The following is a 140510-nucleotide window of genomic DNA, read 5'->3' on the forward strand; positions in this document are numbered from 1 at the left end:
AATTTATTAAAATTTAAAAATTCCTAAATAAATTTTATATATTTATATTTATTTATTTTAATAATATTATTACTAATCAAATTAATAATATTATTATTAATTTTATTACTAATCAAATTTATTAATTCAATATTTTATTAAAGTTTGACCAAATTAAAGGATCGACCAATATTTCATGATAATTTAGATTAAAATTATAAATAAAAACATTTAAAATTATTATAATATTGTTGGATTTAAAATTATATTATTAAAGTTTTTTTTAAAAGTGAGACAATATCTTCTCTTAGTTTTTAACCAAAATAAGATAAAAATATAAAAAGTTTAAAAAAAAATTATGGACAAGTATATTATTTATTATTTTATTTAAAAAAATAAATTTAATTAGATATTTTACATTTTGTTTGAAAATAAATATTGTGTGAGACTATGACTGTCTATGTTTTTTCAAGATTGAATACACCCCCTTAAATGATAAATTTTCATGAAATTTACAAATGTCTATAAAAGTATTGCAAAAAAAAGTTTATAGAACTATTCTTTTAACAACTATATGAGATTCTATAAAAGTTAATAAAAATCTATCAACTCTACAAAAATTTATCGTTAAAATAAAAGCCAATGAAAATCATTTAGTATCTTGATTGAATACACCTTTGTTAGTGTATCATTTTTTTACTTCCTAAATCCTAAATATTACATCCTAAACCTTAAATCCTCATACCTAAGGTATACACCCTAAGTTTAAAAAAAAATTACACTAGATGTACACAAGTGCAGTGCACACGTAAGATCGTACTATCCGAGAAGGAGGAAATCGATTCGGATCGATCCTACTATTTAGATCGATCGAGGATTTGTTAAATCGAAACAGAATTGTTAGAATCGTAAAGTATCGGTGGAATCAACACAATTGTATACCACAAATGATCTAGAATGTGACACCAGAACTTGACATCATCGGCATCTCGACAGGCAGCCACACTGGAGGGGATGCGAGGAGACGATGTTGACGGTTTGTGGAGAGGGACGAAAAGGGTAAGGCGTCGACCCCCAGCTGGCAGAGGCGGTAACATGGATGCATGAGCGGCGCGGGTGACACCATGAGGGGAGCGGCAATGGTGAGTGGTCCAACGAAGAGAGGAAGGCATCAGTCGGTGGCGGACAACAACGATAACATTGATGAGCGAGCTTGCTGGTGAAGCCATGAGGGGTGCAATGGCGACGAGCAGTGATCGATGAGCGACGAGCACGGGTGAGGTGACACAGTAACATAGATTTTTTATTTTAACTTAAATGAGATAGTTTAAATATGCTTTTTAAAATCCTAATCAAATTATCTTATTAAAGTATATAAATTTATTTTAAAATTTAAAAATGATAAATAAATTATATTTATTTATCATATATATTTTCAACTCATTATTATCATTAATATAATTATTTTAATTTTAATTTAATTTATTCTATTTTTAATTAAATACCAAATTGATTTAATTTTCATAAACCACTTTGATTTAACTATCAAACACTAAATTAAATTTAAATGATTTTTAATAGAATGGTATCCTAGTCATTTGAGTTTACTCACGTAATGTTACAAAAACTTTAAAGTATTTGTTTCAAATATTTATTTTCAATAATTTGAAATGTTAATTAAAATATATTTTAGGATAGTATTAAAATATTAAATAAAAGGGAGATTGAATTGTTTCCCCTCCTACCACTTGTCCCATGTAGAGACCCTTTATAGCCACTTCTTACTCATGTTTCACCAATGGCTCTCCTGATTTCCATCACTGAAATCATTCCATTTGTCGTAAATCTACCTCCTTCTCTCCCTCCAAAAGCCTCTTCTTCCTCTCCTCCCTCACCTCTCCTTGCACTATGCGTATTCATTAAATGTTAGGCACCAGAGGAGAAGACCAAAAGGACTCGATAGGTCTCCATTGTCATTTTGGTACCCATGGATAAGGAGAAGGAAACTAGTGCCCAGAGCGGACATAACACTGACGATGAGGACAAGATCTCTCGCAAGCTAAGCTCTACCTCGATTGTCTCCGAGGATGATTGCGGCGGCGATGATGATGATGAGAAGCGAGCTATTTTGCTCGGCCCGCAAATTGGGCTCAAGGAACAATTGGAGATGGATAAGGTGCTTATTTGATTTGCATACAATTGTTCATATTATATATTCAATATATATCGAAAGTTCAATGATGAAATAGCATTTCTCATGGAAACTATAGGACGACGAGAGCTTGAGGAAGTGGAAGGAGCAACTCCTTGGAAGTGTAGATCTTAATGATGTCGGGGGTATTTTACTAAGGATTAATTTTTTTCATTCTTCATTTCATTATATTGTTCTTTCAAAGTTCTTTATTCATGTTTACATATGTTTCCAGAGATACTTGAGCCAAATGTGGAGTTTCAGGAGCTGACCATATTGAGCCCCGATCGCGACGATCTAGTTTTGCCAATTCCCTTTGCGCCTGATTCAAAGGGCTTCGCATTCGCACTCAAGGATGGTTGTCGATATCGTCTCAAATTTTCCTTCACTGTCACTAATAACATTGTTTCTGGTCTTAGATACACTAACACTGTTTGGAAAACCGGAGTAAAAGGTAATCAAGTCTTACAATTTTTTTGGTGAATATTCATAATCAAGGAAAACTTTTAAATTGTATTTTTTTTCTAACTATTCTCGATTGAAAAATGGATATGTTCTCGTTGTTTAGTCGAGAATAATAAAGTGATGTTGGGAACATTTAGTCCACAAAAGGAGCCTTACACATATGAACTAGAAGAAGAGACGACTCCTGCTGGTTACTTTGCAAGGGGATCTTACAGTGCGAAAACGAAGGTAAACATTTTTTTTTTTGAGGAATATATCTTTAGATTTTTATTATTATTATTATTATGTTTGTTTCAGTTTGTGGATGATGATGGCAAGTGCTACTTGGATATGAACTACTACTTCGAGATTCGAAAGGACTGGCCAAATTAATCATTGATGCCATGCCAATATCAAATTCATTAATTTTAGTTAATATATCGTAAAAGTATTTTTTTTTTTCCTTTCTAATCTTATTGTACCCTTCAGTGGATGATCTAGAATTAAAGATCTAAACTCTTTTTTTCAAAGGAGTTGGGAGAATGTAGTTGAGATTTGCATAATTAATAATTTTGGATAAAAGCTTTTTAAAAGAGACTAAAACAATGTGAAATCTATTTTTGTAACATTTCAATGTTACTTCAATCGAAATGCTTTTATTATTCTAATTCGAGTATATTGGCCTTTGGTTCTAAGTTATATGAGTTGATTGCTATTGATTTAAAAAACACCTTTTGTCGAGGAGTTTGAAGCTCGTATGGAGTTAAATATTAGATCAAAATTTTGGAAAAAACAAAACTATTTGTAAGGAATTTTTCCCCTTAATAAATTATACTATTTAGTTTGAAAATATTAGAAAACATTAAACTTATTATACCATTCAAGTAATGCTTGTCAAGGTTAGAGATTCTAAGAAAACACCAAAAGTGGCTCTTTAGCTAGTCTTAATAAATCTATAATGTTAGGACATGTATGAGCTAGAGGGGGAATTACATAGCTTGCTTCACTTCTTCAACTTTGATGTTGCACGGAAAACACTTGAATTTTACTTGGTATATATCTCTTTGAAGTAACTAATTCAAGGATCCACTTCTCACATTTACAGTTCCAATATGAATGTCTCATTCTCATAAATTTTTCGGAGGTGGAAATGCCTCGTACAAATTATTCTTACAAGAGTACAATAAGAAAATGAGAATGCATAGACAAATATAATTGAAAATGACTTTATAATAATAAACCTTGTTTTACTTGCTCTTTTCTTACTTTGAATTGCCTCTTGGTGGTAGGAAATGCATCATCACTTATCTCCCAAACTCTCAAGAACTAACATCTTCAAAACTTCATGGAACCCCCTTTTCTAGAATTTCTTTCGAGCTAGAAAACACCTCTCATCGATTGGTCTTACCCCCAATTGTTTGTCACATTGGATAAGACCGTTTAAACTTACAGAACGTCTCTTTTCACCAAACCAATCGATTAGTTAACCTCTAATTGATTGCCCCAATCACTTCCGAGGCTTTTTGTTCTTACGCGAAAATACATCCAATTGATTAACTTGATCGATTGCTTTATCCCCTAATTGTTCTATGCCTTTCTATTCATGGAGAGAACACTACCTAATCGATTGACATTGTTAGGATCGATTGTCTCAATCGATTTTAGCCCCTTCTATTTTCACAAATCAACCTCCCAATCGATTGGCGATTATGTCAATCGATCTAAATAGTAAAATCTGAAATTTTGAATTTAGAGTTTGTCAATCGATTGAGACATTGGTAACCCTAAATTCAACCTTTCCAAGGTTAAATTAGTGTATTGTCTGGTATCCAGTTGACCTTAACATACCAGGATTTTCTCTACTCAACATCCAGTCATCCGTGATTTGTTGGAACTTCTCATTATCTAGCATATGGTCAACCTAGATCTACTAAAGCTTCCTCACTAAGTGTCTGATTCTCCTTGATCCACCTAGACTTTTCCCTTGCTAATCTTTCCGTTGAACTTTCGATTACCAAGTGTTTGCTCCTCTATAATCCACGTAGACTTTATCCTTGTCTAACCCTGCTAGAACTTCCATTACCTAGTTCTCAACTAGGTGTCTAGTTCCAAATTAGGTCTTCCACTGCTAGGACTTCCATTTGCTTAGTTCCTAACTGACTTCTCGTTGCTTTGTCTAACCTCCAATTAGGACTTTCCAGTCAAGTATCTGGTCTTCCCTTTACCTACTTGACTTTTCTCTCACATATAGTCAAACATCAAAACTCAAGCACGGATCAACCCAGGCTTAATCAAATTGGTCAACCTCGACCGAAGGAGGATTGCACCAGCATATAGATATAATACTACATTTGTTGATAATGGTTAAGGCATAGTTGGAACTAATAACACTAGTAATTTTCATAGTTAGAACTTAAAATCTATGCTAAAATATAATGTGATGTTCTTCAACAATGACAAAGGCTGGGATTGTATAACTTTGATAGGTAAGATATTTTAATCACAAATCACATTAATAAATTTCATAATTAGTAATGAAAACTTATATCAATATTTAATCGACTATAACTTTGATAGAGGTTTGAAGAAAGCATGAAAAATGACTTGTGCAATGATTCAGTCTATAGAACTACAACACTATATTCTTCGACAATAACAAAGCAAGAAGATGACTACTTGAAATGATGTAAACAATAGCTACACAAGATACAAAGCGAATAATAATTTCATAAGAAGTGTGTTCCAAATTCATGTTTATATCCAAAAATAGAAAAATCTATCATTTGAGCTTAGCATTGACTTGTCTAAGTAATCAGTTTTGAAAGATGAGGATGTGCCAGTCAACTACAAGCATATGAACACTGCAATTCCAAATTAGAACAACTTCTACTGATACAAAACTTGAAACATTTTATGAGATTCTGAGATGGTAAATGAAACATTTATATGCATTTGCCCCTTCCCCCCCTTCGCACAAGGAAGAGAAAGGCCAGAAAATACCTAGAAGATTTAACTTGGACATACAAATGGTTGAATTAAAAAATATACAATTAAATGACCTTATTTTAAGACCAATTTATGGGTATCTAAACAATCCTGTGGTTACAAGATTATTTTAGATCTATACACGCTCCCAATAACTTTCCTTGGAGAGGGATCGTCTACCCCTCTGTCCCGCTGACCGGATGTGAAATACAGCCAACCATTCCAGTAACCAGCCAAAGTAGTCTTGACGCGGAATGGCAAGCGCCCAATTACTGACCATTTCTGTGCATATTAGAATCACAAAAGAGTAAGTTAACATCATACAACATAACACATTCATGGTAAATAGAATAATTTGACATCCTAGTACAGTCTTAGAAGGTGAGTTGTGAGCAAATGAAAGAGAATTTTAAACTTAGAATGATGAATTGTTATATGCTTGGGTTTCAGTAGAGATTTGCTAAATTAATGAGGAAGTTCTGTTGTTCAAGTGGATTGTGACAGTAATCACAGACAATCAAAGAAATATTGAAGATGCTACGTGATGATTTTTAATTAGCTAGAGGAGAGTTATACATAAGGTTGATTGTGGGCTTTGCTAGGCAGCCTCTTATGTGAAAATAAACACAGAGAGATGTACAAAGCATTTATTCATGACTTAACATAGCAAACAAAAAAAAAATCAACATGTTAAAACATTTTTCCAAAAGCCAAAAACATTTTACAAATTTCCATGTATGGTGCAAAAGGGATAGTTTTCAGTCAGGTTTTAATACTTGTATCCAATTCCTGGATAAAACATGTAAAATGCAGTTTTCAAGCAACAAGAAAGAGACAATTGTTCTTACCAGGGTATGTAGATCAAAACGGAAGACCTCACCAACTAGAATCATCTTTTTGGTGATAGGGTGCTTCAATGTTGTGCCGCCAACAATAAGAATCGAGTTGTTGACAAGTACCCAAGAAGACTCTATGTGGGAATTTGGTTTTGGCATCGGAGGTAGCTGCTTCCATTCTTTTCCATCATCCAGCATGTAAACATCAGCATATTGCACCTGGACAAGAGAAATAACGACATTAAGAAACACCACCATCTAGCTATCAAAATCCTCACTATGTTTGATAGATTGCATGGAATCCGTAGATCTCGGAGCAAGGCTACAAATATTTAAATCCGTTGACAATTGGGGATCAATTTAAGACCGTTTTAAACTTTTTTTAGTCTAAAATTTTAAAAGAAATTGTTGGAAAAAATAATCTGGGACTTTGTCGAATTTAAATTACATGAAATTAAATTCAACTTATTTGTAGAAATGACCTGACCAGATAATCTTAGGCTGTCAGCAGGGGTTGATTTCTGATAATTACTGAGTGCAGACCGAGCTCCGAGTCCAAGCAGCAAAGTCCGAACGGACTGAAAGGTTGAGCTGGCAAGCAGTAGATTGGCCGACCGGGCAGACAGGTCGAGCGAGCAGTTAGCCTTACTGTGGACGGCAAGGCGGCCAAAAGGCAGAGAGGCCGAGTGGTCCAAGCGAGTGGCCGGGCAAGTAGACCAAGCGAGCTCTGGTCGGACGGGCGAAGCAGCCGAGTGAACAGAGGGTCGAGTGGTCGAATGACCGAACGAGTGAACGGTCGGACGGGCGTACATCCGACAAGACAAAAAGGCTGACTGGTCGAACGGCCAAGCGAGTGAACGAGCGACCGAGTGAACTAGGCGAGCGACCGAGTGAACTGAGGGAGCGATCGAGCGAATTGAGCTAGCGGCCCAGCGAACTGAGCGAGTGGCTGAGCGAGCTAGCAGCCTGAGCAGATGAAGTGGCCGACCGGGTGGGCGAAGTGAACGTCCGGGCAGAAGACCTTCCGGGCGAGCAAGTGTTCAGCCGAGAGACTGAACGAGGGTCGGGCAAGAGGACTTACGACCAAGTGAACCGAGGCTTGAGATGAACGCAGTTTCCTTGAAACAGATTCACCCACCTCTAGCTGTGCTTCAAGATTTCCTCGAGTCGTCTATTTCCCAGGATATAACGGTGAACTGTGATTCCCACCAAGCACTGATGGTCACGGCGAACTGAGAGGTATCCGACTGCTATCATGGGCTCTCCGTCAAGCAAAAGTTGCACGACAAAGGAGGAGGGGAATGTAGGTGGAGAGCTTCGACTTTTTGAACAAAATATTGGTTGTTCCACTTGGACAAATTTTGCCTCAATCGGTCCAACATTCAGCGCACGCAGGTCGTGCTCGCACACGAGCCAACTTGGTTCAGTATAATCTTGGCCATAGATTTGCACCCCTGCGCATCCACGCGTGAGAAAGAGTCTCTCTCCATGCATTTGTTCACTTCATCAAATCATGTGAATCAATATAAACCAACCAAAATACCTTAAAACTCCCAATGTGAGACTAAAATTCCATTCACAATGGAGCTTCTTCTCTCTTTCACCTCTTCTCCATTCATATATATATATATATATATATATATATATATATATATATATCCAACAGAAATTTCTAAATTGATCTCACTCACTATTATAACTTACAGCATCCTCATGATCCATCACTTATGGCTATAATGTCTTTTGCAATGCAAAGGCACATTTGTTATATAGTGAGAAAACGTAAAAATACGACTTTAGTACCATATAGCTATTATAGTTTAGTATAAATGACGTACAGTCACTCAACTTGAATTGATGCAAGTCAATTGTGAAAATATATCAGTACCTCATGCCTCCGTGAACATTTGAAAATAGGTGATCCTGGCTTAGCTTGGAAGTCACCCTCTTGACCACCAATAGCTATCAGTTTATCATTCGCAACTACACACGCCCTGAAGGAAAAGCACATTATACCATGAGAAATATGAAAAGAACTGTCAGGTCACTCTTGAGTTATAGACTATTGACTCGTGTGAGGAAAAAAAAAAATCTAAGTTAGGTTGCTATTATAACTAAAGGGTGTGTTTTACTACAAAAGAACCACGAGAATATCTAAGATAACAATTCAAAGCAAACACAATATAGATTGGAGGGCTTAACCATGGCACCCTACCCCCGGGTCAGATATCTAAAATTTTAATAATACATGTAGCGATCAATTTTATGGTAAACTACCTGTGAGGACCACCACGTGGTATTGGTATCTCAGTTCTCCATTCCGTTTCCAATGCCTTGCCATCTTTTACGGCAAGGCTCCAGTGTTCCAATCCAGGTTCATAGCGATCCTCCTTGCCACCACCCATAACATGCAATCTGCCTCTCCAAAATTGAGTTGCTGGGGCATATCTGAAAACCAAAAGGTTCAATTTTGTTATTTTAATGTTTAGTCAATTTTTTATAGTGAATTATAGCCATAGAAAAACATAAATTCTTCTATGGTTGATGTAATGGACCAAAAAAGCACAGGTATTAATGATAAATATAGTGTTCTAAACTGAACATACCTAGCAAAAGGTAGCGGGGGCAATTCATTCCATTCTTTTGTTTGTGTATCCAACACAAAGTTGCGATTTGTAGGGCCTCTACACTGTGGGCCAGTCTGCCCTGTGACAGCATAAATATATCTACCATCTGTTGCCATTCCCAAGTGTGAATTTGCCATTGCTTTTGGTGTATCAAACCTTCCACACCAGGTATTGCTTGTGAAATTGAATATATCACAATGTGAATGCACCTAAAGGATGAAAGCAACAAAGAAACATCAGAATTTAGGGGTAAGTCAGAAAGTAACTGCCCAAAAAAAGACTTATTATACTGAAAGCAACTAAATTTGTGCAACCAACTTAGAAAATTCATCATTTCTGTAACAATTAAATTTGACAAACATGAAAGTGAAGAACAATAACCATATAAATTTTTTATCATTTAATTACTATAACATTTAGGGATATTTAAGTGAAGATATTCATATGCTGGCCTGCAGAACAAAGTAACTAATTAGGCAAGAAAAAGATCTTGTTGTTGTTGGAACCCCAAGGTTGGTTTTGGTGTGATCAACAAGTTAAGTTAGGTTCTGTTGTTTTCTAACCTTGTGTCTAAGTGTGCAGGAGCTTAGGAGCACAGGTACTCGAGCGGAAGACGCAGCTAGCGAGAAGGACGGCACGCGGTGCGTCCGAGGGACGAGGCGCTGCGGAAGAGTACACCGGCGGACGAGAAGGAAGTGCGCGCGATGGTTCCGAGATACGAAAGCCGGAGCGGAAGATTGCTCGGGGAGCAAGAGACGCAGCTAGCGCGAAGGTCGGCACGGGGTGCGATCAAGGGACGAAGTCTGCGGATGAGTACGCTGGTGGACGAGAAGGGACACGCGGCAATTCCGAGGGACGAGAAGCCGGAGGGAAGCACGCTCGAGAAGACCGGAAGATGGGTTCGGGTGAGCCCTATTCCGGATGTCAGAGATCACCCAATCAAGCGGATCCGGAGCAGAAGACCCGGACCGAAACGGGGACTTAACGGAGAAGTGGTCCCGGACAAAAAGTCAACCATAGTTGACTTTTTGCTCCGGGGCGCCCGGACCCTGATTTTGACCAAGATCGCGATTTACGCGATCTGAACGTTGGGGGATAAAACTTTATCCCCCCAGGGCGCCCGGAACCCTTCCAGGTAGACCTGACCACGGTTCGGAACCGACGGTTCGACGGTTCGGAACCGCCGGTTCGACGGTTCCAGGCAGGTCGACCCTTAACCTTAACCGCCCAAGACGGTTACGGTTCACGGTTCAGAACCGCCGGTTCACGGTTCGGTTCACGGTTCGTCACGGTTCAAGATTAATATGTTAATAAAAATTAAAAATTAAAAATTAAACATTAAACATTAAAAATTAGAAATTAAAATTTATTAAAAAAAGGGCTTGCACTTATTTAAGTTGCCTACGTATCCCTTTAGGGGAATCAAAGCCCACGTAGTTCTTTTACATTTTTATCCTTTTACATTTTCATTCACTTCCATTTCCTGTTCCTGTCGTATTTGTTCCTTCAGTATCAAAATCTTCAACTTCGTCATCTGAAAGTTGCATTCCTTGGATTCTTTTCTCCGCTCTGGTCCAATCGTCCAGTAATGCTTGGGCTTCCAATGAGTCGGGAGACAAAGTTGATCGTCGTTCATCTAATATGTTGCCGCCGGCACTGAACGTCTGCTCCACAGCAACAGTTGACACTGGACAAGCTAAAATTTCTTTTGCGATCACGGAGAGAACGGGAAAGCTTTGAGCCTTCTGTGACCACCACTTTAAGATATCGAAGTTTTCGCTATCTGCTTCATTAAAATCAAAAGAAGTCGTAAAATAATTCTCAAGTTCCTGTGTGGAACTTGAGGATCCCCGTGGACGTTTTGTCCGTTCTTTTAATAAGAGTTGTGCTTTTGTAAGTTTTAAATTACTACTAGTAGTTTGTTGAATTTCAGAAATATTAATTTGTGTTCCATATTTTGCATAATATTGATTATAAATATCATATAAATAAATTCTAATATTATATATAATATTAACTGGATCAGGGGAAGAAGAATCTTTAATTGGAATTAAAGCGTCATAATATAAAGTTAACATTTCTTGTAAAACTTCTAATTTAAATCTAGGATCTAAAGCAAATGCAATTAAATAAATTTCAGGAATTAAATAAAAATATTTTTCCCATTTAGTTTTCATAGCTAAGATGCAAGGAGATAAAGATTCATTATTAATATGTTCATTTAAAACTAATACTATATTAGAAAAATTTTCTAAAACTAATTGAGCAGTGGGATAATAAACACCGGAAAGTTGTTCGGTTGCATCATTAAATACTTTTAAAATTTCACAAATACTACTACAAATATTCCATTGTTGTGAAAATAAATATATATTAGCATTAGTGTTTTGTGCAAAAATGAACATAATAATTCTTTATATTGAAATGAATCTTGTAATAATTGGTATGTTGAATTCCAACGTGTTGGTACATCACGTGGAAATTTTTAGGTCTCATTCCATTAATTTTACAAAACCTACCTCATTGTTTCATTATAGATGGATGAGAACATAAATAAAAAATATCAAATCTAATTGGTTTAATATACCTATCAAAAACTTATAAACCATCTTGAACAAATAAATTTAAAACATGGCATAAACAACGAATATGAAAAATAAACCTCCAATAATAGGTTGACAAACAAATTTTAGATCATCTATACAAGCGGTATTAGAACTAGCATTATCTAATGATATTGAAAATATTTTATGAGTTAAACCATATTCTTCTAAAATTAAACATAATAATTGTGCGATATTATGAGCATTATGTGATTCATCAAAAACTCTATAAGCTAATAATCTTTTTTGGAGGTTCCAAGAGTTATCGATCCAATGGCAAGTCACACCCATATATGAATGTGTTTGCCAATGATCACTCCAAATATCGGAACATAAAGAAACTTTATTATCTAATTTACTAAATTCATCAATTAAATTCGTTTTTCCTTGTTTTACTAATTTTTTAATTGTACGAGTAAGTGTAGTCCTAGGAACACGTTTAGCACATGGATTAAGAGATTCTTTACAAAAATCTTCAAATGTGCATTTAGATCCAAAACTAAAAGAAAGATGTTCTACGGAAACAAATTTAGCTAATGATTCTCTTAATTTATTATCCGAATATAAAAATAAACTGGAATCGGTACTACCGCTAGTTGAAGAAAATCTTGATAATTGTGTTTGAGAACGGTCGAGTCCATATTCCGTCGGGTGCTTCGTTTCTACATGTCGTTTCAACGACCCATAGCCGCCTTGGAATTTGTGGGAAGCATTGCAGTGCTTACATTTTGCAAGCATTTCTCCCGACGGAAGAGTGACCTTCTCAAAATGTTTAGTAAAAATAGAAGATTTTAGAGGAGGAAGTTCCCGAACCTTAGAAGTAATTGCATCGGTACTTCCTTGTGTGTCGGGTGTCGGATTCGGAAGATGCTCGATCTCATCATCGGTGGATTGAATGTTGGGGTCCTCCTCCATTGTAATTTATGATTGCTCGAGATGATGCACCTCCGCGGCCTCCTTCCATTGTAATTGAAAGCAAAGCGTGTAGAGATTAGAGAATACGAAAATGAGATTAAGAGTAGAGAAGATGTGTGAAAATGATGAAATAAGCTCTCTATTTATAGAGTTTTGATAAGTAACGGACACTAAATCATAGCCATTGATCAAAAACGGTCAAATGATCCTAACCGTTGAAAAAATACCTAAAAACCCTCCCAACTACGAACCCGGTTAACGGCGATTCCATTACAAGTAAATTACTTAACCACGGTTAAGCCTTTAAAAAAAAAAAATTGCGGCTGACCGCCGGTTCAACCCGCGGTTAACCGGTGGTTCGCGGTTTACATCAATGAACCGGCCCGGCAACTTGCCGGCCGGCGAACCGGGTCAACGGGCAACCGGCCCGTTGACCCGGTTACGGGCCCGGGCCGGGTCCGGGCCAGACCCGGCCCGGGGTCGGGTCTACTTCCAGGCGCCCCGACCAAGGCTATAAATATAGCCTTGGTCCAGAAGCTCTTCATCAGTTCAGAAATTGTAAACAACACTTGTGTGCTTCCACTGTTTAGATTAGATTCTGTCTTTCTGTGCTTACACTGCTGTAAACGAGACTTCTCCGCCTGAAGGAGCTCTTAGTGCGATCTTCATCCTTGGATTAACAACCTCCCCGGTTGTAACCAAGTCAAATTCGGTGCCTCGTTTTTATGCTTTATTTTCTGTTTAATCTATTTTTTATGTGTTAGCTTAATCGTACGAGAAAGGGTTGTGTTTGATTTTTCAGGGCTATTCAACCCCCCCTTCTTCCCGGCCGCATCGGTCCAACAAGTGGTATCAGAGCCGAGGCGCTTCAGGAGGACTAACCGCCGAACGAAGCAACAAGATGGCCGGATCCAACATCCACGCACCAAAATTCGAAGGGGACTTCGCTAGCTGGAAAAATCGAATGGAGGTATTTCTTGAAACAGATTATGATTTATTACTAACAATGGAATTTGGCTATGAAGCACCAGAGTGCAAAGCAAGAAATCAATGGTCAAAGAAGGAGCAGGCTGACCACGTGGCAAACAAGAAAGCAGAATTTCATCTGCTAAGTGTACTTCCAACACAAGAAGTCAATCGAGTCGGTACCTACAACTCGACAAAGGAGCTTTGGGAGAAATTCCTTGAGTTACACGAAGGAACATCCGAAGCCAAACTTGCAAGACGGGATTTACTTCGTAACCAGCTTACAAACCTCCGATTTGAAGAAGGTGAAACAATTGCACATCTACACTCGAGGATTCAGGAACTCATCACCAGACTTACGAATCTCGGAGAAGAGGTAAGTAACCGAGATTCCCTAAAGTATGCCCTAAATTCCTTTCCTAGAAACTCAAAATGGGCATCACTAGTAGATGCCTTTTACATTTCAAAAGATCTAGAAAAAATTTCATTAGACGAATTCTTTTCAACTTTTGAAGTGCATGAGTCAAGATGTGCAGGTCCGAAGGAGCCCAAGAATAATGTCGCCCTTAAAGCTTCGAGAGACGAACCTGAGTCAGAATCTTCTCTCGACGACGAGGAAATGGTAATGATGGTAAGACGATTTAAAAATATTTGTAAATCTAGGAAATCTAACCATCCGCAGGGAAGAAAGAAAAGAACCATCCGCTGCTACCATTGCGATGAAGAAGGGCACGTCAAGGAAAATTGCCCTAAACTGAAGAACAACGGGAAGGACAAGGGTAAGAAGCCTATCCAAAATCGCAAGGCCCTAAAAGCGACGTGGGACGATACGTCGTCGGAATCAGAAGTCAAGGAGTTCTCCGGGCTCGCGTTAATGGCGAGTCATCAAGACGACGACTGCGAATCAAGCTCTTCCGAAATGAGCATCGAAAGCATCAATGAAAGGGGAGCCACGTCCGAAGAGAGCAGCAGTTCAGGGGGAGAAACCGACAACGAGATCGACAAGGTAAGTGAGGTACGATCTCTTCCTCCTAATAAAATGTTTAAATTCATTAAAATTTTAACAAAAGATTGCTGCAGATTAGAAAATGAAAATAAAGACTTAAAAGCAATATTAGCTACATCTTGTCCGTTAGAAATGCTAGATAAATCAAATTTAGAAAATGAAAAATTAAAATTAAAATTCAAAATTTAAAAATTCAAGTAGAAAACTTGAAAAACTCTGCTTGCTCATCTAAAACCAATTTTAGAAGGTTCAATAATTTAAATTGGTATTATAGAAATCACGAGGGACAAATTAAAAATATCTCTAGAAAATATGTCCCTAAAATCTTTTTAGTTAATCCAGTAGGTTGGAACCTATATTGGGTTCCTAAATCATGCTTAAATTAATTTTAAAAGTAAAATTAGCGCTTTAAGTGATAAAATTAAATAAAGAATTTCTTTATGAGGCTTTGTCTAAGGAAGTGGTTGTTGCTCCAATAACCAAGAAGGCCTAGTGCCTCGCCACGACCTGGAAGCCAAAATATTGAAATAAATGTTTAATTAACTTACTAATGAAGCATTAATACAAGAATTAATTAGTGCTTGAAAAAGGTTATTCAAAACATTTTATTTCAATTTACCTACTTAGACTTTTTTTTTTATTTTATTTATATACTTAGAAATATTCTCAAAAATTATTTTTTTCCTAAGTTAGGAACTTTTTTCTTGAAACTAGAAATCTCAGCTTTTATATATACTTAGAAAATTTTTCTAACTTTCTTAAAAACTTAGATTTTTTTTAAATAATTTTTCTAAGTCTATAACCCTTAGATTTTTTTGGAACCCCATTTTTTTGTAATCAAAGGGGGAGAAGGATAAGTATAAGTCTAGGGGGAGGTAGCCTAAAACTATTTTTTTTTCTATCTTTGTGCACTAAATTGTAAATTTAGTTAGTTTATTTTTTGTCTAGTTAACCCTAGCTTAACTTGGGTTGATCACACCAAAAAGGGGGAGATTGTTGGAACCCCAAGGTTGGTTTTGGTGTGATCAACAAGTTAAGTTAGGTTCTGTTGTTTTCTAACCTTGTGTCTAAGTGTGCAGGAGCTTAGGAGCACAGGTACTCGAGCGGAAGACGCAGCTAGCGAGAAGGACGGCACGCGGTGCGTCCGAGGGCGGAAGAATACACCGGCGGACGAGAAGGAAGTGCGCGCGATGGTTCCGAGGTACGAAAGCCGGAGCGGAAGATTGCTCGGGGAGCAAGAGACGCAGCTAGCGCGAAGGTCGGCACGGGGTGCGATCAAGGGACGAAGTCTGCGGATGAGTACGCTGGTGGACGAGACGGGACACGCGGCAATTTCGAGGGACGAGAAGCCGGAGGGAAGCACGCTCGAGAAGACCGGAAGATGGGTTCGGGTGAGCCCTATTCCGGATGTCAGAGATCACCGAATCAAGCGGATCCGGAGCAGAAGACCCGGACCGAAACGGGGACTTAACGGAGAAGTGGTCCCGGACAAAAAGTCAACCACAGTTGACTTTTTGCTCCGGGGCGCCCGGAATGCTTCCGGGTGCCCGGACCCTGATTTTGACCAAGATCGCGATTTACGCGATCTGAACGTTGGGAGATTAAACTTTATCCCCCCCAGGGCGCCCGGAACCCTTCCAGGCGCCCCGACCAAGGCTATAAATATAGCCTTGGTCCAGAAGCTCTTCATCAGTTCAGAAATTGTAAACAACACTTGTGTGCTTCCACTGTTTAGATTAGCTTCTGTCTTTCTGTGCTTACACTGCTGTAAACGAGGCTTCTCCGCCTGAAGGAGCTCTTAGTGCGATCTTCATCCTTGGATTAACAACCTCCCCGGTTGTAACTAAGTCAAATTCGGTGCCTCGTTTTTATGCTTTATTTTCTGTTTAATCTATTTTTTATGTGTTAGCTTAATCGTACGAGAAAGGGTTGTGTTTGATTTTTCAGGGCTATTCAACCTTCCCCTTCTACCCGGCCGCATCGGTCCAACAGTTGTAACATTATATAGTCCTTTCGATAAGAATACTAACTAGATGATAGCAAGTAGACATCAAACTGTATATTTATGCCATGAGGTATATACTGCATGATATAAAGTCTGCAGCAGCTCTATTGTCACACTGAATAGATTCCTTTTCAATGTCAAAAGGATATGGCCATAAGTCTTAAACATGTTCCAGCTAGTATCGAGTGGATAGCAAAAATATTAACTAGATTATGAAACTATAAAATAGTTCAAGCTTTCAATGGGCAAGTTCATCCTAATAATCCAGCTATACTTTCTTCATTAGAAATCTGTTTAATAGTAAGACATTTAATTCCATTCATAGGAGATATAAGATGGTGTGTTCTGCAGTGATGCAACAAATTCACCATTTAATGCCTAAATAGAGAAGCGAATAGACACTAAGCAAAAATGAAAAAGAACTATAGCCGGTGTTGGCAAGATTGTTTCATGGAGAAATGAAAAACGCAAAATATAAATGCATTAAATCTACGAGAAGGAAAAAAAGATATAGGAATTTCAAATGTTCTTACATAATCAATGGTGCCATATCCAGAAAATACATAAAGCAGATCTTTGATTTGTACAGAAGCCCCATCAAGACGAGGTACAGGTGCTTCAGGCATCTCCTCCCATACCAAATTAGGTGATGGAATATCAGTATATGTTGCATTGAGAAGTTTAATTGACACTTTTAGACCTTTTGTATTTGTTTTTGGCTGCAAGGGAAGAAACAGATTATCAATTTAAGCATATATAGAGATGCTGCAAAAACATTGTTCTTAAGCAGAAAGTTATGGTTATTTGATTGCAGGACTTACCAAAAGTATGGAACTATTATTCTGTCGAATCCACATTCTAATAATCAGAACATGAACAAAGAGGCAAAACAGTAGTACTAAGAAAAATGAAGAAACAAAAAAAACATAGATTCTTGAAGCTGATGGTCAGCCTAAATAAATTGCAGAGCATGAAAATGCAATGGCATTCTGCAAGGGCCTTCAACCATCCAGTTTTGAGCATCCACATTCCACAACCATGTAACAAAAGTCCATTAATTATGCGCTTTCTGCTTGTCTAGTAAATACCAATTGTTGGAGAAAAAGAAAAAACTGAGTCGAAAGCGTATATGGATAAAAGACCATAACATAAAAAAGAAATCAAGCAAATGCAACGAATGCATAATCATTCATTCTTTAGTCATCACAGCCATCATTCAAACTATTGACTAATTAAATTGGAGAGGTCTAGGCGAATTAGAGACGTTATTGTCAAACTAGAAAAATTATGCTTTGAATTGGATAGAATAAATCCAAATTGAAAACTTCTCTAAAGTAAAGGCTAGAATGAAGGTGTTAAAAGTGCATTGAATGTCTTTTAAAATGCTTTAATATCCCTTTGTCTTGTTGAACGAATCATCATCAGGCCGAATGAGTTCCAAAAACCAACATGTAGGAGTCCTGACAGAATTATTCCCTTCTTCCAAACTAGATCTCATAAATAAGCTTCGTAACAGAGAAGAATAAGATATCTAAGTGAGAACTAATATATATAAAAAGAATGATTAATCTTTTCAAGGTGAAGTAGTTGAACTCATTCCTATGAATAATTATGAAGCTGTCAATTCAGTTTCACCGATATAGCAATCCTACATTAGTATCCTGTAGAATTTAAAAAGGAAAAAACTTTGCTATTGCAGAAACAATAGATCTGAAGCCCAGACTCGATTGGAAAATAATCAGCATTACATAGCATTGCACGCAAACAAATTCCTCCAAGAATAATCCAACCTTCTTCCAAAACGTATTTCATAAATGAACTATATTATTCATAGCAGAACAGAATATGACAGTAAGTAAGAAATGATCATTCGTTTCATAAGTGGAGGTGAAGCAGTTGAACTCATCTCTAAGAATAAGTTGAAACAGTAACTTTAGTTTCACCAATATAGCAATCCTAACAGCAATATCATCCTCTAGAAGAAGAATAGAATAAAAAGAATTAAACTTCGACATCGCAGCAGCAATTGATCTGGAGCTCAAATTCGAAAAGAAAATAACCGAAATTGCATCGCACGCAAACCAATTCCTCCAAGAATAATCCATATTTCAAAAGCCAAAATCAATAAAATTTGGAACTTTGGAAACTAGCAACGAATAAGATGCCGATCAAACCCACATTCCCCCAGAAAAGAACTCGTATTGAAGAAGCATCTCACCTCCTTTGGCCCAGGATTGGAGCGGCCTAGCGAGAGAGCAAGCGATTTGGACCAGAAGGGAACGGAGGAGGAGGCGTGGGAGCGGGAAGAGGAGGCGGAGGCGGAGGCCCAGAGATAGTCTCCAAGGAGGAATACAGCGAGCAGGACAACGATGCCGAGGAGGAAGACGTAGTGCGTCGGGGTGTGCTTGGTGGCCATGGACGGATCGCGAAGGAGAAGGAAAAGTGGAGTGTGGAGGAAGAGGTAGAGAAGGGATGATGAGGCGGCGGCATCGCGGTCGGGGAGGAGGAAACGGTGGGCGGAGGGAATGGTTTCGTGGCTGTGGTAATGCGATTCCTGTGAGCGGCCGCGACGCGGAGCCGGCGATTCTCGCGGTTGGGAAAATGCAAAAATTCTGAATTTGATTTTGGCCGTTGATGCTTTTCCAATTAATTACAAACGGTTACGATCCAGTTCCGATCAGATCAGATTCGACGACTGAGATTACACTCCTTCAAATTATAACCCTTGAAATAAAATTCTCATTAAAAGGTTTTTGATTCATATCTACAAATTTTGTTTTTACTTTATAAACAATAATATTTAAATTTAATAACATTTAATGAACACATGATGAATATTTTTGAGTTTTTTTTAATAGCCAAGATGTCGAGATTTCATCTGATGATTCTTCCGGGAGATGGGTGATCCTTTCTCTAGTTCATCTAAAGGATATTGATCTTTGAAATTGGAAAGTAAATTGGAAAATTAGGAGGTGAAATTGGAAAGTTAGGAGGTGGTGACTTTACTGATTAGACATGGATTTTACTTTACTCTGTAAAATAAATGACGTCAATGTTGGATCAAGAAAGTGATCCTCGATATTGGCCCTCTGACGCTCAAGTCAATCATCGAAATATGGAGAAAAGTGGAGCAATAGTAGAACTCAAAAATAACACGTACCTCTGTCGGTGACGGACTCCCTTTTATATAGAGCCCTGGTGGGCAGCGTGTCCGTTTCACAAGACATGGATATGCTCTCCCATGTGTCCTGATCCGGTAGTAAGAACAGGGGACCCCGTCCTGTGGAGTCAACGCCACGTGGAAGTCAAAGTGGCAGTTGTCCATCCGGAGAGGGTCGGGTCCGACCGACCGGCCGACTGTCCAATGGAATCGAACGTCCGGAGATGGATGGGTCCGACCGACCGGCCGACCGTCCGGTGGAATCGAACGTCCGAAGATGGATGGGTCCGACCGACCGGCCGACCGCTCGGTGTTCGGCTGATGGTTAAAGGCGCCCTGTCGAAATCAGGGTTCCGGCGCTCAGTGGAGAAGGTCGCATGGCCGAGCGGACTGCACGCTCGGCCAAAGCCATAAGGTAACGTACTGCTAATAGTCTCCACAAAGCACGTGATGGAGAGTCTCCCCAAGTAAACCATCGCATATGTCCGGCCGGATGTTGAGGGAACCATCCGGCCGGACGCCAGATCTGGAGTAAAGGGAAAAGGACAAGGGACATCTTTTTCTGACAGCAGGTATGTTTCACGTGTAGGCCATACTCCAAATCTTCTGACGGGGGGTTCCGCTGTCCCATCGAAGACGTGCTTGGACTGTAGCAGTATGTGGTCAGGTAAGCTCACTGACAGGCCTTTACTGGGGTATGGGCTGAGGACACGTGTACACCTCGGTATGTGTGCACCTGCTTCTCCACAGCCCTATATAAAGCCTCTCATCTTTCGCCGGAGGTATGCATTCTACGAGTTTTGGAGCCACTTTTTCTCTCTTGAGCTTCGCCTGACTTGAGCGTCGGAGGGTTGCCGCCGGGAACCCCTTCCCGGCCCGACTTCTGTGCAGGTTCGCCGGAGCTTCGTGCTACCAGTTGAAGATCCACGTCAACAGTCGGAAAGCGCCCCGTGCCCAGCGTCTGTTGGTTCAGTATTCGGACAGGATCATATCCCATGAAAGAGCTTTGTCAGGAAAGTACCCTTGATATCATACCTTAACAAGGCATGCATATCCCTGACACGATAGTAGAAGTTTTGGCCATATGATCTATCTGTCGATCATGCCTCGTATCAGTGACATTATCTCTAAAAAGGATGTCGAGAGATACTACAGTTGTCCCCTTGTTAGGTCGGGCGGGGTAGCTACTCGACCAGGACTCCACTTCATTCGGGGTCAGGTCCCGCTGCTTGGTCGAGCGGGGTAGTTGCTCGTCCGGGATCCCTCCACTCTGTCGATCTTGGTGGCTCCCCTATGCGATGGATTTGTAGCACCTGCCTTCCCTCCTTTCAAACAGGCTACTCAGTCTCCTTCAACGTCCTGCTGCTTCGTATCGAGTGTCGACCATCTTGTGTATCATCTCGAGCCAAATGGAGGGCGGCTCGGACCCTTCTCCTGCCGGTCAGGGCTTTGACCGCCCGACCGACCATTGTCATTGTCCTCCGTTCGACACTTTAACATCCGGACGTTGACTACCTTGACTTTGACTTTCACCTTGGCAGTTGACCCCGTGCCAGATAGACCTCCCTCAATCGCCGCATCACAAACATCCTCCTCAAGTCTTGTCGAAGGAGACTGCAAGTCCGACTAACTTGACCAGTAGTCTTTGGTGGCTCCCATGCCTTCGCCTTTTGACTTCGCATTGCCCGACTGGTTATGTAGATGTCGTTCGACACAAGTCTCTCAAAGCCAACTATGCCTCGCCCGTTCCGCTGTGTGATAATTGCTTACCCGCGCCACTCGGGCAATGAGCGGCAACATTTGGTGAAAAAAATTCTTTTCCTGCGCTCCTCAGTTGAGCGCCCTGACGTCATCCAGATTTTTCAAAGACAGTGCAAATCTCCAATCATTATGATCGAGCACGCAACCATACCTTTTAATTAAGCTTCATTAATATCATCCGGTGATTGAGCGCCACGTGTCCTCCTTCACTACAAGAAAAAATATTTATTGTACCATTTTCTTTATAACACTTATTAAAAAGTGTCATTATAAATATTTAATAATGACACTCTTTACCACTAATTAATTTTTAATATAAATTATCATATTAGACCTCTTACCATGACATATTATTTAAATTCCATTATATTATAAACATATTAATCTAAACTTTTTCTTCTACCCTATCATTTCCTTCCCTCTCCCATTTCTTCTTCGTTACTTTCCTTTATCGCTGCTAGGTTTCTTCATCTCCCACCCCTTCTTTTCTTCCCTCTCCACAACACAGCTAGGTTCTTCCCTCTCCGTACCAAGTAAGGAGTGGCTCAAAGGTAACCCTATTTCTCATTTCTTCCCTTTCCACAACACCGCGCACAGCCTCGCCAGGCGACGAGCAGCCATTTTACAAGTGACCGCACTTGAGGGGGCTGCAACCTCGCTTGGCCGCTGGTTCGCTAGCGGTATATTCGCGAACGACTACATGCGAAAGGGCCGATGCCTCACTAGGTAGCCCGTTCACAAACAGGTACATACGAGGGGGCCGATACCGGGCAGTGACCTATAGCAAGGCAGCGACATTGCTATCTTCTTCTGAAACTCTCGCCCTTTTCCATCTCCATATACTAGTAGGAAGCTTGCCCTTTTCCTCATGCAGCACTGAGTTGAAGCGATCAACCTTTCCTTTCTCGACATTCATCTTCTCTCAGGTTTGTGTCCTAATCCTCGATTGCCCCCTCCCTCCTTTTCAATTCTTCCCCTCATGGCATGGTCTCGTAGCGCTCTTGCTGGAGCGCATCCGAAGGATCTGTTACGAGCACTGCATCCTTCTCTTTTTCTAACTATTTTCCTTGTTTGTTGGTTGACACATGTTCCCCTCCCCTTTTCAATTTCTCCTCTCACGGCATAGTTGTGATGGTGGGTGTTGGTCTTGATGCTTGTTGTCGCTGCGCTCATGCTGGTGCACGTCTGAAGGATCAGTTTTCTTCTTCGGATGTGTTCTTCAAAGATCTGAAATCCTTGAAGAAGGTATGATGCTCAGTTTTGTTTTGTTTTTTCTATCTCCTTGGCTTTGGAAATGTTTGAGTAATTAAATTGTGCTATAGAAGACATGAATGGAAGAATGAGAATGAAATAAATCAGTCTGCATGCAATACCAGTAGATTTACCACCAATAAGCACATCTCCCATGTTAAACTGCCAATTCAATTTTACATAAAGGAGTGTGAAGAGGCATTGGTTTTAGATCATGCTTTCAGGCACACACACCAGAGGTTGGCATCGTTGCTTATAGGGTTATAACACTTTAAAAATATTCCATTCTTTCTAATTCAAGTTTGCAAACTGATTGCTACTGGTCCTAGTGTTATGCTGAGATATTGATATTACTTAATTGCAGATGATTCATTTCCTTGGAGCTAGTCACCCATTATTGTTATTAATTATGATGTGTAATTTGTTTATGAATACTTCTATTACATAATTAATAGGTATAATCGAAGAACTATCACAATTTTATCAAATTCTATTCTGATTGATGAGGTTGCATCTTTTTTTTATGGTAGAGTTGTCTTATAATTTTTGCGCTGTTTATATTAGTTATTCAAAGTTGCAACATCAATCCATGGTCCTTACTACAATCATTTTGCCTGATCACAATTATGAATTGTGAAAAAGATCTTTTTGTAGAATTGTCAAGCATTGAGCAGCTTTAAACAAATTACTACCCATATATTTTTCTTACATTCTTCTGTTTTAACTCACAATATTGGTAGATAGCCTTGGAGTGTCATTAATTGTAGTAATTAAAATATATCCTTGTGTTGCTCAATAAGAAAAGAAAAAAATAACATTGATATTGCCATATATTAATGTTGCTCCATATGTACTTATGATTAATTGAATTCCAGACATACAATCGAGTGTCTGTTTTGTTTACTATGATTATAGACCACACTGCAACAAATATTGTGATCAGAAATAAATAATAACACATGAAGTTCTTTATCATGTTATATGAACTCAAGAACTTGAGAAGAAAAAGAAATTGTTGTTTTTTGTGCTTAGTTTGTTTTAGCTTTTAAATTTCATTATTCTTTCTTTTGACTCCTTGTGATAAATGATGTTGATGAGTAAATCTTATACTGAAATATGCATTCTTCTAAATAAACTGTTTATTTTGGTCGACAACTTACGTTAAGTTGAGAATGCTAGGAAACATCTCTTGTTGGCTAGCCTACAGCCTAATTCTGTTGAATTTAGGGAGCTTCAAGTAGTGGAAAGACATTTGGACATGTGTGCAGAAGCCCGGAAGGTTGTAGATTGGAAGAGTGCCCTTAAGGAGTGTGATGCTACCTTCACTGAAGGAGCAAATGCTTCTTCATTTGTAAATTCATACTAGCACTTAATCTCATTAGTTTGGATGTCTTGTTAATGTTATTATAAGAGAATACAATAATGTATTCTTATAATGCCCACAATTGCAGGTAATGGCTTCAAAATCTGAAGCATAACTTTGACTTCATCAACTTGAAGAAGCTGATATGTTCATATCCAATGTATTTAAACTTGATAGTGTAAATTCACCATCGTCAAATACTAAGTTTTTTGGTATGTTGGCAAATTCATACTTGTATGTCGTCAGTGTCCAAGTGGGCATGGCTCGAGGAAGGTAAAGTTAAAGTGTTATATTGAATATTAAGGTAGTTTTCAATATTTTTATGTTCATTGAAAATGTGTAATGAATAATTTTCAGGTTTGAAAATGTCTTCACAAAAAGAAAAGCATATTCATCCTAGAAATGTGGAGATATATACATTATTGAACAACACAAGAGCTATATCTCGAGCACGAGCATTAGGCCATGAACTCTTTAACTGAAGAAAATTTACAGAAGCAAGCTTAGCTTACGGGGAAGGACTCAAGTATGACCCTGCAAACCTTGTTCTTGACTACAACTCAGATAGTGCGAAAAGGCTGTTGAGGATTGCAACAAAGCTCTTAGTATTTGAGCCAACTACACGAAAGCCCTTCTTAGTTGTGCTACCTCATATTCAAAGGTGATATGATTCCCTTCTAAAATTTAATATTTTGAGTATAGTGTATAAGTAGTTTTGGATGTAAGAGATTTGTCATTAGTTTGCATTTGTAACTTTAACCCAAATATTTAATTGGATGAATTTAGATGATCTATTTACATTTTAAATTGTATTTTATAATTTTTTCTATTTTAAATGGTGGATGAATTGTGATGATATGTAAATATTGAATTCATATTATATATTCTAAATAAATATTAGTTATCATTTTAAATATATTTATAAATTATTATAATGATATTTATTAATGTCATTATAGATTAGTTAATGTGATATTTTAAAATGATTTTATAAATTATTTTTATTGATACTTTTTATTGTCCTTATAAAAAAATATAAATGTTATAATAAATGAGTTTTGATGACATTTAACTTTATTCCTATTACGATCATAACAATATATATATAAATGTCCTTAAAATATTACTTTTCCTAACATTTTAGAATGTTATTATATTTTTAAATTGTGACACTTTTAACGTTAGCATTGATATTGTACAACGACATTATAAAAGAAGGTCTAAGACGACATCACTATATAGGGCATTTTTTGAAAATGTCACTAAAACGTTAGTGTCATCATAAATATACTATAAGGGCATTTATGCGTGTCATAATAGATTAGTATTCTTGTAGTGCTTTTTGCTATCGCACGTTTGACGTGATAGGCGGATATCCGCTGGCGACGTGACATGCGCCTTTTCGAATTCAACGACAAGATCTCCTCCTAGTTTTTTGTAATCCTGGATCAGACGGCTTAGGCCGATCGACCACGAGGTTTATAAACCTCGCATGCGTGATGCGTCGTCGTCTTTTCCACTTCGGTGCCTTCGTCTTCAAGCTGCCTGATGACGTTTCACTGCTTCTTCTTCTCCAGCAATCCTTTCTGTAAGTCTCTTCATCTCTTCATTCGAATCTTTTTATTGTTCATCGTCATCATCCTCGTTTTTGATAGCAAGCTTTTCACAACCACTGCTTCCATTCTTAGGTTCTGATATACTTCTATCGAGTCCATATTTAATGGGACAACACTCAAAGCTTAAAATCCACTTATAAATTTTTTTCATAATTATAAATTCATTCTGTCTTCTTCTTTCGATCGACCGTATGAACCGCCGCGAAATTCAGTATTCTATCTTAAAGACAAATTATTTATTATTTTATTTATTTTTGCTCGTGGGTATTTTGCGCTGAGGACGCCAATCTAAGTATTACATCAAATTTAACATTGATACATCCGCCCACTAGAAAATAAAGCCGCAATGCTCTTTAAGTATGCCGATAATATATTATTACTATGCCAATCAGGAGCAAATATTTTTTTTGTTTTTTTTTTCATTATCTAGATGGTCAAATTTGTGACATAATTGAGGAGAATCATGACATTGACATTAACATTAATTGACGAAATAAAGTCAAAATATTGGTCTAAAGACATAGCTGATGAAATAGGTTAACTTTAGTCAATATTTTTTTTGATTTCCTTTTCTAAATGAATTAATTGATTTCGTCGAATATTTTTTCATTTACGATAAATGTTGATGGAATTACTATTTCTTTATTTAGTTTACAAAAATTTAAGATAAGATATAATTTTCACGTAAAATCTATCTTTTTTTAAAAAAAAAAAAAATCCTTTTTTAACATTTAATAATGAAAAACAATGTTCAATAAAAAAAATTAAATCATGAATGGATCTTTAAACAAAAAAATATATTAATGAATGGATCTTTAAATAATAACAAAAGGTAGAATTTGTCATCCTAATGACTCAACATGATCAACTTAATGTGGGTCTCTTTAAGACGGTGCGATGGTTAAGACATGGAGTGTTGTCATATGAGGTCTTGGGGTCGAAACTCTGCGTGACCGAGCATAAACTAGGCAAAACTCGGTTAGTAGCCACTCGTGATTTACCTCCTCCGTGTTGGCCTAAGAATAGGTTGGCGGGGGCGCTGGGGGCGAGCGAATCGCCTTTGCCACATGATCAACTTAATGTGTAAAAGATAATTCGCTCATCCTCAACGCCTTCGCTAACCCGTTCTTCGTTTGTTTTAGTGTCTTCATTAAATCGTCTCTAGATTAATAGGAAAGAAGTAAATTATTAATTATTAATGCAATTACCAAAATACGAAAAAAGATATACTAGAACACGTTAAGTTTGGATCTTCCTGCTACTTATGACAAATTCTATGCAATCAAGGCAGGTTCATACAATCAATAATCTTTATATAACGACATAAAATCTAACGATCTTAAACAATACGTGCGAATACTTTAATTGTTTCACTTCAAACCATTATTTTATTAATGTTTTAATATTTATCTTTTTGAATATATTATTGAATTATATATTGTAATCCCGTGTAGTCGAGTTGGACGGAATTGCTTTATTGGAAAGGGTTAATTTTGGGGGAGTTTATTTATCTGAACATTATTTTATCGGACGAGTATTAATTTTTGTGGAGTTTATTCCTGATTAAATATCCTTCTAGATAGGAGACCGTTTGATAAATAATTTATTTCCCTTTATTTCATTAGGACCGCGTGAGGGGTGTTCGAGACTAACACGAAATCATTTTTTTTTTTTGCTTCATTAAATTAGATATTGTAATAAACTAATCTCATGATAAGGCTTAAGCCATCTAATTTCATTGTTATCTCGATTCGATAAATAAATTAGTTTTTAGAGTGAAAAGTTTAAATTTATATAATAATAAATTATAATAAAAGTACTCCTCGTGATCGTTTATACCCAAAGAAGACAGGAAGAAACATGCTCCGAGTCAGATCAAAAACAAAACAAACAGAGAATTCTTGGCAGATGACCTGTTTCTCAACCCCATCATTAATTATGTGTTTTTTAAATACCTCTAATATCAAATACCATTGAGATTTTTTATTTTACCATCGAAATACCCCAAACTCCATATTTTTCTTATTAAAGGAGACACAATATTTTGTTAACGAAATGCAAAATTTTAAAATATTTTCGAAGCAATAAAATCATAGAAGCATTTTGAAAAAGTTTTTTTAGTTGGTAAAGGCCATTGATTGCAGTCTCTTTCAGAAGAGGAAACAATGAAAAAACATAAGAGAGCAGAACTTGGACCGGCCAGCTCTGGGCTCTTCTTTAAGGTTCATTGGTTCATTTTATTTTTTCTGAGCGATGTAAATTAAATTAATCTAGTAATTTTTTTTTGCCCGTTAAATAAATTAAAGTAACTGTGCAATTGCTATTTCTTATATATATATATATATAATATTTACTTAAAATATTAAATTTATTTTTGTTGGTGGCAATTTTAGCCTTCCGCTGCCGTACCATGTTCCTTCCTCTTCTGTTTATCTATTTGTTTAATTGGCATCTTTCCATGGCAGGAGCGGCCTTTTCTTCCTGCCTTTCCCACTGTGGTCCACTTCCTTTTTCGTTGTCTTCTATTTAATCAAGCCACAAGGCGACTGCACCAAAGGATCGAAATCCCTCTTCGCCTCTTCTTCTCTTCTCGGTTTTCATCAAGGATTTTGGGGGTTTCCTGAGCCATGTTTCAGAGCCAGCTGGTTCCCAGGCCGCCATCCTTCAGAGGCTCCCTCAAAGCCCTTGAAGCAGACATCAACCATGCCAACACCTTGTAATAGTCCCGCTCCCTCTTTCATCTCTGATATGTTATTTTTTTCCCCAGTTGTTTAGTTTCAGTAATCAAAGGGTGGTTATCAAACATTTGCCCCAAATATGTGATTTTGGAATCGAATCGAGGGTTTTTATGAGTTGTTTGGGGGTTGCAGGGCGGATGCTGTTCAAAGAGCGTATGGTGGTGCTTGCCTTCAGATGAGGTTGTCGTGTAGCCCCTTGGCGCCGTTCTTTGTTTACCTAATGCAGTGGTTGGACTGCACTTGTTCTTATGCTCTAACTAGCCATTTAGGGCTTTTTCAAATACTTGTTTACAAGGTACTCTTCTAACTACTCCTCACATAAATGTTGAAAAAGAAATGACTTTGAGGACGTGCAAGGTAATGAAAGGGTGAATCTTGCAGGTTTATGCAGATGGCGTGACCACCATATCTACTTTCGAAAGAAGGGCGAGTATTCGAGAATTCTATGGTGCGTATTCTGAAGTCAAGTTCCTTTTTTCGTGTGCTAATGATTCTTGAAGCACATAGTTTTAGTGTCTTACATATCTTGACTGTCTTGAACTAAAACTACAGGTATCATATATCCTTCCCTTCAACAGCTTGAAGGTAATTTAGCAGAGAGAGAGCTGTCAAAAGAGAAAGTCCGAGCAAAAGAGATAGTTGGTAGGAAAAGGGCAGAAGACTGGAAGAAAATTTTCAATAAGGATTCAGACCGAGATGATGAATGTGGCATTTGTCTGGAAGTTTGCACCAAGATGGTGCTGCCAAACTGCAACCATGCCATGTGCATGAAATGCTATCGCGACTGGTAAATGCTTTGTTTGAATCCGTGTTATCAACTATTTCGGTTTTTATGTTTGCTAAATAAGTTGTGAATATGCTTTTGCAGGAATGTGAGATCTCAGTCCTGTCCCTTCTGTAGAGGAAGCATTAAGAGAGTGCGCTCAAGAGACCTGTGGGTGCTTACGAACAAGAGCGATGTGGTTGATACAATGACTTTGGAGATCGATAATTTGAAGCGCTTATACAGGTATATAGATAGTTTGCCACTGATCATTCCAGATACTCTTTTCTTGGTTTACTACGATTATGTAGTATGATCAGGAGATTCGAGGAGAAAATTGTACAGATTGCTAAAAGCCGACCTTTCCTTGTGGATTGGGTCTGGTAAGAAAAAAATATTCCAACTTTCACACTTCACATGTTCTACTATGGAATAGAGTACTACTTTAACTCTCCCTAGAATAATGCAAATAAATTCTGTACTTGGGATCCAAAATGGCATTTTCAGGGACCTGAAAAGGCTTTGTGTAAAGGGTAAACAATTATAAAAAAGTAATGCTAATGACCTCTTGATTGGGCAGTTCTGTGATTCCATTTTCTTTGTTGAACTCAAACACATGGTTTTAAATCTTGTGTCGTTTCGCATGATGTTCGATCAAGCAAGATGTTATATTCCAGACATGGGACAAGGTGCCAGCAAAGGCTGAGATGCTGGTACTCCAGAGAACTTCGACAGAGGCTTCCAGAAGCAATCTCAGTGATGTTTTTGATGGTGATGACTTTGATTAGCTCCCAGGTAGGTTTTCTTTCTCCTCCTTGTGTGATTTCAAACCCTTAGCTTACAGCATAACCAAATTTTGAATCCTAGCTCATGGTGGAAAGAAGAAATGCATTATTTGGTTTCAAAATCTCACTTGCAACTATAGGGGTGATTTCTTCATCCTCTTCCTTTCTTTGTGCCAGTTGGCACCACCTTCAGTTCTCGACACCATCCATAGTGTGGCATATGTTTTTGACTAGAGACCGAAACCCTGATTGAGAGAACTAGATTTGAACCTTCCTTAAAAAAGTTCTCCGAAGGCTTAATGCTTAACACATACTTGGCCAATAACTATCTTCATAATGTCGTTAGGCTGCATAATTCTTGACAACAACTGGCAAGCGAGAGATGCTCTACAGGCTTCTGCCCACAACCAATCTAATTCCTTTTATCCTGTGCATGACATGCCATTTTAGCAGAAAGAATAGTCTAAAACAAAATTAAGTCATATCTACACCTTTTATTGCACCTTGGCTATGTGCTATTATCACGATGAAGACCATTGATTATCAATATAATCTACTAAGTAATAGTTAAGGATCATCATCTTCATAAGCTGCGCTTGTCCAAACTATTTGATGCTGGCTACATAATCCTTTTCCTCAATTGATATATTATTATTAATAATATTCAAATTAGTTAAATCATTTGTAATTACATGAACTAATTTTTGCTTTATTCTCCCTATACACCTTATTCTTCTACCATAAAATTTGCTAGTCGCCTTTAAATATGTTCATGCTCTGTACAATTGCAACTTATTATCTATCATTTAATTCTTTATTGGATCTACACTTAATTATTCTCAAATATTTAATTATTTATTTATAATACTTTTCTAATAATTTCACACATCTGATGCAACATTCTTATCTCCACTACCTTAACCTTCTGCAAGTATTGCTTCCTAATAGTGCATCACATATGGATATCAAATAGTCAATTATCTTCTGTATAATTCCAACATAGACATGCTTCTTGTTTGCCCTAAATTGATTAAGTACAATTGTTTGCCCTAAATTGCAATTTTAACATTTGTGATGGTCACCCCCATCAATAGGGCTAGAAAGATTTTTCTTCTCTTCTATTCCATGGTAAACTCCTTGCACACCAAAATTTCCCCATGTAATATGAGACCTCAAACCATGAATACAAGTAACAAGTATGATGGCATATATAACTGCTTAGGCAGTAAACTATCCACTTAATATTGAGTGCATCTTAAGTCAGTCTTTGCATGGACCAGTACATACCTACCAGTGTGTTACAAGACTTCAAGCCTATGGTAGACCTGACCACGGTTCGGAACCGACGGTTCGACGGTTCGGAACCGCCGGTTCGACGGTTCCAGGCAGGTCGACCCTTAACCTTAACCGCCCAAGACGGTTACGGTTCACGGTTCAGAACCGCCGGTTCACGGTTCGGTTCACGGTTCGTCACGGTTCGTCACGGTTCAAGATTAATATGTTAATAAAAATTAAAAATTAAAAATTAAACATTAAACATTAAAAATTAGAAATTAAAATTTATTAAAAAAAGGGCTTGCACTTATTTAAGTTGCCTACGTATCCCTTTAGGGGAATCAAAGCCCACGTAGTTCTTTTACATTTTTATCCTTTTACATTTTCATTCACTTCCATTTCCTGTTCCTGTCGTATTTGTTCCTTCAGTATCAAAATCTTCAACTTCGTCATCTGAAAGTTGCATTCCTTGGATTCTTTTCTCCGCTCTGGTCCAATCGTCCAGTAATGCTTGGGCTTCAATGAGTCGAGAGACAAAGTTGATCGTCGTTCATCTAATATGTCTGCTCCACAGCAACAGCTGACCTGGACAAGCTAAAATTTCTTTTGCGATCACGGAGAGAACGGGAAAGCTTTGAGCCTTCTGTGACCACCATTTTAAGATATCAAAATTTTCGCTATCTATTTCATTAAAATCAAAATAAGTCGTAAAATAATTCTCAAGTTCCTGTATGGAACTTGAGGATCCTTGTGTACGTTTCGTTCGTTCTTTTTAATAAAAGTTATGTTTTTGTAAGTTTTAAATTACTAGTAGTAGTTTTTTGTATTTCAGAAATATTAGTTTGTGATCCATATTTTGCATAATATTGATTATAAATATCATATAAATAAATTCTAACATTAACTGGAGCAGAAGAAGAAGAATCTTTAATTGAAATTAAAGCGTCATAATATAAAGTTAACATTTCTTGTAAAACTTCTAATTTAAATTTAGGATCTAAAGCAAATACAATTAAATCAATTTTAGGAATAAAATAAAAATATTTTTCCCATTTAGTTTTCATAGCTAAGATGTAAGAAAATAAAGATTCATTATTAATATATTCATTTAAAACTAATACTCTATTAGAAAAAATTTCTAAAACTAATTGAGTAATGGGATAATAAACACCGAAAAGTTGTTCGGTTGCATCATTAATCACTTTTAAAATTTCACAAATACTAGTACAAATATTCCATTGTTGTGAATATATATATATATATATATATATTAATACTTTGTGTCAAAAATGAACAGAATAATTCTTGATAGTGAAATGAATCTTGTAATAATTGGGATGTTGAATTCCAACGTGTTGGTACATCACGTGGAAATTTTTTAGGTCTCATTCCATTAATTTTACAAAACCTACCCCATTGTTTCATTATAGATGGATGAGACCATAAATAAGAAATTGCAATTCTAATTGGTTTAATATAACTTTCTAAAATTTTTAAACCATCTTGAACACATAAATTTAAAACATGGCATACACAACGAATATGAAAAAATAAACCTCCAATAATAGGTTGACAAACAAATTTTAGATCATCTATACAAGCGGTATTAGAACTAGCATTATCTAATGATATTGAAAATATTTTATGAGTTAAACCATATTCTTCTAAAATTAAACATAATAATTGTGCGATATTATGAGCATTATGTGATTCATCAAAAACTCTATAAGCTAATAATCTTTTTGGAGATTCCAAGAGTTATCGATCCAATGGCAAGTCACACCCATATACGAATGTGTTTGCCAATGATCACTCCAAATATCGGAACATAAAGAAACTTTATTATCTAATTTACTAAATTCATCAATTAAATTCTTTTTCCCTTGTTTTACTAATTTTTTAATTGTACAAGTGTAGTCCTAGGAACACGTTTAGCACATGGATTACGAGATTCTTTACAACAATCTTCAACTGTGCATTTAGATCCAAAACTAAAAGAAAGATGTTCTACGGAAACAAATTTAGCTAATGATTCTCTTAATTTATTATCCGAATATAAAAATAAACCGGAATCGGTACTACCGTTAGTTGAAGAAAATCTTGATAATTGTGTTTGAGAACGGTCGAGTCCATATTCCGTCGGGTGCTTCGTTTCTACATGTCGTTTCAACGACCCATAGCCGCCGCCAGCTTGGAATTTGTAGGAAGCATTGCAGTGCTTACATTTTGCACGCATTTCTCCCGACGGAAGAGTGACCTTCTCAAAATGTTTAGTAAAAATAGAAGATTTTAGAGGAGGAAGTTCCCGAACCTTAGAAGTAATTGCATCGGTACTTCCTTGTGTGTCGGGTGTCGGATTCGGAAGATGCTCGATCTCATCATCGGTGGATTGAATGTTGGGGTCCTCCTCCCGCGGATTCATTATTTGCTTTCCCTTCCGAGCTCGAGATGATGCACCTCCACGGCCTCCTTCCATTGTAATTGAAAACGAAAGCGGGTAGAGAATACGAAAATGAGATTAAGAGTAGAGAAGATGTGTGTGAAAAATGATGAAATAAGCTCTCTATTTATAGAGTTTTGATAGTAACGGACACTAAATCATAGCCATTGATCAAAAAACGGTCAAATGATCCTAACCGTTGAAAAAAATACCTAAAAAACCCTCCCAACGGCTACGAACCGCCGGTTAACCGGCGGTTCAAGCCGTTTAAAAAAAAAAAAAAAAAAATTTGCGGCTGAACCGCCGGTTAACCGGCGGTTCGCCGGTTTTACATCCAATGAACCGGAACCGGCCCGGCAACTTGCCGGGCCGGTTCCGGTTCGACCCGGCGAACCGGGTCAACGGGCAACCGGCCCGTTGACCCGGTTACGGGCCCGGGCCGGGTCCGGGCCAGACCCGGCCCGGGGTCGGGTCTAGCCTATGGTAGCATATAACTGCTTAGGGGTTCCTAGAAATGCTGAATAATAGTCTTCACAGACAAAAAATCAGTTTACTTTCTTTTTCATATCAGATTTGGCTTAATTAATCTCGACTAGTTTGTTTTAACCAAGATACAGAAAATCGGTTGTCGATAGCTGAGGAATTGAATTCTTTGGTCTTTCTTTCTTGCCCAGAATATTATGCAAGAAAATGTTCATTTAGGCACAGATTTACTTTTGAGTGTGTTATTCGCTTCTAACTTGTACATGGGATCAGTTTTGAATTCTTATAACCATGATATCATATATTTTTTTTTTGGAAAAAAACAAATAGAAAAATTATCTTGACATGTGAGATTCCTGATAAGGATAAAGGAGTTGTTGATCAATCATCATCAGTAGCTTGCTCAGACTTATTTCCTCGTTACGCAAGTTTGATGGAAGCATATTTTTGGAAGGAATAATACAACCCCTGCCTCACCAACTGTTTGTATAAGTCGACTTGATGTAATTTTAACTGTTTGTATGGTCGCATCCTTTCATTGTGCGAGGAGCTCAATTAAGTTCGAATTCAACTAAATTGATAATTTTTATTGGATTTCAATTCCGCTTCTAGATAAATAATTTAAAAAATTCTAATGTAATTTATTTGGATAAGGTTTATTTATCGAAAGGCAAGGAAATTGGAGAAGGAAAAGAAAAAAAAAAGAAAAAAAAAATTAGAAGTTTTGTTTACTCGATCATCTTATTTGTGGTTGGTCGACGATAAGGATTCGAAAAGGAAGAAGACAAACGAATGGGCATTTTCGTCCTTTAGCGTTTTGGATCTCCTATTCCGTCGTTTGTCCAATCTCGATCCGAAGCAAATCATCTGAATATTTTTTCCCCCTCTTTCTAAGTAAACGTAGGGGAGCTGGTTGTTTCCTTGTGCATTTCCTCCCCTCCGCCGCGAAGGTCTATGAGAATTGAGACTAAACAAACCCGGCGACGGAGCGAGCCCATCCGGGTCACCCCCGGTCCGGATTGGGCCACGTGTAAGCTCCATAGGGATTCAGTACATCCGAAGAGCCTCTCTCTCTCCTTGACGTGTACAAGAAACCGAAACCGCCTTCTTGATCGGTGTATAACCACTGCTCTCGCTCTCTCTCTCCTCGATCTCTCTTCGCTGGCTTCCTCCTCCAAATCCACTTCGCCGGAGCGAGATCGACCGCCTCCGGCAAGATCCGAGAAGAAAGAAAACGACGAACAACCCCTCCAATAAGCCTTCGGATTCCTTTGGCTTTCTCCCCCGCTTGGCTCGAGATCCCGGAGCCAAGCCCCGATCCAGGTGACTTTCCTTCGATGTCTGATTCTTTCTCTCTATGGATTTCCTCTTAGTCTTCTCCCTGCGTATTTTAGCTCGGTGGATGAGGTTTCGTCGTGGTTATGTGTAGGCCGGTGGAGCGATCGGGGAGAAGAGTATGACCTCGCCTAGGAAAGAGGGGTTCTTAACGGAGGGGCAGCGGGAGACGCTGAAGCTTGCTGCTTCCAACGCTGATGCGATTTTATCATCACCAAGATCTCCTAATAAGCTGGTGCTCCCTGAACTCTACAGCAAGGCTGGTGGAGGCGGGCCGAGATCTCCTACGGCCAGCGGGAGACGTGTGCGCCGTTCGCACTCAGGGAAGTTTGTGCGGGTGAAGAAGGGTGAGTCTGTTACTTGGAATTTTCGGTGGGTAAATTCAGAACTGCGCGAAACGGATACTAAATCTAAATGCTTAATATGATTGTTATTTTATTTTCTGCTAGAAAGAGGCACGCCTGGTAATTATTCTGCGAATCTATGAACTTGATTTTTTAAATAAACTCAAAGGTAGAATCTACGAGGTTCGATTGAGAATCTGAGTTTTGATGGATTGTCTATACTTCTCTCTTAACACTTAAGACAGTTGAATCACCTATCGACAGATAAAGATGTAGTTTTTTCGGAATGAGATTTTTGCATAATTCACTTATTTATCCGATTTATTAGAACTATGGTTGACTAATTGAGTACGAGGAATGAAACAAGCTTTGACTGCGTGAAAATCATGAATGAATCTGGAAACAACCAGACTGTTTTCATTCCTCATATAAACAGTCTTATGTATCTAAACTGCGATTCCTGTTTTGGACATAAGTTTCTAGTTAATGAATCATTGAGGACTGAAATTGGAAGGCTGTTGCAAGACATTGTTCATCTGTCCGTTGTATTGTTCTGCAAATCTTTTCCTCATCTGTGACTGTTTGTCATTCTTGACATGATTTGGTTCCCTGAACATAGAAGGTTGTAGACTCTAGTTAATACATCATGGGAAGCTAAAGGCTGAAAATGCAATTATGTCACTATTCTGCAAAAAGGTGCGCACGACTGATGTTCAAATTGCTTCCATATTTAACAAGCCATGAGAAAAAACAGTCAGCATATTGTAATAAGGCTGTGGCCAATGCCTGCGTTTGATAGAGCGAATACAGCCAGCCAACCTCACTCCCCATCCAAGCCAAGAAATGATGCCGTAACTCAGATCTTAATCTCCAATATTTCAAAACAATAATGATATCACAGCTTGTTGGCTGCACTTTCTAATGCATTTCTAATTGTTTGTTCATTGGCATCACACATTAACGTGAGGATGGTACATCCTGTCTTAGTAATGGTTTTATTTTATCACAAGTCATATCTGTTAACCTACAGAGAAATATTTGCAAATTATTGATATGCGAGATCCTTAAACAGTCTGAAACATCAACTATGCATTTTATCATATACCTACACGTTTCTCGCTAACAACAAAATTATCATCATTCCCATGGGATAGATATTGTGCAATCATTTTTTAGTTTTCCCCATGGTAAGATTTTCCTGAATATCCTAGAAGCCTGGATTCTATTAAAGTTGCCTTTCTAGCATGGGCAAGATTTGATACATTTACTTTCAATATCACTTAATATTACATTTTCTTGAATGAACTTTTCTATTGTTCATTACTAAATCAGTAGAAAATCAGTTTCAATGTGATTATATCTGTTTATAGCTCCTGATAAATACCTTTATGAACTGAGCGAGTTCTAGTAGATTGTGTTTGACCTTGAAGATTCATTGCATACTCTTTTCTCTTGTGAGCTCGTCATTTAATGATTATATTTTTATTCCTGAAACATTTTTTTTTCATTTCATGTACCACTTTATGCCAACAACATAAACTTAATAACTGTCTTCCTAAATTGGTTAATGGTTGACTTAATGCGGTCATGTTAGGTGCCGTAATTGCTTCTATGACTGGTGTTTAATTTTGCTGCCTATGTTGATTCTGGGTTTGTATGATGATGTCATCCTCCTTGATTTTTATTTTATTTTATTTTCTTGTAGATGCTTTCTAGAGAAGTATGGATTAAAAAATGTAAGAATTAGGATAATCTTTCTCAATATAAGTAAATTATTGGTAGGAAATCATGATCCTATCATCCAATTTGATGACCACATTACCATTAAGACTAGGGGGCCAGGCCATGATTTTTTTATTTGTTTTTTTATAGATGATTTTATTATGGATAAAAGGTGGATGTTCATTTTCAGGAAAATTAACCAAATATAATTGGTCTAATTGAATGACTTTTATGGTTTATCTGTCAATCTCCTACTACAGTCAGTGCTGCTTAGACAATCTTCTGACATGTTATATTTTTCATTGATAAGTGATTCAAGTTATGTTGAATATGTTTAGTATGTCCAATTTCACCTGATCGGCTACTCTAATGAATCATATGTTGTATCTGCCCATCTACCAAGCTACCACCTCATTCCATGCCAAGCTAATTGCCTCTCAAGTTCTCTGATGTTACAACACAAACTGTTGCACCTAAGCCAATCCAACAATTGATGTAGAGAACTTGGATCTTAGTCAAAATTCAACACTAACGGATGTATCAACCATGCTGGTGTAAAACAAACTTGAAAAAAAAAAATTTTTGACTTATAAATTACATTCAACTAAAGCAAGACTTCACGAATTTATTAGTACCTTTTGTTTGTGAAGATCTATTATGAAATCTTGACTGGTCGTGGTCGTCTTTGGAAATATTCTGGCTGGTACTTCCCAAGTGACTCTATGATTCAGTAGGTTGCTTGAAGCAAACCCTCATGTTTTTCCTACTAATAGAATGCTATCAATTGTTGCTTCATATATCTTAATGACAGGATAACCCTATCTAATGTTCTCAAAACTTCAGGTCCTAAATCGTAGACTATGGTGGCTTTAATTCGATAAGTTTGAAGCACATAACTAATGCCCATTGAGTTGTACCAATTTGTTTCTTTTTACTGAGAAAATATTCAACTGGTAGGCTGACACTAATGTTTACTTGAATGATTTTATTTTATACATTTTAAGTAGCCTACTCTGTGCCATAATGTGTTTACTAGACACTAGGTTCATTTAGGCTTATTAATTTCTATAATATGGTAGGAATTCCCTCCCCCCTCAGTTGATTTTCTCATAATTCCATGTGTTAGTTCTACCTCTGATTTTTGGGATTTTGCTGGAATTGTACATGAGTAGCCTTGATTAAACTCGATGAAGTTTCTTGAGTTCTTGATATTTAAAATATCATGCATGCTATTTCTTTGATTTTTATTTGTCACATATAGAAGGATGAATGGATTTGTTTGGTAACTGTATGGTTTTCCGTAATTGGTCAATAAACATTTAAGTCATGCACCATGTACATTTGAATGATTGTCGTTCTTTTGGTGTGTTTTTAAAATTATTTATTCACCTACCATTTGGCATGTTCTAATTTCTATGATGTGGTTGTTGATTTAGATGGTGCTGGTGGTAAAGGTACATGGGGCAAACTCATGGATACTGATCCTGGTTCTCGCATTGATCGGAATGATCCTAACTATGATAGTGGTGAGGTATGAGTTCATCTGTTTAATATCTTTTTTAATGTCCACATGACTACTTTTACTTCATATGCATGCATAGAATATATTTTATCCTGGGCGCCCAATTTGGGCACACGGACCAGGTTTGGGCCGGGTGCCGCGAGCTATGAGGGTCACCCACCCTGGTCACCCAAATTGGGTGCCCAGGGTAACAAATCTCTCTTTCTCTCTCTATCTATATAGCCCTCAGGATTATGGTGTGGTAAGGACGCTCAGTTGTCTTCCAAGCACCCACGGTTTGATTCCCAATTATGACGTACTTATACGGATTTTTACTCCAAATGGGATTTGCAACTAAGGGATGCTGGGCTTCTGGGCCGCCTGCTGCTAGTGATTCCCAAATTATTCTGGTGGCGGTAGGAAATTTCCGTGGGGCCGGGCCGGTCACCCCAGGCTCAACGTTACCCAACCTGGTTAATCATTTTATATATATCCCATTTATGATAGTGGAGAGGTAGAAGTCCACCTTATTTAACATCGTCTTTTAGGTCACATAGACAATCTATTACTTTGTATGCATGTATGTATCTGTATATATGTTTGTGTAGTGTTTTGTTTCACATTCATTAGTTTCTTGGTGTAATAACATAATTTTGTGCAGCACAAACAAACATGTCTGGGGATAACACTTCCATTTGTGTACACTTATGCAATTTCAGGAACCATATGAACTTGTTGGTGCAACTATTTCAAATCCCATAGATGAGTATAAAAAGTCTGTGGTGACAATCATTGAGGAGTATTTCACCACTGGTGATGTTGCATTGGCTGCCACTGATCTTAGAGATCTTGGATCTGCTGAGTACCATCATTTATTTGTCAAGAAACTTATTTCCATGGCAATGGACAGACACGATAAGGAGAAAGAGATGGCTTCTGTTTTGCTATCTGCTTTGTATGCTGATCTGATAAGTTCGTCTGAGATTAGCCGAGGGTTCTCTATGTTACTTGAGACTGTTGATGATTTGGCACTTGACATCATTGATGCAGTTGATGTACTGGCCTTATTCATAGCCCGTGCAGTTGTTGATGACATACTACCTCCTGCTTTTCTCACTAAAGCAAAGAGGACAATTTCTGAAGTCTCTAAAGGTTTTCAGGTGATTGAGACTGTTGAAAAAAGTTATCTCTCAGCTCCCCACCATGCTGAATTGGTTGAGCGACGATGGGGTGGTACCATTCATATTACCGTTGAAGAAGTCAAGAAGAAGATCACAGATTTGCTGAGGGAATATATTGAGAGTGGAGACACGCTAGAGGCTTGTAGGTGCATAAGAGAGCTTGGAGTCTCATTCTTCCATCATGAGGTTGTGAAACGAGCTCTGACTCTAGCGATGGAAATTCCAACATCTGAACCTCTTATACTGAAGCTGTTAAAAGAAGCGGCTGAAGAATGCCTAATCAGCTCTAGTCAGATGATCAAGGGATTCTCTCGGCTTGCGGACAGCCTCGATGACCTATCTCTGGATATTCCCACTGCGAAATCCTTGTTCCAGATGATAGTGCCAAAAGCAATTTCTGATGGATGGCTTGATCCGTCTTTCTTGAAGTCCAATGATACAGATCAAGATCACAACGACAATGGTGATGAGAAGTTGAGGAAGTACAAGGAAGAAGCTTCTACTATCATACTCGAATACTTTCTCTCTGATGACATACCAGAACTTATTAGAAGCCTTGAAGAATTAGCTGCTTCAGAGTATAATCCTGTTTTCATCAAGAAACTGGTTACACTTGCAATGGACCGGAAGAACAGGGAGAAGGAGATGGTCTCTGTATTGTTATCTGCACTTGCCATGGAGTTATTCTCTAGCGATGACATTGTTAATGGATTCATCATGCTGCTCCTGTCTGCGGAGGACACAGCATTGGACATTTTGGATGCCTCAAATGAGCTGGGGCTATTCCTTGCAAGGGCAGTAATCGATGATGTCTTAGCACCCCTCAATTTAGAGGAGATTTGTAAGAAGCTTCCTCACAATTCAAGTGGGAGTGAAACCGTACGCATGGCTCGCTCACTTGTATCTGCTCGACATGCCGGTGAGAGACTCCTTAGATGCTGGGGTGGTGGCACTGGCTGGGCTGTGGAAGACGCAAAGGACAAGATAATTAAGCTGCTGGAGGAATACGAGAGCGGGGGTGACATTGGAGAAGCGTGCCAGTGCATCCGTGATATAGGAATGCCTTTTTTCAATCATGAAGTGGTGAAGAAAGCATTGGTTATGGCAATGGAGAAGAAGAAAAATGTCAGGCTTCTGGACTTGCTGCAGGAGTGTTTCAGCGAAGGGTTGATCACCATTCACCAAATGACGAAAGGGTTCTCTAGGGTTAGAGATGGGCTCGAAGATATTGCTCTTGACATTCCCAATGCAGACGAGAAGTTCAAAGCATACGTGGACCATGCTAGGAAGCATGGATGGCTTCTGACATCCTTTTAGGCGTTGTATCTTTCATGCCAGATGCAGAAAGGCATTACAGTTTGTTGTAGAAACAACTCCTTGCTTCTCTCTCTCATGTGCCGTTTCACGATGTTGTCTTTCCTTGGTTTAATTGTTAGTATAATACAGTGGATTAGAATCAGATCTTACATATGCATCTTGTGCTTTTAAGATAACATTTTGGTTTGTTCTTCGAGATATGAGGTTTAGTTGGACATTTTAGTGTGGTCGTAGGGCTGACAATTTCATAAAGAGATGTGCATAGTTTGTCCGTAAAGCTCCACAATCAGCTTCGCTTAGAAATCTTGTTAAATTATGTTTCTAATGCTGGACAGGTCGCCTCAAATATGCATATCTCTTGTCACATTTCCTTGAAATCAGAAAGGTACTTATTTTGACCTTTTTCTTATAGGGGCATCAAATTAGTGTACAAATTTACAATGTATATTTTCACCATCTAATAGAATAACAGATTGTAGGAGAAGAAGCGAATGCAAGTTTTGGCGTAAAATAGATAAAGACGACCAAACTGGCTTCACCATATCGTATTGGTTTGGTTCAAGCTGAATCAAGTGGCTCAGGTATCAAAAGAGCAGTTTAAAGTTAGATTCTTTAAAACACCATTGTTACAATATTCTTTAACATGGTTGACTGAAGATAAATAAATTTTATAATATTAAACTTAGAATATATTTATTATTCATTTTCAACTTGGCCCCTATAGCTCAGTGGTAGAGCGTCAGTTTTGTAAACTGAAGGTCTGTAGTTCGATCCTGCATGGGGGCATTCGCGGTTTTATTTATAAAAAAGGTACCTGTAGGGACAATTTTGACGCATTAAAATTTTAATTTTGCGTCAGAAAAATAACTAATTGAAAATGTTGCAATAGCGACTAATAATCCTTGTCACAATTTAAAAATTTTAAGATATTTTTAATTAATTTTGAATATTTACGACTATTTTTTATTTTATATAATTATATCACACAGTATACGCGTACTGGTTTTAAGTAAAAAGATATGGGTTGGATTTCTACCCAGTGCAAATAAACGCAGTGAACAAATTATTTTTTATTGATGTCAATTTCTTTATAATATTTTTAAAATTAGAAATAAATTATCTATTTTATTAAATTTAGATAATTAATTTTTACTATACATTATATTATTTATCATAAAATTTTTATTATCTTTATTTTATTATTATTTTCTCTTTTTTATTTTATTATTATTTTTTTCTCCTTATGTAATATCTTTAGAATGGATAGGGTAGTTGATATAAATTTTTTTACGTAAAATATAAAAATTAAATTAAATTTTATATTTAGAGAAATCGACATAGATGCCCATGATCTATTTCTATTTTTCGAATTTATTGGATGGTTGATAAAAAATTTTGTAAAAATAAATATTAATCAAGTAAAACTAATACACAAAGGGGGCATCGTAAAGGCCTAGAGGAGCATTATATTTAGGCGGCGTTTGGTTGATAGGAATGAATTTATTTCTAAATTTTATGTTTGGTTGATAGGAATGGAATTGAGATTTTAAAATGAAATCCAAAAACTTGAGTGTTGTTGAAACTCACCTCTTCTCTCTTTTGATAAGAATGAAAATAAAAATTTAATTTTGGATAAAAATACCCTTAATATATTTGTTCAGTTTTTTCTTCCATTTTACTCTCTCTCCTTGTTTTTTCTTATTATACTTTCTCTTTCCTCATTTTATCGTACTTGCTCTCTCAACAAACCTTCTCTCTCATCACATATTCTCTATCATTTTATCTCTATATTATTTCTCATTACACACTTTTTCTCCTTATTTTCTCTCTCTTTATTCTCTTTTATCACACTTTCTCTCTCATTATACACTCTCTTCTCATTTTTTTCATTACAATTTCTCTCTCATCAATCTCTCCTATCATACTCTCTCTCCTCATTTTCTTTCATTATATTTCTCATTTTCTTTCATTATATTTTCTCTCTCATCGTACTTTATTTCTCCTCAATCTTTTCTCATTTTCTCTCATCATACTTTCCCTCTCATTATACTTTTTTTTCTCCTTTATTTCTCCTATCACGCTCTCTCTCACCACACTTTTCCTTTCTTCAATTTTTTCCCATCATATTTTCTCTTTAATCACACTTTTTCTCTTATCATTCTCTCTCATCATATTCAACTTTCTCCCACGTCTAATTTTTTCTTTTATTTTTCTCTAAAGGTAAAAAAGAAAATTTAGGTTCATTTCGATTGAAAATATTCAACTAACTAAAAATTATTTTTAAGAATAATATAAGTTCATATCCATTCTCATTCCATAATACTATAAGGGTGCGTTTGGTTCGGGGTTATTCTTGATAACCTTGGTTATCCATCCAAGGTTATCAGCAAAAACCTTGTTTGGTTTAGGTATTCGATGATTCCCGAGTAATGTTCCATACCCGACACGTCAGCAAAAGGGTCATGCAGCCCGGAATCGGAAAACCTCAGAAAACTAAGGTTTTTCTTGATTCCGAGGTTAACGAATTTTTTTTACCAAAAATACCCTCCGATAAGAAAAAACATGAAAAAAAGAGAAAAAAAATGTAAAAAAAATATTAAAAAATGTAAAAAAATAATAAAAAATGTTTAGAAAAATTTAAAAATTTATTTTTTAAAAAATAAAAATTTTAAAATTTTTTTAAAAATTTATTTTTTAAAATAAAAAATAAAAAAATTTAAAAAATTTAAAAATAAAATAAATTAATTAAAATTAAAATTTAAAAATGTAAAAAATAAAAAAATATAAATATAAATAATATAAAAAATAAAAAAACATTAAAAAATAAAAAAACACATTAAAAAGTAAAAAAATATACATGAAAAAGAAAAGTAAAAAAATATTAATAAATAAATAATAATAATAATAATAATAATAATAATAATATTATTATTATTATTATTATTATTATTATTATGTATAGTTGGTTTTGTAACTGAGGGTAATACGGTAAAATATTAAACTAGGGTATTCATTAAAACCTTCAAACAAACAAGTTTTTGTTACATTACCTAGGTTGAACCAAACAACATTGGTTATGTTTTATTCCCCATAATCTTGGTTATGTGATTACCAGATAATCACATAACCAAGGTTATACATGATGACTTGAACCAAACACACCCTAAGGTCTTATTTTAATTCCTAGGATTCAACCACCTTAATCAAAATTAGTTGAAAATAAAAGGGTGGTAGTTATGAAATGGGTAGTAAAAATTATTGAATGCCAATTTTAACAATAGATCATTTAAATTAAGACAAGATAAGTTGGTTAATCATTATTAGTTGGTTAATTACATGAAAGATATATTCTATACGTAAGTGCAGTATATATAAAGATATCATTAAGGCAATAAAATAGTTAATTAATTTTTTTTACTAAATCCAAATAAAATAAATTATAATATCCTATTTACAAAACTCTTGATTTTCCCATTGATTTTCTTAAACTTAATAGGTTCTTTTATTTAAAACTCAAATTTAATAAAAAATAATAAATATTTATTCATTTTATTTTTAAAAAATATTAATACGATATCAAGATTTTATACAAATAAATTAAGTGTTTATTAGAATTTCTTAATTAATAGATTTTACCTACCAATTTAAGTCCTTAATGCTCTAAATTTTATATTTGTTCACAACTTACAACACCAAACCAACCATCAAGAAAAACAAATATAATTGAATTTTGACAATGATTATAATCAAATTTATAAAAAAGAGAAATATATATTTAGTAAGATATGCATTGAAGAATAAATTAATCTTTCTTTTATCCTTTATTCTATGTCATATATTTCACAAGGAAAATAAAGATAAATTAAATAAGTCATATAACATATAATCTGGAATCAATCCAATCCCATCAAAATTTTTTATCCGCCACTAAAATAAATAAACAAATCTCACAAAGAACAGTCCAAATAGAACATCCCTTAATTACAGTTCCATTTAAAAGAAAAATCTCTACAAATATATTATAGCTAAAAATATAATATCTAGGTGACAATTTATAGCTCCAAGGACGGAAAATAAGGATACAAGCATACACTCGCCTTGCATTTTATAAAAAATGTCCACAGATCAATTCAAACACCTTGTAACGAGCAACAAATGTCAATAACGTAGAATCAAGACAAGATAGTCATGTAGGGTTTCTAAACTCAAATCACAGAGTTCATTCAAGAGAGAGTAAACTCACTGCTTGTAAGCTCAATTAACAAAAACTAACAATTTAATTTCATCTTCACACTTCTTGGACGTTCAAACCTGCAAGCAAAGATAAAGATCATTTGCACAGTTACCAAAACCAGCTATTGGTACATATATTCAATAGTTTTCTAAGAGAAAACATTGAACAAATTCTAACAGACAGTAACCCAAGTGAATTCTTGATTAGCCCATCCATTTTTTTTATTGTCTTAAATCAACTGCATAGAATAGTAAAAGTTGTATATGTGTAGATGAGAAACGTTAGTATGACTCCCACAACAGATTGATCCATCACTAACTTTTGTTCCATGAGTTTTGAGATATATAATTTCATTAATTTATCAGACCAGATACTGATTATGCGTACAAACTAATTTCTATGTTAGTTCAGCCTAAACAAAAGCAAAATTAAAATAATAGATTAGTGCATATCATGCTACTAACATTCAAGTGTGTGTAGGCATAAATTACTCTTATTATTTCAAGTATCATGGGAATCTACTAAGGATCAATTGCAGCCACAAAAACCAACCTGGGGGAAGAGATTGTTTCAGCTTGTTTGCCTTTTCAGAGTCGAACACACAAAGTGTGTATAGATACTTGGAGCAGCGGACCTTGAACTTGACCACGTCCTTGCTCCTCTTTATCTTAACTGACCTTGCATCCTTCCTTCTGGCAGTAAGAAGGAAATCCTTAATCTCATGAATTTGCTTTGGCTGCAAAATACATATATTTTTTCTAAATTTAGCCAACAGAAGAGGAAAAAAAAACAAAATTTGCACATCCTTCAACTTGATCACCCAATAAAATCCGCTCACTAGTACCAAAAATTACATCTCAATCATTTCATCCACACAGGTAGTAGATACAAATAGGAATTTATCAACAATAAACTAATCCAAATCACAGACTTGGCCAAATCTAGTGAACATTCTTCTGTACTGACTGGCTTAAGCTACTCTATACTAACTATGACTTAAGCTACGTCAAATTCAAGGAAAAAATCCACTAGAAATAATGGAATCTAGAATGTGAAGAACACAAGCAATAATGAAACAAAGCCATGTTACAACTAACAATACACAAATCAGAGCAAAATACTGTTAACAGGGAACAAGTTTCTTGATTTAATCAAAGGATGAACAAAAATAAAACCACCTTTGAAGGTTTTTGGTGTGTCACCTCGATGATCCTCGTGAGAAATACTAATTTGAGGTGACAGGGAAAGGAGTGAACGTCAATCTCATTATAGAGCGGCAAGAAAGCAAATTATAATTTCACGGCTGGGCTCCCTGACATAAATACCTCTGAAGAGGAATGCCCTAATGGTTTTCATCACAATTGTTATAAACATTTAAACTTATGATGATACTGAGTGAGATATCATACCTAGGTTTCAAAATTGCATTGAGTTTTTTTGGGTGGTCAATAATCTGGCCATTTCATTCAGAATCTAAAAAATATTGAATTCGCTCCAGTATGGTGTGTCCCATGAAATGGGTCTGGTGGCATATATTGAAAAGTGAAGCTCCAGATGATCCCTCACCCCAATTCGTCTGCTAGTCTGTATCCACTCTCCGGGAACAAGAGGAATTAATCACCTAGTCTCTATCCTTATGGGTGTTAGTATTCATTTTAACCGGTTTCTGCATGACCACAGCAGCTAGCCAGGGCAAATCAGTTTTTACTAAGAGATTTCTCACACCACAGTCCTAGACGATGCCTAAGCCTACCTAGGCATGCAGCTCTGTGTCAAGTATGAGCATCGGTCCTACCTTGTGTTCATTGAATGCAGATACCCATGCAGCTCTGTGTCAGGTATGAACATTGGCCCTACCTTGTGTTCATTGAATGCATCTACCCATGCAGCTCTGTGTCAGGTATGAACATTGGTCCTACCTTGTGTATGAATGCATCTACCACTCTTCCATTTGAATCCAATAGTGCCTACCCAAAGCCTGACATCATGGCTACATCCATGCGCAACTGTGGCCGTGATCTGCATTCTTACCCCAACGGAGGAGAAGAATCCAGTTGGTGACTCGTCTCTATACAATATTTCATTGCCATTCCCAATATTACACTGCTTCTCCAGAGACAATCAAAGAGCACATTGTAGTAAAAATATGTGCTTGTTGTGCCACTTGCACAACTTCAATCTCCAATTTCAAAAATCATGGGTCATCCAATCTCTTTCTATCTACGGAGAAGCAAACAGTTATTTTGACCCACTCCTGCATGTCATCGGTGACAAAGGAGCTTGAGAGTTCATTCAGCACTAATTCAATCCAAATCTCCTTTGAAAGAGCATCTATCCAAATCTCACGTAAGAACATTAGCACGAAAAAAAATGGTACAGAGCAAAGTAAATTAACAAACAGATTCAACAATGATAATACACCAAACTAAAAGAACACAACCACTACTAATGCAACAAGGCCACAATACAACCAAACAAATCAGAAAAAAGACGAAAATGAATTAGATCTGGGAGATATATTGAAGAGCGTATAATACAAGGAATATCAAACCACTGCATTTGACGTCCTAATGACAAGCAGAATGGTTGAATTATCGGAAGCAATACAATGATTGTAACTAGTGGAAGCAATACAAGTTACTACAGAATTACATAAATAGCTATAATTTTCTAAACATGGAGCCTAAACAGATTACACTTCGATACCTATCTATCATCATGTACGTAGGCAACAAGAGCAGATATCTTTATAGCAACAATTCAGATTGATTCAAGACGACAAATCCTAGCATTAAGAAAGAAATACACGAAGGTAGGGATTCAAGAACACCTCACCATCTCGCTCTTCTCCTCTCACTGCTATCTGCTGCTGCCCTCTTCGGAGCGTGGAGAAGGCCTTATAAAGGGTCGCGCATTTTGGATCCGCAAAGAAAACCCTAACAAAGTCGAAGGTCTGACGGTCGCGATTGCTCCGTACTTCTCGATTTGATTCAACCGGCAGCCAATGAACCATGACCCAATTAAAGCTCGACCGGTATTTTTAAAACCGGGTCGAACTAGCCGCTTCAAATCGGATCGAGAATGAGTGAGAAATAGTAGGGTCTCTATGTTACTATGTATATACTTATGTTTATGTTCGGAAGATATGTTAAAAAAATTCTCCTCCCCTAATGAATTTGACTGTCGGTCATAAATTATTTTATAATTTATTTATTTTTATATAATTTAAGGATGAAAGATATATTTTCTATCTATGTTAATATTACATTTATCTTTTTATATTTAACAGTGAAATCAATGATTTCATGTAAATTTTTCATCAATTATCAAGATAAATTTACTTGCACATCCCATCTAAATTTTTTTTTATAAATTCATTATAACTAAAATTCAAATCATAAATATTTAAATGACAATCTAGATACTCTATCATTATACCATAACTCCAGAAAACCCGATTGACAGAATATTTGAGTTTCTATATATTTAACGGTTTTGGCAGGCTGTGTAACGGGCCCTCTGGGGAAAACCCGGACGTTATAATGGTCATGTCCCTTGGAGGAAAACCGGGACGTTATAGTGGTCATATCGAGTATCCGCGATAAGATGTTCCATCAGGGCATTACCCGTCATTTTAAGACTTCTTGTTCTTCAAACGATCCGAGTTCTTTCGGCGATGGCGGAGAGCTCGGATTCGTCGCCGCTAGGGTTCCTGTGGAAGCACCTTGAGGAGGTGAAGGAACACTGGAGGAGCAATTTTTCCTTCCTGGACTATTACAGGAAGACCTTGGGGCGCAAGGAGCCGCTCCCCAAGTGGACCGACGCCGATGTCGAGGAGTTCATCGCCTCCGATCCAGTCTATGGCCTGCAGGTACCCGCTTTATCTCCCGATATTATGGATTTTCTCCCTGTCAGTGAAGGCTATTCTTTTTTCTTATCTCTTCTTCCTGGTGGCTTTTGTTTCGATGCCGTTCTTGTTTTGGGGCGATGAATTGGTGGTAGATTATCAGCGATCTGGTTTCGGTTTGTAGTTATAAATGTGCATCTTGTTTATTATTTGGATTTGGTGACAAAAAAGACCCGATTTTTTTCTGCATCTTCATTAACTCAATTTTGTCATCGTTTGCATCACTATGCTGACTAATAATGGTAACTGTTTGCTATAAGGTATTCACACAATCCCCTTTTAACCAGACTAATAATTTGGATCTTTGACTCGTAAATTTCCGTTCTTTAGATACCTTGACGAGTTTCTGATTCATTATTTCTTTTATTTCATGTAAATCCATTGTGGCGATCGGGAATGCTGTGTTGCCATCGATTACCTGCCATTGTTTCTAGAATTTATATCGCCCATCCATTATATTGTCTTATTGGACGTATGTTTGTATATTTTTCTTTGAATATTGATCTTTAACTATATTGCTATAAGGCAATCTATGGATTCATATATTCAATTCTTACTTGACTGCTTCACCAATTGTTTGATAACAATTAATAACTGCATGTTCATAAGCTTGATTTTCAAGTGAAAAGGCAAGTTGAGTCATTTGTAGAGGAAGTATAAATGAATTAGAAGCTAATATCTGCCAGATCTCAATGGAGATGTGCAAAATATCTTAAAAGAATTTACCTGCGGTTATGAAGCTTCAAATTATCCATTTAGATGATGTATGGACCCATTTTTCTTTTCAGCTGAAAGCAATAAGGCAATCAAGGAAATATGCAGTTGCTGGAGGTCTACTTGGTGCTGCACATCTTGGTGGAGTTTCTTTAAAATACTCGAAGAGTCCACATGGTAATGTTTTGCAGTCATTCACAACAATTCCTGGTGTCAAAAATTTTTAACAGCGTTTCATTTTCGATAACCAGTTCACCTGCATTCCAGATATGCCTTTAGTTTCTTGACCGTGTCAGACTTGTTGGAGCAATCACTTCTTTCCTAGTTCATTGAAACATGTACGTTTATATATTATAGGGGTTATCATTTAGTTCTTTGATACGCTTGAGGATTATAGGTTTTGTTTTGGCTACTGGATTTGGTGCTCTCTGTGGCGGTGTCCTTGGAATGGAAGTTGCTGAACATTGGAAGCAACTCTACAAGATTGATAAACAGGCTGCAAATCTCAGGTTCCTCTACTGGTGGGAGGACAAAACTTTAGGTCGGCGTTCTTTTCTTAGTGTTCAAATCTTTTAGTTTGATGGTAATTTGAAATTTGATAGAACAACTTATCTCTTGTTTCGATTACAAAAGGTACTTTGTTTATTCTTTATTTGTTTTTTGTTTCAACAGGAAGCCATAGGACCTGATGTGCTCTTAAGAGCTTCTGGTTGAGTTCACTCATAGCTCTGGTGTTTCCTTCAGGATTTGAATCGAGAAGTTCACTCATAGCTCCGGTGTTTCCTCAGGAGTTGAATTGAGAATTCTTCACATTTGTTTTCTGCTTTCGAAATAAAGTAGTAGCTATGATGAGTATGGCCAGTTAGACCATACAACTAGAAGTTTGTTAATTTTGTGCGGTTGGACCAATTTCTTGGTTACATGAATCTTCGTGGCAAGTGCTTTGGCAATCCACTTGAGGTATCTTTATAGTTTCATTGCAGGGAGCTTAGTTTTTACTTGCAGAGTTTGAGACTCATTTTGATAATTTTGAAACCTGGATGATGTTCTAAGTGAAATGATTTATTTTATTTTTTTATTTAGATGTGTTGGTGAAATTTACTGATTTAAATTATAGGTTCGGATTCATAACGGGCTGATAGAAATTGTAGTGTTGGGTCATGAACAATTGAAGCCCATGCAGCCAGAAGCCTCACAATTATGTATATATAAACTTTTAATTTAGTTCATTGATAAAAAATCCAATGCCTGCTGTTAAAGCATGATGTTTCAGGTTTAGATAAATGACACAGATTAAGTATAAATCAGAAGGAAGCATTCCCCTATGAAAACAAATGCTTGATTACAACAATAAATGACAATTACAAATACATTATATTCTAATCTCGTTGGATGCCGAGTCAGAATCTTCACCTTGTGGTTGTCTCCTCAGTGGCTACTACTTTGCCTGCTATTTAAATTTATGATTTCCATGTCTTTGGAAAATTTGGCTTCAAGAATATCCTCTACTGGATAATATGTGATTATTTTGTCTCCTCAAGTAATGGTTTATTTAACCAGTTAGTAAAGATGATCAAGAAAAGCTATAGCCTATAGGGTGGCAGCTCCAGATGCGAGCTCAGATTCACCCTCCATTTCGCTCTCTGAGTGGTCATTCTTTTCCTGCAGATTTAACTCAAGTGTCAATAGGGGAATAGTATTGGTTACGTGCATATTAGCTGCTTGTGTCACAACAGTAGTGAGCTTAAGAGGGGAAGAAAATAAATAGAGGTGGTGATGTCGGTGTTTGCCGGCAATCAGATCACTGGAGGTGTCCAACAGCTGACCAGCTTTGGTCTACGACCACCTTCAACCAAGCAGCAGTGAGTTTCCTCTTTTTCCTTCTTCAATCTGTCTGGTTTTAGACAGATTGATTTCGGTGGAAAGGAGAGATCAAGAGATCCTCTTCAATTAGTCTCTCCACCACTCAAGCCAAATAAATATATTATTTTGTTTTTTTTTCTCTCTCTCTCTCCCTGCGTATTTGAATTCTTCCTCTCAGACTAAATACACCCTGAATGTGTTTAGCTACCAGTGTAAATAGTTCTAGATGAGACTATCCTACATGATAATAACTTATAAGCTGAAGGTTGAAAATTCTACTGCAATGACTTCTGTAAGATTTAGTTCCATCCAAGATTGCTTGAGCGGAAATGTTTTAGTTGATTTCGGTGGAAAGGAGAGATCAAGAGATCCTCTTCAATTAGTCTCTCCACCACTCAAGCCAAATAAATATATTATTTTGTTTTTTTTTTCTCTCTCTCTCCCTGCGTATTTGAATTCTTCCTCTCAGACTAAATACACCCTGAATGTGTTTAGCTACCAGTGTAAATAGTTCTAGATGAGACTATCCTACATGATAATAACTTATAAGCTGAAGAAGGTTGAAAATTCTACTGCAATGACTTCTGTAAGATTTAGTTCCATCCAAGATTGCTTGAGAGGAAATGTTTTAGTTGGGATAAAACGGGAAAATGATTAATAAAACCAGAGGCTCTTGTAAGTGGATGTTTGTTTTGACATAAGTAACATTATTTTTTAAAAAAAGGCTTATTGTGCAGTTAATAAATGCTAAGCATCATTCTCAAGGCATGGTTTAATGAGATAAAAAAATTGATGCAAATGTTACCTTATTCTGGGAAAGGTAGCGCTCTAGTGCTCCATTTCCTCGTAGAATTTTTACTCCGGACCCTGGCCTGTTGAGGGAGTCAATTGCCTCTTCATCCACCACAACTGCATCAATTCTATCCTTTCCGGTCTTCACATCTGGAATCTAAATCCAAGTGCCAAAAAAAAGTTATTAGAGAATATGGCCGTGCATGCCTTGCCAAGTCTCTTAGTTCTGGATTTAGAATGACACCCTCTAGAAGCTGAGAAAATAAGGTTAAGGAAAACATAATACAGTTGGGGATGTTTTGTGAAAAGTTATTTGCAATATAACTTGTCATGGAGCACTCCCTCTCATGTAGTCATGCTGGACGATGCTCAATCTAAAAAATAAATTTGGATTTGTAATTCTGGAACATGCAAAAGTTTATATCGCAGGTTCTTGGTTAAAATTAGGCTTGTGTCAGATAAGCCTATTAGCAAAAGGTCAAAGTGTAACCCACACCTTGCATTTAAATGCAAGGTGTGGGTTACTTCATACTTTCTTTCAATTCATTATTGGCTAATCGACTCAAAATGGGTCATGCTCCACAGTCAATAGCATCAAGAACTTTCAACTTAAATCGTTCTAAAGAAGTTTCTCTCATTGAGAAACTATCCTTGGATAATGTTCATGCTGGTAACTTGTATAACTTGAGCCATAAATTTCAGTTATACTAAAAGATAATTATGACTAGTTGAAATTCAGCATACCTCGTACATCGCTTCTGTAAGAACACTTTCCAGAATGGCTCTTAAACCTCGGGAACCAGTATTTTTGGTCATTGCCTTTTTTGCAATCAGCCGTAGAGCAGCATCAGTGAAATGCAGTTTTACCTGTGATGCAATGTGATTAACTTGACACTCAACATAGCTTCTGAACAAATGAAGAATGAACTCCAAGAAATATATAGATGACTTACATTGTTCAAATCAAAGGTTTTCTTATACTGTTTCCCAAGTGCATTCTTTGGTTTTGTTAAAACCTGTAGTTGACATTCTTGGTCAGTTGATTTCCCTATTGATGAATGAAGAAAATCTATAACAAGCTCAAGGTAACACCTTTTATGTAGGCTGATAAATTCCAGAAATTGATCAATTACACATAATTCAACTGATTTACTTAGAAGTTAGAACTCATTGTTAGGCAACTCCATGATATCGAACTCACATAATATATTAGGATATTTTACTATGTACAGATCACCTGATCAGAAACTAAAGAAGTGCTAATCCTATAGCCATTTACAGTGGAACTGTGAAGATAACATAAATGTTGACACAGCACAAACTGAATGAACTGAACAAAACGGAAATAAAGTGGAAGAAACATGATAGAGATTTTATCTTACCTGAACAAGTTGGTCTTCATTTAGCAATGACAAACTAACAATAACTGGAAATCTCCCAACGAATTCTGGGATGAGACCATATGATATAAGGTCTCCACTTTCAACCTATCAAGAAAAATATAAATTAGCTCTCTTAGTTTTAATATATATATGCACACCATAAAAATATGCAAAAATAGCTACTAGTATTGGGAAGAGCAATAGTTTGACGAATTATGTTTATGATTCATGCAAAACTTTTTTTTAGAAATTCATCCAGCTAGCTAGCACTTGGAACTCACCGATTCTATCAAGGATGATGCCACTGCAGAATTTGTCTGTTCACCAGCTCTCAGGCTTGCACGTACTGGTGCACCAAATCCTATTGACGAATCTTGACGTCTGTGACATATTAAAATGTAAGGTTGTTCTCATACTCCTTGACAAGCAAGAATATATAGGGAATATTGCTGGAGGTATCTAAGATCGGGAAATTATTTTACCTATCTGAAATAGTCTTTTCCAAATCAACAAAAGCACCACCACATATGAAAAGTATATCTTTGGTATTTATCTGCATAGCATTTTCAAAAATATATCAAAGTAATGGAATGAAGTGATTTTTTTTTTTTAAATGTAAAGCTGTAGAAGTTGAAGTATATATCAAATAGTTCATGCAATATGCTATACTGAGAAAATTGCAGTGAGACCAAAAGATCTATCGTGATCCACATCTTAATTGGCAGCTTCATTTATACATCCTAAAACTTCCTTTGGTATTTAAGGTTGCATTTGATTGAATATTAGGCAAGGTTAAAACAGAATTAATGGTTTAACATGCCAAATCCTCTCAAGTCAAATAAGGATCAAACCAACAAGTTCAAAAGAGTTTAGAATTGATTGAAGATAAAATGGATTTTTCCTTTTCTTTGCCAACACAGATGATCCACTTAGCAGGATAGCAATTAAAATAAGGGGTAAAAATTAGCCTATAAAACCTGGCTTTTCTGACCCTGGAATTACATAAGAATCCTCTTTATGGTACTTTTGATCAACGATCATAATTCTTACCTAACTTGAATGGAACAAATTATTCATTAACCTATTGTTAAACTATGCTTACAAGAAATTCCATATATCTATCATTAAACTATTTTAAATACCATTCACATAATCTGCATTTTCTCAAATGAATTCATGCATCAGTGAAGAATGTTTCCCAGTAAATCATCATCAACCACAAATAGAAAAAAGTTTGAAAATTATAACACAATGTGCAGAGAACCACTGAAAACAATACTTAAAAGGCTCCAAGTGCATACAGCTAAAATATTTGACAACAAATTTCTAAGTACCTGTATACCCTCACGAGATTGTCTCCTAGCTCCTTTATCGGGTACATTGACTATCTGAATGATATAGGAAACTTGGTTAAAAAGCCTGGACGAATTCCTCAGTACGAGGTTCACCCCTAACATGCAAGCAATGAAGGTACAATTAAATTTAAACCATTCCTATAGGACAAGAATTTGTTCAAAAACATAGAAAGGTGAACAAGTAGAAAATAGTATAATCTATCAGAGAGTTGGAAAATTATTTGGTTCTAGAAGATTAGGACACATTTTGTTAAAAAAATACACTATTTAACATGAATACTCCAAAGAAAACCCAAAAAAAGTTTTTAGAGATAATGTATACTTTATATATTGGATTTAAGGTTTCAAAAACATACATGCTATGCGGTTAGTGAATATGTGATTTGCAAGGCATATGCAGTGAGTGTTAAAGAAGGGGAGCCTTGGCGCAACGGTAAAGTTGTTGCTATATGACCAAAAGGTCACGAGTTTGAATCCTGAAAATAGCCTCTTGCAAAAAACAGGATAAGGCTTCGTACAATGGATCCTTCCCCGAGACCCCGCATGGCGGGAGCTTCGTGCACCGGGCTGCTCTTTATGCGGTGAGTGTTAAAATATTAAAAATATTTATATTCATAATAGCAGTATTTACCATCTGCTTAAACTAACACTTACAAGTGTCAGGCTACTAAATATGTTAGCTTACAATTTCAAAGTTAATTTGGTTTAGTTTGAATGTTTAAATGAAAGAGACAAGATTTTTTTAATTGCATGTATAGACGGCATATGCGATGGTTATGTGAACTAAAGCGAGGGGTGTTTAAAACAATGTTTGTGCAGCTCAACCGAGGGCTTCTTAAAACAATGATTTAGTCATCATCCGACTATTGCAACAAATCTTAGACAAATCCTAATTACATTACAAACCAATAAATCCATGCTTCAGCAATGGCAGAAATAATCTTAGTGAAATATCTCTTCAGACATGTCCATGCCACCTTCTATAAGTAGAAAGAAGATAAATATAGAACTGAAAAACCAAAATATTCTGTGACTTACAGTTCCTTCTAGCATCTTGAGTAATGCTTGTTGAACACCTTCTCCAGAAACATCTCTGCTGATGTTTAGACTCTCAGACTGCAGTATCGAATTTAGACAAATATTCATACCATATTGGCTATGATGAAATAATGATTTAATCAAAGAAAGACCTTCTTAGTAATTTTATCAATTTCATCAATGTAGACAATGCCTTGTTGAGCTGCTTGCACATTAAAATTTGCTACCTAGACAAACACACACACACACAAAAAATAGAGCATTTAAACATAAGTTGAAGCTATTAAAAGAATAACATTGTACCATAATGAAAACTAGACATGAAAAGGCGGTATCTCAAGCAAACTCAATTTGAAGGGATACATAAAGAAGTGAAACGTTTGAATCCCAGGGGATGAAATGCTAAATTCATCCATGCTCATGAGTGGAAGTCTGGAAGATCACAAATGTCCGTAGATGGAAATGAACCAACAAGCTACTTAAACAACTTTTAAGATACTTGTCCTTTTATCTGTGTGGTAATTCAACAATTAAACTTTTGTAAAGCAATCTTATAAAATGATTAGTGAGAATGATGGTAAATGGAGGATCACATGTGTTTATAGATGGCTATGAAATAAGTGTATTCTCAAACAGAACTTTCCAAGATAATGTTTTTGTTTTGGCGTAACTTTATCTGTGGTATTACAGTAACAAACTTTTTGCACAAGATTGTATTAGGCAATTCATAGTGAAGCATTTAGTGGAAAGGTACATAATTACAATTCATAATAATGTTCTTGAATCATAAACCAATATATTGAACATACCAGGACAAATATATCTGCCAGAAAAAAATGAATTTGTTAAATTTGTTTATATGCCCAATTATGTCAGAAGAAAGCTGCTAGAGCATGACCCTAGTCAGAACAGATAGTTTAGACCAGCAGAGGATAATGATAAGCCATTAAGCCATCAGTTATAATGGTGAGTTAAATGTGGACATAATATTCCATTTCTATTGAATAATATTTCTCCACCAGTTCACTTCAGAGTGGTCCAAACGTTCTAATTCTTGGATGTCCAAGTTAGAAATGGCACATTGTAGTTTTAATGTAGCAATCTGTCCTCTCCTATCCTCCTCCATGCATGTTCCCTTCCATCATCCCATGGTATGTTTTTTTCCTCACCATACAGATTGTGCTTCTTCATCAGCAGCATTCTCAAGCATGAAAATTCCCCCATATGAGAGAACTTCAAGGCATCCATTGTGCAAGACAACTTTCCACCCTACTTCTATAACAGATCTAGTATGAATCCAGTGTTATTCCTCCGGCAATGCTTCCTCTGTTGTGCAATCACTGGCTGACTTTCCTCGGCTAATGCACTCACCTTTTCTCCTCTAAAATTCCGCCCTCCTTTACCATGACACATCACATTTACTGTTGGTCCCCACCAATTTTTTTTTAACCTCTCAACTAACGCATCATTTCAGCCTCCTATCTCCTGCCTCTTGCTTGACATTGTACCATCAAAGTCTCTTAACCTCTGCACCAATGTGGCATCTTCTCTATGCTTGGCATTAACAATAACTATTTATAGAACACTTTTTCTTGGTAGTAGTTTGTGTAATTGTGCTTTGATTAATATATATGTTCCAACTTAAATGGTGAATCAATATATATTTGATCATGTTAAATTTGATTGTATAACAAGTTATCACATAATGACTAACGATCTTAAAGTACAAGGTGGAGTAGTTAGTGTACAGAGGTCAAACACATCCAAATCTTAGTAACTAGTACATTCTCATGGGCATTCGATTATTTTGATGAAGGTTCATTCAATTCCTTGAAATCATAAACACTTCAATCCTTGCAGCCAAAGAAGGAACATCAATTTGGACAATATTTTAGGACATTAGATGATCAGCTAAATCACGGGGAAAGTATGGTGATAATAAAATTAATCAATAATTTTAGGTTTAGTGCAAATAAACAGAAAGAGACTCTCATGCTTGTTTCCTCCTGTTATAGTTCTTCATATACAAAGCATAGCCCTCTCCTTGAATCTTTTAAAAATTTTAAAATGCTCAAAGAAACCATGAGCGCGCTAAATTGTCAACTTTTTTAGGCCAACTTATCCAATCAGGTGATATTATGATCCTAAATAAAAAAGATGCATAATTTTAGAAGCATGAATAACAAAACTAGAAGATAAAAGAAAATTTTAAGTTATAAATATTAGAATTTAGCATCATAAGAGCATCCACATCAGTTTTTCTATTACTATATCTAAAATTTAGGCTAAATGACTCACTTTATTAAATTTAGATAATAACTTTTCACTACACACTACATCAAATACCCTAAAATTTTCATCATCCTTAATTTTTTTATTATTTTTTTCTCTTTCTTTTATTTTTTATTATTATATTTATGGAATGAGTGGAAGGAGAGAGATTAAAAAGAAATATTATTTTATTTCTAGGGTAGAGGTTTTATTCCCTAAATTTAGAGAATCACTATTCATCAAATCTAAATTTAGGGAATGGATAGGGTAACTGATGCAGAAGGTTTTTAGTTACCCTATCCAAAATTTAAGGTAAAACCTTTGTATAGGGTAACTGATGTGGATGCTCTAACAATCATTATAGTAGCTAAAAAGTAAAAAAAAGAGAGGACTTTTGAAGTAATTGTATATTCTTTTTTAACAGCTACTATCGATAAATAATTTTAAAATTTCTAATAATATCATGATTTCAGCTGATTTATACCAATTTTATGCAGCAAGGAATCATGGTGGAACAAATATTTTGCACTAATATAACTGTCTATGGGTAATCCAAAATCATACCATTAGTAACTTGTATAATATTGACTCAACATCTTCTCCAACATAACCCGCCTGCAAGATATTTCACCAAATTCAGTTTCTAGCAAACAAGGTGAAAAACCTATTAAGAAAATATGTGCACATTTCACTTAGTCAAATACTATACATGATAAATAAATCAAACTGGTAAAGAGATTGGTTTTCCACTAGTTAATCCATTGTTTTTTAGTCATTTCAAAGAATGTTACAGTTGAGAAATACATAACAGTGATGTAGTGTACCTGGGTGAACCACATTGATACTCACACATGTGAATGGACAGGCAGCTCTATGGAAATTCAACTTATTTTCAACAGTTCAAGATAGCATCTCATCGCCTCATTTAGTTTTATATATTTAGCAGGGCCACTTAATTTAATGGTTTGATGAAAGTAAAAAACTGTAACTGTTATGGTATCATAAGAAGTAATTTTCTCAAGATATGGCATAAATGAGAAACGAGAATTGCCATGATAAGTGAACCGAAAAGATTTAGTTTCTGCTAGCATTTTAACTAAAATTCAATTAAGTTGTCTGAACCAAAATAGAAAGATGTATTTTGGATAAGAAACAGAAAACTAAATTCAAAAAGACTTCAAAGATGGTCATTAGATGTGCTGCAAGAAATTACTGTATTTTGAATGCATGAGTGGAACAATAAGCTAAGGAAATGAACCTGCCTGTGTTAAACTAGTTGCATCTGCCATAACAAATGGGACATTAACAAACCGGGCCAATGTTTTTGCCAGTAGAGTTTTTCCTGTTTTAGTCATTATGTTGATCAGAAGTGGAATATGACATATGGGCTCAATTAAACCTATCTATAGCATTTAAAATCTATTTCAAATAAAAGAAAATATATATTACCTGATCCTGTCGGTCCCATCAACAGAACATTGCTTTTCTCGAGCTCCACATCATCATGGGGATTTTTTTCTACCTCAACATTTTCAGAATCAGCCCCTGAACTGGAAATGGAACCAGGAAATTTAGTTCATAAAAATTCATTGAAATTAAAAATAACCTTTATGGAAAAGATAAAGAACTATAATAATTGTAAACTACATTTAAAACAACTATTGTGACTAGACAGTTTATCATCACAAATGTTAATCAAATACAAGTGATATGTGCATCTGATTGATTAATTAGGCAGTCTTACATGGCCTTTGATTGTTAAATAGAGCCATGTGGACAAAGTTGCATATAACCAATAACTACAATTATTCAATTCTAAAAGCTAGTGTATATAATTGTTACAATTCTTAAGTTTAGTATATTTCATTACAAAGTAGACATAAAAAATTAATCTTTTTAGCAGCGATTCAAATGTACTTAATTCATGCCAATGGACACTTTCATAGAAGCAAAAAGTCCAACTGTGAATTATTGGAATGGTAATCTAACCCTTTCTTTGGAGATGCTTGACTGATTCTTTTGTAATGGTTGTAAACAGCCACAGATAGTACCTGTATTTAACTTTAACAGGCTTCAAAATCAAATAAATATTTGAAATAACCAACTTTGATGAAACAGTTGAACAAATAAAAATTTCAATAATGAGAACAGGACAATTTCAATTTTAGATACTCAAAATTATTATGTAGACTACAAATATCGAGTCACATAAAAGACTACAAGCATAATGAACAAGTTCAATTACTAGCTACCCAACACCATATTTTGACTAGCTTATTATCATGGAAAAGAAACACCATGAAAAATCTGGTATGGCGAAGATTCAAATTGATGCAATTTAAATATGCAAATATTTGGATAGATTTAAATGTGCAAGGTCTAGACAAGAAAAATTAGAGAAAAATGGAACTTAGCAAGATAAGTACATGCAAGAAAAAAGTGTAGTGCCTTGTCTCAATATAAAGCTTCACAAGCCTCAAATTCTAGGCTCGTTATACTGGAACTCAAAGAAGGAACCATCATAAATATTGCCCTGATTCCTTCTTAGGGGAACCTGCCTCAACAGAGCAGAACAAATGCATAGCATTGTCATCACATATAAATTCAGATGAAAGCAAATCATTATTTATGCCCATATTGATTAAAAACGCTTCATCTTGTTGTTGGAGATTTAATGATAAATTTGTACATAACTTGAAACTAATGAGATCAAGTAAGACCAATGAGAGTAAAATGATCTAAACCAGAACGAACTGAGTGCACTACTGCTGAATGATGTATGCAGGGAAAAGCATAGTTCAGCAAAATGACAGGCCAAAGAGTAGAAAAATTCAAGAAATTGAGATTCAGCATTTTGAGATTGAGTTCACTCTAAGCTAATTGTTGTTGTTTTTACCCATTATCAGAGATCTGTTCTTTTTTAGCCTCGGTTCTTGAAAGTTGTCTACTTTAGTTCTAGTATCAACTACCCAACAGTGATTTTCCATGCAGACATTTTATTGGGGCCTATAATATTCTAGTATCAACTACTTTAATTCTAGTATCAGCTACTTTAGTTCTTGAAAGTTGTCTACTAATATTCTGTTCTCCATTCTCACTGCTGTGCCACAACAGAAAGAATGACAACTTTCTAGTTAGCTGATACTTCAAATCAAGCTGGGGCCTATAATACCTAATGTCTCTTTCTATCCATGCAAAACTAACAGAGAACAAGGGGGGCATAGCATATATAACAGGAATATGCACCTTTCATTATTGGAAAGTTTAAGTAGCAGTATGTTCAGAAGGTCCAATTGAGAATCTGAGATAGTTCTCATGACCTGAAAAGTAAAGGATTGTCTTCCGCTGAGACAATCAACAAGTGTTATCCACCCATCTCTTGCCCGATTTTTAAATGAGTGCAATTTTCATGCAAATTTTTTAACTGAAATTCAGTCTAACTGAATAAGATGCTTGTTGGTTGGCCAGTGAAGAGAGCTGGCAGGATAGCTTTGTCCTGCATGTTGTATGTGGTGCCAGGACATTGCACAAATTTATATCCTCCATTAAGAATATGGATTATTTTCTAAGAAATGTGTCCTTTTTTATTAGGGGTGCAAATGCTCCTATAGATTGTTTCTTAAATTGATATAAAATGATAAATTGTCCAAACCCATGAATGTAAGGTCAGATTTTGGACAATTCTAATGGTTCACTCAATAAATTTGCATATTATCATGGCATGGATCATTATTTAGCATGTAGAACAGAGAAATGAAAGCACTACAGCAGTGACAGAATGAGTAATTTTCTTAATTAAGTGATAAAATCAAGGAAAATCTACCTTTTTAGCACGTTCCTGCCCAATTACGAACTTGTCGAGCCCTTTGCAGATCTCCTTGGGCGTTGGCAAATCTTTCCCCAGATTGGATCCTCCCCAAGCCTCCTTGCTCTCCTTACCCAAAACAACAGATCCTGCGCCTCTACCAACCCTTCCATTCTTCTTTGAGCGCCCTAATTCCTGATGAGGTTGAGGCAACGGCGGCCCTGGTGGTGTGTGAATCGCTAGTTCTTTCCCCCCTGGAGGCGTTGGTGGCCCCGGGAGGCCCGGCATTGGTGGCCAAAGTTCCGGAGGATCCCCGCCGTACATGGCCCGCAGCAAATCCCAGAACGAGTTCTTGATCCGGTTACCCGTCTCTTCCTCTCCTGCACCACCATCACCTCCCCCCTTCTCCTCCCCCGCTACCCTCCCTATCTCTACGAAGCTTCCCTGAAGCGGCAGGAGCCGATTCGGCCTGAAATAGAAGGCGGACCGGCAGCTAGGGCACAGATTGATGGCCTGGTAACCCCCTCCGCGACCACCGGTCCCGGCCAATACAGCTGGCGGAGGCGGCGGCGGAGATTGCGAGGAGAAAAGGACCTCCATGTGCTTCGAGCAGCGGGGGCAGTTGGCCTCCGCTCGGATCCGCCGCACTTGAGGCACTTCAAGGCCACCGCTACCGGCGCCAGCGTCGTCCGATCTGCGGCGGATTTGGCAGAGGAGTTCGCGGCGGTGAGAGGTTGCCACGCCGAGTGGATCTCCCGAGCGGGCTGTGGAGATCCGGCGGCCGACGGAGGCGGCCGCCCGCAGTTTGGACCGGAAGAGGATTGCGGACATCGAGTTAATTATCCGAGGATAAGGACATGATGGGAAGAACTTATATAGCTGGGAAGGAGGAGGAGGAGGAGGAGGAGGAAGCGGCTGGTCTCTTCCTTCCTTTTTTGAGGGTGTAGTGTTCCGGCGGAGTCGTAATGGCTTATCGAGGGAAGTAGGAGGGCGTCCGATGAGGAGAGACGGTAGTTAACGGTTAAGTTGGTCTGCGGCCGCGATGAGTTCGCGTGAGTAATAAGGACGGTGGATTGTGGTCAAAGTCAACCTTTCAATTTAGATTGCGATTGAGGTCAGATCCAATTAAGATCCGAATCGGAGAGGCCCCCATTAATAAAGAATTTCGTAAAGAAACTTAACTCCTAGCTTTATTTGCCTTTCAATATGCCCTTGATTTTTAAAATTGTCCAAAAAAAGCTTCTTAGAAGTTGATACTTTTATCATTGCATAGCATAATTAATAACATTGTTATTTAATAAAAATGATGAGAAATTATCCATCAATTTTATTTTTTCTTTTTGTAAAATAGCCTAACAAATGACATTTTGTATATCAAAAAGTATTAAAATTGACTTAAATAACACCAACGCACTCAAACACAAACACACATGAGAGCAAACTAATAAGAAAGTGGAATCTATAATGTTTTAGTTCAACAACTTATTTCATTAAATTATTTTGTAAGTAATATTCTAGACGGTCCAATATCACCGACTCTAAGGTAAAATATAGGCAGTCTGGATCCATATAGTAAAATGGGGAGTTAATAAATTTAGTTCATTAAATTTAAATTTTTGATCATTTTGTTACAAGATGGTCATTTTCTCTCTTCTTTTTTTAATAAAAAAAATTGATATGGAAGGAATTCAAATGAGCCAACTAGGTCGACCAAACAAGCTTAGCTCAATAGGAATGTTTCGATATCAGGAATGTTTTCCTTCACAAAAGATTTATATCATTTTTATAAATCAAATATCGATTACATAAACCAAACCAATGCAGCTGATGTTTCTGATTGAACCCATCCAAAAACACATTGATTAGTCAAAACAATCAAGAATTAATCAGAATCTATGCTGTTGGCGCCAATTTGATAACCAAACTTTGAAATTTCACAGCCCTTGCTTTTGTTCTTCAATCTCCAAGTCTCCAACCCACTTTTTTTTTTGGAAAACCCTAAGAAAATGGGGCTTTCACTCTTGGGATACCGTTCGGATTGCAGTAACCATCTGCTTGATATATCACCTACATTTCTTGTTTGGTGGCATTGCTTCAATGAATTACATAGAAAGTTCAAACCTAATTTCTTATCTTTCCACAAGTGGTAGCAATGGTTACACATCACCAATGTGGGCATCAAGTCATGGTTTGAAAATAAGCATCCAAAGAAGTAGAGCATTCAACTCTTCTTATTTTAGATGTTGTTCATGCCTCCTACACCTAGTTGATAACAAAGATGGCAGCTTGTTTGTGTTAACAGACTTGTTTCCGAACGAAAGGGAAGAACATGGGAAAAGGATTTTTGATGAGGGATAAGATGAAAATTACTAGAGGTGCGTAAACAAGATAAGGGTAATATAAAACTTGCTGATGCGTTAATCGCCAACGCCACTATAGAATTGGTTACTTGAGAGGCTTCAGACCCTGCAAAGGAATAGTATGTTTAGATACAGATTGCAAATCTAGGAAAAGTTGATAGACTACAAGTTGAACTGAGTTTTTTTGTTCTGCATGAAGTTAATTGAAAATTGACAAAAACAAAATAACTGGGTCAATATAGGAATCAGATGATAGTTTATAGAACTCAATTTGTTCTGTGAGCCAATATTACAAATGTGAGCCAAATATTGTATCTTAACTATTGTCTTGACCTTAAATGAACAGAGAAGGTTAATAGTTTTATTGTAATTTCAGAAAAGCATGTCCTTAATGTTTAGTTCCATTTTTCATTTTAATCTAGCCATCCGATTATTCTCTAATCTCTATGCAAGGGGACTGATACAAATGAACACATTCCTCTCCATCTATTAGGTTAAGCTTTTAATGAAGTGAAAGAGTTTAGATTTAAAACACTAGTGCAGGAACAAGCCATGTACTAGCTCCTCTTCAAAATTCTTATTGTTCATGAATGAAATGGAATGGAATGCCCTAGCTAACTTGGCAGTCAGCTATAAGCTGACTCCGTGATTTCCCCCCCTTCACATAATCTGGGACGGGCTGTGAGGGGCATCTGGGGTGAGAGTAATCACCTTTGCTAGAATGAATGAAATGGAATGTCATGATTTACTGAAACATAAACACCATTAAATGATGCAACTTCTCAAGCAAGCCAAGATTTTGTCGAAACATCATGTCTAGAGAAAGAAACAAGGTTGGAACATGGACAAATACCTTGGCTGTTCTTAATTCATTCACTGCAATTCTAAGGGAATCATCTGACAGCAACAACCTTGACAAAGCACCAGTGCTCAGCCTGAAATTTAAAATTAAGGTGTTGAGGAGATCTGCAATAGTTCGATTCACAGGATGCTACAATAAAGAATGTTACTAAAGGTATGATCTTTTAGATAATTCAATTTTTTGATAGTTCTTCCTTAAAATTTTCAAACAAACTTATTGATAAAGGGACACAAAATGGATACTAGATCAAGGAATGAAGGGTGCAGACTGTTTTGCTTTTCATGTACATGTAAGATGAACTCAGACATGGATGGTATTAAAAAATAAAATTGTTCAGATCTAGGAATAGCAAAACAAAGGACAACTTCAAGATATTCATTGGAATAGAGCATTCAATCTGATGTGCATAAACAACATACAAAGGAAACTGTTTCCAATCAGTTCACTCAGCTGTAGAATGCAGGATGATATCAAATAGAAAATGATCATAACAGAGTCGAAGGAAAACTAAGTAATTGGAAACATCTGATTGATTCAAAGAACAGTTTGTATCTTCAAAGAACAAAGCTAACCAAGGCAGAATTCAACTATAGAACCCCTTTTATCTTAGTCTGTTCAAGGAAACCCTTCAATTCTTCTTTCCAACAAACCAACCGGCAAACAAATTGTTTTCCTAATCTGAAAGTCATAGCTTAACTTCGAGTTGCAGATATCTAGAAAGTAACATCCAAATGAAGATGAACCATGTCACAATGTAACAAGTACACTCAATACAAACCATTCATGCAATTAGTAGGAAAAAAAAAACCTTAGCAAACAATTGTAACACAAAAACAATGAAAACAACTCAGTGTACGTGAACTTGAATCCAGATAAAAATTAATTGCAATATTAGTTATATCTGTTATAAATAAGGAAAAAGAGTATCTTTGCTTGCAATCTTCCACAAGTAAGTATTCAGGCTTAAAAATTTAAAGTATGGAACGTAAATAATTCACAAAAATCCCTCATGCACTAAAATTATAAAGAAGCGAACAAAATGTGGAATCCAATAGGAAGACGCAAGGGAAATACCCCAGTACTTTTGCTGTTTCTGAAACAGAGCCTTCTACAGCATATATTAGATCTAACAGAGCTTGCATTCCCTGTTGAACAAAAAAAACCAAAGAATTTTTTTTTTAATGTTTTCTAAATAATGGCTTCCAACATTCACCATTAGTAAAAGATAGCAGTTGCAGTAGTCGTTCATACAAGAGCAAACTTAGGATTGTTTGGACCAATCTGGGGGCCAACATCTTTTCCCCTAATAGCTGACTTTGCAGGCAGGATCTTAAGAAGCTCATAAGAAGGTGTATATCCTTCCAAGTCTATTGCGTTCCTGACTAATTTAAGAAAAGGCATACTTCAACAGGAAGACCATATGATATATATAACACATAAGAATATATGCTAGTAGGAAAAACAAAGAGCCCAATCGATTCAAATCTTTGTAGAATAATTCAAAATTGAATTATAGTTAAGCAAGTTCCCTAAAAGGAAATGATTTTTGGAGCGTAACCTTTGAGAGCTAACTTAGTACGCAGCCGAGTAAGCGCCATTGCTCGATTCTTGTGCTGAGATCGCTCCTCTGCAGCCTACAAAATTCCAACTTTATCATCAAATGATGCTCAGCGACTCAGATTGACTCCCAGGAGGTCTAGGGTATGTGAGACCTGGGCGATGACGCCAGTTGGGCGGTGGCAGATGCGAACGGCAGACTCACGCTTGTTCCGATGTTGACCTCCGGGCCCTGATGATTTGAAGGTGCCCACGTCGCACTGCGCCATGAGATCGTCATCGGAGAGATCGAGATAGTTGGCGGCGGCGGCAGGCGAGGAGGAGGAAGAGAAGAAGGACAAAGTGGGAGCAGTACGGGGCAGAAAGGTATGCGGGAGTTGGAGGAAAAAGTGAGGGGAGGAGGAAGGTTTGAGGTTGAGAGAAGGGAAGAAGGGAGGCCATCTCAAAAGCGCTCGAGCCATCGAAAACGAACCACGAAAGCCGCAGCGAAAGAAGAAACGCAAGGATGGTCAAAATCAATTTTGACTCTTGGGTTGATCTGAGAAAAATTCCTAACTTGTGCATTTACATCCATTTCATTTAATAAATGACAATTTCTACCCTCTGACTTGTCTGTCCACTGCATTTTTGTGTTGCATGAATTTATTTTTCTATAATATTTTTTATTCTAGAATTTAATTTATTTAATCAAATCTAATGCTTACCAATACATATGATTGTTAACAAAATTGAAACAAACAAAAAAAATCAATTACATGATTTACCAGTTGATTTAAATTTAATTAAATTGGTCGTAAGAAGTTCCCGTTATTAGCTGCGAGCCTTGCGACTAATGAAAGACAAATAGCCTGTTAGTAATCATAGCAAGAATTTTATATTCCTTAGAATATAATAAGTTAATTAGGTTATGACAATTAATATTAAAATGAGCATAGTCTTAAATAATATAACATATCAAACTAGATTATTTATCTAATAACAAAATCACATTTACCCTTTTTTTTCAAAAGTCTCCAAAAAAGACTTATTTAATTAAGATAAACTATTTGTGCATCTCCTGAAATTTATTTGTATGATATTTCAAACAAGATATATATATTCAAAAAAACTAATAAACCAAAAGCATAAGGCGTGGCTGGTATATCAAACCATTGAGTGATTAGTACCTTACAGATTGCAAAGTCTCCAACCGTTTGAGCAGTTAAAACAGCCATACATTTTACATGTCATAATTTAACCCAAATGACACAGCAGAGCTTGATGAACACGGATTATAGCAATCATCGAGGCGAAACATAGCTCGATCAAGTAATAGCATACATCAGAGGAAGCTGTCAATACTCTTCAGCAGCACTGGCAGCACTGAGATCGACGCTGAGATCAAGAGACTGCAGCGGAAAACATAATGATAAGAATGTGTTCGAGGTGACGAAAAGGACTCCTACTGAAGACTACAACGCGGGAGATGAAACATCATGAAGTGCTAGATAGGAATTGCAGAACATAATCTTGCTAACAATGTAAGTCTAGAAAGTAACTGCTAGACAGGAGCAACATTCTTCATAAAATGGGGTAAAATTCTAAGCACGGTTACTCCTTTTTGATTGTGGTAGTTACCATGAATTAGGTGGTCACCTATAGCATGAAGTATTTAAATACTAAATACTACTAGGCTGATGAGATTGTGACCTGGCAAAAGATTTACCTTTCCGGTGATCATGGTATACATGGAAAGCACATCCATGACGGTGGACTCGAAATGGGTTGAAGCATCGTAACTCTGAGAATGATTGAAGTTGTTAAAAGGTCAAAAAAAACATAAAGGAATCCAAAAACTAAGAAATGCATCATCGACACTTACAGTTGATATAAAGCAATTATCCAGTGACGGTTCGTTGACAGGCTCAGATCTATCGTAAGTTTCAAAAAACAACTCGTCTACTGGTCCAAGAAGATCGATACCAGGCTTTAGTTCCAACTCAGGCCGATCAGTCTCAGCTTCTGTTGAGACAAATGCGATAAACTTCCCTTTGGGGGCAACATTGTGAGAGTAAGAACAACAAAAGAGATACCTGCCAAACCAAGGCAAATGAAGATCATAAAATATTCAAACAAAATAGTTAGCTTGGAAGTAATTCAATGTATATGGTATTAACAATGATATGATCTCCAAGGACTCACATGTCAGACTTGCGTCCAAGTTGTTTCTGTGGCAATATAACTTGTGCTGAATGAGACTCGTCTGTATTTGGTATAGGATGGCTCATAATAGCAATTGCCCTTGCAACCTTCCCCACCTTCCTAACCTATTAATTGAAAGATCGTTAGCAAGGAGGTATTCATCATTGAAATTTCTCCTAGCAAACTATCATATTACAACTAGGCACAGCAGTAAGAGCAATTATTATCCAAGAAATTCACACTTTGCAATTGTTACCACAGGAACAGTTCTTATTGAAGAAAATATCAAATGTAATATTAGTTCTACTTCGATGTGAATAAACTAGAACTCTACCTTGTTTGGTAAGTAAGAAGGATCACAGACAACTTTCTTACATCGAGCTGTTTCCCCATCAGAGGCTACACCACAAGCTTTTCCTTCAAGATCAAATTCAACCTGTATTAAGTCAAGCAATATTAGACATAATCCAACAAAAAGTAAGCAACAGCATGGAATTGATAAGCAACAAGTTTTTTGTTTCTCAGACTGCATAGTTAATTGATTCTGTAATAGATATGCAGTGACAACAAACCTTGCATTCTGGTTTATTCAACATGTATGTCCCACCGTAAACTGCACTAAGGCGTGCAAAAGCCTGCAATTCCAGAAGAAAAAAAATTCGTTGGATAAGAAATATATTCCTTATAACATAACTGAGAAATAAATGACCAACCTGAGGTAGCTCTCCTAGTCCATATAAAGGATAGATATATGGCGAACCACCTTGGAACCGTGCTAGGGACTCTGAATACAACTATCACAGAAAGAGGCCAAAATTTAAAACCAGAAACAAATCCCAGCAACACAACCAAAAAAACAGAGCAAGTCAGTCTGATTGTCAATCACTATTTCCCACTTAAACAAGAAAGACAACTGGTGTCTATTTGTATAGACATAGAAAGGGTATTAATAGTAGGTTGGTAATTTTAGCATTTTCGAATTGTTGAGTTTCTTTTTTATTTTTGACCATCTAACAAGTATATGTTGATCAAACGAATTTGCTTTGAAACTCCAAGTGTTTCGTTACTGCTCAGCTAAAGGATGGATAAATAAATTTGTTACCATAAAGTTTGACAGAGGACAGGTATCTTGCTGCATTCCATTTAATAATTCAGAGAATAGCCTTTTTAATGTTGCAAATAGTAAGGGATCCACTATCAGGAAATTAACTGAATTAAAAATAGAATCGAAATCTGAAAGAACTCCATATAGTGGTTGTTGCATAAAGCATTTACCTTCATCCTCTTCACGGTATCAAGTGCAGGTTCATACAGATACCGATCATCTCGATGAAGGGCCAAGGCATGGCCAATGAAGTCAATCGTGTTGTCATCCAAACCATATTTTCTAAACAACACAAATAAAGTCAGAGTTAATTACTATTTACTAGTATAAGACTAGGTCGAGTAATAGGAACAGATATCTACCTAGTGCTTGCTTAAACTCCAACTTATCTTCAATCAGATTATATATCTACGTTACAAAGAAATAAATAGCAATAATGTACAAAAAAGTAAACTCCAGCTGATTGGATTATTCTGAGTGTTAGACATAATTGTAACTTTTGCAAGTGCCTACTTGATTACAGTTTTCGTGGCCAGAAAGGTATGAAGACATGCGAAGGATAGTCAACATAGTAATGCATGATACCAAAAAATGACCTTAATTTTGTGCATGCACGTGATATAAAAAATTGTTAATGAAAAACAGCAACTTCCTAGATGGAACTTAATTAATAACAATAACAAGACACTCACGAAATGAGTTCCTTTGTAGTCACTCTAGTAAGGTCTAATCCTTCATGAGTCGTTGGGTTATTCTCGTCATAGTCTTGGACATATATAAAGAACTTCCGAGCTCGACGCTTCTCAAACAATCCCATTAATGGCGATCTCAGTGCCTCCATATCAGTGGCAGGAACCTTGTGAATCTATTCCAATTCAAACAGAACAAAAAAATGGATATAAGCATTACCATACGCTATTAATTGTGACAAATACAACCAAATAATGGAAGCAAACAACAAAGAAGATGAAAGTACCTTTCCTTTATTAAAGACGTAGCTCCCATCAACGGCTTTGAAAGATAAATATTTTGTGACATCAGTATGTATAAGTGTGCGTACCAAAGTACCATTAGCCATCATAAACTAGACATTCAATATAATTCTTAAGTTAGTTTAGAGATCAGCAAAACAAGACATATATCACCAAGCATATTTAAACATCAAAATTACTTAGTTGCCTGCCTCCCGTAGAGTTTAGCCTACTGGAATTAAATTAACTTGTAAAACTAGCATAGGCTGCCATTAGATAATATTCAAGATCATTAACCATGTTACAAATTTCCATCTTATATGGTCATGTAGCTTTAGAAGGGGAGCCTTGGTGCAACGGTAAAATTGTTGCTTTGTGACCAAAAGGTCACGGGTTTGAATAATGGAAACAACCTCTTGCAAAAGGTAGGGTAAGGTTGCGTACAATGGATCCTTTCCCGGGACCCCGCATAGCGGGAGCTTCGTGCACCGGACTGTTCTTTTTTTGGTCATGTAGCTTTACAGAGATAGATATTGTTGAGATACTCATCAAAAGTGAAGTATGTAATAGCATACCACCTGTAGATAGGGATACTAAAATCAAGAAATGCTACATACATACAGAGATTATGGAAAAGCTTAACACCTCTTATTTGATTTGTCTTTTCCCAAGTCTTTTATCTATACAGTTTATATATCTTTGAGCCTTGGCATAGTAAAAACTAGCGAAACTTAACGGAATTACCTGATAAACTGATCCAATACAACAGCCTACCTCCATTTAGCTTCCAATATAATTTCAGCACTTGGCCATAGAAAAGGATATCCATGATTTTTTTTCATGGCTCAGACAAGAATTTTTAGTTTTTTACCTAAAAATTCTCGAATAACTCTTGGAATATTATTTTAACGACTAGCTCCTGATAAGAAATTTACCTAAAAATTGTTTTCTTCATAGAGCAAGTTCCTCCCGCACACGATTACCCTAGTTAAGAAGACATTTCTCAAAGATAATGTAGATTAGGCTAAGTCTGCATAGGCTTCATCTATACAGGACAGGGAGAGTTAGAGAAGAGGAATTCTGAAAGAGAAACAGAACAGAGAGAAAATGGAAGACTATCATTGCAAGTAATCATAGTTGAACATCATAGACTAGCTGCAACATAGATACTCCAATATAAAGACTCATTGCTCATGCTAAAACCCCATGACTATGTCTTGCCTGATGCTTTGTCGTGTGAAGTGTGTTGGAAGCAATCTTGAGGGTCCGGTGTGACCATGAGTTTTGATGTTAGGACAAAGGGTTTAAGTTAAGTTCATCTTTATATTTTAGTTGTGCAAGTTTGTAGGATACACATATGACTTAACTTGATGACTTCGGGTCCAGTGAAGGATGGAACATCCGAGGGACCGTAGACAAGGCAGCAAGGACAAGCCAAGGGAAGCGCACTTCGAGACATACACGAAGGATGATATTGGGGCAAGCCGCGGACTTGAATGCATCCGAGGGACGAGAGCCTAAGGAAAGAGGCTTGAAGGCAAGAGGTCAAGACTGCGAGGAAGAGTCAAGTGAGTCATAAGGGCCCGAGTGCGAGAGAAATATACTTGGGAAGGGAAACCCTAGGTTTAGGGTTTTACCAGTCGACTAGTCGACTGGGCAGGACACAGAATGTTTCTATGCCCGATGGCTGAAAAGACCAGTCGACTAGTGATAGCACCAGTCAACTGGTAAACAGCCGTTAGAGTACCATTGGCCAGCACTAGTTGACTGGTAACGGTAAAATCAGCTTGTTAATTTTCCTAAGCTCTATATAATGGAGCTTGGGGTTAGGGGTGTCAATTCGGGTGGGTCGGGTCGGGTTGAGTTTTTTTTTTTTTTTAACCCAACCCGAACCCGACGCGAACCCGAGTGCAACCCAAAACACCTCAACCCGAACCCGAACCCGACCAACCCGATCAACCCGAACCCAACCCATATAACTCGAAAATCCGATTCAAAACAACTTTTTTGGGATATTTTCCCTATAATTCTTCATTTTTATCTCAATACTCCATCATTATCATACAAACATGATATTAATATACATAAAAACATCTAAATTTTTAAAATAAAATTTGATTTAACCCCAAAAAACCCACAAAACCCTATATTTAAGTCAACCCGGGTCAACCTGGGTCAACCCGAACCCGACCCGACCCGACCCAACCCGAAATTTTTTTACTCTCCAACCCGAATCTGATTTTTTTCGGGTCGACTCGGGTTGGGTCGTCGGGTCGGGTTCATTTTTGACACTCCAAGTTGGGGTGACTGGCCTTGATTGACGAAACAGGAGTGGAAAACCCCTATTAGTAGTCTATCTTGAGCTGTGATTAGAGTACGGTGTATTGATCAAGGTTGTGCGAGGTTTACTCCACCAAGAAGGAGTTCGTACTAGCTGGAGGTTGTCGGGGCTTGATCCATCGAAGGATCACAGGGATCGTCTACCTTACGGATAGCCGTGGAGTAGGAGACCTAATCTCCGAACCACGTACACAAGCGTGTTAGCAGTTTGCTTGTTCCTTTGTCTTTAGTTTTCGTATTTGTATTTGCTTGTATTTCCACTGCACTAACGAATACATAGGAAAGCAAACGTTTGGAGTGATCATTTATTCAACCCCCTTCTAGCCGGCCAAAAATCCTCAACAAAGTGTGTATAAATAGCGTATGTTTTAAATTGGAGCATGTTCAATGAAATTAAAATGCACAAGAAAAACTTACCTTGTTCATGTTTCACCATGTAGAAGACCAATCACCTTATTAACATGAGCTCTACTTCTTGTGCATCTACTTTATTTATTTATTTTTAATTAGGAGGTAAGACCCAAGGTGACACACTCTCCTAATGCTTCTTATGAGGCATTAACTATGACACTCAATTAAAACCATTCACCTGGTATCCCTAAAGGACACACGAAACTATATTCCACACTCCATTTTCACTTCCCTTTTGAATCATATCGCACATTCACATTTGCTTTTGAGCCTCCTTCAATCTCAATCCCTTTGTAAGGAGACATCATGTGTAAGAAAAGTAAAAATTACTATGTAGAGACTTGAGATTGTGTGTGATTGAGGATGAGGATAACGGAGGTACTGGCTTCTCCACATGATCACAAACAGAAGTGTACAATGGGGTTCATATGTTAGTGTGACTCAATTGATTAGCCAACAAGGCCATACCAAATTTTTGTTGATGAGAAGGCAGGAGAGAACTTGAAGGTTAGCAAGGTCAAAAACTACATTTGGTAATGACATCCAGTAATTAAGATGCAGACAGAAGCCACAGAATCTAGTGATAAAAGCATAGAAGTCACGGGAGAAGAGGATTCCAGCGAGTCAAATATCCAAAGGAGAATCTGATGATAGAAGCCAGAAGCAAGAAAGAAAGGGGAAAATTTCAAGTTTGCTTTGACATTCATGATTTGGCATCATAATACAGACCCCTAACAGTAAAAGATATCTTCAAAGACAAGACCGAGCAATAGCAGTATGTATATGTGTTCTCCCAGATTATCTTATAACAGATAAGACTCTAAAATAAGTAGGAATAGAAATTAATGGATACATGAAAAATTATCTTCTAACTACAGTTTGAATAGCTATCCATACAGATTGCTTAGCTAAAATAGAGAATTTTTCCTAGTGATTATATGACCAACGCCTTCCACTAAAGACAGCGTTTGTGCACCTCTGCACTACAGAAACTTGTTTCTTTTAAAAAAGGAAAAACGAAAAACAAGTGAATAAAGAAGTAAACCTTAGGAATCATGTCAACATTATAATCCCTGCTAAGCCCAAGATTTGCTGGAGGCTTATCACTCCCCCTAAACCTTTTCCAGAGCTGCAGAAAGGAAAGGAAGATTGTTGTGCTTAGCAAGATGTAACAAACATAATACCCTCATTCTAGTACTTCATGGAGATAATGTTCACAAAGTGACTAAAACAGAGTAGAGTTTACTCCTTGCCTGAATAAGATTGAGGGAGCTTGATTCTCCTCCATAGTAATCATTCCTATCCATGTGTAGGACCTGTCAACATGGAAGCACACTTAAGATTGAAATTATATAAACCACACAAGAGGTTCATAGATGACTTGGTCATACAGAAAAAATACCAACAAATGACAAACTTTAGGGATCTAAAAAGGACAGCCCGGTGCACGAAGCTCCCGCCATGCGGGGTTCCGGGGAAGGATCCATTGTACGCAGCCTTACCCTGCAAAAAGCAAGAGACTGATTCGAACCCGTGACGTTTTGGTCACATGGCAACAACTTTACCGTTGCGCCAACAACTATGCCTAAAATTAAGAATCATCATTAAGCAGAAAATTAAAAAACTAATTTAAATTTACATTTCTGTGACCATTCCATTATTCCCAGAATCAAATATTTCATTCATGTATAAAGAATCAAAACTGAGATTCACATATTTGTAGAAATTGTAAAGAAACTTTTTGTAGACCGGTTAATCAAGGATGAAGATCCTCAATGTGCGCTAAAAACAACCAAAGAAGCTTTTTGGAAGAGAACACAGCCTACTAATGTTCATCCAACAATCTCTGTTTCGAATTAGACCAAGGATATTCCCAAAGACAAAGGCAACCATATCTGATATTATAAAAGTAACAGATTATGTCAAAAAAAAATATTACAGCAAGGTTACTGTTTTTTATCACATAGATTGAATTGGATAATTATAAATTTAAAGAAAAAACAAAACCGAATTTCTCAAAATGCTATATCTTTCATGTCTCAGCACTGAATTCCCATTCAGGGCCCTTCAAAGGAATTTTTATGATAATAAGACAGTTACCTAGAGTCATAAAAGGTAAGCGAAACTCAAGTCAAAAGTTATGCACAAAACATAGCTAGAGAGTAAAAAACATCTAGAATCAAAAACTGAGCAAGCAATTTCATCTATGAATGAAGTCTAGATCAGTAAAAAAACATCAGGGGACATAATGAAATATAAAAGAAGGGTCTCTCAGTGATCTAATGGACATGACTAAGGCTGTAAATGAACCAAGCGTTCGTAAACAAGTTTGGTGTTCAACTTGGTAAGAACTTGCTTATTTTCGTTTAATATACATAAGATTAATTAAACAAACAAGCTTGAACAGCTAGTTAAGCTAAACAAACAAGCTTGAACACATATGTGTTCAGTTCGTTAACGTTCGTGAACAATGTTCACGAACCATATTCATTAATAAAACTCTTTTCAATATACTAAATAATCAATAAAATAAAATAAAATAAAATAAATAAATTTAAATTATCAAGCTCAATAACCAATCAAACAACTAAAAGTTTCAAACAATCAAACAAGCTTGAATTGAGAGCTTGATAACATCTAAACAAACCAAGCTCGAACCAAGCTCAAGCCAAGCTTGAATTGAGAGTTTGATAACATCTAAACGAACCAAGCTCAAGCCAAGCTTCAAACAAGCTCAAGCTCATAAAAAATAAACCAAGCCAAGCTTGAACACTCATTTCAAAGCTTGGTTCATTTTAAGCTCGGCTTGATTACCTTATCAAACAAGCTTAACACCCCAAAACTCGACTCGACTCGGCTCGGCTTGTTTACAGCCATAGACATGACCTAGAATTTCAATTGGGCCCTTGAGTCAAATAAGTAAATGAAGTCCAGATCAGGTAAACACGCAACCCACTCAGCATATAGCGTCAAGGTCCAACCTTTCTATCCAAATCCAACTACTAAACCACACCAAAGCAATAATCAAGCACCGACAACTTCATCAATCTGAAACACGAATAAAGACTACAAGACCATGAAAACACCAATCTCAACTTTTGATCACGAGGTTGCTTCCTTAGCTACTTCGCAACCAAACAGACAGATCGAATCAAACCCCTAAGCATCGCGGATCGAGCAAAGGGAGGCGAGAGTAGACCTTGAGGCCATCGACGGAGAGAAGGCCGCTAAGGATGCACTCCTTGAGCCCGGTACCAAGGACGATGACGTCGTATTCTTCATCCATGGCGAGGACTACAGGAGAAGGGTACGAAGATCTCTTGGGATGCAGGAAAAGACCACCAGGAAGAAGCGGCAAGCGAATGATGCCATGTTTACTAGAAAAGTAAGCTATATATTATTGCCAGAAGCCGAGACTCGAGAGGGGACACCCTCAATTTCTTTTTCTTATTATTATTATTATTATTATTATTATTATTATTATTATTTAATAATAATAATAATAATTCTATCTTCTCTATTTTTTACCCTTTTTTCTATTCTTTTCTAAAATCTTATAATACCTAAACAAGACGTGTTATTTATTTTTCTTAAATGAGATATTATTTATAATAGAAAAAAAATATAAACATCATATATGATAATTAGACAACCATAATTATTAAAAACCGTCATTAATAGCTCTCAAACAACGATTATAAAGGGTGATTTCACATGAGTACAAGGGACAAATATACCTGTCCCGTGTTTCATTAATGGTCTCAGCCCATCATCGGTGGCCTTCGGCCGTCACCCCCAATTAACACTATAACTCTTAGGGAATGTGAACCCAAGGGAGTCGTCATCGGCACGATCAACGTCGGAATCTAATCGGATTTGAGAATATTTTTCTCTGCCATCGATCTAAGCCCCTGCTCAGATCCGGCTAGATTCCGACGCCGATAGTACTGATGGCGACCTCCTTGGGTTCACCTTCCCCAAGGGTTATAGTGTTGATCGGGGCAACGACCGAAGGCCACCGGCGATGAGCTGGGCGACGTATGGGACACGGGGAAAGATAGATTTGGGGACAGAAGATTTGCACTTTGGTGCACAGGGTCACCTACGGTGGGTCTCACTTTTTTTTTTATAATTTTTTAAAAGTAAAGGTTTGCTCATTTTAAAAAAATAAATTAAAAAGGTGAGGCCATTTTCTTTATTTTCGATCGAGTAAGATGTGAAAACAAATTATAAAAGATAATTACGTTTTTAATTTCTTATAATATTAAGAAGAAAAAATTATAGTAAATTTATTGATAATTTATATGTTCATTTTTATTTATTTGTTATTGATATCTCAAATAATTCTATAACATTCAAAATGCTAATTGATGTTTTCAATATTTTTATGAGTACTAATTTATTAATTAAAATTAATAAATTATATGTAACGTTCAATGATATATAAATATTAATATTTAATTATATGAATAAAATAAAATTAAGTAGTTTAATATATATTTTCGTCGGTTGCGCAACTTTCGAATATAATGTATAATAATTATTTTTTTATTTTTCTTAAATTTAAAATTTTAGATATGTCCCTATCCACTATTATACGAGGTTTTGTGAAAATAGGTGAATGTATAATTTTATTTTTTTATGTGAAGATAAATTTTCTTCTTCTTCGAGCTTTTTTATTTACTCATGCATGCACGCGAGCTTCACATCTCAGTTCATCACTGATTGGACCATTAGAGAGGATAACACCGATAATGTCAATCCTTAGTTGACAAACTTTGTTTTGTAGGGTACTAAAAGTGGATGTACTGATAAATTGACATCAACCACAGATCCGAGTGACTGATGAAGGGCATAATCACTAGATGTTTTTATATTTTTTTATCTATTTATATATATATTTTATCCCTGTATACATCATTGATCTAACTAACCAATAATTAAAGAGTTTACTTCACATATATGTGTAATTATTTTTCACATAAATTCAATATACATAAGGACATAATATTTTATATTTTTTTTCATATTTAACTTTGGTCAACGGCAGGTTAAGTATTATTTTTAAAATAGACAAAAGATTATTTAATATAAAATAAAAGAGGTTCAAGATATTTTTCCCTGTTTTTAGTAAATGTTAACTCTCAATCAAAAAAAATATATTTAAAAGATCTAATTATAAATTTAAAACACATTATCAATCTTTTTTAAATGGAAAAAAATATTCTAATAAAATTATTTTATATATCAATTTTATTATTATTTTTATATGGATATAAAGATTTTTTTTTTACATTAGACGTCGGTCCTGAATGGGCATTGTTATAGTGAATTAATAGAAAATATATATTGGTAATTAGTATAATTAGTGAGCGACCTATGATGAGCCATTTATTATAATTGGCACCGAATGTTCGACGATCAATTATTTTGCGCCAAAATTTATACAGTGGATTACATCTTTGGTTTTACTTCAACTCTCGTATCAACTCTCTCCTTTTCATGTAACTTATAAGGTAGTAAGGTAGTTTAAATTATCATATATAATATTAGTTATGTGATTACTAGATAATCATATAACTAAAATTATAAAAAATAAAATATAACTAAATATTATTGGGTTCAATCTAGATAATATTAAAAAAATTATTTATTTAAATTTTTTAATAAATAACCTGCTTTAATATTTAAAATATTACCCTTAATTATAAAATTAATCATATATAATAATAATAATAATAATAATATTATTATTATTATTATCTAAATTCTTTTTCTTTTTTAATGTTTTTTTTTAATTTTTCTCATTTTTCTTTATTTTTATGTGTGCGTTTTCACTTTTTTTTTTACAATTTTTTTTTATTTTTTTCGTTATTTTATTTTCTCTTTTTTTTCCCATTTTTTCATTTTTTATTTTTTTACTTTTCTTATTTTTTAATTTTTTTTAAAAACCTTTTTTTATTTTTAATGTTTTATTATTATTATTATTTTATGTTTTTTTACTTTTAAATTTTTTCCCTTTTTTAAAATTCTTTTAATTTTTTTTATGTTTTTCAAATTTTTTTTCTTTATTTTTTTTTAACATTCTTCTCTTATCCAAGGATATTTTTGGTAAAAAATTTTTATTAATCTCGAAATAAAAAAATTTAAGTTTTCTTTGAATCAATTGCATATCTCTTTTGCTGATATATCGAATATAGAATATTATTTAAAAATCATCGATTACCTAAATTAAATAATATTTTTGTTCATAACTATAAATAGTTAAAAGCCTAGAGTGTCATGCAAAACCAATAGACTTACCTTGACTTTGGATTCATCACCTAGAGAACCAAAAGTGAAGGTCTTAGACTGTAGTGAAGTCATTCATAAACACAGATGCTGCAGTTTGAAAGGGGCCGGAAACAAAGGCAATATTGTTGGTTGATTCACAGACCTGGCCAGAAAAAGCATCCTTGCAAGTTCGTTTTTCCTGCTTGCTACTGTTCGAGTTGCTTGGGATTTGCAGAAAGAACTTTATCAACTAGCGATTCTATGACTGCTGGATCTACAATCTGAAATTTCTCATAGCAAAGAAAGTTATAAATTGTGTGAAACAAATTTGTCAGACAACCAGCAAAAGTTCAATAATTGGTGTCTATAATGTTAGTTGGTATTGCTATTAGCAGATTCATATGGCAGTTTTGATATGCTGAAATTTGGCTGTGTATATTATTTTGATTCTGTTCGGAATTTGAGTTTGACGGAGGTCTGCGAAGGTGACGTCGGTGTTGATGGAAAAGACGATTTTGACACATCTTATGTATGTACCTCGGAAAAGCGAACCCCCACGTGGTACTAAAGGTCGGTAGTAATGAAATCGGTGATACTTGGGTCTTGCACACATTGAGATAAGCACATGGAGCGTTAGAGACCAGAAACCAAGTTAAAAGTCTCCGGCGCAGGTCCTCCGACGCTCAAGTCAAATTCTTTTTTCCTGAAAGAGCAGTGTACAAACGAAGGAAATAAAAAGGAACTATTGAAGATGCGTGCGAATATGCGCGTACCTGGCCAATGAAGAAGACCTCCCTTTTTATAAGACTCTACCTACCTTTTGAGCCTGATCGTTGCTAGAGAATGTCAGGTGTCAGGATATGTCGGGGAGGGAGGATGTCTGTCGGTCTCCCATTGGCCGGCAGAAGGTTCCACCTTCAGTGTGTGACAAATCACTGGAATATTCCCTTACTGATGACAGTTATTCTTTGATAGAAGGTTATGATTCCCTGACACTGTTGTCGCTTAACGTTATCCGTCCCATACAGGTTCAACTGCAGATAGCTCAGGATGACTGCTCAGATGTGCTATAAGGATTGAGCCTTGATGAAAAAGATGAGTCGTGTCGACTCGACTGAGGCTTATCGGAGACGGTGGCCAAGGATCTAGCCTTCATGATCTGGCTACTGCAGAGCCGGTCAGGAATTGTCTCATTCCAGTATTTAGACCTGGGAACTTGCCCTACTTGTAACTGATCAGGAATTATGTGACTGGTGATGCGAAGTGACCCTGATTCCTGTCTTCTCTTGGCTGTTAACTGTCACGACTTTAATTGACGGTTGACTGCCACATCTTCGTGACTATTGATTGTCACGTCCTCTTGACTATTGATTGTCACGTCCTCTTGACTATTGATTTCCTTGCTTTATCATGCTCCTCTTTTACGCACCGTATTATATTTCATTGAACTATAGAAACAATTTCTCCCTACAAGTTTATGTGGAAAAAAAATTAAGAAAAGCATTTGGAATGTTCTCTTGAAGTCTATGGCAACTATCGGTGGCATGACATCAAAAATTATTCAAATGTGTCTGTTGTCATGTGGTTAGAAGTTAATAAGAGTAACACAGACTTGCCTTACTAAAGCTAGAACCAAATGCTTTGACAAGATAAAATAGCCAATATAAGCTTTTTGATGATAGTTACAATGATCCCATATCACATAGATAGAGAAAAAAATTGGTATTTGCTTACTATGTTATTGTCAGTTGGTAGGAAATGTATAAGTTGCATGGATCTGTGGATGCTAACCACAACAATTAAGCGAAAAAAAAGACACTGATAATCCATAAAATATTAGCTCAAAGCAGGATGAAACAGTGAAAGATGACTAATAACTGATTGTTTCCCTGAAAGACTTGATAACATATTGTGTCATGGTAACAAGAAGTTGGGTGTCAAGTTGTTAGTATTAGTCCTAGTATTACTTATAAGATGATTGTAAAGAGCTCTTTTTGTATCATATTTTATTATTAATACAGATAAAGTTGGTTATAGTTACTTCAATTCAGTGTCAAATAATGTCTTAGAGTCAGAGGTTCTAATCTACAACATACACTACAAAAATGTCTGTGTTTAACGACGGAAGTACCGATGGAATCTCAACTCCGTCGGCGTATACCGACTGAATATACTTCTGTCGATAAATCCCGATGGGATTCAAGTCAGTCGGTAAGTACCGACGGAATAGTAATTCCGTCGGTACTTACAGACGGAATGACTAATTCCGTCGGTAAGTACCAATGAAATTACTATTCCGTCGGGAAATACCGTGACTTACCGTTAGGTTTTCTGTTTATTTCGGACGGAATTCTTATTCCGTCGGTAAATAGGCACAGCTAACGGGTGCGGGCGTAAAAATTACCGACGGAATGATATTCAGTCGGTAATTAACGAGTTTAGGGTTTTATAATTCCGACGGAACTACAATTCCGTCGAGAATTACCGATGGATATATCTTTCCGTCGGTGTCTTTCCGTCCATACCCGTTCTCTTTTACATTCGCTAAATCTTACCCGATAACTTGCCGAAATCACCGACGGAATTAGCAATTCCGTCGATAATCACGGACGGAATTAGGGTTCTGTCGGTAATTATCGACGGAACCCTAATTCGAATGACCCTTTCCTCTTCGCGCGACCTTTCTTTCCTCCGATTTTCCAGCGGCGGCGATTTTCCGGCGGCTCTCTCCAGTGATTTCGGCGCCCTCTCCTCCCGTTCACCCCGTTCTGGTGATCTCTCAGGTATGCTCTTGCTCTTCTCCTCTCTCATTTTTGTTTTCACATGGCCGGCAGCCGCGCCCTGCTCGCGGATCGCTGCCGGCGGCCTGCTCGCGGTCGGCAGGGTGCTCGCGGGCAGCAGCCTGCTCGCAATTTTAGCTGTGCTTTGCTACTGTTCGTAGCTGAGCACAATCAAAACCCTAGAAAATTTAAGTGTCGTGACATATTTTGATCCATTTCGCTATTGTACTTGCATAAAATGTAGTGGCCAACAGGTGTTTGATCGATGCTTCTCATATATGTATGATTATTTCATTTGATGATGCTATAAGGAACAACATGTTTATAATAGTTTCATTTATTTGCTCTAGTGTAGAGGTGATTTTCGGTAATATGATATGATGATCGTGAGATGAAATTGTGCACATAATTCTTTATTTAAACTTATTTCAAGTGATACAACAAGTTTAATAATGTTTCAATTTATATTCTCTTTAGGTTATAACAATGTATATGAACAAAGCTTGGATGTACAATCGATTAGACAATGGTTTTATCATAGATGATTTTATTGCTGAAGTTGAACAGTTTGTGATTTTTGCTAAAAGTCATCAAGAATGTATGAATGGTTCTGAGTTACGGTGTCCGTGCAATCATAAAAAATGTCAAAATAGAGCATTTCGTGATGAGGATACTGTAAAAATGTACATATGTAGAAATGGATTTGTGCCAAATTACTACAATTAGTATTGTCACGGAGAGCCTTATTTATATGAACCAATTGGGTCATCTGGTGGTTCGTATTCTGGGACTACTGTTACAGCTCCTGAAGCATCAAATAATATTGATATTTCAATGCAATCAATGGTTCAAGATGCGATGAATGCAGTTGATTATTCGAATATAGATGAAATATCAACCCTTGAATATCAGCAACTATATGAAATGTTAAAGGCTAGTGAAAGAGAAGTGTGGGAAGGCATTCCTTCTGGTCATTCACAACTATCAGCTGCAGCAATGTTATTGAATATGAAAGCAGAACATCATTTCTCAGAAAGATGTTACGATGACATTTGTCAATTGATGTCAGAGTTGCTCCCTACTGATAACATAATGACTGATAGCTTCTATGAAACAAAGAAATTGATCAGAGGTTTAGGTTTGCCTATAGAGAAGATTGATTGTTGTATAAACAACTGCATGATATTTTGGAATGAAGACAGTGATTTGAATGAATGTAAAATCTGTACTCACCCTCGTTTTAAGCATCGTAATTGCATACCAGGGAAGAAGAGGAAAAATATTGCTTGGAAAGTGATGTATTATTTTCCGTTAACTGCTAGACTTCAACGCTTGTATGCATCTGCAGCTACAGCTAACCACATGTTGTGACATCATGAGCATGAGCATAAGCACGAAGGAGGTATAATGTGTCATCCTTGTGATTCTTCTGAATGGAAACATCTTGATACTGTGTTTCCCTCCTTTGCAATGGAACCACGAAATGTGAGATTGGGACTTTCTGCAGATGGATTTCAACCATTTGGTTAGTCGGGACAACAATATTCATCTTGGCCAATTATATTAACACCGTACAATTTACCACCATGGATGTGCATGAAAGATGAATTTATGTTCCTTACCGTGCTTATTCCTGATCCAACCAATCCAAAAGATAAAATAGATGTTTTCTTGCAACCTCTAATTGCCGAGCTTAATGAATTATGGAATGTAGGGTCGGTTACTTATGATATTGTAAGTAAAACTATTTTACATTGCATGCGGCCTTATTATGGACGATCAGTGATTTTCCAGCATACTCAATGTTGTCGGGATGAAGCACGACTGGTAAATTAGCATGCCCACATTGCATGACAGAGTCCGATGCATTTTCATTGTCTTGCAGTGGAAAGGTATCTTGGTTTGATAATCATCGTAAATTTCTACCACTGGATCATCCTTTTAGGCGAAATAAGAAAAATTTTCTAAAGAATGTTGTAGTCAGAAAACATCCCCCAGCAGTCCATGCTTCAGGTGAAGAAATCATTGAACAAATAGATAGTTATGGATTCCTCCCAGTATCTCAGTCTAATTCTGATGAGATAAATAATTATTTGGTGAGGATGTGCAAGTGTGGTTGGAAGAAAAGGAGCATATTCTGGCAGTTGCCTTATTGGAAGTATCTGTTGGAGCAATCTAGTGACCCTAGGTTTTGATGTTTGGGCAAAGGTTTAAGTTAGGTTTATTGTTGTATTTGATATGCATTGTGAGTGTGCAGGATACAGGTACAACAAGGAAGTCCAAGTGTGATCTTGGCAAAGGAGGAAAGTCCAAGGATGAGTCTTGGCGGTGTAAGTCCAAGCATGTAGTCTTGGCAACGTAAGTCCAAGTGTAACTTGGCAATGGATGAAGTCCCGGAGGCACGACCTCTTGGCAAAGGAAGACCCGACAACAATGACAAGGCCGATGGAAGCTCCAGAAGGCAAGACGTGAAGGATGGGGAGGCATCCGAGGGACGCAAGGCTGATGGAGGAGGCTAGAAGGCTAGGTCTAGGTTGGTCGGGCAGGGACGAGTGCTGAGAGATTGTACTCGGAGTAAAATACAAGAATTAGGGTTTACTGTAGCAGTACTGTAGCAGTACTGTAGCAGTCGACTGGTGCAGTCGACTGGGGCAGTCGACTGGCAGCGAACAGAATGTGTGAAATCGAGCCGTTGGGGTGTAACGGTCGAATTTCCACAGAGGGCAGTCGACTGCATGTTTTAGCAGTCGACTGGTAGGCGAGGTTTTCAACCCGCGGGCTATAAAACCAAAGCTTGGGAGCTTGGTTTGAGTTGACGAAATTAGACTTGGTTAAGGTCTAATTAGTAGTCTACAAGTGCTCAAGAGTTTTCCTTGTGTCCAAGAGGTCTTGGTGAGTTTGTGGTGAGGTTTCTCCACCCACAAGGAGTTTGAGCTAGCCGGAGGTCTTCCGGGGAGTAATCCACCGACGGATTGAGGGATCGTCCACCTTACGGACACGCCGTGGAGTAGGAGCAAGTTATCTCCGAACCACGTAAACGCCTTGTGTTAGGGTTTGTGTTTGGTTTGTTGTCTTCTTCCTTCTTGTTTTAGGTTAACTTTCGTATTTGTTAGTTTGTTTTTGTATTCCGCTGTGCACTAACATTATAAGAAGTAAGGTTTTGGGTGAGACGCTATTCACCCCCCCCTCTAGCGGACGTCAAGGTCCCAACAATTGGTATCAGAGCGAGGTCGCTCTTCTACGGACTAACCGCCAAGAGAGCAAGAAGCTAGAGGAAGAAGAAGATGGAGTCCGAAGGACCGCTCGGATGGGATATCCGAATTCCACCTCCGTACGACAAAGAAGACTTCAATTATTGGAGGAAGCGGTTGGAGACATGGTTCCAAATGGATTGGAACCAATGGGTTGTCTTGAGTGACCCATTTGAAGCTCCTACGGACAAGAAGGGTAAACGCCTCCGACCTCGGCATTGGACCGAAGAGCAACGAGAGCAATCGGAGGCAGACAAGGAGGTAACGAGAATTTTAAATAATTTACTACCTTCTAATATTTTGTTGAGTGTAGGTGAAACCACAAATGCAAGTGATCTTTGGAAAAAGATCATTGCCTATCATGAAGACCCTATAAAAATCCAAGAAGTGGAAGAGCCCAAGGAAAATGGCTCATTGGTCCAAGAAGAGAAGGACCAATCCGATGTTGACAAGAGATCAACATTCGAGGAGGAAAAGGAAGAGGAGGAAGAGAAAGAGAAGGAAGAGGTGGAAGAGGAGAGATCTTCCACATCCTCAAGAGATGAAGAAGTGGAAGAGTCCACATCTTCAAGTGAAGAGGAAGAAGAGAAATCCGAGGAAGAGGAGATCTTGGAAGCTCAACCCTCTACTTCAACTACCAAGAAGAGCACAAAGGACCACATCAAATGTTTTGAGTGTGGTAAGATGGGGCACTACAAGAGTAGGTGTCCTTCGCTCAAGAAGGTAAACCCTAAACTCACTAAAGTTAATTTAGAAACTAATGTGAGTTGTAGGAAGAAGAAGAAGGAGAAGAAGCACATTAGGTGCTTTACATGTGGTGAGTGGGGTCACTACCACACAAAGTGCCCAAGGAGAGGAGAGCTCAAGAAATTGGCGCACTTGAAGAAGTGGGAGAAGAAGGGAGCTTCCAAGGTAAAAACCAAGGTATCATTTAATGAATCCATTCCGTTGACATATGATAAAAAGCATGCTAGAAATAACTCTTATCATCTTAATGCTATTTATCATGAGAATAGGAGGCATGATAACCTTAAGGATAAATATATTCCTCCTTATGCTAGATTTACCACACCTAAGGTTAGGAAGGTAAATAACAACTTAGGCAATAACACCAAGGATTTTAGATATATGCCTAAAAATAGAAATGTTCAAGGATTCAATGAAAAACCAAAATCTAGAGATTTATGGGGTGAAAATCAAGTCTTGAGGACAAGACTTGATAATTTAGAAAGGACCTTAACAAGAATGGAAAATATTCTTAGGGGTCAAAATGAGCATAACCTAAGAAAAGCTAGACAAGAGCCATCCAATGGCTATAGAGGTTTGGGATACAAACCTAAAGTCAAGAAGGATGTGACTTCCTTTCATAGGGTTCCATATAGTTATGGGACCAACCCTAGGTTTAGAGGTCAAGTTAAAGATACTAGGGAAGGAATCCCTAAGAGTATTTTTGGCAAGACCAATGTGACTAAGGCTCCAAAAAGGCCTAATAAAGTCACAAATAAGGTTACAAAGGGAGTTAACTCTAGAAGTGACCTAGTGGAAGTGACCAAGGCTTCTAAGAAGCCAAGAAAGGTCGTTAGGAAGGTATCTAGGGAAGTCATCCCTAGTGAGTACCTAGAGCATCCAAGGAGCACCAATAGGTATTGGGTTCCTAGGAACATATTCTCTACACCCTAGATGGGTTTAGAGAGTGTCAACTCCAATTGGAAAGGTAGTTAACCCAACCTTGGGAAAGTTGACACTTGAGAGCATTTTCAAAGTGATTGTTAACCTTTGAAAATGAAAAGGATGATAAGTGTTACTCTTTGAAAGAGTAAAATGTGTCAAAATTTGAGGAGTTAAATCTAATTTAAATTGGCACACTAGAGAGAAGCAAAAGTGATGCCAAATTTAGAATTCGACATTTTCTTATGGAATTAAGGGAAATGTAAACCTTAATCCAAATTGTCACTCTTGGAAAAGAGTAACATGTGGCAAATCTTAAGGAATTATGTTTGAATTAAATTGGCGCAATGTGGAAAAACATAAGAAATATCAAATTGGGATTTTGGTATCTTCTTAGAGTAATTAAAGAAAAATCTAGGTCATAATGTAAGATGTTCACTCTTTGGAAGAGTGAAATGTGTCAAACCTTGAGGTTTTGAACTTAATTTAAATTGACACATTTAGAAAAGGATAAGAAATGCCAAGTTGGGGTTTTGATATTTTCTTAAAAGGTAAAAGGCAAATCTAAGTTTTAATTTGATTTCATTTACTCTTGGAAAGAGTAAAATGTACCATACTTTGAGAAATTTGTTTAAGTTAAAATGGCACAACTTTAGAAAGGAAAAAATAAATGTCAAAATTGGGTTTTGGCATTTTCATGGAAAATCATGGGCAATTTAGGGTTAAATTTTGAGTTAGCTAGGGTTAAGAATACTTAGATAGGTAATCTAGGTAAATTTTATTTATGCTAACTTGCCATGTTTTGTTTGCCTATCATATGTCATGACATCATATTTATATTTAGCATTCATATTTTATTATGAAAATACAAAATACCATGTCATGTCATACATACATCATGTAGCTATAGCTTGCTTTTCATTTTGAAAATTGCTTATTTTGATGTATGCCATGTAACATCATGCATTACTTTAATTCCCTTGTTATTTAAGGACAAATGGCATCTATTATAAATGGTAAATATCCCAACAAGAGGGATTATATCAAGTGGCATCCTAGATGGATGATCATAATTTTTACAATGCCTAGATAGAGATGCATGATCCCTTAGTTTAGGGCAAGACCAAATATACATCTCACAAAGAACTATAAGGTGACTTGTATGTGTTTTAATACACGTTAGATACAAGTGAGATGTTAAGATGGTGAACTAAACTCAAGATGTTGATCTAGTGCATCTTGTTGAGTTTTAGGTTCATCAAAACACATAGTTATGTGTCTTCCAATCATTGGGAAAGCTAATGTACAAGTCATGTGCATTGAGCCCAAAGAACGTGGTTGGATATTGGTTTTAAAAATGATTTCAAAATACTTTTGAAAAACCTTGGTGAAGACTATCTTTTGATAGTAATCATCATTGGAAAGTTAGACACAAACTAGGAGAAAACATTGAAATTTTCAAGAGTTTTTAAATTTGTGTCAATCTTTGAAAATAGGAAGTATTTTCATAGAAAATTATTTTTCCTTGATAAAGTATACCCTAAATAATGTCTACATGAGTTTTCATGATGAAAACAAGTATGGTTTGGTTAAGAAAAACCAAAGTGAAGTTTCGGTTGAGATTTAATTTCATTATTAAACTTTGAACCTCAAAACTTCAAGTTTTGGTTTTCCTAATTATTTAGGAACCCCAAGTCATTGTTGGTGCAATGATAGGAGTTTGACCATGTTTTTAGGGGGAGTTACTCTTTGAAAACATAAAAATTTTTTCAAAGACCAAAAGGAGGTCAAATGTTTAGGTAGCACATGACATTGGTATGGGAGGTGTTACCAAGGACAAGGGAGAGTCATCCAAGGCCAATAAGAAGGAATATGCTAGGGTAGCATATTATTATAGCAAGGATGAGGTGTCCAAGATTAAGGACAAGAAGAAATTAACCAAGGACAAGGTGTCCAAGGTTAAGAAGGTGAGTTTTGTAGGTCAAGTATCACCCGAGGTGCACCGAAGTGGCTTAGCCATAGTGGATGAGTCACCAAGGGAGGTGACTAAGGTTAAGATTCCTAAGGTTAGGAAGAGCCTTTGGGACCCATGGTAGATGGGTTATCAAATGTGCCAAATGGTTAGGAGACGAACTTAAGTCTCTAACATAGTGGGTTGGCACAATTGAGTTGAGTTTCATGCATAGAAATATGAATTGGGTTCATATTGCATGAAAATTAGTTTTTTTATGTATAGATGCCATATAAACTAATGCTAGTGATGCATTATGGTTTAGTATGGGCAGATACATCAAGAGGAAGCCAAAACTAGGACTTTAGGTCAAGGTTCAATTGAACCATTTAGCTAGTTTTGAATTTTGTGTCAATCTTGGGATCTGTGATAGATATATTTTTATATATATTTTTCCCAAGTAGATATTGATATAATAGACCTCTCCACAAAATTTGGGGATTTTTGGAGGTCTGTGGAATTTCTGGCGCATTTCTGAAGTTGGCCAGAAAAGGTTGATTTTTTCATGAATAGTGTACCAGTCGACTGGTACAGTTACCAGTCGACTGGTAACACTGTTCACGAGCACAGAATGTCTCTGTAAGCTCGTTTTCATGGGGGCAGTCGACTGGTACTTCTTGCAGTCAACTGATACGGTCTAAAATTGTTTTTCAGCACTAGAAAATGACTAAAAGAGAGGTGAACATGTATGTAATCTTATGGGAAATTAATACATGATGTCTATGGTCATTAGAGGTCAAAGAGTCCGATAATTGGGATATTGTTGGAGCTCTTTTTGATGTATGGCAAAGGGGGAGAAGTTTAGGTTTAAGTGGGAACTTACATACCTTTGCAAGAAATCCTAGCTCAAGGGGGAGCTTAGGTGAAGGGGGAGCGATTGCTCATTTATTAGCAAAAGGGGAGAAGTTTACCTTTGCAAGAAATCCTAACTCAAGGGGGAGCTTAGGTGAAGGGGGAGCCTAGGATTAGGTTCCATGATTTATGCATGTGTAGATTGCATGTTTATTTGCATTATTATTGATATATTGTTTCCCTAACTTAAACGGTTTGCCAAACATCAAAAAGGGGGAGATTGTTGGAGCAATCTAGTGACCCTAGGTTTTGATGTTTGGGCAAAGGTTTAAGTTAGGTTTATTGTTGTATTTGATATGCATTGTGAGTGTGCAGGATACAGGTACAACAAGGAAGTCCAAGTGTGATCTTGGCAAAGGAGGAAAGTCCAAGGATGAGTCTTGGCGGTGTAAGTCCAAGCATGTAGTCTTGGCAACGTAAGTCCAAGTGTAACTTGGCAATGGATGAAGTCCCGGAGGCGCGACCTCTTGGCAAAGGAAGACCCGACAACAATGACAAGGCCGATGGAAGCTCCAGAAGGCAAGACGTGAAGGATGGGGAGGCATCCGAGGGACGCAAGGCTGATGGAGGAGGCTAGAAGGCTAGGTCTAGGTTGGTCGGGCAGGGACGAGTGCTGAGAGATTGTACTCGGAGTAAAATACAAGAATTAGGGTTTACTGTAGCGTTACTGTAGCGTTACTGTAGCAGTACTGTAGCAGTCCAGAATGTCTCCGATCGCTCGGTTAGTGTGAAATCGAGCCGTTGGGGTGTAACGGTCGAATTTCCACAGAGGGCAGTCGACTGCATGTTTTAGCAGTCGACTGGTAGGCGAGGTTTTCAACCCGCGGGCTATAAAACCAAAGCTTGGGAGCTTGGTTTGAGTTGACGAAATTAGACTTGGTTAAGGTCTAATTAGTAGTCTACAAGTGCTCAAGAGTTTTCCTTGTGTCCAAGAGGTCTTGGTGAGTTTGTGGTGAGGTTTCTCCACCCACAAGGAGTTTGAGCTAGCCGGAGGTCTTCCGGGGAGTAATCCACCGACGGATTGAGGGATCGTCCACCTTACGGACACGCCGTGGAGTAGGAGCAAGTTATCTCCGAACCACGTAAACGCCTTGTGTTAGGGTTTGTGTTTGGTTTGTTGTCTTCTTCCTTCTTGTTTTAGGTTAACTTTCGTATTTGTTAGTTTGTTTTTGTATTCCGCTGTGCACTAACATTATAAGAAGTAAGGTTTTGGGTGAGACGCTATTCACCCCCCCCTCTAGCGGACGTCAAGGTCCCAACAGTATCTACTCATTCGACACAATATAGATGTGATGCTTGTTGAGAAAATTTTTTTGATAATATCTTTAACACTGTGATGAATGTACCTGGAAGAACTAAGGACACTACAAAATCACGTGAAGAATTAAAAGAACTAGTCAACAGACCAGAGTTGCATCAGAATGAAACAACCAATAAGTTTCCAAAAGCTTGTTATACATTGGACAAAGATGGTAAACAAGCTTTATGTAGTTGGTTAAAAGAAATCAAATTTCCAGATGGATATGCTTCGAATATGACTCGATGCGTTGACATGAACAAATTAAAGATGTTTGGAATGAAGAGTCATGACTGTCATGTGTTCATGCAAAGACTTATTCCAATAGCTTTTCATGATTTACTTCCCAATAATGTTTGGCAAGCACTTACAGAGTTGAGTTTTTTTTTCAGAGATTTGACAACGAGGTGTATTATGACGGTTGATATGATTCAGCTAGAGACTGACATTCCTCTCATACTTTGTAAGTTGGAGCGCATATTTCCACCAAGTTTTTTTTATTCAATGGAACATCTACCGGTACATTTACCATATAAGGCACGAATAGCTGGTCCTGTGCAGTACAGATGAATGTACCCATTTGAAAGGTTTTTGAGAAAATTAAAAAATAATGTTCGTAATAAAGCAAGAGTTGAAGGGTCAATATGTAATGCTTATCTGGTGGAGGAAGCATCTTCTTTTTGCTCTTATTATTTTGCTGATAATGTTAAAACCAGACACCACAAATGTCCTAGAAATTTCGATGATACTCAGAATATAGATCCATCGATGCTTTCTATTTTCAAATTTTCTGGTAAACCAATGGGTGCATCTGTTTCTAGATGGTTAACTCAACAAGAATACCATGCTGCTGTAGGTCCCTTTGAAGGCCGGCAAGAGGGGAGGGGTGAATTGCCCTACAAAATTAAAACCAAAAACCCTTCTCGGATATTCAACTAACTTAAAAGAACTTGTAATTAAAACGGCAGAGACTAATTAAGGCAGAAAGTAGACACAGAGGAATTACTTGGTTTGCAATCAGAGGATTGCTAATCCAAGGCAAAGAAGGCGCACTAATTGATTCTCCTCTGGGCGGAGTAGCCTCTTACAGCGTTGAAAGCACAGAAAGAAATAACACAAATGAAAGCACTGGATTACAAGTAGTTACTATTAAGCTTCTGGACCAAGACTATATTTATAGTCTTGGTCCGGGCGCCTGGAAGGGTTCCGGGCGCCCTGGGGGGGATAAATTTTATCCCCCAACGGTCGGATCGAGTCAAAACTCGATCCTGTTGAAAAGTCAATTCCGGTTCAGCTCGTCTCGATCCAGCTCATCTCGGTCCGGGTCTGTTCGCTCTGACTCCGTTTGCTTGGGTGATCTCGGCCTTCCGGAATAGGGCTCACCCGAACCCATGTTCCGGCCTTCTCCTCGAGCAGCCTTCCTTCCCGGTTTCTCGTCCCTCGAACGCCGCACACTTTCTTCTCGTCCGCCGGTGTACTCTTCCGCGGTCACCTCGTCCCTCGGACGCACCGAGCCCGTCGGCTCTCTCCCCGTGCCGTCCTTCTCGTTAGCCGCGTCTTCCGCTCGACTTCCTGTGTTCCTAAGCTCCTGCACACTTAGACACAAGGGTTAAACAAACGCAGGATCTAACTTAGCTTGTTTGATCACATCAAAACACCTTGGGGTTCCAACAGCTGCAAGAACATACATACTCTTAAACTGTGATGAGGTCAAACCCTACATAAAGTAAGTTAACTTCTCTAATCAAGCTTTTATTTCGTTGTAGTTAATTGCTTGATATCCTAATTTTCTTATAATTATCTTTTTTCAAAACTTGTATGAGCAAGAATTACATCTTCAAAATCCATCAATGACTGCAAGTGAGGTTGCTGAAAAGTTAGAGACCGAATTTACATTATGGTTTCAAATATATGTGAGTTAGAGAAATTTTCATAATTCTTTATTAAAATAAATTTGGTCCTAATTTTTCTTATTACTATTTTGATAGGTGAAAAACTGAAGAATATCTAATGTACAAGATGATAGAATATTGAATCTTGCATCTGGACCCCTACGCCAAATAATGGTCTATTCGGGTTACTATGTTAATGGTCTCAAATTTCATGTGAGACAACGAGATTCGCAGATATTAACTTTTAATTCTGGTGTCTGCGTTAAAGGATCTATCGACACCAATAACACTGAGTTTGATTACTATGATAGACTTGAGGAAATTATAGAGGTTGAGTATCCTGCATTACCGATAAAAAGGTGTGTGTTGTTCAAATGTTTATGGTATGATTCAACCCCAAGAATAGGTACCAGAATACATCCAAATTATAATTTAGTAGAGGTTAATGCAAACAGAAGGTTCAATAAGTTTGAACCTTTCATTTTTGTAATACATGCGGGTCAGGTTGTTTATCTTGAATATTCTACGAAGAGAAGAAGAGTTAGTGAATGGTTGTCTGTTTGTCGATTGAAGTCTCGTTCTACCATAGAAATGTCGAACACTATTACTGCTCAAAACCATGATGCATTTCAGAATGACGAAGTAGAGAGACATTCGATTGATTCACAACTCCAATCTACATCACAATTACTTGTAGATGGTAATGCCACTGACGAGGAGATAGATGATGGAGAGAAATCCAGCAGTGAGGATTTTGTTGAACTAACAGAGTCTAGCGACGACGAGTTACAAACTGTTAATGTTGAGTAGAAATGCTTCCAGAGTCTAGCATTGATTAAATTTTAGCATTATTATTCATCTAGTAAGTTATGCTTTAATCATGTTTTGTTGCTTATTTATCATGTTATTAAAGACTTATTATGATGTGCTGTAATATGTTTTTGTAGATATAAGGTATCATGGCAGATCTTCCAGCACCACTCCGTGGATCCACCATCCTTAGGGTTGTTGGAGAGTCGTAAGTATTTTTTTATTATTAGTAATTCAAGTTCTTTATTTATAACATATATCTTATGTCTTAATATTGCTTATATGTAGGTTTACTCCCGACGGCCATCGAGTATCCACATATATCACACGGAAATTTAAGGAAAGAGTCTGCATATCTGGGACAACATGGAGACATGTAGATGCTGGAACTAAGGATTTCTATTATCAAGAATTTGTGGTAAGTAAATTGAATATGTACATTATATTTATCCTTTAATATTCTAAAATTTTATTTTTAAATTGCAGAAAAAATATACATGGGAGGAGGGGCACGAGGTAGAATTTGCAAAAACTTGGAATATTTATTGTGTCAAGTTGTACAAAGACCTATTATACTATGTGAGAAAGGATGACACACGGCCTGCTTATGTATCCGACGAGATATGAAGTGCATGGACGACCACTTGGTATGCAGAAAGATGGTAGACAAAGGCTCTAAAAGCTCGAGCGAATAGGAATACAGAGCCAGGTGGCCCGAGTACCGGATCTGCTCGGCATACATCAGGATCTCGATCCATTGTTGAGCACGCTATGGATCTGGTGATTTTAATTTAAAGTTATATAAATTAAATTTTTATTTATTAATGAACTTGTATAATTTTAGCCAAACTTATTTGTGCATGCAGGAACGTTCTTTAGAAAGACAACCCACTTGCTTGGAGATCTTTCTCAAGACTCACCAGAGAAAGGATGACACATATATTGATGATCGATCAAAGAACATTGGGGTTTGAATTATTAACTTACAATTTATATTTAATCTTTAATAATGATTAATTAGCTTTAATAATTGTGTATAATATATAAATTATATATTTTTTCTACACAGGAGGAAATGATAAGCAGGGTTGCTTAGGCATCTCAACCACCAGTAGAGGAAGGGGAGTCACAGGATCTATCCACCCAGGAAATAAATGAAATTTATTATGATGTTGTGGGTGGAAGGACAAAGAACTCCTCCCTCTACGGCCTTGGTTCCCAAGCCAAGGTGGTATTTGATCGCTTGAGGACTCCTAGGGGCCGTGCGAGTTCCTCTTCTTCTTCTTCTGAGGTAGAGTCATTAAGAAAAGAAAACCAAGACTTGAAGACTCAAATGACTACTATGGATCAGAAGTGGGAGAAGAAGTGGGCTGCACAGGAGCAGGCATTGGCCCAGATGCAAGCAATCATTGCACGATGGGACCCATCACAGCAGCCCCAGTCAGAGGAGACCCTAGACCCATCAGACCTAGACCCCGCTGATGATTAGATTTTTTTGAGGTATGTTTAACTATAATTTGATTTTTTTTAGATTTTTTTAGAAATTCATTAAGTCAAATATATTTATTGTATTGGGATATTATTAGATGCTTATCTTAAAGCGTTTTACATGTTTCAGGAGTTCATACTAATACATTCACCATCACCACTATTATTGGTTATCCAAAATATAATCCAGATATTTTTTTTACAAGTAAAATTAGTTATATATAACAATGTTTGAGTTATATTACATTTGCATCAATTTAATCTAATCATAATATATTGTATTTGACTTTTACAGGATTATATTCGGATATATGTATAAGTGATGTATCATGGTATGTATTTTGGATATTTTGTATTTGTCGTTCACTTATGTACTTTTAGATACTTATGATTGTGAGAACTTGATACTTAGATTTTATTATAGTTTGGAGATTTTCTATTTGTCGTTCAGTTATGTTTATATATTTGTTGTATGTTGTATTTTGAAGATTGTAGATTGATTTATATTGTGATCTTGTTGTTGTATGTTGTTAATATATCGTGTGGATTGTGTTTGTGATGCCATCGCTTGTGATGGTTTGTATTTGTATTAAAATTGTATATGGAAAACGAGCAAAACAGGGGCTGGATTTCAAATTTTTTCCAGTTTTTTACCGATGGAATTACAGTTTCCGTCGGTAAATTATCGAAAAAGCACAGTGATTTTTGTGATATATTCCCGACGGAATTAGTTATTCCGTCGGTAGGTCCCGACGGAATCAGTTATTCCGTCAGTAGGTCCCGACGGAATCAGTGATTCCGTCGGCATACTACCGACGGAATTATATCTTCAGTCGGTAATCACCGACGGACTCAGTGATTCCATCGGAAACTCCGTTTACCGCCGTTTGGTTTTTTACCGATGGATAAAAAATGCAGTCGGTAATATACCGACGGAATTATATCTTCAGTCGGTACTTACCAACGGATATACTTTTCCGTCGGTAAAGTGAATGCCGACCAAAATACTTCCGATACCATAACTTCCGTCGGTATTCCGTCGGTAATGTCATATATCGACCGAATATCGACGGAATATTCAGTCGGTAATAATAGTATTTTTTGTAGTGATATCAATTGGATGATTTGATAGTGAGATATTGTAGATATACATAGAACACTACTCTTGACTATTTCTAATCAAGCATTAATATGCAAGGACAATATTAATGTGTTGAGACTATCATATAGGTCAACGGATGATTTAATCTCACAAGTCATGGATATGAGATATCAAGTTGACACATTAGTATATATTAGAGAATATATATTGAATGACCCATCATGAGAATGTTTCATGGATCATTATATGAGTGTCATAAACATTCTGATGTGACTATTAGTATGAATAGTTCTTAGACCTGAAGTCACTACAGTTTCCTACATAAGAAGTTATATACTTTGTTATCGACAAACGTCACTCGTAACAGGGTGAACCATAAAGTCAATGACTAGGTATACAATAAGTTATGCGAAGGGATATGAGTGATGTATATGAGATCTATCCCTTCCATATAACGAAAGTGATATCTGTGGGCCCCTTGATTAGTAAGATACAAGAATGCATGACCATGCTTAAATGAGTCAATATGTGATATTGAACTTATTTGATTGAGTGTGTCTACTTAAAGATCAAGAAACACAAAGATTGATAAGAGGATGACACGGTCTACGCCTCATTGATTAATCTAGATATCAAGGATAGAATAATTGAGTCATACAAGATAATAGCCACAGAAAGATTAAATCGAATCTCAACATTCTTATCACTTGGGTAGCAACAAAGTATTGCTAGATGTCATTCATTGCTTATGTATCTAAATGTTGATTTGGATACATTCCAACATTACGAGAACGTATTGAGTCACACATAAAAAAAAAGTCAATGGATATAAATTCATATGATGGAACATTGGATTAAATCTAATTCAAATTAGACTCATTAAGTTAAACTCAATTAGATCCAACTATTGGATTGAATCCAATTTGAATTAGAATCATTAAGTCAATTGGATTGATGATTAATGAGTTGGACTCATTATGTGATTTCATGAATTAGACTCATTGAGTCAATTGGATTGATGATTAATGAATTTGACTTATTAAGTGATTTCATGAATTTGAATTTATGAAGAAAGATGAGTATACAACTTAAATTACTCATGCATTGGATGAAAAGTGAATAATTTGAATTGCTCATGCATTGAATACATTGGATGAAGACAAATATTAATGTCAATTAAGACAATTGGCATTAAGACATAAGGTAATTTCATGAATTTATAAAAGAGGGTTTTTGGATTCATTTTGATAATGAGTTTTTTGTGTTCTTGCTCTTATTCCTCTTCCTCTCTTCCACTTGGCCGAAACTTCCAAGAAGAGTTGCTAGCACAACATTTGGTTGTTTCATTCTCCACTTTGTGAGTTTGTGAGACAAATGAGGTTTGTTCGTGTGGATATCATAGAGGCGCAATCACTTGATCGTGCTAAGATCCGTATCTAAAGAAACGTTGCTGTCTGGATTGCGAAGGACATGCAACAAAGGTATAACACTCTCTCATGTAAATCTTAGTATATGGTTTCCTTTCGCATGGATTTTCTGGAGGAACTAGATGTTTTTCGCTACGCTTTCACGTATTTAACACCCTAGTTCCTTACAGAAGTAATAACCACTTGCTATAGAAATAAGTTGGAAAGGTTCTTTGTCTTCTCGGGACGGTCTAGTGGCTAACGCATGAGGTGTTACCATCATGAGATATAAGGTTCGAATCTCGACATAGACGAGGTAAATGACTCCTCTGTGCGCTAGTTATTATTCCAAAGACTAGTAGTCATCCGTTATTTACTTCCTCCATGTTGACTCTGTGACGAATTGACGAAGACGCTAGACTAACGTTGTCATCTTATACCATAACTTAGAAAGGCTCATTCAAGGAATTTATCCAATAAAAATAAAAATCCAACAATGGCATTAAAAAAGTCAGCGACCTACAAAATTCATGAATTATAACCATTCTAATAGAAAAAGCATCTATTATTTCTGAAAGTTACTCAAGATTTTAGTTCTCCCCTACATTTTTATCACTGGATGGAGAGGGAACATCTTGCATAGGAAGACCCATTTTTTCATATCGTCTGTGCTTTACTCCAGGAAGCTCAGGCAATTCTTGATGAAGTTTGTCAATATATTCTTCTGTTAGAACTAATTCTGGTAGGTCAGGTTCAGGAAAATGATCATAGTATGCTAGTCCTTCCTTAAAATGTCTCTCTTTGAAAAACTAAATACCTACTTGTTCTTTTAAATTGAGAGAAATATTTTATCAATAAAACAAAAATATTTAAAAAATGTTTTAATATTGCTAACATACTGAAGAATATTTTAAAATATAATATACCAGTAAAATGTTGTTAGTTTTCTTTTGATTTTAAAGGCCTCTCTTTTGATTTTTTTTTTTTAATTTTGCTTAAAAAATCATTTTTGCTGGTTAGATTTCCCATCCTCCCGTCCAAGGTTATTGGAGCACAACCACTCCATTCAACCGACCACCGATTCGTAACCTAACTAACCTTCTCACCAAGCTCCTTTCCCTCTCTGACTGACTCTATCATGAACCCGGCATCCGCTCGCTGCTCTGCATATTTCTTCTCTAGAATTCTCTTCCACCGCGGTAAATCCTCGTCCCACGCCTACGTCAACCTCCACAGATTCCCCGAAATCCCTAAGCAATCCTTGATTCCAAAGCCTTCTGCCGATCCGAACCCCCAATTTCCTCCACAAAACACCATAAATTTCCTCTCAAAATCGAATCTTTCCGCGTCGAGATCTATTTTCCTTTCTTTTTCACGAATTCGTAAGGAATCGGCGGATTTCTCGCAAAGATCGCACCTTTCCCCCTTTTCCACCTCTCCGATCAGGTTCATGGGAAACGATGCGCCACAGGAACCCTCCGCCGGCGCGGCGGCGGCGGAGCCAGCCTCGCCAATTCGCGTGGTGTCGACGTTCGCGTCGCCGTTCGACGCAGCTCCACCGCACATCGACGCGGGGTCGTCGGTCCGGAAGCCGCTCAGCTTGTGGCCGGGGATGTACCATTCGCCGGTGACCAAGGCGCTCTGGGAGGCGCGCTCGAGCATCTTCGAGAGGCTTCTGGACCCGGACAAGGACGGGCCACCGCAGACGGAGTTGCTCACGAGGACGCCGGCGCAGAGCAGGACGAGGATCGTGTACAATTTCTCAAGCGATTACATACTGAGAGAGCAGTACCGTGATCCATGGTATAAAGTCCGAATCGAAAAGTTGCTGGAGGATCTTGATGCTCTCGCCGGGACGATTGCCGTGAAGGTACCCTTTTGATCTCAAGCTTATCTGGTTAACAGTTTTTGTCTTAGATTCTCTCCCATCCCTTAACACGTAAAATCGCAAACATGCTATTGTTGCATTTCTCCAGCACTGTTCGGATGATGATAGCACCACAAGGCCTCTCTTGTTGGTCACTGCTTCTGTGGATAAGATGGTTCTGAAGAAGCCATTGCGTGTGGACACTGATCTAAAGATAGAAGGTGCTGTCACTTGGGTGGGTCGTTCATCCATTGAGATCCAAATTGAAGTTAGACAGAATCAACAAGGTATTCATGATCGTTCCTTTAATGATTGTATATTCCTCCCTTATACATGTCCATCTCAAGTCTCACTCACGGTTAAAAGCATCATTCCATCTTCAAAATTTTCAGTTTTCATCTTGGTTTCTTGTTGCAGATGACTCTAAACCGTCAAATCCTGTGGCCTTGACGGCAAACTTCACATTCGTTGCGCGCGATTCAAAAACCGGAAAGTCAGCTCCTGTAAACCGCTTGTCACCCCAAACTGAGCAAGAAAAGTTGCTGTTTGAACAAGCAGAAGAAAAGGATAAACTCCGGAAAAGAAAACGTGAGGAACAGAAAAGAGGATACGAAACTGGTGTCCATAGTTTCCATGGCGATGATGCAAAGAGGTTAAAGGATTTGTTAGCAGAAGGCCGTGTGTTTTGTGATATGCCTGCATTAGCGGATAGAGACAGCATTCTGATAAGAGACACCCGACTCGAAAATTCACTAATCTGCCAACCTCAACAGAGAAATCTCCATGGCCGTATTTTTGGAGGATTTTTGATGAACTTGGCGTATGAATTGGCCTTATCTACTGCATATGCATTTGTTGGGCAGATGCCTTCCTTTCTTGAACTAGACCATGTTGATTTCTTGAAACCAGTGAGTATTAACAAACTCACTCACTGAAACTGTTCTTTTGTTTGTGTAGCATATTAAACTTTCTTTTTCTTCTTTTATAGAAAATTTTTATCTTCTTTCTCAGGTCGATGTAGGAGATTTCTTGCGACTAAAATCTTGCGTTCTCTATACACAACTAGAGAACCCGGAGAAACCTTTGATCAATGTTGAAGTTGTTGCTCATGTAACAAGACCTGAGCTTCGAACCAGCGAGGTAAGTGCTTCGTCACAAGTATCATGGAATATCTACATATACACGGCTTAGCCTGATTGTTTCATCAACGTGCAGGTCTCAAACACATTCTACTTCACTTTCACTGTCAATCATGATGCCCTAAAGAATGGACTCAAGATTCGCAATGTGGTTCCTGCAACTGAAGAAGAAGCCCGTCGAGTCCTCGAGCGTATGGATGCTGAAAAATTATTTGGTTAACTAGGTTAGATCGGCATCCTTTCAGTAGGAAGATTGTTCTCCTTGCACTCTAGAAATAAGAACGAAGCAGTTAATCTATTCATTAATATTGGTTGGCATGTAAACTTATTCCAAAGAAAAATTGACTTCTTCAACTATGTAAGAACAATGCCAAGAACAACTTGATTTCATCAACCATGCAAAGAAGTTGTCAAAATCAAGTGGACTTCATGTGACTCTTTAACAACTAAGTAAAATTCAATTATCTATTAAGTTCAATGAAACTCTTTATGGTAAGAGTCATTAGTATAGACAAAAACAAAAACTAATAATTCTGCGATGTATTAATTGAAGAAGGATGTGGAAGCATGAATCTAAGTGTATAAATAGACACCTTGCATGATGATCATTTATCAATAACAAGTGGTAAACATTCCTCTTCGTAGAGTCTCTCTCCCATCCTCATACTTTCTTACAAAGTCTTTCCTTTCTCCCTCCATATCCGTGGGACCGGCTCTAGGGGGGCCGCTGATGTGGCGGTTCCACAATTTTTTTTTTTTACAAAGTCTTTCCTACATTCTTGTTTCGTTATCTTAGATCCACCAAAATTACAACAAATCTGGTATTCGACGAGCTCCCTCCAAGTGCCAAAGTTAACCAAAGACAACTACAGAATATGTAGTATACAAATGGAGGCTTTATTATGTTCCCTTGATGTATGAGACCTTGTGAAGACCAACTATAGTATAGCCGAAACAAGCGATGGGTATGAGGAAGCTCTTAAGGAGATGAAGAAAAGAGATAAGAATGCCTTATTCACTATCTATCAAGGGGTTGATGAAGCCACTTTTGAGTTAGATTGCTCAACAACGTCACAAGAAACTTGAGAGACATTGAAGACAACATATGATGGAGTAAATAAAGTAAAAAAAAATCGCCTACAAGCCTTGTAAGCTCAATTTGAAACACCACAAAAAAGAATTTAAAAATAATTTTTGATTATTTCTCCCGAGTTATCTCCATTATTCATCAAACGAAAAGAAATGGTGAGGAGCTAAAAGATATTCGAGTTATAAAAAAGATCTTAAGGTCTTTAGACTCAAAGTTTGATTTCATTGTTGTGATGATCAAGGAATCAAAAAGATTTAGAGATGATGACTGTGGAAGAGCTTATGGGCTCCCTTCAAGTATATGAACAAAGAATATTGAAGAAAAGTAAAGGAAGAACTTTGGAGCAAGCACTCCAAGCTAAACTATTATTCAATGAATCATTCAGAGGAGGTCCTCAACGAGAAGGACTTGTACAAGGAGAGGAAGAGGTTGTTGGTGCAACATCCCTCAGGTCAAGGTTGACCTGGTTAACCAAGCTGAGTCTTGGTTTGGGTTTAGATGTTTGACAATAAAATATTGATCGAAGAAGAGTCAAGTAGGTCAAGGTTGACCGGATACTTGACTGGGAAGTCCTAACTGGCATGTTAGGCAGGTGAAAATCCTGGTGAGTGAAGCCAGGTGAAAGTCCTAGTGAGTGAAGCTAGGCAGAAGGAAATCCTGGTGAGTGAAGCCAGGTGAAAGTCCTAGTGAGTGAAGCTAGGCAGATGGAAAACCCTAGTGAGTGAAGCTAGGTGAAAGTCCTAGTGAGTGAAGCTAGGCAGATGGAAAACCCTAGTGAGTGAAGCTAGGTGAAAGTCCTGGTGAGTGAAGCCAGGTGAAAGTCCTAGTGAGTGAAGCTAGGCAGAAGGAAATCCTGGTGAGTGAAGCCAGGTGAAAGTCCTAGTGAGTGAAGCTAGGCAGATGGAAAACCCTAGTGAGTGAAGCTAGGTGAAAGTCCTAGTGAGTGAAGCTAGGCAGATGGAAAACCCTAGTGAGTGAAGCTAGGTGAAAGTCCTGGTGAGTGAAGCCAGGCAAGAAAGGAAATCCAGATGGATCAAGGATGATCGGACATCTGGTGTTGGGAAGTCCAAGTAGGTCAAAGGATTGACTGGATACTTGGCAAGGAAGGAAGTCCAGATGGGTCAAGGTTGACCAGACATCTGGTGGAAGTCCAAGTAGGTCAATGGAGTGACCGGATACTTGGCACGACGAGTAAAAGTCCAAGTGGGTCAAAGGGATTGACCGACACTGGTGGGGAGTCTGGCAGTCGAGGAGTGACCGGATGCGAGGCATGATGTACCAACAGTCGAGGTTGACCGGATGTTGGTTAGGAGGTTTGGGACTTGGTTTTGGGCAAAAAATTGTTCGGATCGATCCGTGGATCGATCCAGATGTGGATCGATCGGTGGATCGATCCGCATTCTTCCAGAAAGCTTCCGGATCGATCCGTGGATCGATCAGGTCCCGATCGATCGGCCGATCGATCGGGACGATGCTGGCGCGATAGCGCCGGATCGATCCGTGGATCGATCCAGCGCTTCTCGAGCAGCGCTCGGATCGATCCATGGATCGATCCAAAGCCTCCCCGATCGATTCGGAACATTCGAATCGATCGGGATCCGACCGTTGCGTCGGGTTTAAAGCCGCAGGCGAGCGTGGTCTTCGGCATCCCTTTACGAGCTCTTCTCAGATTCATTCCAGCTCCTCCACAGCTCTCTACAAGCACGTGATCGCCAGTTCTTGAAGGTTCTTGGAGGTTTTCCAAGTCAAGAGGCGGATCTATTGCAAGAGGAAGAAGTTAGGGTTAGGGTTTTTACTGCACATCTTGTAAGCTTTTGCTTAACTTGTATTTCCCTTTCTTCTTCTTGTATTGAGAGTGTTGTAGGGCTTCTCCGCCTTTGGTATTTACCATAAAGGAGTGTTATTCATAGTGGAGGGTGTGTGCGTTGGTGTGGATCCTTGGATTAGTCACCTCTTGTGAGGTGGATACCAAGTAAAATCCTAGTGTTAGCGTTTTGTGTTTGTTTCTGTATTTTCCGCTGCACATCCAAGAAGAAACAAGCAACGCCAAGCAACGAAGCGCACCGAGAGAACGCGACGAGCTATTCACCCCCCCCTCTAGCTACTTTTGGTCCTAACAGAGGTGGTCGTACTTTTAACTCCAATGAGCACACTCAAAATAAAAATGATGGAATTGAAGATAATAAAAAAGGATATGGGTGTGGAAGATGCCATGGTGGAAGCCGAGGTCAAGGTCATGAACGAGGTAGAAACACTGGATGAAGTTATGATAAAACTAAATCTCATGATTGTATTTACAAGAAGTATGGTCATTATAATGAATGTTGGTATTGTTGGAGCAATCCCAATGGTCCGCGGGACCATGTGTTTTGGTGTTTGGGCAAAGGGTTTAAGTTAGGTTCACCCTTGTATTTAATATGTGTACTTGAGTTGTGTAGGACTGCAGGTGACACATATGACTCAGCTTGATGTCTTCGGGTCCGATGAAGGATGGCATTGAGGACAAGCCGCGGGCTTGAATGCATCTGAGGGATCGTGGACAAGGCAGCAAGGACAAGGGCCGAGGGAAGCGACTTCGAGGCATACGCGAAGGATGGCATTGGAGACAAGCCGCGGGCTTGGATGCATCCGAGGGACGAGAGCCAAAGGAAGTAGGCTTGAAGGCAAGAGGTCAAGGCTGCAAAGAAGAGTCGAGTGAGTCGTGAGGGTCCGAGTGCGAGTGAAATGTACTCGGGATGGGAAACCCTAAGTTTAGGGTTGTACCAGTCGACTGGTACTGGGACCAGTCGACTGGTGGTGAGCACAGAAGCATTCTGTGCCCAAAATGGCTGGGATCAGTCGACTGGTCATGGGACTAGTCGACTGATAGATAGCCGTTGGAGTGCCGTTGGGCTGGCACCAGTCGACTGGTGCATGGACCAGTCGACTGGTAACGGGCAAAACAGCATGGCTGTTTTCCCGAGCTCTATAAGAGGGAGCTTGGTTTGGCCGGCCAGAGTTGACGAAATTAGACTTGGTTAAAGCCTAATTAGTAGTCACAAGAGTTCTCAAGTGTTTGTGGAATCCAAGAGGTCTTGGTGTGTTGTGGTGAGGTTTCTCCACCCACAAGGAGCGACTTGAGATAACCGGAGTTTGCCGGGGGCTAATCCACCGAAGGATCGGGATCGTCCACCTCAAGGACAAGCCGTGGAGTAGGAGCCCTAATCTCCGAACCACGTTAAATGAACGTGTTAGCTTGGTTTGCATTTCTTATTCTTGTCTTAAGCTTTCTTTGTATTCATATTTGTAGTTAGTATTAGATTTCCGCTGCGTAAACTAACAATAGTGTAGAAAGCGAGTATTTGGGGGTGCCGTCTATCCAACCCCCCTTCAAGCCGGCCGCAAGATCCTCCAACAATTGGATGGAATTTCTTCATCCTTCCCCTCCTCCTCGGAAGTTGAGTGCTCTTCACCTTCCGATTGCTCCTCCTCTACTTCTTGAGCAACTACATCCGTTTCTTCGGATTTTTCTTTTTCTTCTTCTTCTAGTGTAGGCAAAAATTCCTCCCATGGAAATTTCTTCACTTTGCTCCATAATTCATGGGCATTTTCATACTCACCTACATCACTTAACATGTTAGAAGGCAAAATATCTACCAAAATTGATATTACCTTATCGTTTGCCTTTGACCGTGTGATTTGCTCCTCCGTCCAATGTCGTGGTCGGAGCTTCTTCCCTTTCTTGTCTTTAGGGACTTCAAATGGCTCTTCCACCACCATCATTGTGTCCCAATCCGTTTCGAAGAAGTTCTTCATCTTCACCATCCAAAAGGTGATGTCCCATAAGCTTCCTCCTTCGAACTTCGGTGGTTCTATCAAGTAGGCCATCTTCTTGCTTCCTTGGCGGTTAGTCCAATGGAGAGCGTCCTCGCTCTGATACCAATTGTTGGATTTTTGGCTACCCTAGAAGAAGAAGAAAAAGAAAAATCCGAAGAAACGGATGTAGTTGCTCAAGAAGTAGAGGAGGAGCAATCGGAAGGTGAAGAGCACTCAACTTCCGAGGAGGAGGGGAAGGATGAAGAAATTCCATCCACTAGTGTGGATGAGGAGACATCCTCAAAGATTGAAGAACAATCCAAGACAAGCGAAGAAGAAGAAGTCTTGGAAATCAACCTAGCAAGCACCTCCACCGAAGTCAAGTCAAAGGACCATATCATTTGCTTCGGTTGCCATGAGAAAGGACACTACAAGAGTAGATGTCCTATGGGTAAGAAAGAGGTAAATTCTAAACCCATTCAAGTTGATTTGAATACTAATGTGGGTTGTAGAAATGATGGTGCCAAGAAGAAGAAGGAGAAGAAGCACATTAGATGCTTCACTTGTGGTGAAATAGGGCACTACCACACCAAATGCCCAAAGAAGAAAGAGCTCAAGAAGTTGGCGCATTTGAAGATGTGGGAGAAGAAGTGGAGGAAGAATGGAGGCTCATGTCAAGGGGGAGCTCCAAAGGTAAAGGGTAAGGTAAACCCTAATTTAAATTTGAAGTCAAATTTAAACTCCTCCATGCATGCTAGGAAAAATAATGTTAATCATTATATGGCCATGCAGAATTTTGGTTTTAAATATCATGATAGAAATAGGGTAAATGTAGATCATAACCCTAGGAGACCTATACATGATAGACCTAGACACGTTAAATTCTCATTACCTAAGGAGAAGAAGGTAATGGAGAACCAAGGCATTAATCCCAAGAAGGGGAGACACATGCCTAGGAAGGGTAGGTCTAGGAATGTCCAAGGTGGACATGTTGACTCTAGGGTTAGGAACCTAGAAAGGGAGAATCAAGCTTTGAAGGCAAAGCTTGATGGTTTAGAGAAATTCCTTAAGAGATTCACTATTGGATCTAAGGGATTAAGTATGGTGTTGGGTAGCCAAAAACCCAACAATGATAGATCGGGTTTGGGATACCGATCTAGTCCCTCCAAGGTTAAAAGAAGATCATGTGCTAGGGTGGCACATGATAAGGGCAAGGGAGAGTCATCCAATGCCAATAAAAAGAAATATGCTAGGGTTGCATATGATTATGGCAAGGATGATGTGTCCAAGGTCAAGAAGATAAGGAGATCTTCTAAGGGACATCATTGTGGTTTGGCCAAAATAGATGAGTCACCTAGGGAGGTGGCTAAGGTTAAGAGCTCTAGGGGGAGCTCCAAGTGTCAATTTGGGACCCATGGCCAATGGATCTCAGGTGGGTTCTACTTGGGGGTCTAGAGGAGCCATGGAGTGTGCCAAATGGTTTAGAGACGGATTTGAGTCTCAAACCTAGGGATGTGGCACACATGAATTGTGTTTCATGCAAGAAATATGACAATTGGGGTCATATTGCATGATAATTGGTTTTGGATGTATAGATGCCATATAAACCAATGCTAGGGATGCATTGTGGGTTGGTATGGGCAAATACATCAAAAGGAAGCCAAAACTAGGACTTTAGGTCAAGGTTCAATTGAACCATTTAGCTAGTTTTGGATTTTGTGTCAATCTTGGGATTGGTAATAGATACATTTTGTAATGTATTTTTCCCAAGTAGACAAGGGTACAATAGACCTCTCCACAAAATTTGGGAATTTTTGGAGGTCTAGGGAATTACTGGTGCATTTCTGAAGTTGGCCTGAAAAGGCTGATTTTTTCAGAAATAGGGTACCAGTCGACTGGTGCAGATACCAGTCGACTGGTAACAATGTTTTTGAGCACAGAATGGTTCTGTAAGCTCATTTTGACGAGGGCAGTCGACTGGCACTTGGGGCAGTCGACTGATACCAGCCTGAAAGTGTTTTTCAGCGCTGTTCTTGACCATGTCAACTCGTTTAGATGTATGGGATCCAAGGGGGATTAATACATGAGTTTAGGGTCAGTTTGGATGATAAGTTTTCAACAATTGGGATATTGTTGGAGAACTTTTTGGATGTTAGGCAAAGGGGGAGAATTAAGGTTTAGTTGGGAAAACCTTTAGTGCCTTTGCATAGGGGGAGCCTTGGGATAGGTTCTTAAAAAGCCCTGTGATAAAATCCTAGCTCAATGGGGAGCGTAGGTGTAGGGGGAGCCTTGGGATAGGTTCTTAAAAAGCCCGTGGTAAAATCCTAGCTCATTGGGGAGCGTAGGTGTAGGGGGAGCCTTGGGATAGGTTCTAATGCATGTTTGCATTTTGATTCGGCGGTTGCCAAGTGTGTAGCCTTGGCAATGTAAGTCCATTTGGCGGTGTAAGTCCAAGTGTGTAGCCTTGGCAACGTAAGTCCATTCGGTGGTTGTCAAGTGTGTAGCCTTGGCAATGTAAGTCCATTCGGCGGAGTAAGTCCAAGTGTGTAGCCTTGGCATTGTAAGTCCATTTGTTTTAGCATATTGTTTTGCTATTTGTTTTCCCTAACTTAAACGTATTGCCAAACACCAAAAAGGGGGAGATTGTTGGAGCAATCCCAATGGTCCGCGGGACCATGTGTTTTGGTGTTTGGGCAAAGGGTTTAAGTTAGGTTCACCCTTGTATTTAATATGTGTACTTGAGTTGTGCAGGACTGCAGGTGACACATATGACTCAGCTTGATGTCTTCGGGTCCGATGAAGGATGGCATTGAGGACAAGCCGCGGGCTTGAATGCATCTGAGGGATCGTGGACAAGGCAGCAAGGACAAGGGCCGAGGGAAGCGACTTCGAGGCATACGCGAAGGATGGCATTGGAGACAAGCCGCGGGCTTGGATGCATCCGAGGGACGAGAGCCAAAGGAAGTAGGCTTGAAGGCAAGAGGTCAAGGCTGCAAAGAAGAGTCGAGTGAGTCGTGAGGGTCCGAGTGCGAGTGAAATGTACTCGGGATGGGAAACCCTAAGTTTAGGGTTGTACCAGTCGACTGGTACTGGGACCAGTCGACTGGTGGTGAGCACAGAAGCATTCTGTGCCCAAAATGGCTGGGATCAGTCGACTGGTCATGGGACCAGTCGACTGATAGATAGCCGTTGGGCTGGCACCAGTCGACTGGTGCATGGACCAGTCGACTGGTAACGGGCAAAACAGCATGGCTGTTTTCCCGAGCTCTATAAGAGGGAGCTTGGTTTGGCCGGCCAGAGTTGACGAAATTAGACTTGGTTAAAGCCTAATTAGTAGTCACAAGAGTTCTCAAGTGTTTGTGGAATCCAAGAGGTCTTGGTGTGTTGTGGTGAGGTTTCTCCACCCACAAGGAGCGACTTGAGATAGCCGGAATTTGCCGGGGGCTAATCCACCGACGGATAGGGATCGTCCACCTCAAGGACAAGCCGTGGAGTAGGAGCCCTAATCTCCGAACCACGTTAAACGAACGTGTCATTGGTTTGCTTGTTTTTCCTTCCTTTAGTGTTTAGCTTTCTTATTTGTATTTTGTATTGTATTATTCCGCTTGCGCACTAACGAATACATAGGAAGCAACGATTTGGGGGTGCCGTCTATCCAACCCCCCTTCAAGCCGGCCACCGATCCTCCAACAGGTATAACACTAACAATGGAGAAGAAAAAGTGAACTTGTTAATAAGGACATGGACAATGAAGGATCAGTATTGTTGATGACATGGGATGGGTCAAAATCTGTCCAGCCTATTACATGGTTCCTAGCCACAGGAGCATCGAACCACATGTGTGGGAGCATGGAGTTATTCACAAAGCTTGATGAGAGGTCAATAGGCAATATTACCTTTGGAGATCTCTCACAAAGGTCAATTAAAGGAAAATGTGACATTCTGTTTGAATTGCAAAATGAAAAGAATATATGCATCTTAGATGTTTATTATGTTCCCGATATAAAAAATAATTTTTTGAGCATTAGTCAACTATTGAAGAAACAATACGATATACAAATGAAGAATTTGACTCTTAGTATTCATGATAAGAGTAATAATCTTATTACTCATGTCACAATAGCTAAGATTAGAATGTTTCCACTGAAGTTAAGCATCAATGACGGGAATTGCTTCAAGGCAAGAATTGTGGACAGTTCCACTCTTGGCATCTTCGATATGAGCATCTAAATTTTAGGGCATTAAAGTTACTTTCAAAAAATGACATGGTAATTGGATTGCCAAAGATTGAAACTTCCGTGAAATATGTGTTACAGGAAAGTAGTAGAGGAAGTCATTCAAAAAGTACAAACTGAGATGAGCATCTTCACAACTTGAACTTGTGCATTTCGATGTTTATGGATCCATCAAATCTATCTCTACGAGTGAAAATAATTATTTCATGACATTACTGATAATTATAGTGGAAAGACTTAGGTATATATGCTAAAAGAAAATAAAGAAGTTTTCACTAAATTTAAATAATTTTAAAATTTGGTTGAAAAGCAAAGTGGAGAAAAGTAATGGAAGAAGAGATTCAACCTATAAAGAAAAATAATACATGGGAGTTCACTTCACTTCCTCAAAGATAAAGCTATTGGAGTTAAATGAGTGTTCAAAATAAAGACAAATGCAAAAGGAGATGTTGAAAGACATAAAGTAAGGTTGGTTGCTAAAGGATACAAGCGAAAGTCTGAACTTGACTATAAAGAAGGCTTTGTACCAGTAGCCTGGTTTGAGACGATATGACTACTCATCTCTCTTACAGCTCAAAGAAGATGGAAGATATATTAGATGGATGTAAAATCTACTTTCTTAAATGAAAATCATAAAGAAGATGTCTATATCGAGCAACCACATGGTTTTATTATCAAAGGACAAGAAGAAAAAGTATACACATTAAAGAAAACTCTTTACAGACTCAAACAAGCCCTTAGAGCCTATAACTCAAGACTTGATGAACACTTTATAAAGGAAGGTTTTACAAAGTGCCCCTACGAGTATTTTTTATACTTAAAGTATAATTCATATAGAGATATTCTGCTGGTATGTCTTTATGTGGATGATTTAAATTTTACCGGTAATAATCTCTCCACGATTAGAGAATTTAAGCAATTGATGGAGAAGGAGTTTGACATGACAGATATATAATTGATGAGACACTTTTTCAATATTAAAGTACAATAAAGAGATGAGGGAATCTTTGTATCACAAGAAAAATATGCCAAAGAGATTATGAAGAAATTCTCAATGGAAGATTGTTTTGTTACTGATATGCCCGTTGAGTATGACATTAGAATGACTAAATATGGAGAAGACAAACATGTGAATTCTGACTTATTACAAGAGTCTTGTGAGTTGCCTTAGGTGCCTGACATGTACATGGTCTAATATGTTATTTGGAGTTGGTTTGGTAAGCAAGTATATAAAAACTCCAAAAACTTCTCACTTATATATAGTTAAGATAATTTTTAGATATATCAAAGGGACAATTGATTATGAACTTCTCTATTCATTAACAAAAGATATGAAGTTTTTTTGTTTAAGTGATAGCGATTGGGTTGGAAGTTATGATGATCGCAAAAGCACTACTAGATACATATTTTATCTTGGTAATAATGTATTTATTTGGTCTTCAAAGAAACAATCAATTGTTGCTTTATCAATTTGTGAAGATGAGTATATTGATGTAGCCTTTTTGTATTTGTCATTCTATTTGGCTAAAGAGATTACTCTAGGATCTTAGATTGCAATAAGAAGTTACAACCAAGATCTATGTGGATAACAGATCGACAATTACTTTAGCCAAAAACCTAGTTCATCATGAAAGATCCAAGCATATCGATACTCATTTTCATTTCATAAGAGAGTACATTAAGTCAAAAAAAAAAAATAGAATGACTCCATGTGGAGTCAAGTGACCAAGTAGCTGATATATTTACAAAGCCTCTAAAAACGGAAGCTTTTCAATATTAAAGGAATTTGTTAGGAATTCAAGGAATAACAAGTTTAAGAGGGTAGATGTTGGTATGTATATAAATTTATTCAAAAGATAAATTGATTTCCTCAACTATGTAAGAACAATGTCAAGAACAAATTGACTTTATCAATCATATCAGGAAATTCTTAAAATTAATTTGATGATTCATCGATTAAATAAAATTTAATTATCTTATTAAGTTCAATGAAATTTTTTATGACAAAAATGTGAAAACATGAATCTAAATATATAAATATGAATATAATAATTATTTATTAATAACAAACAGCAAACATTTTTTTTTCATTGAGTCTCTTCCCCATTCTCATACTTTTTCCAAATTCTCTCTTATCTTCTTATTTCCTCCTCCTAGTCCTAATCTACCAAAATTCCAACAAGTGCCTCAACTTGTAAACCAGTGTTCATCTGGATTCATGTGTTCGCTCTATTTCAAATACAGTTAAAATAAAAGGATGCACCACATTTAACAATGGAGTTATAAATGGACAGGAAATGAATAATACCAAGAACAATGCGTTGAAAAACAACAACATCAATCAGAGAGAAGATAGTAGCGTTCTTGTTTCAGTAGCTATCATTCTTTCACATTTCTTTGTGTCCCCCAATCAAACGGAATAATAAATAAATAAATAGTAATTTGCCCTATGTACAACACGTCGATATGTCCGAGTGGTTAAGGAGACAGACTCGAAATCTGTTGGGCTTTGCCTGCGCAGGTTCGAATCCTGCTGTCGACGATCTTTTGTTACAAATTTTTACTAACCGTAATTTTAAATTTACTAAACAACGTATCTCATTTTAAAAAATACCTTTCATAATCGTTTAAACTTCTAAAAGAAATATTTTGAAGATTTTTCAGTAGTCAAAATCAATGAGTAACTACACAAATTATTTTTATTTTTTTAAAAAGCATAATAAATGTAATAGTGGTCTTATTTTATTTTTTTTAACCATAAAAATATCAAAATAGTTTAGTTAAAAAGTTTTAATAGCATTCTAGAGGTTAAAATAAACAAAAACAATAAGAACCTCGTGAACTTCTAAAAGTACCATAAATATTAATATCACTTTAAACAATAAAAACTTATCTAAAATCATATTAATTTTCAAAAACTATAATTGCATTTAAATGTGCTTAAAAGTTTTTTTTTTATTTTAAACACCAAAAGATCACTATGGTATTTTAGCAAAAAAAAAAAAATAGTAATCTTGATCTGATTACTGAGTCAATTTGATCTATTGGATCCCAACAGTCAAACAATTAAAATGCTTTACAGACATGACCTATCAGCTAGTTGACTTAGCTAACTTAAGTTGACCGTTTTTGGTCAACGCCACCTTCCTTGTTCCTCTTGATCACTCAAACTTGCACGGAGCAAGTCAGTTCAGAAGTCAAACAAAATTAGGGGGAATAGTTTACAGATTGCTTCAACATCTGGTATCATCAAAAAGCACATGTCAATTGTTGTTGTCTTCTAACTCTGAAAAATTCCTTGCCTAACTTGAGTTGGCCAAGTGGCCATCCTCCAAAGATCTGAAGAAAAAAAAATACATTAAAAGATTCCATTAGATTTGTAGTTTTTTAATACTCCGTGGAAACAATATCTTGTCGGGTATTATTTTTATATATATATATTTTAGTTTTTAAGCAAACTGGGAAATAAAAAACTGGAATTGAACTCCATGAATGCAACGATGAAAATGATCTTAAATATTTTGTTTCTATATTTGGTTCTAATAAAAAGTTAAAATGTCATGATCAGCCAAACTTAATTTGAATATTGAGTGTTTTTTTTTCAATGCCAATGGAAATCACATTTGTCTGAACAGCTTAAATAAAGCCAGAAAGAATACCTGAATACGCTGATGGACCTCTTAGATTAGGTATGCTTGCATTTATGACAAAGTTTTTTAGTTTTTATTTGGAAAAAAAATCAGATATATTATTCTGAAATTACTATGCTTTCATATAATTAATTCCGGATAATTGCCTGGAAATTTTGTTTTCTTCCTCTCTCGTACTAAAATCAAAATTTGTAGTCCAACTTCAATCAATGGGGTCAATGATCATCCATAAAAGGGCACCAAAATCTAAGAGAAAATAAACAAAATCCCCAAAGCAACCAGTTTCTCTTCCTCTTCTTCTTCCTCTCGATTTTTGGTGAGAGTTTTCAGTTTTGCTCAACATTTGATGAACTGCCATTTGATCTTTTAACACTTGGAAGTCTTTGTTTTTGCAGATTCATGATTATGAAAGAGCTCGTCGTTGCTGCTAATGTCTCCACTGAAGCCCGGCTGAGATCAACAGCGACAGAGTATGTTCTTATCAATTTAATCAACAGTAATTAATTTGCAGAAATCTAAGTATTTCTTCTTTCGTCAGAAAAATAAAGTCTCAGAAGTTGAGAGATTTCAGGTTCGAAAGATACAGATTCTTGTTCACTGAGAAGAACTCAAGCTGCAAATTTGAGACCTTGAAGCTTACTCTGCTCGTCATCATTTGTTGCACACTTCTATCTCTTGCTTTCTCCCCTGTAATCCACAAAGAACAACAGCCCTCGTCGGATTCATCATCAAGGTGCAATTTTGTTGCGATAATAATCGACTTTAATCGTTTCAGATCACTGAAAAGGTATTTTTGCTCAGGTCCAGATTTGTAGATATGGAGCGGATTTGGCAAGAAACAGGCTCAGATCCTCGATACCTTTCTCATGTAGAAGTCGATTGGGTTCAGCTATCTAATCTTGTTAATAACACGAATCCAAGGATTGGATTGCTAAATTTCAATTCCAGCGAGGTGGGATTCTGGCGGCGGACTCTGCCGGAAACAGTGGTTTCTCCGATCGAACTGGAGTACGCTCCGACGAGCGTCACCTGGGAGATTCTCTACCCGGAGTGGATCGACGAGGAAGAAGAATACCATGTGCCTTCTTGCCCTTCTCTCCCTCAACCGATACCAGAGGAGGGATCAAAATTCGATCTTGTCGCCGTCAAACTGCCTTGCAATAGATCCGGCGGCGGGTGGTCGCGGGACGTGGCCAGGTTGCACCTCCAGCTCGCGGCCGCCAGAGTTGCGGCGGATGCTGCGGCGGCTCGTGTGCGGGTGCTTATCGTCAGCGACTGCTTCCCGATTCCGAATCTTTTCAGGTGCAGAGATCTTGTTAAACGCGAGGGGAATCTTTGGCTTTACGAGCCTAAGCCGGCAGCGCTGGAGGAGAAGCTCCGGCTTCCGGTCGGATCGTGCGAGCTCGTCGTCCCTTTTGAAGCAAAAGGTTAGCGACGATACCCCTGAAATATTAATTCATTAATTAATAGTCCCTAAAGTTTAATTAATATCACAAATATTTCTTTATTAATACGTGTGCATTTTAAACAATAATTAACGAGGATAAAATAGATATTTAAATTTTAAAAAGGAACATCTTTACTATATAATAGATATTGATAAACTTCAAAGAGGTATTTAAGAAACTTAAATTGTTAGGGAGCATTTTGTTAATTTCTCTCTTCTTCCGTGACATCGCCGGCGGAAGGTAATAAATACTCCGTTTCTTTGTGTCCAGAGATATCGCACACCGAATTCGGCAGCCGGCGAGAAGCCTACGTGACCATACTCCACTCAGCGGAGCAGTATGTGTGCGGAGCCATCGCCGCGGCGAAGAGCATCCGATTGGCCGGATCGAAGAGGGACCTCGTCGTCCTCGTCGACAAGACGATTGGCGAGGAGTACCGGCGCGGCCTTGCTGACGCCGGGTGGAAGGTCCGCATGATCCGTCGGATTCGCAACCCGAAGGCGAAGCGCGACGCCTACAATGAGTGGAACTACAGCAAGTTCCGGCTGTGGCAGCTCTCCGACTACGACAAGGTCGTCTTCATCGACGCCGACCTTCTCGTCCTCCGCAATGCCGACTTTCTGTTCTCGCTGACGGAGCTCAGCGCAGTGGGGAACGACGGGACTCTGTTCAACTCCGGCGTCATGGTGGTGGAACCGTCGGAGTGCATGTTCCGGCTACTGATGGATCACGTCGACGAGATCACGTCCTACAACGGCGGCGACCAGGGGTACTTGAACGAGATCTTCACATGGTGGCACCGGTTGCCCAAAAGCGTCAACTACTTGAAGCACTTCGGCGGCGACGAACAGAGGAGGGCAAAGAATGAGAGGTTATTCGCGGCAGATCCACCGGCGATCTACCTGGCGCATTACTTGGGACTGAAGCCGTGGCGGTGCTTCCGGGACTACGACTGCAACTGGAATTTGAAGAGCTTTTGGAAGTTCAGCAGCGACGCAGCGCACGGGAAGTGGTGGCGGGTCCACGACGCGATGCCGGAGAGCCTGCAGCAGTTCTGCCTTCTGTCGACGAAGGGGAAGGCGTTCTTGGAGTACAACAGGAGGCGGGCGGAGGCGGAGGGGTTTGCCGACGGACACTGGAGGAGGAACGTTACGGATCCGAGGTCGGAGGTGTGCTCAGAGGCGTTCTGCGATTGGGAGAGCATGCTGGTGCATTGGGGGGAGAACAGTTCGTCGACGGCCGGCGGCCGAGTTGACCGTGGTAATCGCACGGCACCTCTGCAGATCTGAAGGATGTTATGTATCATAGTTCTCTTTCTCGTACATCATGATTTTTTTCCATATCTGTCTTTTTTATTATTATTATTATTATTATTATTATTATTTTTTAATCTTGTGTATTAGATTTCTCAACAAAAATATGGCATAAAATCAATGTTATCGGCCCAATTCGGCAGAATAAAACAAAAACATGGCGTCGCCCGGACTCGAACCGGAGACCTTCAGTGTGTTAGACTGACGTGATAACCAACTACACCACGACACCGATGTATATTTTAGATTAATAACGAAATAAATGATAAGGCAGCCTCATCTGCTGGTTGAATGGTTGCGCTTCAAAGTGACACTAAAAGCGAATCTACACTGAAAGTTGATGTCATTTATGATTCACAACAACTTTTAGTACACAGAACTAATCACATACCTTAATTTATCAAAGAAAAATAAAGCACTCCAAAAATATAAGAGGATTATTTAGCTCTTCTTCAACGAGTTGAAGAATCCTTGCTGAGACGATTCTGCTCTCGCCCAGGATTTGGTGGACACGAAGCATTCTCATCTCCTTCTTCTTCCATCTCTGCCAGTTTGTAGTGCCGTAGAGACTCCGAGATCGAATGTTCTCCTTCCTTTCAACTTCATGTCTTGCCACTTCTCTCTGTGGGCTTCTTTGTTTCTGAAAAGTGGGCGAACGGCTCAATTTCCTGCTCGAAAGAGCCATCCGCGAAGGACTAGCAGTTTTATGATCACCCACCAGTGTGTATGGCCTTTGCTCCGTGCTAGGCTTCACTCGCGAGGAAGAATGGGATAATAAAGACTTGGTAATACTCCTCGAAATCGAAAAGGCGAAAGGAGAAGAAACCGAGAGTGAATTAGAAGAAGAGGAAGAGAGTAGCAGTGGAGGAGGTGATTCGGAGACGACAAGCTTGTCTTTCACCACGACGATAGAGTCGCCGGCAGGATTCGAAGGGCGGATAAAGATCTTGCCAACACACGAACCCATGGCTGCCAAGCTCAACTAAAGAAGTAGCATTGGAGGAGATAGGAGCAAGTTCTTTGTTTCACTTATATTCTCTGTTCATGTTGGAAGATTCACGGCGTATTGATGGCAATGACGTTTATCATGTGATATGGCATCTTTTGGCACAAAGGAGTTATTAAAGCAGTCGGAAACTTTCTCTGATTTATAAAAAAAATTGATTAGTAAAGTCTAGGTGATTGGTATGGTCCCATAGAAATTTTTTATCGATCATCAAAATAAATCGGAAAGTTTCATTTGGAAGAAAAATTCCTGTAAACTCATCATAGTTAGGTCTCGAATCATAGATACTTTGGTGATAATCAGGAATAACTTTCTCTGATTTATAAAAAAATAATTAATCAGGTTGGGTAACGTCAAGCTTGGGATGATCGGTCCGATCTCATGAAAATTTTCTACCGGCCACCAAAGTAAATCAAAAAGCACTCGCAGCGGACAGTCCAATAATCCAACATCCTTTAATTGTGTGTCCTATTTAGAAGAAAAATTTCTATAAATTTATAATTTTAATCATCAGTATTTGGATGATAATTTGAATGTCTTATCATTGCATCATAATAAGGGTAACTTTTTCTGATTTATGGATTTTATACATGGAGTTATTAGGGAAAAATAGGATATTTATATCACCACAGGACCAGAAGCTTGTTCTAAATAAGAGGAGACGGCAGCCGCTCACGTCGTTAGTTCCACGGCAGCCTGACTCTTTTGACTGCCGTTAACCCTGTTTGTTTTTTTTTTCCCTTCACTCTTCTCCCTTCTGCGCTTCGCTCCTTGAGCTGGTGGCGGCTTACCCACGTCGTTTCGCTCGGATCTGCGTAGCTTCCTCTTGATTCGAGGAGTGAAGCCGCCTCCTCCTCCTCGCTCCGCCAGGATCTCTAGGTCTCGTTCCCTCCTCCGCATTTCTTGGTACTTATTTTCCGTTTTTCTGTTCTCCAGGCACGTCTAGTTTCTTCCTGTTTGTTTTGTTGAATCGGAGATGACAGATACGATGCTTACTTTATGGGCAAAATGTTTTTTTTCCCTGTTTTTTGGTTCGATCTTATCATAGAATAGTAGATCCTTGTCCACTGGCTTCTGATCTATTTTCGAATGAGAAATGCAGTTCATTTGTACTAGAGCAAGAAAAATTGTTCTTTCCCGTTGGATTTGTTATTAAAGATGAATTTTTGGTGCAGGTAGTTTGAGGAATGGACGGGTTCAAGGCATCAGGGCTTCGGAAGGTCGGATCCTACGCTTCGATAGCGGAGGTCGATGACCTTGATCTGTCGCGGCTTCTTGACAAGCCCAAGCTGAACATCGAGCGGAAAAGGTCATTCGACGAGAGGTCAATGAGCGAGCTATCGATCAATGTCAGAAACCTTGAGAACTACGACAGTTTGTACTCCCCTGGAGTTAGGTCCGGGTTCGACACTCCAGCTTCGTCAGCTCGCCACTCCTTTGAGCCGCATCCGATGATTGGTGAAGCGTGGGAGGCGCTGCGGAAGTCATTGGTGTATTACAGAGGACAGCCTGTGGGTACAATTGCGGCAAATGATCATGGCTCGGAGGAGGTCGTAAACTATGATCAGGTTATTTACCGGCTTTCAGAGTTCCTATTGATTAGATATATCTTTTTGATCAGATAGATCCTAAGGAGATTGGCATGTGTATGATAACAAGAAACTATAAACCAAAAATATGATATCCTGACCTCTTAACTTATTTCCTAGCAAAGTTGTAGCAAATAGTTGATGGCTTGTTCAGTTATATGGAAATGATAGGGAAAAGAAAGCATAAAAATGTTTTTCTCTTTAGTTTAAAAAAAGGGGGAGGGAATTCAGATTTATTGTCACCAAATTTGGCAGTAATTAAGGGAGAGAAAATTCAATCTTTAATAAGCGCAATATATGGAAATTACCTTCTTCCTTCCTGTTCTATCCAAGTAAACAAGATGGGTGGAAGTTAGCAAAATGAAGTAAGATAATATAATTTTCTGCTCACTTAAAATACTATTTTTTTTTACTGCCCTTAAGGTAAACCTGTTAGAAATTATAAATGAGAAATTAAAAGTTTTAAGTGCCTTTTGGATAGTTAAAGGGTGACAACTTATGAAGAGGTAGTGTGCCTCTTAGGAAAGGATGCGATCTACATTTTCCAATTCTAAATGGATGGATGAGATCTAATTGAACCAAGAGGTTCTTATACCCCTTCATTTAGTATAAATAAAGTCCCTCACATTCTCATTTCACTCACTCAATTCCTTCTAAGCAAAGCAAGCATTGCATTCCATACTTGCATTGGAGAGTTCGAGAAGTCTTCTTCGATTCGGAGGTCTTGCGATTTGCAGTGTTGTTATCGCAAGATAAAGTCGTTGTATCTTGGGAGACGATTGCTGTGTTCCGCGAGCACCGTGTGCGGGGCAAATTCGTTTTAAAGAGATAGAATCTAACTCTAGCCTCGACTCAACCAAAACGGTGGCATACCGTCATTTTGCCCGCGCTCAAATTGCACCAAAACAAAGATCCCAACAATTTTAAGACGAATTCTAATCGTGCAAACTGATGGTTGGGATCAACGACGGTTCAACCGCTATTCCACACGGAGAAAAGCCGGAGAAGTTCAACAGACCCGACTTCAAACGATGGCAGCAAAAGATGTTGTTCTAACCTGACAACGCTAAACCTCGTACGGTTTTTGCATGAAAACTCATTGGCTGCTATGGAAGGCAAGTCCAATAATAAGGCTGCATGCGATATGTGAAGGTACGGAGATTTCCTGTGGCACAACTACGTTTTCAACGCATTGGACAACACGTTGTATAACGTGTATTGTTCGATGGAAACGACAAAATCTCTATGGGAATTACTTGAAAAGAAATACAAAACCGAAACACTGGATTGAAGAAATTCATCGTCAGACGGTTTCTAGATTTCAAGATAATGGATTCCAAGAGCATGACATCTCAAGTCCAACACATGCAACTGATAATGCATGATTTGGATGCCGAAGGCATGAAGCTGAACGAGTCGTTCAAAGTAGCCACGGTAATTGAGAAACTCCCTTCGTCATGGAAGGATTTCAAAAATTACCTGAAGCACAAGCAAAAGGAGATGAGACTTGAAGACCTAATCCTAAGGCTACGAATTGAGGAAGATAATCGAAAGATGTCCGACTCCAGAGGAACAAAGCGGGCAGTCAACGAGATGTTGAACCTTGCTGAGCCAAAAGCCAAAAAGCTGAACCAATCCAAAAAGAAGGCTCAAGGCAAGAAATTCAAGGGCATATACTACAACTGCAAAAAACCAGGACACATGTCCAAAGACTGCAGACGCCCGAAGAAACCAACCAAGAGTCAGAAGGATGCTATGAACCAGGTCGTAACTTCTGACGACATGGAATTGGATCTCACTGCGATCGTGTTTGAAGCCAACACGGTGATGGATAACTTGAACCAGTGGTGGAACGATATTGGAGCAACACGTCATATCTGTTCTGATAAGGCGATGTTCTCCAAGTATACTCCGATAAGTGGAAGAAAGCTCTATATGGGCAATTCCACGACATCCCCGATTGTCGGACTCGGAAAGGTTGTTCTGAAAATGACGTCTGGGAAAGAGCTAACTCTCATTGATGTGCTCCATGTTCCCGACGTCAAGAAGAATCTAGTTTATGGATCGACACTTGTTAAAGCCGAAGTCGGTTTCAGACTAGTGTTCCAGTTAACAAATTTGTACTTACGAAGAATGGTGTATTCGTAGGTAAGGGGTACTTAGAACAGAGTCTGTTCAAAATGGTTGTAATGACCGTACACCGTGACTTTGATGGTAATAAAATAAAACCTTCCAGCTACATTGTTGAGTGTTTCAATTTATGGCATGATCGATTTGAGTATGTTAATAATAATACTCTTAAATGTCTCGTCAAGTTAAATTTATTACCAAATGTCAATATGGACAAAACACACAAATGTGAAGTGTGCGTGGAAACAAAAATGACGAGACTACCTTTTCATTCAGTGGAAAGGTTAACGACTCCTCTAGAATTAATACATAGTGATCTATGTGACTTAAAATTCGTGCAAACTAGAGGAGGTAAAAAGTATTTTATTACTTTTATCGATAATTGCACGAAGTTTTGTTATGTCTTTCTTTTAAGAAGTAAAGACAAAGCTTTAGAAACTTTCAGAACATATAAAATCGAAGTTGAGAATCAACTTGATAAACGAATTAAAATAATTCGTAGCGATAGAGGTGGAGAATTTGGTGCACCGTTTGATGAGTTTTGTTCAGAATCTGACATTATCCCTCAGACAACGGCGCCTTGCCTCAATCCAATGGTGTAAATCGGATATTAAAGGAAATGATGAATGCCTTGTTGATAAATTCAGGCTTACCCCAAAACTTGTGGGGGGAGCTATATTATCAGCAAACCACATTCTCAACAAAATCCCTCACAAGAAAATCGATAAAATGCCATATGAGCTATGGAAAGGCCGCGGGTCATCGTACAAATACCTGAAAGTGTGGGGGTGCTTAGCAAAGGTCGAAGTACCCAAGCCAAAGTAAGTAAAAATCAGACCTAAAACGTTCAATGCGATATTTATCGGATATGCCCATAATAGTAGTGTATATCTTTTCATAGTTCACAAGTCACACATTCTTGATATTCATATGGGAACAACCATGGAATCTCAGAATGCGATATTCTTTGAAAACATATTCCTGAATAAGAAAGGAAACATTCAAAGTGATAACAACGGAAATTCTAACAAAAATGATGTTTCTGAACTTAGTTGTCATAAAAGGACTATTGACAATTAAATCGAAGAGCAACGTCGGAGCAAACGGGCTAGAGTTGAGAAATCGTTCGGGCCAGCCTTCATGACTATTATGTCGGAAATGAACCCAAGAACATTAAGCGAAGCTCTCTCTAGTCCCGACGCCCCATTGTGGAAAGAAGCTGTCAAAATGAAATCGAGTCCATCATGAATAACCATACTTGGGAATTAGTAGACCTTTCTTCTGGTACTAAACCATTAGGTTGTAAGTGGATTCTAAAACGCAAGTATAAAGCTGATGGATCGATTGACAAGTATAAAGCCAGACTTATAGCCAAAGGATACAAGCAAAAGGAAGGTATTGATTACTTCGATACCTACTCACCGGTGATAAAGATTACATCCATACGAGTGCTGATAGCCATCGCAGCACTGTTTAACCTTGAAATACACCAAATGGATGTTAAGACTGCATTCTTAAATGGTGAGTTGGAAGAAAAAATCTATCTGGAGCAACCCGAGGGGTTCGTAGCTCCAGGAAAAGAGGAAAAGGTGTGTCAACTTGTTAAGTTGTTGTACGGACTTAGACAAGCGCCTAAACAATAGCACGAAAAATTTGACAAAACAATGCTATCAAACGAATTCAAAATAAATGAATGTGACAAATGCATTTATGTCAAACACATACCTAAAGGTCATGTAATCGTTTGTCTATATGTAGACGACATGCTTATAATGGGCAGTAATCATGAGTACAAAGAAAATGTTGACCAAGAATTTCGATATGAAAGATATGGGTCTAGCAGATGTTATATTGGGAATTAAAATTCTCAGGACATCCGATAGAATAGTTTTGACACAATCCCATTATGTAGAGTCAGTGTTGAAAAGGTTCAATGCGTACAATCTCTCTATAATAAAAACACCTATAGATTTAAGTCAACACTTAGCGAAAAACCATGGTGAGCCTATATCGCAATTGGAATATTCTCGGATAATAGGCAGTTTGATGTATTTCGCAAACTGCACACGTCCAGATATTGCTTGTGTGGTAAACAAGCTGAGTCACTTTATGAGTAATCCAAACGATACCCATTGGAAAGCACTGATGCGAGTTCTTAGATATTTGAAATATACTATGAACTACGGATTACATTACGGAACGTATCCCACTGTCTTAGAGAGATACTGTGATACTAATTGAATATCAGATACAAAAGACTTCAAATCCACTAGTGGGTATGTATTCACAATCGGTGGAGGAGCGGTATCTTGGAAATCCACAAAGCAGACATGCATTGCTCGGTCAACTATGGAATCCGGGTTTATAGCACTAGACAAAGCAGCAGAAGAAGTTGAATGGCTGAGGAATTTCTTGGAAGATATTCCGAGCTGGACGAAACCTGTGCCTGTCGTACTTAAACACTGTGATAGTCAATCGACGATTGGAAGGGCACAGAGTAGTATGTATAATGGTAAGTCTCAACATATACGTCGCAGACACAATACCATTAGGCAGTTAATCTCGAACGGAGTGATTGCAATCAACTATGTCAAGTCAAAAGATAACTTGACAGACCCTCTAACGAAGGGGCTAAGTCAAGATCAAGTATACTGCTCATTGAGAGGAATGAGACTAAAAATTTACAACTAAAACGACTGTAGCGGTAACCCAACCTTGTTGACTGGAGATCCCAAGATCTTGGTTCAATGGGACAACGAAGTTACAGAAATTGTGTTATAGCACACGAGATATATTATTTTTATCCCAATCCTAGGATAAACTTATGTTATCCTACCACATGTAGTGAGGTTATGTGCATGCTTTTAATGATTTCTATACCTTTATAAGGTGGAGTATGATAGGAAACTCTTGATAGAATTGTCACCTATGTGAGTGTGAAGACTGACCGCTTCAATGAAACACTCATGAATCCAAGATGGTGTCCATGGCTAAAACGGAACCAACCATGAGAACCAAAAATAGGTGAGATAAGTCTATGTGTGGGTGTTATTATCTTAGTATACACAAACAGCTGAGCAGTTCAAGACATCACATTCACTGCATAGCCTAGTATGCTCAATAGCATTCCACTACGGAAGGTTCAAAGCCACAAGCTACCTCTCCCGATGCATTAACTTATCGATTGAACTCTCCTTAGGTGATAATATGCATGCATTAAATTTCATTTATGTGGGGGATTGTTATAAATTTTAAATGAGAAATTAAAAGGTTTAAGTGCCTTTTGGATAGTTAAAGGGTGACATCTTATGAAGAGATAGTGTGCCTCTTAGGAAAGGATGTGATCTACATCCAATTCAAAATGGATGGATGAAATCTAATTGAACTAAGAGGTTCTTATACCCCTTCATTTAGTATAAATAAAGTCCCTCACATCCTCATTTCACTCACTCAATTCCTTCCAAGGAAAGCAAGCATTGCATTCCATACTTGCATTAGAGAGTTCAAGAAGCTTTCTTCGGTTCGGAGGTCTTGCGATTTGCAGTGCTGTTATCGCAAGATAAAGCCGTTGTATCTTGGGAGACGATTGCCGTGTTCCATGAGCACCGTGTGCAGGGCAAATTCGTCTTAAAGAGATAGAGTCTAACTCTAGCCTCGACTCAACCAAAACGGTGGTATATCGTCATTCTGCCCGCACTCAGATTGCACCAAAACAAAGATCCCAACAAAACCCACCATTAGTCTTCAGTATGATAGCTTTCTTACTATTTGCGATCCCTTTTAATCCTTCTCATGTTATAGGTTCTTTTAATTGTTATTTGGTTGTCTTTACATGTTTTGCAAAGTGCAAACTGACTTTATATACTTGACTTTTCAGTACATCTGTTTTCTAGATAAATATTCATGATGGTATCAATAAAACCATGTTAGACCTTACTTGATTTGTCGGTTGTTTATAATCATTGGGTAGCAAAATGTAAAACCGTCACCTTGCCCCTCCAGGGTAACTCCCACTGTTTGGATGGGAGGTAAATCATGGGGGGACTTTACCCAGCAATAGCACGGTTGTCTATAATCATGATTTGATTTGCAGTTGTCTATCTTTAGTCTCATGATTTAGCAATCATGAGGACAAGATGACAAAAAAAATCAAATAAGATTTTCTCTGCTTCTAGAGAAATGTTGAACTAACCTTCGGTATGACCATTGGTTTACATCATGTAGGTTTTTGTTCGTGATTTTGTACCAAGTGCACTTGCTTTTCTAATGAACGGAGAACCAGAGATAGTCAAAAACTTCCTTCTGAAAACTCTCCATCTTCAAGGTTGGGAAAAGCGGATTGATCGCTTCAAGCTGGGTGAAGGTGTGATGCCAGCAAGCTTCAAAGTGCTTCATGATCCTGCTCGGAAAACAGATACTTTGATTGCCGACTTTGGTGAAAGTGCAATTGGAAGAGTTGCACCTGTTGACTCAGGATTCTGGTGGATCATTCTCCTTCGTGCCTATACAAAGTCCACTGGCGATTTATCTCTTGCAGAAACACCTGATTGCCAAAAAGGAATGAGGCTTATATTAGCTTTATGTCTGTCCGAGGGCTTTGACACATTTCCTACCCTGCTTTGTGCTGATGGATGTTCAATGATTGATCGAAGAATGGTAAGATTATAAACATTGTGTTCATCTATCTTTACTCGGCATCCTTCAATGTTTTACTTGTTAAACATGCATAGTGGGAATTATATGTATAGTTAGTGTTGTAAGTGTCTTCTTTGTTACCTTAGTAGTTATTATAGGGAATAAGTCTAGAACATCCCTGTTTGGCTTTAGCAGTTGGACATGAACTGTACTATACTTTTCTTAAAACACTTCTGTTTGGTAAGAATTATTGCTTTGCCACAAAAATTCTTAAGTGATTAGTTTAGTTTTTATATCTTACAATTTACATGTTTTATGTGCCACTTTCAGGGTATATATGGTTATCCTATAGAAATTCAAGCTCTTTTCTTTATGGCCTTGAGGTGTGCCTTAGCAATGCTTAAACATGATGCCGAAGGGAAAGAATTTGTGGAACGAATAGTGACACGATTACATGCATTGAGCTACCACATGAGAAGTTATTTTTGGTTTGATTTTCAGCAACTAAATGATATATACCGCTACAAAACTGAAGAGTATTCTCATACAGCAGTCAACAAATTTAACGTGATACCTGATTCGATTCCAGACTGGGTGTTTGAGTTTATGCCCACTCGTGGTGGCTATTTTATAGGTAATGTCAGTCCAGCAAGGATGGATTTTAGATGGTTTGCATTGGGCAATTTTGTTGCCATTCTGTCTTCTCTTTCTACACCAGAGCAATCTATGGCTATTATGGATCTCCTTGAAGAGCGTTGGGAAGAACTGCTAGGGGATATGCCTCTCAAAATAACTTATCCTGCGATTGAGAACCACGAGTGGCGAATCATCACTGGTTGCGATCCAAAGAATACCCGATGGAGTTATCACAATGGGGGATCTTGGCCAGGTTAGTTAAATTGAGATCATTAGTACTAGCATAAGTAACAACAGATCAGAAGAATTTACACTCAAAACTCAATACAAGTTCTCTCTGTATATCTAACTCTCATGCAACTATTCTTCCTCTTTTTCTGCGATTGCAGTTCTCCTTTGGCTGCTTACTGCAGCCTGTATCAAAACTGGTCGACCACAGATCGCTCGGCGCGCAATAGAGCTAGCAGAAAGCCGGCTTTTGAAAGATGGCTGGCCAGAGTACTATGATGGCAAACTAGGGAGATATGTAGGAAAACAGGCTAGGAAGCTCCAGACATGGTCCATTGCAGGTTACTTGGTTGCTAAGATGATGTTGGAAGATCCATCACATCTTGGAATGGTCTCGCTTGAAGAGGACAAGGCAATGAAACCTCTGATAAAAAGATCAAGCTCATGGACTTGTTGAAAAAGTTTTATGGAGAAATATGTTCAGTAAAAACATACTTTTCTTTCGAATTCACAGCAATTTCATCAATTCACATCCTTTTATGTTTCTCACAAAGAAGGCTTTCTTTTGTACAATACATGCAACTGCAATAAGTTCATTCGTGATACAAACATTGGTAGTCTAAAGGATACAATCTAGATCTATGTGAAGATTTGAGAGGACTGTCTGAAAAGATGTGGTTGATTGCTTTACTCTTAGAGGATCTCCAAAGTATACAAATTGTCAAGTTTGCTTAGATCATATTTTGAGAATTGTTGATTGTGACTTGTGATTGCTAAACTACAGAATTCTCAGATGTGTTGTGCAAGTGTATCGATATATTTCGTCCTTTATTTACTTGTTGGTTTGTGCTTATTTGATGATCTTAAACAGCCTCATGAGCCCTAAGGTGATGGCCATGGTGAGCCATCCTCCGAGCACCACTCTGAGGCACGACCTCCCGGACGGAGCCCGGCCAAGTGCTGCCCCGACGCAGCCAAACACCATGAGTGCAGTACTCGCCACGGCCGCTTTCACCCCCAACCTCACCCCGTGGCTGCTTATAAACCCGGCAACCACCTTCGAGTGACTCAATTAGTATGGCCATGTCGCTTTTATCTATTATTCAATACTCAATTATGTCTTGCGCCTCTTCGAGTAACTCAGAGAGGCTACTAAATGATCATTTTCACTCAAGTGTTTTTTTTTGTACAGTTTGTTAAAAATAGGAAGAAAAATGTTTTTGAAAACGCTTGCTTTTGATAAATTGTAATTGCTTCTTAGAAGTGAGATTTTCAGATATGAGGAGTTAAAAAGGTGAAATATATCTCACATGTCGTTGTATGTTGTGGATGGATATCACTTTATATCATTTCTTATATATGTCTTCTATCTAATGGGTCTGTAAACCGTGTAAAGATCCATTCTCTTTCTACCGATCGTAATACTGATTGATTAACAAATCATTTCCTATAGATTTTAGTCAACCGATTGGATTACACCTGTTAATTGCACCGAACGTATTATCATGGTCGCAAAAAAGCAACTACGTTTATCTTAGTGTTCCTACTAATCCGTCTTAAGATCAACATGAAGGAAATAAATTATGAATGACTATTAAATTTTGAAATAGTAAATTAAGGAGACATGTACCTCGATTATACCGAGATTTGAACCACAAATTTAATGATAATAATACTTGATACGTTAACCACTATACTTTTCTAAAAGGACACCGAGCATATTATCATATGCCAAGCAAACAGGTTGATTGAGAAAAGGTGACCAATTGAGTTGGTCAAGCTATAGCTAACCGGGCGGTTGAGCAAGTCGAACTGATTAAAGTGTAAATAGATCAAACTTAAGCTATTTAAGGCATCGATCAAATTAGATATACAAATCAAATCAAATTAAGAATAGACCTTAGACCATAAAATTCTAACAAAATTATATATAAAAATCTATAGAATTAGTTCTGGAGTAAACTCGAATTAATTAAAATAATTCATCTTTGACCATTAAAATGTAAAAAATAATAGCTTCTTAGGAATTTTAAGAAAACTATGTCAGTTTTCGAATTTAAAAGGATTTTTTTTATTTAAAAATATATATGTTAGGCCATCTTATCTAAATTAATTTATTCTGGTTACTAAATTTTTGATTTATTAATTATATACAAGGATTTTTATGCACTTACAAAGAATATTTTAGTTTTTTAATTGAAAAGAACTATTTTAGAGTTAAGAAATATCCTCATGTTTAAAATAATCAAATTTATTTATTTTTAAATAATTCAGTAAAGTTAAAAAAAAGAAAGATTAATTAAATGTTCCATTTAATTATTGAGGTGTCCACCTCACGATTATTTACTCAATTAATTATAATATGAACGATGGTTGAATGCTTTCACGTGGTTTGACAAACTCAACACGTAAAAAGCAAAGTTTAGGTTAAAAGGTGAATTTAAGAAAGGTCGAATTACCCTAAGCAATTAAATAATTTTTTTTGTATATGTGATTGGTCAGGAAAAGAAGATGTATTGGAGAAAAATTAAAAGAATATTTTATTTTATAATTTGTTTTTTTTTTGAATGAAGAGTACTTTATTTTTATTGAATTATTATGAAAAAGGAAGTCTCTACATCTATCTAATCTACTTTTTCTAGAGTGAATGGTTGAAAGTCACACTTAGATTATAAACATAAATAATTTTTTTCTTGAATTTAATATGGAGATGTAATATTTATATTATGTTAAATTATTTAGGTCGAAGATGTAATATTTTTAACATGTATATAAATTAAATTTTAATTAATAAAAAATATACTTTATTAATTTATTTGTCTAATTTTATCATATTTTTAAATTTTCATATTCTTATGAATTTTATTTTTTATTTACTAATTTTTAAAATATATTTTTATTTGATTTTAGAGTTGAAAATGGATTTACCACACAAATCCCTTGGTTTTGATAAGCTATTAGAACTACTTGCATCAGGATGAAAATTCATCAAATAGTCCGATCAATTTAATTGACTAGTCCATCCAACAAGTCAAACCTGTTAGGCCCGTTAGGGTAAAAAAATATAGATATCTTTATAAGGTATGAAGTTATCTATTTTAACATAAGATTATTATAATTTTATTTTTAAACTCTACCTAAAATGTCTCATATTAAATCTATGATCTTTTTTATAACCTTGTAACCTCAACAATTTCAACCCCCCCCCCCCCTCTCAAGCATAAAGTTTATCCATTTGACGGCTGATCCTCGACCTACCAAGTCTTTCTGCTCCTAAATCCATCCAATTTACTAGGACTTCCTTTGCCTCTTAGTCCAACTGACTTATTAGGTCTTCCTACCCCTCAGTCCACCTGACCTACTAGGACTTCCTTGCCCTCAGTCCAACTGACATACTAGGTATTCCTTGCCTAGCCGCAACTAGGACTTTTCTGTCTGACTATCTACCAAGACTTCCTACTTGGTGTCCGATCCTTTTGATTCGAGCATGAGAGTCCCTACTTCATTTATTCGAGGTCAATCTTCTACTCACATGATTCGATTAGACCATAACTCTTGTGCATAAATTGTTGTGATCAAAGGATTCACATATCTCTACAATAGTATGATATTATTTATTTTGGGTCTAAACCTTCATGGTTTTGTTTTTGGGCTATACCCAAAAGATCTCATGCTAATAGAGATATCGTACATCCTTTTAAAGCCCATGATCTTTTCCATATCTTTCCAATGTGAGAATTTGATTGTATCCTAACAATCCTCCCCTCAAACTAATGACCACAATTATTTTCATGGTCTTAGCCTCCCTGCGAGCATTCGATCACTCTTGATTTGCTTTGGGTCTCCCTACAAGTATCTGGTCACTCTGACATAATCCAGACTTTCCCCATAAGCATGCGGTCACTTTTAACCTACTCCGGATCTCCCCGCGAGCATATGGTCACCCTGACTTGCTTCGGACTTTCCCATAAGTATTCGGTCACCCTAACCTACTCCGAGTTTGTCTGTGAGCATCTTGTCACTTTTAACCTACTCTGGGTCTCCCCACGAGCATCTGATTACTCTGACCTACTTCAGGCCTTCCTCGCAAGCATCTGATCACCCTGACCTACTCCGGACCTCCTGTTACTTCGTTCAAGGTCACCCCACATGACATCTGGTCTGGACCATGACTCTGATATCATTTGTTAGGGTCAAAAGAATTTAGATATCTCCATAGTGGTATGAAATTATTTACTTTGAACCTAAACCCTTATGATTTTATTTTTGGACTCTATCCAAAAGATCTTATATCAATAAAAATATCTTTCTCTTTTATATATATATAGCTATCTATCTGTTGTGTATAATATATAAATACACCTAAATCTTATAAGAACAAGTAACTTAATCTTTAGCTAAAAGATCGTCTATAAATTGGGTAAAGGTACGTCAGACCTATGTAATAATGTAATTAAAGGGCGACACTAGTGATCATGCACATGTGTTGCGTGTGTAATATAATACATAAATACATGTAAATTTTATAAGACTACACTTAATCTTAGCCAAAAGACTGCTCATAAATTAGGTAAGGGTACATTAAATCTATGCAATAGTGTAATGAAAGGTAGACACTCAAGAATCCCAGCAACAAGCAACTGTAACGAATTCACCCTTATAAAAAATTAAATTAATATATCATACTTGACCTTAGCCAAAAAGCTGAGAAAAGTATGCTTTTTAACATCGCCGACCCAAGGTATTTATAAAACCTTCTCTGTTCACAGTGTTGTCAATTCTAAGATGTGGAACTATAGAGACTCTAAATTCCTAATTAATTAATGAGAAAAATTCTCAATAATATGAAGTTGTTGTTGAGTCGAACTCTAGTGTTGGGGTTGCAAGATTGCAAATATAGTCTTATATTGAAAACACATGAGAAAGATCATGAGTTTATAAGAGAAAGATATCTCCATTGGCATAAGGCCTTTTGGGTAGAGCCCAAGAGCAAAACCATGAGGGCTTAGGTCCAATGTGGACAATATCATATTATTGTGGAGATATCTAAATTCTTTTCTACAATTGATATCGAGCCCAGACTGTCAGAAGGTTTAACCGCCGACTGTGTACAAGAGATATGGTATGATTGAGTCATGTGGGTACAATATTGGCCTCGAACAAAGAAAGTGGGGGCTCCTCATGTGGGTACAATATTGACCTCAAACAAAGAAAGTGGGAGCTCCTATGTTCGGATCAAGAGGATCAGACAGAAAGTCCTAGTTGCGGTTATGCAAGGAAGTCCTAGTAGGTCGGGTGGACAGAGGGGCAGAAAGACTTGGTGGATCGAGGATCGGACGTGGGAAGTCTGTGGTTCTTTGTTTCGATCCTACATCTAGATCCATGATTGATTAATGAGAAACATTCCTAATAATACGTTACAGCTGAGTCTCGAACTATAGATCTCTGATTAATTAATGATAAAAATTTTCAATAATACACCGCAGCTAAGTCTTGAACTCTAAATTCCTGATTGATGCGTTTGTAGGATCGTAAAGTCGCTAGAGGGGTGTGAATAATGATTGTCCAAGATCTCGATTAAAAACAAGTTACACGGTGGGGAAAAAAATACGGAGAAAGAAAAATCAAGTGCTAACACAAGTATTTTTTACTTAGTTCGGAGCCTTCGACGACTCCTACTCTAAGGTCCGCACTCGTCAAGTACTTTCGTTGGGTAATCCACTAAAAATTCTAATAATTACAAAATTTAAGTACAAGAATTATAAGAAAGTGTTACCGACAATAGAGAAAATAAATAGATCTTGATCGCCAGTTGTCGGAGGAGCTTTATAGTGTCGTAGAAGCTTTTCTGGAGTACCACGCAGGAATGAAAGTCATAGCATATGATGTTTTGAAGTTGCTGGTCGAATGCCCTTATATAGGCTCATTCCGAGCACCTGGAACCCCTCCGGGCGCTTGAACCGCGGCTGACATGACGATCTCTCGTCGAAACTTAATCCGTTAAGTTTATCCATTTCTAGGTGCCTGGACCCCTTTCGGATGCTTGGACCGTTAATGTGGGGTTGGCCAGTCATCACACTCCAACTCAACTTCGAGATAACTTTTCTTGTCCGAGCGCTTGGACCAACTCCGGACGCCCGGACCACCTAGCTGCCTGCGACACCTGCCCTGGCGCCCGGACTCCTTTTTTTCAACCTTTGAATTCCTACAAAAAAGGAGTTAGTCCAAGCAAATAAAAATATATTTATCCCGCAAAATATAGTTAGCACAACATTAATAAAATAGGAGCAGTAATTAGATTATGTTTCCTCGAGACCAGGATCTAGTCAAGGTCTTAACTTAAGTTTCCCAAATAGACCTAAGTTGGACCAACGCCTATAGTTCCCTCAACCGAGAACACGTCCTCAATGGATCTCTCCTCGTGTTGCTTACCTCCGATTACCAACTATAGTCAATCGACTTGCCTTTGACCCACCAAGTCTTCCCGCTAGTTGTCAGGTCCACATACCCAACTGGACTTCGATCGGTTGTCAGGTCATGTGGACCTAATCAGACTTCTCGCCAGATATCAAGTCCCACGGACCTATCTGCACTTCACACCAGCTATCGAGTCCCGCGGACCTAGCTGGATTTCGGCCTGGTGTCAGGTCCTTTAGACCAGTTAACTCCTGCACACTTGGTAGAAAGATTAGACAAATAACACATCTAACTTTAAACAATTTGTCATACATCAAAATCAAATTATTAGTGCAATTTGCACAAACAGTGTTGGTAGAAATTAATAATAAACCTTAGAATTTTTTTCGATGTGAATGGAAAAAAAGCTATTAATATAATTTTATTTTAAATTTGACCAAAATTAGTTGGTAAAGAATCCATATTATTAATAAAATAGTTATATATATATATATATATATATATAAAATATAGGAAGATTTTAGCTGGTACATTCATAGGGGACTGAGTGTGAGATCGGACGCCCGAAGTTCCGCCCGAGCACTTTGATCGTCAAAAGTGAATTGGAGTGTTCAGACGAGCCTCCGAGTGCTCGGTTTATACTTAGTCATATATGAGTATCCAAGGCAAGAGGTCAGATCCTCTGGTCCAGATTCTTCTGGATCAGAGGAGGTCCTGTATGTTTATTAATAGGATGAATTGAACTCCACCTATTTAACAAGTGAGGTACAGTCTACCCATTTAATGAATATATAAGGATTCAAAATTGATCCAAAGATCCTAAACTAGAGGATCCCTGTCCCAAGGTAAGGTTGTGCTAATGAGGATGTGCAAACATATGTCACGTTGGAAAATGTGTTTATAATTAAATGATGCTTTTAAGTCAGGAGACCACTTCATAAATAAATACCCAATGAATGATGTTGCGTTCTTTCGCGTGGTTTGACAAACTCAACGAGCTATCTATATTATATTATATTATCTTTCTATTTTACCATTTACTTGAGAATATGACATTTAATAAACAACTCTTAATTGATGAATTGATTAATTCAGTGAATTATAAAATTAAATTATATTAATATTTTTCATACTAAAAATAATTTTAAAATTTAATTAGTAATTTTAACTTTTTAATTTCTATGTGCTATCTACGTAGTTTTTTCTCATCACCTCAATGCTTATCATCGTTCTCTCCTCTTCTCTCCCTTTTCAATTTTTATTATAATTTTCTCTTTCTTATCATTTTTTATGTTACAATATATCAATTCATCTGTTTCTTATTGATTCTTAAGGAAAAATCACAGCCGTATCTGTCATGCATGTATGATGTATCTCATCGATTATCTCATTAATTTTTAGACGATATAAGATATTCTTACTACATAACTTGAGTTATGATTAACAACCTAATTTCTACTCTATTTTCAAATTAAAATTTTTATAGAATAAATAATATTATTTAATTATTTGACAGTAAATATTCATTTTATATAATTTATACATATTCATGTATTATGAACGCATATGTGTGATGTCTAGTATTATATATAAACTTGAACCATGATTAGAAAATTAAGTGATATATTATATGTTGCTTTAGGATTAAATTAACAGCAAGTTAATTAAGGACAAACTTGCATCCCCACGTAACCATTAATTCCCTACGAACTTGCTAACTAATCAATTCCACGTAACCCCTTCGCAGCAAGTTAAGTACAAAATTCTTCTTGACATTGCCGGCAATTTATCATGCAAGATCTCAACCTATCCTCTACTAATTTAATGAGGTGTGACTGTTTGAAGGAATGTATCGACTAAGTTTGATGATTACTAACCTGAACGACTGTTGACTATATGTTGGAGAAGACTAATTTGAAAGACCACTTCAACTAATGCATAAGAGTTATGTCATCTCTAAATGAGTCAACGAGCTCACCACTGCACATAAAGATTATCGTACCAATAACATAAATAACCTTTTGGTGGCTAAAGTACTCCTATGACTCCCCAATTTAATCTTACATGTTGAGTTAGAGTTTCATAATTAAGTAAGCTTAGATAAATAAGTCATTATTAATTAAACGATGGTTAAGTAAGTAAGATGACGAAGTAAAGTTAATTAGTGTGCCATACTTACCCTTTTAATTAAATTCCTTTAAGAATTTACATATTATTAGAATATTCATACATTCTAAATTACAAGGAGCTCCCTGTATATTTCATAAATCTCTAGGTAATCCAGCCTAAACTCGCTAGAATTTCTAAAATCTAAGGAGTTCATTAATGTAACAATGAGGAGCATCTTGCAAACAGAGGAACTCTTGAATTAATCCTTTTTCTTCTCATCCAATTTCAATAACCCTGACATCAACAATTGAAATGCATGATTAAATCAGTAGGTAGAAACTAAAATATAGATCTTTGTTGATTGTATATATGCCACAAAAAGAATAGATCGCAAGGAGTCAATTGATGAACTCCATACCGTGCATGCAGCAATAAGTTAATTAATATTAATTAATTGTTGGTGTAATGGTTGAAGAGATCCCAATAAGCCGCCGGAGAAGGAACCATCATCCCGGTGTTGGAAAAGAATAGATTGTTGGCGTCAGGACTCGCCACGAGTTGAATCGACGGCGGCAGCGGCGGCAGATGCGGCGGCGGCGTAAACAGAGCCGTCGGAGTAAACATCACCGGGGATATCCACGGCAGGGACGCAGGCCCCGGCGACAGGATCCCTCCTCCTCCTAGTCTCCGCTCTTCCGGCGAACGAATGATTTCCACCACCACGTCGTCGACTACTTCGCGATTTAATATTCGTGCAGAAGCAGAAGCGGAGGGGGAGGAGGTGGCGGCCTTCTCGAAGGCGGCCAAGCGGGCGGCCGGAGAGAATTGAGCCGATCCCCAGTTGCCGTGGGGGTTACCGGCGGTGGCACCGCCGGCGAGCGAAGACGACGACGAGGGCGCCGCGGCTGCCGCATGGACGCTGGTGAGGCTCTGCACGACGGCCATGAAGTCGGCGGGGGTGGTGTGGATGACCTTGGGCGAGACGGCGTAGATGATGACGGGCTGCCGGTGCTGCGGCGGCGGCGGCGCCGCCGGGGGCTTCCTGATCTTGCGGGACTCCTTCCTCACAGTGAGAGGCGCCGGCCGAGGGCCGTGCAGCTCTCGCGGCCGTGCGAATTGTTGCCCGGCCCCAGCGCCGGCCCCGGAATTATCCATGGCGGAAAGAATTATTTCTACTTTGGAGAAAAGAAACAGAGAGTGAATCTAACAAAACCCAAATGGATTCGGAGAAAATCTAGAGGAGAATATATTGGCGTGCACAAAATTTGGATTGCGCAAATTTTTATTTAACTCCCACGAGTTTAGAATTATCAAAATAATGACCTCCAAACTCCTATAGATACGGTAGACACTCGAATCCATCTCAGGTTGCGCTCTTTGGATCCGACTCTAACATTTTCAAAACGCTAGCTATTAGGGCTGTAAATGAACCAAGCGTTCATGAACAAGCTTGATGTTCATCTTGGTAAGAGTTTGTTTATGTTCGTTCAATATACATAAGATTAATTAAACAAACAAGCTTAAACAGCTCGTTAAGTTAAACAAACAAGCTTGAACATATATGTGTTTAGGTCGTTAACGTTCGTGAACAACGTTTGTGAACAACATTCATGAACAATGTTCACGAACCATTTTCATTAATAAAACTCTTTTCAATATGCTAAATAAATAATAAAATAAAATAAAAAAAAAAAATAAATTATCAAGTTCAATAACCAATCAAACAATCAAACAAACTTGAATTGAGAGTTTGATAACATCTAAACGAACCAAGCTCGAACCAAGCTCAAGTCAAGCTTGAATTGAGAGTTTGATAACATCTAAACGAACTAAGCTCAAGCCAAATTTCAAACAAGCTCAAGCTCATAAAAAATAAACCAAGCTAAACTTGAACACTCATTTCAAAATCTTGGTTTATTTTAAGCTCGGCTCGGCTCGGCTCGGCTCGGCTCGGCTCGGCTCGACTCGGCTCGGCTCGGCTCGACTTGGTTACCTTCAAATAAGTTTGAACATCTCAAAGCTCGATTCAACTCGGCTTGTTTACATCCCTATTAGCTAGATTAAATAACTATTTTAGTAATTTAAGCATATGTATAAATTGTGGAAGCAAAATGAAAATTTGCATACGGAGCGAGTAACGAAGGAAAAGGATGGCAGAGAAGGAAAAGTTCAAGCCGTAGTCTTAGCGTTGAACTCGTCCATGGAGGAGGGCTGTTACAAGAAGTAACATCTCCCTCTAATTTCAATCAATATTAATATACATTAATCACTTGTTGCCCAGTCAAACCTAACTAAGCTACCCACTTTGTTACATTCGGTGTTAATTAATAATAACAATATATTTAGATGTATCTGGAATTATTAATTCGAGAGGATCAGTAAGAGAGAGAGGGAGTGGGAAGACATGTCATTGTTCTTGTTGATTGGAGAGTATTTAATTTGATGGTTGAAGAGTTCCAAGTTCAGCCGTATATAGAAAAAGTCAACCTTCAGTCAATAAAATCTAGGACTTGGTCAAACTGATGGATAGTTCATGAAATTTAGGACAATATAACAGCGACGTTCTTGCATGAAATGCTTTCTCGAGAAGCATTCTTATCGTTGAATTCTTCATTATTATGACAAGTTTACTAGATTTAGCAACAGTAAATACACTGTGGTCAATCAATTTTATCAACTTGTATACAAGTTAGAAGTTTTAATTAAATAATAACTATTATATTAGTTTTATGACTAACACCATAGATATAAATAGTAATGAGCGAAGGTTCATTAATGTGGAAATGAGAATATAATTAAAGTGGCGTGAACAAGTGTCATATAATGAAGATATTCTTCATTAGATTGTTAATGAGATTGGTGTGATACATGTGTTGAAGATATCCTTCATTGCATTGTTAATTAAGGAAATTTCACACAAATTATTTATCATATAGTTGGATAATGTTATAGCTAGATATATGATGTAAAAAAAAACTTATGCAAGAATATATAAAAAAAATCAAAAGTCAAAATAAAATCTAAATGCATCAATGAAAGTCACAATAATGTATGTGCTAAAACTAATTTATCCATGAATTTTTAACCATATAGCAAACCAAACTAACCTAATTAGGAGTTTTTTTTATATAAAAAATCAAATTATTTTGTTTATAAAAATCCAACAAGTTTCTTCCAAGAAGGTGTCATCCATCATGGAAAGTAATGGGTTGAGTTTTGTAAGTCATTTGGAAATAGGAGGTTCCTAGTCTACCTAGAAAAATAATATCTCCCTATTGAGCTGTGATATATCTATTGAAGAATCTAAAGTCAATTCCTAGTTCTACGACAATTTCTTGGTCGTCTTGCTCATACAAAGTCTATCAAATTCTCTACCATACATTATCAAAGTAAAGACAATCAGCAATTATATTTAATTTAATTTAATTTGTTTCACTATGTTTGTTTTTTTTTTGAAAAGTCTAAACTAGTTTTTCTTTAATAAAAGAAAAGAAATGCCATCCCTTTCAAATAGATTTGTCTACACCTAATGATCCTTTTGTAACTGTTCTTCTAAAAAAACTCGATGCCTTAGAAAAATAAAATTGAAAGATCTCCAATTAACTGTTCACTATGTATCTACCTTCTTCTAACCGACCCGACCGGGTGGCTTC

At 37.5% G+C, this 140510-nt stretch overlaps 14 protein-coding genes, 3 non-coding genes and 2 pseudogenes across 24 annotated transcripts; 10 read left to right on the forward strand and 9 right to left on the reverse strand.

The window, feature by feature from the left end:
* Positions 1 to 1925: 1925 nt before the first annotated feature.
* On the forward strand, positions 1926 to 3018 carry LOC122017281 (rho GDP-dissociation inhibitor 1-like). Its single transcript, XM_042574850.1, has 5 exons — positions 1926 to 2155; positions 2250 to 2316; positions 2406 to 2624; positions 2739 to 2863; positions 2933 to 3018. Exons 1-5 carry the CDS (start codon positions 1967 to 1969, stop codon positions 3005 to 3007), a joined length of 675 nt encoding a protein of 224 aa, XP_042430784.1. The 5' UTR covers positions 1926 to 1966; the 3' UTR covers positions 3008 to 3018.
* Positions 3019 to 5424: 2406 nt separating this feature from the next.
* LOC122016623 (kelch repeat-containing protein At3g27220-like) lies at positions 5425 to 19124 on the reverse strand. Its single transcript, XM_042573996.1, has 7 exons — positions 18776 to 19124; positions 17091 to 17276; positions 9042 to 9271; positions 8713 to 8883; positions 8324 to 8429; positions 6448 to 6654; positions 5425 to 5881 (listed from the first exon to the last, which is right to left on the reverse strand). Exons 1-7 carry the CDS (start codon positions 18971 to 18973, stop codon positions 5717 to 5719), a joined length of 1263 nt encoding a protein of 420 aa, XP_042429930.1. The 5' UTR covers positions 18974 to 19124; the 3' UTR covers positions 5425 to 5716.
* Positions 19125 to 22609: 3485 nt separating this feature from the next.
* On the forward strand, positions 22610 to 24890 carry LOC122013539 (annotated as a pseudogene).
* Positions 24891 to 28163: 3273 nt separating this feature from the next.
* Positions 28164 to 30061, forward strand: LOC122017502 (E3 ubiquitin-protein ligase AIRP2-like). Of its 4 annotated transcripts, none has more exons than XM_042575135.1 (6): positions 28164 to 28424; positions 28579 to 28741; positions 28828 to 28894; positions 28999 to 29233; positions 29315 to 29455; positions 29869 to 30061. In XM_042575135.1, the coding sequence occupies exons 1-6, from the start codon at positions 28336 to 28338 to the stop codon at positions 30044 to 30046; spliced, it is 873 nt and encodes a 290-aa protein (XP_042431069.1). In that variant the 5' UTR covers positions 28164 to 28335; the 3' UTR covers positions 30047 to 30061. The 4 variants fall into 4 exon arrangements, with proteins under 4 accessions (XP_042431069.1, XP_042431071.1, XP_042431072.1 ...); XM_042575137.1 differs by lacking the exon at positions 29869 to 30061 and adding an exon at positions 29530 to 29788 and having other exon boundaries at positions 28167 to 28424; XM_042575138.1 differs by having other exon boundaries at positions 28168 to 28424; positions 29873 to 29930.
* A 5228-nt stretch (positions 30062 to 35289) lies between these two features.
* On the forward strand, positions 35290 to 41790 carry LOC122017885 (MA3 DOMAIN-CONTAINING TRANSLATION REGULATORY FACTOR 1-like). The gene is made up of 4 exons (XM_042575596.1): positions 35290 to 35515; positions 35622 to 35874; positions 39030 to 39124; positions 39814 to 41790. The coding sequence occupies exons 2-4, from the start codon at positions 35649 to 35651 to the stop codon at positions 41590 to 41592; spliced, it is 2100 nt and encodes a 699-aa protein (XP_042431530.1). The 5' UTR covers positions 35290 to 35515; positions 35622 to 35648; the 3' UTR covers positions 41593 to 41790.
* A 516-nt stretch (positions 41791 to 42306) lies between these two features.
* On the forward strand, positions 42307 to 42378 carry TRNAT-UGU. Its single transcript has one exon. It is a non-coding gene; the product is annotated as a tRNA-Thr (tRNA).
* Positions 42379 to 45661: 3283 nt separating this feature from the next.
* LOC122014875 (60S ribosomal protein L38) lies at positions 45662 to 48761 on the reverse strand. Its single transcript, XM_042571364.1, has 3 exons — positions 48662 to 48761; positions 46379 to 46562; positions 45662 to 45903 (listed from the first exon to the last, which is right to left on the reverse strand). Exons 1-3 carry the CDS (start codon positions 48662 to 48664, stop codon positions 45881 to 45883), a joined length of 210 nt encoding a protein of 69 aa, XP_042427298.1. The 5' UTR covers positions 48665 to 48761; the 3' UTR covers positions 45662 to 45880.
* A 688-nt stretch (positions 48762 to 49449) lies between these two features.
* Positions 49450 to 51424, forward strand: LOC122014873 (succinate dehydrogenase subunit 6, mitochondrial-like). The gene is made up of 4 exons (XM_042571363.1): positions 49450 to 49697; positions 50522 to 50624; positions 50845 to 50988; positions 51120 to 51424. The coding sequence occupies exons 1-4, from the start codon at positions 49503 to 49505 to the stop codon at positions 51134 to 51136; spliced, it is 459 nt and encodes a 152-aa protein (XP_042427297.1). The 5' UTR covers positions 49450 to 49502; the 3' UTR covers positions 51137 to 51424.
* A 321-nt stretch (positions 51425 to 51745) lies between these two features.
* Positions 51746 to 63960, reverse strand: LOC122014872 (CLP protease regulatory subunit CLPX1, mitochondrial-like). The gene is made up of 15 exons (XM_042571362.1): positions 62972 to 63960; positions 61138 to 61199; positions 60598 to 60698; positions 60411 to 60490; positions 59713 to 59763; positions 57030 to 57104; positions 56878 to 56955; positions 55819 to 55872; positions 54967 to 55037; positions 54766 to 54865; positions 54485 to 54589; positions 54056 to 54118; positions 53847 to 53969; positions 53116 to 53259; positions 51746 to 52109 (listed from the first exon to the last, which is right to left on the reverse strand). Exons 1-15 carry the CDS (start codon positions 63782 to 63784, stop codon positions 52038 to 52040), a joined length of 1992 nt encoding a protein of 663 aa, XP_042427296.1. The 5' UTR covers positions 63785 to 63960; the 3' UTR covers positions 51746 to 52037.
* A 1192-nt stretch (positions 63961 to 65152) lies between these two features.
* On the reverse strand, positions 65153 to 68240 carry LOC122014934 (peptide chain release factor 1-like). The gene is made up of 6 exons (XM_042571472.1): positions 67888 to 68240; positions 67734 to 67809; positions 67427 to 67557; positions 67250 to 67320; positions 66167 to 66248; positions 65153 to 65419 (listed from the first exon to the last, which is right to left on the reverse strand). Exons 1-6 carry the CDS (start codon positions 68191 to 68193, stop codon positions 65399 to 65401), a joined length of 687 nt encoding a protein of 228 aa, XP_042427406.1. The 5' UTR covers positions 68194 to 68240; the 3' UTR covers positions 65153 to 65398.
* A 604-nt stretch (positions 68241 to 68844) lies between these two features.
* LOC122014933 (guanosine nucleotide diphosphate dissociation inhibitor 2-like) lies at positions 68845 to 78125 on the reverse strand. The gene is made up of 13 exons (XM_042571471.1): positions 77940 to 78125; positions 75994 to 76056; positions 75786 to 75869; positions 71995 to 72102; positions 71711 to 71883; positions 71189 to 71300; positions 70627 to 70707; positions 70486 to 70548; positions 70248 to 70349; positions 69914 to 70038; positions 69594 to 69804; positions 69438 to 69512; positions 68845 to 69120 (listed from the first exon to the last, which is right to left on the reverse strand). Exons 1-13 carry the CDS (start codon positions 78024 to 78026, stop codon positions 69067 to 69069), a joined length of 1338 nt encoding a protein of 445 aa, XP_042427405.1. The 5' UTR covers positions 78027 to 78125; the 3' UTR covers positions 68845 to 69066.
* Positions 78126 to 100610: 22485 nt separating this feature from the next.
* Positions 100611 to 102970, forward strand: LOC122016769 (acyl-coenzyme A thioesterase 2, chloroplastic-like). The gene is made up of 5 exons (XM_042574163.1): positions 100611 to 101440; positions 101547 to 101724; positions 101855 to 102345; positions 102449 to 102577; positions 102653 to 102970. Exons 1-5 carry the CDS (start codon positions 100709 to 100711, stop codon positions 102794 to 102796), a joined length of 1674 nt encoding a protein of 557 aa, XP_042430097.1. The 5' UTR covers positions 100611 to 100708; the 3' UTR covers positions 102797 to 102970.
* An 11186-nt stretch (positions 102971 to 114156) lies between these two features.
* On the forward strand, positions 114157 to 114238 carry TRNAS-CGA. Its single transcript has one exon. It is a non-coding gene; the product is annotated as a tRNA-Ser (tRNA).
* Positions 114239 to 115569: 1331 nt separating this feature from the next.
* On the forward strand, positions 115570 to 118198 carry LOC122013382 (UDP-glucuronate:xylan alpha-glucuronosyltransferase 1-like). 4 transcript variants are annotated; one of them, XM_042569640.1, is made up of 5 exons: positions 115570 to 115662; positions 115742 to 115816; positions 115918 to 116079; positions 116148 to 116773; positions 117065 to 118198. In XM_042569640.1, the coding sequence occupies exons 2-5, from the start codon at positions 115746 to 115748 to the stop codon at positions 118081 to 118083; spliced, it is 1878 nt and encodes a 625-aa protein (XP_042425574.1). In that variant the 5' UTR covers positions 115570 to 115662; positions 115742 to 115745; the 3' UTR covers positions 118084 to 118198. The 4 variants fall into 4 exon arrangements, with proteins under 4 accessions (XP_042425574.1, XP_042425572.1, XP_042425575.1 ...); XM_042569638.1 differs by having other exon boundaries at positions 115571 to 115662; positions 115885 to 116079; XM_042569639.1 differs by having other exon boundaries at positions 115607 to 115662; positions 115727 to 115816; positions 115885 to 116079.
* Positions 118199 to 118265: 67 nt separating this feature from the next.
* TRNAV-AAC lies at positions 118266 to 118339 on the reverse strand. Its single transcript has one exon. It is a non-coding gene; the product is annotated as a tRNA-Val (tRNA).
* Positions 118340 to 118414: 75 nt separating this feature from the next.
* Positions 118415 to 119099, reverse strand: LOC122017615. The gene is made up of 2 exons (XM_042575267.1): positions 118826 to 119099; positions 118415 to 118747 (listed from the first exon to the last, which is right to left on the reverse strand). The coding sequence occupies exons 1-2, from the start codon at positions 119072 to 119074 to the stop codon at positions 118508 to 118510; spliced, it is 489 nt and encodes a 162-aa protein (XP_042431201.1). The 5' UTR covers positions 119075 to 119099; the 3' UTR covers positions 118415 to 118507.
* Positions 119100 to 119840: 741 nt separating this feature from the next.
* On the forward strand, positions 119841 to 128992 carry LOC122014672 (probable alkaline/neutral invertase D). 2 transcript variants are annotated; one of them, XM_042571022.1, is made up of 5 exons: positions 119841 to 119992; positions 120289 to 120681; positions 127057 to 127488; positions 127798 to 128356; positions 128493 to 128992. In XM_042571022.1, the coding sequence occupies exons 2-5, from the start codon at positions 120301 to 120303 to the stop codon at positions 128786 to 128788; spliced, it is 1668 nt and encodes a 555-aa protein (XP_042426956.1). In that variant the 5' UTR covers positions 119841 to 119992; positions 120289 to 120300; the 3' UTR covers positions 128789 to 128992. The 2 variants fall into 2 exon arrangements, with proteins under 2 accessions (XP_042426956.1, XP_042426955.1); XM_042571021.1 differs by having other exon boundaries at positions 119860 to 120019.
* A 3910-nt stretch (positions 128993 to 132902) lies between these two features.
* Positions 132903 to 133048, reverse strand: LOC122018186 (annotated as a pseudogene).
* A 3885-nt stretch (positions 133049 to 136933) lies between these two features.
* Positions 136934 to 138069, reverse strand: LOC122017141 (protein MKS1-like). The gene is made up of 2 exons (XM_042574674.1): positions 137276 to 138069; positions 136934 to 137151 (listed from the first exon to the last, which is right to left on the reverse strand). The coding sequence occupies exon 1, from the start codon at positions 138010 to 138012 to the stop codon at positions 137308 to 137310; it is 705 nt and encodes a 234-aa protein (XP_042430608.1). The 5' UTR covers positions 138013 to 138069; the 3' UTR covers positions 136934 to 137151; positions 137276 to 137307.
* Positions 138070 to 140510: the final 2441 nt, after the last annotated feature.

Source organism: Zingiber officinale, chromosome 8B, assembly GCF_018446385.1.
Source record: "Zingiber officinale cultivar Zhangliang chromosome 8B, Zo_v1.1, whole genome shotgun sequence".
Taxonomy (NCBI): Eukaryota; Viridiplantae; Streptophyta; class Magnoliopsida; order Zingiberales; family Zingiberaceae; genus Zingiber; species Zingiber officinale.

Excerpts from the sequence above, each read along its gene's own strand:
- LOC122017885 (XM_042575596.1), top strand. The coding sequence starts at position 35,649 with ATGACCTCGCCTAGGAAAGAGGGGTTCTTAACGGAGGGGCAGCGGGAG. Across the intron at positions 35,875-39,029 it reads GTTTGTGCGGGTGAAGAAGG|ATGGTGCTGGTGGTAAAGGT; the intron begins GTGAGTCTGTTA and ends TTGTTGATTTAG. Across the intron at positions 39,125-39,813 it reads CTAACTATGATAGTGGTGAG|GAACCATATGAACTTGTTGG; the intron begins GTATGAGTTCAT and ends ATGCAATTTCAG.
- LOC122014873 (XM_042571363.1), top strand. The coding sequence starts at position 49,503 with ATGGCGGAGAGCTCGGATTCGTCGCCGCTAGGGTTCCTGTGGAAGCAC. Across the intron at positions 49,698-50,521 it reads ATCCAGTCTATGGCCTGCAG|CTGAAAGCAATAAGGCAATC; the intron begins GTACCCGCTTTA and ends TTTTCTTTTCAG. Across the intron at positions 50,625-50,844 it reads ATACTCGAAGAGTCCACATG|GTTTTGTTTTGGCTACTGGA; the intron begins GTAATGTTTTGC and ends TGAGGATTATAG.
- LOC122017141 (XM_042574674.1), bottom strand. The coding sequence starts at position 138,012 with ATGGATAATTCCGGGGCCGGCGCTGGGGCCGGGCAACAATTCGCACGG.
- LOC122017615 (XM_042575267.1), bottom strand. The coding sequence starts at position 119,074 with ATGGGTTCGTGTGTTGGCAAGATCTTTATCCGCCCTTCGAATCCTGCC. Across the intron at positions 118,748-118,825 it reads AGCAAAGGCCATACACACTG|AAACAAAGAAGCCCACAGAG; the intron begins GTGGGTGATCAT and ends CCCACTTTTCAG.
- LOC122014934 (XM_042571472.1), bottom strand. The coding sequence starts at position 68,193 with ATGGCTCGAGCGCTTTTGAGATGGCCTCCCTTCTTCCCTTCTCTCAAC. Across the intron at positions 67,558-67,733 it reads TACTAAGTTAGCTCTCAAAG|TCAGGAACGCAATAGACTTG; the intron begins GTTACGCTCCAA and ends TTCTTAAATTAG. Across the intron at positions 67,321-67,426 it reads ACAATCCTAAGTTTGCTCTT|GGAATGCAAGCTCTGTTAGA; the intron begins GTATGAACGACT and ends TTTGTTCAACAG.
- LOC122017502 (XM_042575135.1), top strand. The coding sequence starts at position 28,336 with ATGTTTCAGAGCCAGCTGGTTCCCAGGCCGCCATCCTTCAGAGGCTCC. Across the intron at positions 28,425-28,578 it reads ATCAACCATGCCAACACCTT|GGCGGATGCTGTTCAAAGAG; the intron begins GTAATAGTCCCG and ends TGGGGGTTGCAG. Across the intron at positions 28,895-28,998 it reads GAGTATTCGAGAATTCTATG|GTATCATATATCCTTCCCTT; the intron begins GTGCGTATTCTG and ends CTAAAACTACAG.
- LOC122014875 (XM_042571364.1), bottom strand. Across the intron at positions 45,904-46,378 it reads GAAACAATCTCTTCCCCCAG|GTTTGAACGTCCAAGAAGTG; the intron begins GTTGGTTTTTGT and ends CTTTGCTTGCAG.
- LOC122013382 (XM_042569638.1), top strand. The coding sequence starts at position 115,746 with ATGATTATGAAAGAGCTCGTCGTTGCTGCTAATGTCTCCACTGAAGCC. Across the intron at positions 116,080-116,147 it reads TCGTCGGATTCATCATCAAG|GTCCAGATTTGTAGATATGG; the intron begins GTGCAATTTTGT and ends ATTTTTGCTCAG. Across the intron at positions 116,774-117,064 it reads CGTCCCTTTTGAAGCAAAAG|AGATATCGCACACCGAATTC; the intron begins GTTAGCGACGAT and ends CTTTGTGTCCAG.
- LOC122014933 (XM_042571471.1), bottom strand. The coding sequence starts at position 78,026 with ATGGATGAAGAATACGACGTCATCGTCCTTGGTACCGGGCTCAAGGAG. Across the intron at positions 71,884-71,994 it reads ACGTCTTTAATAAAGGAAAG|ATTCACAAGGTTCCTGCCAC; the intron begins GTACTTTCATCT and ends GAATTGGAATAG. Across the intron at positions 70,039-70,247 it reads CTTCTTACTTACCAAACAAG|GTTAGGAAGGTGGGGAAGGT; the intron begins GTAGAGTTCTAG and ends TTCAATTAATAG.
- LOC122014672 (XM_042571022.1), top strand. The coding sequence starts at position 120,301 with ATGGACGGGTTCAAGGCATCAGGGCTTCGGAAGGTCGGATCCTACGCT. Across the intron at positions 120,682-127,056 it reads AGGTCGTAAACTATGATCAG|GTTTTTGTTCGTGATTTTGT; the intron begins GTTATTTACCGG and ends TACATCATGTAG. Across the intron at positions 127,489-127,797 it reads CAATGATTGATCGAAGAATG|GGTATATATGGTTATCCTAT; the intron begins GTAAGATTATAA and ends TGCCACTTTCAG.
- LOC122014872 (XM_042571362.1), bottom strand. The coding sequence starts at position 63,784 with ATGTCCGCAATCCTCTTCCGGTCCAAACTGCGGGCGGCCGCCTCCGTC. Across the intron at positions 60,699-61,137 it reads CAAGCATCTCCAAAGAAAGG|TTCAGGGGCTGATTCTGAAA; the intron begins GTTAGATTACCA and ends TTCCATTTCCAG. Across the intron at positions 60,491-60,597 it reads GATGGGACCGACAGGATCAG|GAAAAACTCTACTGGCAAAA; the intron begins GTAATATATATT and ends TGACTAAAACAG.
- LOC122016623 (XM_042573996.1), bottom strand. The coding sequence starts at position 18,973 with ATGGCCACCAAGCACACCCCGACGCACTACGTCTTCCTCCTCGGCATC. Across the intron at positions 8,430-8,712 it reads CCACGTGGTGGTCCTCACAG|GGCGTGTGTAGTTGCGAATG; the intron begins GTAGTTTACCAT and ends CTTTTCCTTCAG. Across the intron at positions 5,882-6,447 it reads GTTTTGATCTACATACCCTG|AAATGGTCAGTAATTGGGCG; the intron begins GTAAGAACAATT and ends TAATATGCACAG.
- LOC122017281 (XM_042574850.1), top strand. The coding sequence starts at position 1,967 with ATGGATAAGGAGAAGGAAACTAGTGCCCAGAGCGGACATAACACTGAC. Across the intron at positions 2,317-2,405 it reads AGATCTTAATGATGTCGGGG|AGATACTTGAGCCAAATGTG; the intron begins GTATTTTACTAA and ends ATATGTTTCCAG. Across the intron at positions 2,625-2,738 it reads TTGGAAAACCGGAGTAAAAG|TCGAGAATAATAAAGTGATG; the intron begins GTAATCAAGTCT and ends CTCGTTGTTTAG.
- LOC122016769 (XM_042574163.1), top strand. The coding sequence starts at position 100,709 with ATGAACCCGGCATCCGCTCGCTGCTCTGCATATTTCTTCTCTAGAATT. Across the intron at positions 102,346-102,448 it reads ATGTTGATTTCTTGAAACCA|GTCGATGTAGGAGATTTCTT; the intron begins GTGAGTATTAAC and ends CTTCTTTCTCAG. Across the intron at positions 102,578-102,652 it reads CTGAGCTTCGAACCAGCGAG|GTCTCAAACACATTCTACTT; the intron begins GTAAGTGCTTCG and ends ATCAACGTGCAG.